This window comes from Meles meles, chromosome 3 (genome assembly GCF_922984935.1).
Source record: "Meles meles chromosome 3, mMelMel3.1 paternal haplotype, whole genome shotgun sequence".
NCBI classification, from domain to species: Eukaryota; Metazoa; Chordata; class Mammalia; order Carnivora; family Mustelidae; genus Meles; species Meles meles.
Window position 1 is genome coordinate 37,668,571 of NC_060068.1, and position 144,179 is coordinate 37,812,749.

The 144,179-nt window shown below is 44.6% G+C and overlaps 3 protein-coding genes across 4 annotated transcripts; all 3 read right to left on the minus strand.

Annotated features, from left to right (window-relative positions):
- Positions 1-15,595: 15,595 nt before the first annotated feature.
- On the minus strand, positions 15,596-85,627 carry FEM1C (fem-1 homolog C). Its single transcript, XM_045999959.1, has 5 exons — positions 85,513-85,627; positions 46,473-46,599; positions 41,485-42,176; positions 39,939-40,669; positions 15,596-20,304 (listed from the first exon to the last, which is right to left on the minus strand). Exons 4-5 carry the CDS (start codon positions 40,480-40,482, stop codon positions 18,995-18,997), a joined length of 1,854 nt encoding a protein of 617 aa, XP_045855915.1. The 5' UTR covers positions 40,483-40,669; positions 41,485-42,176; positions 46,473-46,599; positions 85,513-85,627; the 3' UTR covers positions 15,596-18,994.
- TICAM2 (toll like receptor adaptor molecule 2) lies at positions 73,400-95,160 on the minus strand. Of its 2 annotated transcripts, none has more exons than XM_045999960.1 (2): positions 95,014-95,160; positions 73,400-77,240 (listed from the first exon to the last, which is right to left on the minus strand). In XM_045999960.1, the coding sequence occupies exon 2, from the start codon at positions 77,182-77,184 to the stop codon at positions 76,441-76,443; it is 744 nt and encodes a 247-aa protein (XP_045855916.1). In that variant the 5' UTR covers positions 77,185-77,240; positions 95,014-95,160; the 3' UTR covers positions 73,400-76,440. The 2 variants fall into 2 exon arrangements, with proteins under 2 accessions (XP_045855916.1, XP_045855917.1); XM_045999961.1 differs by lacking the exon at positions 95,014-95,160 and adding an exon at positions 85,513-85,630.
- Positions 95,161-103,203: 8,043 nt separating this feature from the next.
- Positions 103,204-116,718, minus strand: TMED7 (transmembrane p24 trafficking protein 7). The gene is made up of 3 exons (XM_045999962.1): positions 116,223-116,718; positions 110,658-110,903; positions 103,204-106,237 (listed from the first exon to the last, which is right to left on the minus strand). The coding sequence occupies exons 1-3, from the start codon at positions 116,412-116,414 to the stop codon at positions 106,001-106,003; spliced, it is 675 nt and encodes a 224-aa protein (XP_045855918.1). The 5' UTR covers positions 116,415-116,718; the 3' UTR covers positions 103,204-106,000.
- Between the last annotated feature and the right edge of the window lie 27,461 nt (positions 116,719-144,179).

Here is a 144,179-nt window from a genome sequence, read left to right on the forward strand (position 1 = left end):
TGCGGGGCTTGAACACACAACTCTGAGGTCAGGACCTGAGCTGAGATCAAGAGTAGGAATACTCAACTGACTGAAACACCCAGGCGCCCCGGGTCAACAATTCTTTAAATTGGCTTTTTCCTTGTGGGTTTTATTTTTATTCTCCGTGTTAACCAAGGGCATTTGTAGGGCTTATTTATTTGTGCCTTTGGCTTCTTTCTTTCTTTCTCTCTTTCTTTCTTTCTAAAAAGATTCTGACAGCTGAGGGAATAGTTTCTCTTCCCTTTTTGAGGCAAGACTACAGTGGTAATTTTAAGAGAAAACAGTGTCAAGCTTGGATGTTTAAAATCCCATCGTCACGCACAGCCGCCCTGTGCGCCCCTGTGCGCCCCGCCAGTCGCTGGGGCTGTGCTACAGCGGTGCGCAAGGAGCAGAATTGGGGAGGAATCATCCGCGAGGGTGGGTTTGGTTTCGTAACTGCTAAGGAAGTGACAAGTCGCCAAGCACTATGTTTAGAGTCCCTGCGCGAGTCCTCTTCCCCGCCTACTCATCATCCAACCCATCAGCAACCCTTTAGGGGCTCCGTGTGAACGCCCGCCTGCACCCTCCTACTTCCCTCCCCGGGACCAGCACCCTGCGCGCGGCCACCGCCCTGCCCTGCACCCTGGGCGCATCTGCCACAGTGACCGGTCTCCTGGACCCATCTGACCCGCACCCTGCAGGCACCCACCACCGCGACTGGCACCCTGGGCCCATCGGCCACCGTGATCCGCACCCTGCGCACAGCCACCATCGTGATTCGCACCCGGTGACCCGCATCCTGCCGCGCAGCTGCCTCCTGTCTCCCACCTGGACTGTGGCAAGAGCCTCCTAAGTTCTCCAGCACCGCTCTCAACCACCACTGCTCCCGGCAGCAGCGGAGTTCTCTTTCAATCACACACAGCCTGTCAACTGGACGGCAGCCCCCTCTAAGGGTGTCCCCTCGCACCAGAATAAAATCCAAACTTACTCCTTCCTCCCCCCACCCCACCAAAACGTCCACCAAGTCTGGATACAGAGCACCTGACCACCTCTCCCACTCATGGGCTGGATCTTTGCCATTCCTTAAATAAACAAGCCAGAGCCCCCCTCAGGGCCTTGCTATGCCGGCTCCTGAGAGCTGGACAGCTTTCCCCTTTGTCTCGCTCGGTCTCTCGGTCTCTCCCTCTCTCTCTTTGGTCCCCCCCTCACGGGGACTCTAAACCCATCCTGAGCTGCCACCACGGTCCCATTCCTACTCACTCTCCATCCCTCTACGTCTCTCTTCATTTTTCCTGCAGAGCATGTAATCTAGCTGAAATTACTGTATGGATGTCAGTCTCCCCCTGGAAGACAAGCGCCCCGAGATCAGGAGCTTTTGGGGACATCGCTGCGGCTGCCCGTCACACGGTATGCTCTCGGTCAAGACTTGTGGGAGGAACAGATTCTCTAACTTCGGAGGACAAGGGTTTCTCCCGTGAGCTACTTAGAAGTCCAGGTGTCCTCCCCGAGGAGACTCTCTCTCGAAGGCTGGAAGGTAGGAGGGGTGTCTAACGGGAAGGGACCCTGGAGGTCCCAATTGTGTCACCTAGGCTCCTCTGTGGCACCAGACTTGCACGGTCACTGACACGGTGACCATTCCAGCAATTCCCAACTGCCTGTACCCTAACAGTCTTTGGCAAGAACGCATACTCACTCGAGAACACAACACACTGGGAGCACCTGCTCTTCGGAGAGGGAAACCAGAACTCCAGGCCCGAGTTCGGACGTCACAGACTCGACCGCCCTCCCTGGCTGCTGGCGCCTCACCCTGACCCTACAAACTCTACAGACTCCCCCATCGTAGGGGAAGGATCATGGCAGAAATCTAGGTTTGAAATCATGAGCCCCGACACTCCCCAGCCTGGTGACTTTGGCCAAATGTCCAATGAGCTTATTCCCTTCGCTGTGCAGGGGAGATGATGCCACCCATGTTGCAGGTTCTGCGGGGGCGCCGGCAGGATCTGGCCGCGGGGGAGCCCAGCCCACGGCCGGAGCCCAAGAGCTCAGCGCATGGCAGTGCCTTGTCATCCTTCAGACCCCGTAGCTCTTTTCCCTCTGTCCTTCAGACACTTGAGAAAGAAGGATCTAGCGGCATGCCCTCTATGCTTTCTCATCTCATCTAGGCGTTTCAGGTTTGTTTTCCTAGCCTCACATAATCAGATGAGTTATGCCTAATCAGCCAGAGATGTGGTCTTCTCTGGATAGTAACAGCTTTCGATTGTGCAAACACATTGCCTCTGCTGCATTTTATTCTCAGTGCAAGCTGCTTGCCTCAGAATGTATCAGGAATTCTGTTTCTTAGCAACACCCCTCCCACAGGCCAGGGAAGACAGAACATAATTCCCTCTGGGCATTGGGAGTCTGCTCGGAATAGGGAGAATGTAGCCAGTCTCCCCTTCGAGGCAGAATCAGAAATCAGTTGGCCACCTTTGAAAGACAATACAGCGGAGATCCTTCAAAGGAAAGCTTTAGAAAAGCTTAGCACATTTCTCATCCTGGTCCCTGTTGTCAGGGGGCTGATTTTTAGAAGGATTACAGAATTTTAGTGTATGAGTTTGAACCTTGTTCTGCCTGATTCAAAATTAAGAATGAAGCTTTTCTGATGCTGAGCTCTTTCCCGGTACTACCTCCAAGTCCATCTTCCAGGAAAGTATAACAGCTTTCTTAGCGGCCAATACCAGCAGCCTTCTTCAGTTTTATAGTCTGGATTTCAGAAAATAAAAATTTTACACTTGCAATCGAGTGTAGGATAAGCTCGTCGAGCATGTCCAGTTCGCCTGAAGGTTAAAATTCAAGCAAATCTAGTATTTATATTCTCACCTACTTCTCCACCAACTGGTGATATTAGCTTCTACATTTATGAGCAAATTATTATGTCCCAAGCGTTCTCTATTTAGCTCCTTAAGGGCTTTATTTCCTCCTTCCTCCATCCGTGTGAGATCGGTATTATCAATTCTCGTCAACTGTAGAACTGAGGCTTCCAAAAGTTAAGTAACTGGCTCAAGGTCACCCAGCTAGTAGGAGACTCATTCCCTTAAGTGATAACGTTAATCTTTACTCTCCTGTATTTTACTCATTAGTTCCCTTTGTGATTTTGTGTTCTGCTCATTGCTGCCTTTGACCTAGTCTGAGGCATCGAATCGAGGGAATAAATAAACCCACGTGTGATTTTTACATTTCTAGAAAAGGCAGCGTTCAGTTGTGCCGCTAAGGGCACGTGAATACATCTGTAATTACCACTCAACCCTTTGACGCTGCACTTGGACGCAACCAAGAGGATATACTGAATGAATCCCACCCAGGAAACAACCAACCAACCGAACAAGAAACTCCAATGAGCTCTATCTTATTTTCTGAACCAACCAGCTTCCCCGCCACCAGTACCAAGGTGTTTTTTCAGCTGTTTGATGGTCAGGGTAATTTACTATGTCTTCTCTGTGTCTGCGATTCTGTCATGTCCCCTGGGTAGCTAGGAGACTGACAAAACAAATGTGGTCACGATTATTTAAAGTGTGTTCCCATCTGATGGGTCTCATTTTCTCTTAGACACCTGACGTTTGAATGGCTATCATATTCTATGACTAAAAACAGCCTTGTGATGATCATTTAGTAAGCCATCCTTAACTTCAGCACCAATACGCCAGCAAATACACTCTCTGGTTGCTGTCGACCCAGGGCAACAAGCACATTACCATTTCACTCTGCGTTCAACAGTGTCTTGAGAGGGCTCTCTCTCTATATACGCGTGTGTGTGTGTATAGATATATCTGTAGATCTCTAATATATAAAACATGTGTGTATATAGTATATATCATATATAAATACATATTTATATACTTGTTATATTAATATATTTGTGTATATATTTAACAATATATAATTTATACATTTATTTATATATGTATTTATATATCATATACAATATACATTCTATATTTATTTTATATATTTATATAAATATTATATATTTATATATTATATGTGATTATAATTACATATATACATTATATTATATATATATTTTATAGAATGGAATCCCAGAATTCCAGTATTCCAACACAGTGGAATCCATTAAATACACATTTCTTCTTCTTTTAGCTACCCTGAGATATCAGCCCACTGTTAGAAGTGTATGACACTCTCTTAAAGGGTCATGAAATGCTCAGTGTTTCACAGACATGTAAATCAGGATAAAAACAGAACTTGTACTTTGAACACTGAAACAGCCCACGAGTGAATTTTTCTAGTAAAGGAGAGAAAATGAGCCATGGGAAAATTTCACCCCCTCTTTTGCTCTGGAAGTTGCAGGCAGCCTCACGGGAATGAAGTCTATAGGCTGTAACGACAAAATGAAGACCTAGTAACTCTCTGCGGGTCAACAGACTCTCAGCCCCAGATCTTGGCCTCATTACAGGTTGCCCTAAGCAGCTTTGTTTTCTACGGTGGAGGAGGAAAAATGATGTACTCCTTCAGAAGTGAGTCCCGTGGGCACGCCCAAGGTCATCTAGGATTCTCAGCACAATTATAATTTCGTGCTTTTCTGATCCATTGACCAAGTGTAACTGACTTCCAGGGAGAATATCAATATAAGAATGACCTTGGGGGCGCCTGGGTGGCTCAGTGGGTTAAGCCGCTGCCTTTGGCTCAGGTCATGATCTTGGGGTCCTGGGATCGAGTCCCGCATCGGGCTCTCTGCTCAGCAGGGAGCCTGCTTCCCTCTCTCTCTCTCTCTGCCTGCCTCTCTGTCTACTTGTGATCTCTCTCTGTCAAATAAATAAATAAAATCTTAAAAAAAAAAAGAATGACCTTGACTCCCCTGTAACTTACAAAACGGGACCCCCGCTGATCACCCTCAGACTTGCCACCCATTAGGCTGAAATGCGGCTGGCGGTCTTGCTTACTGCAGGTTCTCTAATTACAAGCACCTGGAGAAAGACGGCAGCTAAATCTACCACCCCTCCCCACCTCAAAAAAAATTTTTGTTTTTTAATATATAGCCAAGCTGGAAAGAAAGAAAAACTCTCGGGGTGTCTGGGTGGCTCAGTCAGTTAAGTGTCTGCCTATGGCTCAGGTCATGATCCCAGGGTCCTGGGATCGAGTCCCACATGCATCAGGCTCCCTGCTCTGCCGGGAGCCTGCTTCTCCTTCTGCCTGCCACTCCCCCTGTTTGTGCACTCTCTCTCTCAAATAAATAAATAAAATCCAAAAAAAAAAAAAAAAAGAAGGAGGAGGAGGAGGAGGAGGAGGAGGAAGAGAAGAAGGAAAACTCTTTAAGTTTCAGAAATGAAGAGGGGATGCAAAGCCAGAGATTAAGTGCACGAGCTAACACCAACACGGATGGTGGTAGGGGGTTCTCATGGCTGGTGATTGAGGGTTTCACACCCACAGAAGGCAGCTCCTTGAGTCCCATTCAGACTGGGAGCTGGATCTGAATTCTTCACATCATGTCCGGAGCCCTGGAAGACTAGTCCTTAAGTATAAGGCACCAAGAAAACCACAGCCTCAAGGAGCCTTTGTGGTATGTTCATTATTCCGCATCAGGTTAAATAACAAAAGGTTCTCCAGTGAAACTAACTTGAAGCCCACCCGCTGTGCACAGGATCCAAATTAATTTCACCCTCTTGTTAGAGGGCACTCCAGCTGAAACTTTAATGTGAAAACGAGTTCTGGAATGCCTGGGGCCCTGGTAGCTCTGTAGGTATTTCTTAGATGCAGAGGTCTCACAGCTGAAGAACTATCACCTGCTGAGGACAGCTGTAAAAATAACATTACCCTCTTCGGAAGGAAAGGAGGCATTACCAAGAAAAGGCACCATAGACCAGAGAATTCACCCACGAACTTGAGAGAGTCTAACGAACAGGAATCATGAAGTAGGAATGTTAACACAGGGGTCGGGAGAAACTGAAAAAGGAACAAGAATACTTGAACAAAAGGGAACTTCTAGAAATAAAAAGAGACACAGTGAAATTTAGGAACTTAATAGGCTGGACAGCAGATGTTACCTAGGAGACCTCAGAATTAGTGAGGGAGGAACGGTTCAGGAAAATGAGAGTCTAGTACAGAGACGGTGAAGAGGTAAGAAAAGAGATAAAGAAGAGATCACAAAAGTCGAACAGGTCTCGTAGGAGTGCCAGAAGGGAAGATGGCAGAGAATGAGAAAGAATCAACACACAAAGATACAACAGAGGATAATTTTCCAGAACCGAAGAAAGATACAAGTCCACAGGTTGAAGAATCACACTGAGTCCCAAGCAGGATAAATACATAAATCCCAACCTGGTCACATTGTCAAGAAACTGCAAAATGCTGAAGACAGAAAATAACAGGGAAACGTGAGAGAAAATGACACCAAATCCATCACTCACGGTGGAACAAAGAATGACCTAACTTTTCACAACTTTAGAGGCCAGAAGTGTCTTAGAAATGCAGAGGAGGGGGAACACTGCCCATGGAAAAGCTGTTAATATACATCTTTAAAGTGTTTCTGCATGGGGCGCCTGGGTGGCTCAGTCGGTTAGGTGTCTGCCTTTGGCTGAGGTCATGATCCCAGGGTCCTGGGATCCAGCCCCATACTGGCCTCCCTGCTCAGTGGGGAGTCTGCTTCTTCCCCTCCCCCTGCCCCTGCTCCTGCTCTCTCTCACACGCGCATACTCTCTTATAAATAAATAAAATCTTCCCAAAAAAAAAAGTGGTTTTTTTTCCCCAAAAGGAAAAAAAATGGGCTGCAGGTAATGAATAGTACTGTTTGCAAGACTAGTAAATAAGCACGTTGGAACATAAAGGAAAACAAGAAAGTGATTCATGTGTATGGGAGGAATGTTAAACCCCAGCTGACCCGTCCTTGGAGGTGGGCAATGACCAGAAATTTGAGAGGGAGGGGACAGGTGTGCAAACATCCCAGGGCATACAGAGTTCTGTTAAGCCGGCGTGCATGTCAAATGGGTTTTCTCGGGCTGCTAGTGATTAACCACAAGCTTGGCTTCCAACCACAGCGATAGACCACCCCCCCCCCCCCCACCACCACCACAGTTGTGGCAGGCAGAGTCCAAAAGCAAAATGTCAAGAGGATTAGTTCCTTCTGGAAGATCCGAGGAAGAATCCGTTTCCGTGCCCCTGTGTCAGCTCTGGAGGGCTGCCCCCAGCCCTTGGCAAGCCTTAACCTGTAGCTACCACCCTCTGATCTCCGCCCCCATCTTCGTATGACCTTTGCGTGTGGCTCTGACTTCACGTGGCTTCCCCTGGCTTCCTGTCTCTCATAAGGACGCTCTTCTTTAGACTTAGAGCCCATTCTAATCCAGGATGATCTCATCTTGAAATCCTTGCCCTATAAATATATCTGCAAAGACCCTTATTCCAAACAAGGTCACATTCTGAGGTTCTGCGTGGATATATGTTCACGGACTACAATTCAACCTGGTATACATGTTTAAAAAAATGGAAAAGTAGTCACTTACCAAGTTTTGTCCTGTTTTGTTTTAGGTGGAACGTAAAAATTCTAAACAAATAGAGGGAGTAAGACATAAAGAGAACAATCTCCCTGGAGGTAGGAAAGGAGACATAAAGACCAAGTGAAAGTCTGGCAAAAGATGATGGTCAAAATCCAGATGAATGAGAAATTACTTTAAAGGTGAGTAAGTTGAGATGCAAATGTTAAAAGACAGATTCAGATTTGGTTAAAAATGAAACAAACCCAAAACAACGTATACCATTGCCAATGAAAATATTTACAGACCTGGGTAATATTCTCTTTACTATCTTCCTCGGCACCATAGCTTCACAGAAGTACTACATTCTTGTTGGATTAAGGTCCTGGAAGCATTTTTACCGGGGTCAACATGAAGAACAGACTATAGGGGCGCCTGGGAAGCATAGTTGGATAAGCGTCTGACTCTTGTTTTCCACTCAGATGGTGGTATCAGGGTCGTGAGATCGAGCCCTGCGTCAGGCTCTCTGCTCAGCACAGTCAGCTTGAGATTTTCCCTCTCCTTTTGTCCCTTCCCCCTGCACACTGTACCTCTCTCAAATAATAAATCATTTAAAAAAAAAAAAAGAACAGACTAGAAACAGAGGCTACAGAACAGAAAAAAAAAGGAAAAACACTGCTTTCAACACTGCTTTCCCCCATTCTAATGGTAGCTAAGAAGTCACTTTTTCTGGATCAGTTTCAGGATTGTTTAAAAGTAATTTTAGATGGCTTAAAAGATTAACAAAAGCTGTGAGATTTATTTTTTGATCCCTCACTCATCTTTATTCTTCTTCCAATTCTACATCTTAGTTAAGAGAGAAAAAAAAAATTCTCTGAAATTCCAGACTACAGAGAACAGATCTTGTTACTGAGCCGGGTAGACCCTGACTGATTTTCAATCGTGGTGAGCACACATTCTGAATGCACAGTATGGGCCAGATTTAACGAGTCCGGAATACAAAAAAGGTCACTTGCATGCACGCACACACACATTCAAAGGACAGCTCCTACGATTTTATGTAAGAAAAAGTACACATTTCAAATAAGACATAAAGTACAAATTTAACACAATAATGATGTCAAAAAGATGAAGAAATTCAGCTGCACTGTGTACTTTTCCTCTAAACCTCATTTCAATCAAAAGATGAAAGAGCCAGTCCTAACCCTGTGAACTATGGTTTGATGGGGGGCGGGGGTTAGGAGGAGGGAAGGGGCACAAGTAATATAGAAGCAATTTTCATTCATTCAAGATCTCTCTCAGTTTTGGGGCGCCTGGGTGGCTCAGTCGTTAAGCATCTGCCTTCAGCCCAGGTCATGATCTCGGGGTCCTGGGATCGAGCCCTGCATTGGGCTTTCTGCTCTGCAGGAAGCCTGCTTCTCCCTCTCCCACTCCCCCTGCTCATGTTCCCTCTCTCGCTGTTGTCTCTCTCTGTCAAATAAATCTGTAAAATCTTAAAAAGAAAAATCTCTATTTTTATTAAACCTGAAAGCCAGAAACCCCCCCTGCTCTCCAGATCTGTTGAAAATTGGCTTTGTTTGCCTCTCCCCCAAAGACTGTTTATATCCCTGGCTCACTGGATCAGGCTTGCTGGTCAACTTATTTACGGAACATGTGACTTTATGTGTAAAGTGCCCCCAAATTTTTTTCCTTCCGCCATAAAGGCTCTTTTAACTTTCTGGTACATTGGCAGGCTGGAGGAGTTTAAGTTCTGCGAGTCGGACCCAACAGTGTCCCTCGTATCGTGGTGTGTGCACCATACATATAGCTGGGGCCTAAAGAAAAGCCATGTGTTGTGAGGATTATTACCAATTCCCTTATTCGGGCTTTCAGCACAAATTGCCCGAGGGGTTGGAGTAGAGGCAGTCATGGAGCACAATATCATTTGAATAAACACCCTTGGAACGCTAATTCAAAGAAAGACTCCTCCCTAAACTTGCCCCCCATCCCCGGCCAGCCAGGCTCCAACATCACTTCGTTTTTAAGGCCTATTCAAGTGGCCTGAAGACCAATTTCAGCCAGTGGAACGTGTGATTCTATTTCAGGAATCATGGCGTCTAAATTTAATGCGAAAAAGCGGGGCAATGGGCAAAAGCAGGGAGAAGATACCAGAGTCAGATCAGCTGACAGGGAGAACAGCGTGGGCTGGCAACAGGTTAAATGCTCATATTTCCACTTTTGTACATTATGTCTCTTCTCCGTTTCCTTGTTTTGGATGGTGAGCCACAGCTTTGCAGGCAGAATCTTCCATCACACAGGAGTTCTGTTGCGCACAAAGGGTGCTGCCTTAAGTAACCTTGGAGAATGGTCGTTTGATTGGATACGGCAAGGCCGAAGATAGAAATTTTTGAAAAGAGAGAGAAATGCATTTGAGCCCTGTATTCTGGGAGGTCGACTTCTTGCAGGGGTACTGGATTAGCATTTCTGAAACTGCCTTAGATGTACACCAGGGTTGAAAAAAATAATACGTTATAGATAATAGGAGTCGGGTTTGTCACCGACAGAGAAAGAAGCTGCGAAGAAGCAAAGGGAGAAAGCTGGGATGAATTCTGGGGTGCTGGATGAGGAGCTGCAGACAGAAGCATGAACTCAGATTTATTTTCAGCACTACAGACGGAGAGGTAACTGTAGATTGGGGTGTGTGCCTGGGACGATGCATAATCAAGCACTTCTCGGGTTCTGAATATCATTCCCCAATAAAAGGAATGAGGCTCCTTGGAGAAACGGGTGGTTCTTTAGGGCTGGGGTGAACAAATTCAAGATGAGCCCGGTGTATTCTGTGGTGACAGAAAGTAAGGAAGCCTTGGGGTGCCTGGGTGGTTCAGTTGCATTAAGTGTCTCCCTTCGGCTCATCGTGATCCCCAGGTCCTGGGATTGAGCCCCTACATCGGGCTCCCTGCTCAGAGGGGAGCCTGCTTCTCCCTCTCCCTCAGCCGCTCGCCCTGCTTGTGCACTCTCTCTCTCTCTAATAAATAAAATTTTAAAAACAGAAAAAAAGGAAGGAAGGAAGGCTCAAAAGAAAAAGAAATTCAAAAAGATGTAGCTCCCAATGACCAAAGCTGGAATGATCTGAGCGATGAAACATAAATTATAGTATTCGATTGTAACACACAGAAATACATATCCATGAGACTATGCTGAAAAATGACTAAATAAGGGAGAAGGGACAAATTTCCCTTCTATTAAGAATTCCAAATAACAGGGGCGCCCTGGGTGGCTCAGTCAGTTAAGTGTCCAACTCTTGATCTTGGCTCAGATCTTGATCTAAGGTCATGAGTTCAAGCCCTGCTTTGGGCTCCATGTTGGGCATTGAGCCTACTTTAAAAAAAAAGAGAGAGAGAGAGAGAGAATTCCAAATAATATATGTAGATAGCCCCCTCTAGGAAGTAGAGCTTAGTTCCTTTCCTCTTTGAGCAAGACTTGAGCTTAGCGACTCCCTTCCAAAAAATAGCCTATGGAATGAAAAAATGGAAGGTATCCAACAGAGAAAGAAATCTGGCAGACCCCGTCATAACCAAATGTTCAAGGTTAATATCACCATGTTGGCATCACATAACCCCGGATGAGATGTAATGAGAATGGTACATCGCCTCTGTGGTAGTCTTCCCTAGAAAATCACAGCCCCAGGAAAACATGAGAAAATACCAAATAGATCCACACTGAAGCACTTTCTACAAGATATCTGATCCATACTCTTGAATCATGTCAAGGTCAAGGGAAACAATCGGAGGTTGAGAAACTGTTACGGACAAAGGAGACACGATGACCAAAGGAAAGGTGGTATCTTAGACTGAGTCCAGGGACCGAAAGAGGACTTCAGCAGAAAAACTGAAATACAAATTAAGTCCATAGATTTGGCTAACTGTATTGTACCAACACTAATTTCTTAATGTTGACAATCTAGGTTTCCATAAACAGGTACCATGTACATCGGATGTTAGTGTTAGGGGAACCTACGTCATCATCATGGGGACACACAGGAATACTGCCTACCACCTTTTCAACTTTTCTGTAAATACAAAATTACTCCAAAACATTTTGTTGGAGTATGCAAAGAAAAATATCCTATAATCCTTACTAATTGGTACACATCGCCTGTGAAATAAACAAGTCACAATTCAACTATGTACTAAGACCCTGAGAGGACTATCCCTAATTCTCCCTTAACACTCCAGTATAAATAGGTCACACTCACTTAAATTCATTCTTGACCTAATTCTCTTCTCAGCATCTCCTGAATTTTAGCTACCACCCACTATTTTAAGAATTTGCTTGTCCTGAAAGATTTTGAGATTTAAAACAGAATGGGAGATTGAAAACACAACTTAGCATTAACTGTGTATAACGGGAGGCAAGAGGGGTGGTTTTCTTTTTGCTTAGTCCCCAAGTCTTCGATAGTGAGTGGATATAATCATCATCATTTGGCATAGTGCCTAGTACAGCAGAAATTCGATATTATCAACTCAACAGTGCACTGGTATGGCAGGAACTATTAAAGACTCGAGGCAGAGATGTCTCCCAGAACTGTGCCCCAGCCTCCAGCCATAAAGGATGGGGCCCAGTGGGGGTGCCATCAAGGCTCTGTGAACCAGAGGCTCCAGTGGGAGCTGATGATCCTCAAGAAGTCTGCCAACAAGGGAATTTCAGCCTCATCTCTGCAAATGGGTGGAAGGCATCCACAGAAGTCTGGGGAGCCCTGAGGTAGCAGCTTTCCCTGGGGTTCCGTAGTGGCCGCTGTCACAGCATGCCTGTGGGGGGAGCCTCCAAGCCCTGCAACTCCCCGCCACAGGGACACCACGGTCACAGCTGCCTGGACATCCTGGAAGACGGGGGAACTGCCCTGTGTAATGTGAAGAACCATCCCACTCTCCAAGCAGAGCCTGCTGGGAGGACCCAACACTGGCAGCCCTTTGCGAACATAGGGTGGTAAATTCTGGAAACACCCACCACTTTGAGGTACCTGCAAGAAACATCCTCAGAGCAGGTGTCCCTGTAAGAGCCTTGACCCTGGCTGTCCAGCCTCACTCCTTATGTTGTCTTTGTATTTTTCCCTAGATGTTCTGTTATTTCAAGGTATGGTGCAATTTTTTCTCTTCGGTTTTTTTAATAGTCTCCAGTTCAGCCCTTGTAATGAATATATTAAATAAATATATAATTTTTAAAAGATTTTATTTATTTGAGAGAGAGAATGAGAGAGTATGAGAGGGGAGAGGGTCAGAGGGAGAAGCAGACTCTCTGCTGAGCAGGGAGCCCGATGCGGGACTCCATCCTGGGACTCCAGGATCATGACTTGAGCCAAAGGCAGCCACCTAACCAACTGAGCCACCCAGGCACCCCTATGTTAAATAAACATATTTAAAAAAACAGGTATCTGCTAAGTTTTTTAGTTTTTTAAAAAGATTTATTTGCGGGGCGCTTGGGTGGCTCAGTGTGTTAAAGCCTCTTGCCTTCAGCTCAGGTCATGATTCTAGGGTCCTGGGATGGAGCCTCACATCAGGCTCTCTGCTCAGCAGGGAGCCTGCTTCCTTCTCTCTCTGCCTGCTTCTCTGCCTACTTGTGATCTCTGTCAAATAAATAAATAAAATCTTAAAAAAAAATAGATTTATTTGATAGAGAGCTCATGTGTCGGGGAGGGGCCTGGGGAGAGAGAGAGAGAGAGAGAGAATCTCCAGCAGGCCCCACGCTCAGCACAGAGCCGGACACAGGGCTTCATTGCACAATCCTGAGATCATGACCTGAGCCCAAATCAAGACAATCTTTAACCAGCTGAGCCACCGAGTGCCCGGCAGTGCCTGCTAAGTTTTAGAACTAATTATCATCACAAGTGGTATCATCTACAGAGACATTAAATTATAAGGAAGAAAAGATTTTAAAAATATCACTCCTAGGGTCAATTAGTCCTGGTTATCTGTTACGTAAACAAAGGAAACCAGCCATTAACAAAGTCGTATTTGGTCTTTTGGAGAAGAATAAAGTAATAGATAAGGCTCACATAGATCTAAAATAACCAAGGAGAGACTTCACATTACAAGAGACTGATTACTGAGAAGTTGTGCATAAAACTTTTCTGTAACAGACGCAATCATTTTTTTTCCCCATATTAGTTTCTGGCAATCATGACAAATACTTGAAACAACTCCACTCCCTGATTCACACTGTGTATACTTTGGTGGTGTAACAACCACCCAAAATGTTTTAGGGGAACTAAACACCAAATCATTCCTCAATATGAATGTGTGTCTTAAATGTATCCTTTTGTAAGTTTACATTTTCACTTTTTAAAAAAGATTTTATTTATTTGACAGGGAGAGAGACAGCGAGAGAGGGAACACAAGCAGGGGGAGTGGGAGAGGGAAAAGCAGGCTTGCAGGACTCGATCTCAGGACCCTGGGATCATGACCTGAGCCGAAGGCAGATGCTTAACAGCTGAGTCACCCAGGTGCCCAAAGTTTACATTTTCAATTTTTTTTAAAGATTTTATTTATTTGACAGGGGAGACACAGTGAGAGAGGGAACACAAGCAGGAAGAGTGGGAGAGGGAAAAGCAGGCTTCCCGCAGAGTGGGGAGTCTGATGTGGGACTCGATCTCAGGACCCTGGGATCATGACCTGAGCTGAAGGCAGATGCTTAACAGCTGAGACACCCAGGTGCCCAAAGTTTACATTTTCAATTTTTTAAGGCAGGGTTCTGTGTTCATTTTGCAAATCAGACATGATTATTAGATTAGGAAAATAAAACTGAGATAATTCTGTTAAGCTGAGTTCAATGTAGGAGAGCAAATCTTACTTAAAAGTACGTTTACAATAACATGGTGGCATCCAGGAACCAATGATTTTACAACTCCCACAACCCCAAATTACTTAAGCATGAACATTCTGGAGGGTGTTGTGCTAAGTGGAGTTAGTCAGAGGAAGACAAATACCATATGACTTCATTTTCACATGAAATCCAAACAAAACACACAGATTCTTAAACGCAAAGAACATACTGGTGGTTGTTGGGGGGGAGGGGGATGGGCAAAATGGATAAAGATTAAGGAGAAAGAAAAAAAAAGGGACATTCTGATAGTACAGAGATGGAAAAAAGGACAAAAAGTATCTTGAAGAAACAATATCCTTAGGATGTTAGACTTTTTCTTGTCCAAATTCTCAAAAATGTAATTTTCTTATCCTTATACATTTGGAAGATTTCCTCTTGAACACTGATGGTGGACACCCATAGAACCAAGGGGATGGAAGACTAAGGTTTAAAGGATTCTGTCGGGAAGATGACAAAGTGTACTTGTTACTGGTAAAGCAGTTTAATGATTCAAGCTGGGAAATCCTATACAGCTGGATATTTCAGTTTATGGTTAGAGGTTAGATATTCTAGTCGGAGCATTTTCTGGACCTACTAAAACTTTTTGTATTAGGAAATTTATGTACAAGAAGACAAGCATGACCCAGATTTGACCATCGAAAAGTGGACATAAACTGATGAAATTTACCTTCACGGTAATGTATTTCTGACATACCTCTGATACCTAATACCAAACCAGTCAAAATACAAGAGTGAGAGTTAAAAGCAGCTCTCTCCTATGCACTGAGCAACAGAAGTCTTCCTGTAACTTAGTCTCTGTGGTCTTCACTGGAAAAGAAATTAGAACAAACTGTACCAAAACGATCTTTTTTTACATGTAAGTATGAACAATAAATGTTATCTCTAACACTTCTCACTGACTGTAAATTACCAAGTAGGTATTTTTTGAAACAGAAGCACACCATCAAAGCATTAAGACGTCATCTATCAAAGATGAAGGGTTCATACGAGGGGTGCCCAGGTGGCTCAGTCGTAAACCCGACTCTTGATTTTAGCTCAGATCATGACCTCAGGGTCATACGATCAAGCCCCACGTCGGGTTCCATGTTCAGCACGCAGTCTCCTTGAGGTTCTCTCCCTCAAAGAGGGAGAGCTCTGTCCCTAGCCCCTCCACCCCTCCCCCTCCCCCACGCACTGCTCTCAAATAAAAACTTAAAAGAAAAAGTTAATACAAATACGCTTGTATTTGGTGCAAATTTAATTTTATTAGACCTTACAATGAATGTTGTGGCGTATCATTTTCCATTATGTGACAATTTATTGGCTGGCATCTGAATACAGTACTTCTTCTGAAAAATACACAATGGGAAGTGACAAAAGGGAGAAACTAGTTGTTTAGTGATATATGAAGGCGGAAAAAAGAAAAAGAAAAAAGAAAAATGAGAAAAGGATGAGGACCAATTAGTTTCTTTAGGATCTAACTCTAAAATGGTTAAAGTTCCAAGCAATAATGCTGCTGTCGCAGTGTCCAAGAAGATGGTTATTACCTCATCTGGCCCCCACAATTCTGATAACTACAAGGCTTGTTTTTTCTCTAAAAGTCAACCTAAGGTTTCAGCTGGGTGACAGGATTTTGAAGAGCAACCTTTTCATATATAATTTAAAGAATTTTCCCAAGTCACAGTAGATGGGGGTCTCTAAAATATTATACAGTAAGGTAGCCACTTTACAAGTGAGCATGTAACTTCAGAGTCAGAATGGGCACCAGGTTTATTTTTTGCTGATTTGGGTTTTATGCCCCTGTCAGGTTTACAGATAAGAAAATGACTCTTTTTTAAAAAATCTAGAATCCACTTGTCTTTATAAAGTAGACTGGTATCTCATCTGAGCAAAACGACCATTTCTTTTCCAGGAATGATCACGGTTGGAGCATCTAAAATTCAGTAGGCCTCAAGAGGCATTTTTACAGAAAGGGAATCAGAACTTAGAAACTTAGTCAACATCACTCGCTACAGTGTGTAGTTTAGTTCCACTCACACGAGTACAAGTAGCTCATTAAGTATTAATCACTTGTGGTTAAAAAAAAGTAACAAACGGACGTATCTTTTTCAATTCAGTCAACAACAGTTGTGAGAATACTTTCTGACAAAGGCCTTAACAATGTCTGAGGTCACCTTTTATTAACCAACCTCCTCCAGAATGAAACTGTGGACAACTCTGAGCTATCAAACCACTCGATTTGTCAAGAGCTCCTAACAGCATCTGGGGAGATGGCAAACAGGGGAGAGTTGTATCCTAACTGAAATAAGGCATTTCAGTTCTCGAGACTGAAGAACACTTTGAAGCGATCCATCTTTAGCGGTGGAAAAATGCTACGTGAAGAAATCCTGAGTTCCACTAGAGTCGCATGATTTCGGTTCACCCGTTGGGTAGTGTGAAGTGTGCAGTACCAAACGAGGTGAGCCCTCTTCTCCCCGCCCAAGGAAGGAAGGGGAAATGTCAAATCACTGGAAAATTCCATTGCTCATCTTTTACCCCCAAATTACTGGGATCCACTAGTGTTGATTTACTGCACGTATAGAGTCTCCCTTTAAAAAAAAGAAAAGAAAAAAGGTTGCCCATGCATATGTACCAGAGGGTTAGAAGCAAATGATTTCAAAATGTTGATGTCTGCTATTTCTAGAATGTGTGTCTAAATCACAAACGGTTAATATATGTGGCAGTCCAAACATTCCACCAAATTTGCCCATGGTAAATATGGGTTTCAAGGCTCTTCATCAAAAGGCTGGAGAGCAACCATGATCAGTTACATCCCATTCACCCTTTTCGACAGTGAAATGCAATTCACCACCTAGTAAAAACAGGATACCTTAAAAAAAAAATTAAACCTCAATTATTTAACCAGAAAGTAAGTCTAATGCTTTTTTATTTACTACTTTTCATCATGAGTTTTTTTTTCTTGTTTTTTTGTTTTACTGAATAAAGATGAAATAAACCTAAGACGATTCTTTGCAGTGACGACTCTGTAAAGACCATGACATCAACCCTCAGGATAAAATGCGAGCAAAAACCCGAGTGGATCCAGCTCATTCAACTCACAGGTACACTTGAGTCTGTTTTTCCCTCAAACAAATAAGGAGCTTTTTATTCAGAACAATTTCATTAAGACATCTGCAGGGCAAATGTGCCGTCATACATTTTATCCTGAATAACAATAAAGTGCTGAAGGATAACTACCTGAATCTTTTATAGTACTTTTCCCTTAACCTTTTCTTGAAAGAGCCCTTTCTGTGGCATTAGCGAAACTGTGTGGAAGGAACCAACAAAACCAAACCAAAAACAAGACAAAACAGAAAACGGAAAGAAGAGCAGAGTCAAGCTAGCTTTCAGGAAGGGGACAGGAAGCACTGCAACCTTTTGTGTTTAACTAGGGTGACGAATAACCAAGACCAAAGTAATCCATGCAAGTTATTTGGAAAGGTATACCGAAGCTGGAAGGACGGACGGACACTGGTACTGACCTTGGATACTAGGGCAGTAAACTGCATACGAAAATACCTTAATTATCCTAGATGCCTAGTTCGGGCTTGGCAAGCACCATGCCACTGACATGCTGTAGCTCTTTTTTGTAACTAAAAGTGATCTGCGGGCCGATCGCGGAAGAGTTCAATGTGACTCGTTAAAGCTGCGTGATACACTCTGAGGTTAAATTGATGTGAATTCTCTACACCTAATCACATCGTCAGCCCGAGCAGGACAACGCTGGCGGCATGGAAGGTGGGTCACTTTGTCAAGAGTCTTCCTTTTACTGCAGGATATATTAAGACAACAGACCTAAATTCCAACTGGGTTAATGAGTTAGGAGAGATTTGTTTCCCAAATTTAGCACACAATAATTTCAGTGGATTAGAGAGAGAAACCTCAGAAGAAGAAGAAGGGAAAAAAAAAAAAAACAAAAACCAAATAAACAGAAAAGCCTGAGCTCAGGTAGCTGACCTGTAGCTCTAAAAACTGTCATGCTACAAAGAGTACAGCTTTCAAAAAAAGGAACTTTGTAACAAATGTAACAGGTTTTGAGTTGAAGTTGACCAACTGCTGCATAGAAAAATGTGCTAACATACAACAGTCAAGTTTAAGCCGGTGCATAGAGAAGATAAAGCACTTATGGTAATTGCAAATGGTAACAGGTCCATAAAGGGTGTACAACCTAGCATGGGTCCTTAAGGGGGGAAAAAGATGGTAAGTAGAAATGGGGAGGAAAAAAAATCAAGTGGAAAGAGTGAAGAAGCTTGGACAAGAGAAGGAAGAAGCAGGAGAAAAAAAAGAAAAAAAGACCTTCAATTGTATAAAATTCACAAACCAGTAAAGTATAAAGACACCACTGAAAAACAGTGAATTCTGTCCCAAACACCCAACAGCAAACAGAACCAGAACAGGTAAGCCTTTGGCAGACAATTTAAGAAATTCGAGTAGGACATTCCATTTCTCAATAATTCACAAACAATATATTATATGGTGTATTTATATTAAATACTGGGAAACCAATCCTGGAAAGCTGATGCTTCTAATGCTTTAGCCAATGAGAGCACAAGGTGTCAAGCCAAGTGAATGCTGGTGTTCTCACAACAGTGCTCACTTACGAAGCAACTGTCAGCGATCCGTGCTTTCGACAGTGTGACGAGCCAGGCAAATTATCATCTGTGAAGTGAAACAAAGGTCTCTAGCTTTTCTGGGATATGCCCTTTGTAATATATTCTATGATTCACTATGACGCGAGCAGCAAGACACTGCAGGGTGGTGTGATTGATGGGCTGGATCAAATTTTTCGCAATCTCTTTCTCGTCCAGCAAGTCACTAGCCGTCTGCTTGTGCAAGTTTGTGGCATCGAAGTGTGCACCTGATTTAATAAGGAGATTCATGATGTCGGGATGGTTGTTCAGAGCGGCGATGTGCAGGGGGCTGTTGTCGTCAGAGTCTCTGACGTTCACGTCGGCGCCACACTCGATCAGTATGGCCGTGACCTGCAGAGACGGGAATTTACACACGGGGTAGCGCCCTACGCAGGTCGTGTTCTTGTCCACAGCCAGATGAAGGGGGCTGAAGTTATTCTTCCCCCTCGGATGCAGCTTCAGAAACCTGTAGATAGTCTGCTTTTTGAAGTGGTCCTGTTCTAGAGTACAAGGAACTTTCTCTAGCAAGCAAATCAAGTGCAAAATAATGGACAGAGCCTTATTTAACTGCAACGGGTCAGCTGGACACTGAGTTTGCTTGATAGCTCGCTCAATTTCAAGGACACTTTTGCACAGGATGCCCATAAGATCATCAAACGTAACGGTGGTGCCCAGCAGGCCTTTAGCCCTATCCTGGAGCATAAAGGAGAACAGTTCCGCAAAAGACAGCAAGCTGCTGGCGGTCATGGGGCTTAAAGGGTCCAAGTTGTTCTGCTGCATATCCAAAGCATACTTCCAGAGGTTGATGCATCGTTTGAAATTTCCAGAGTCCGCATAGACAGCACCTCTGTATCTAATGTAATAAGAGGTATCGGGATGAGAGGGACCAAGAATACGTTCTCTGATCAACAGTGCCTGCATTCTCATCTCGTCGGGGTCGGCAATAAGACCTTCTAGCTCTTCCGCACTGTTTACCTCCTTGGCATAATCGTAAGCCATTATCAGAGTCTGCGGTACCGGTTTGCTGATGATATTAGTCCTATCGCTGTACCTCATGTTCATGGCCTTTTTCCAGTATTTCAAGGCCCCAAGCAGATCTCTCTTTTTGTCCACAAATGTAGCTCCCAGGAGCTCTAGAGCATTGATTCGCTCTGTCTTGCTGGTCTGTGCGTGGTGAGTCAGAAAATCCACAATATTTGTGTGACCGGTGACACTGGCCGAGAGAAGGGGAGTCATTCCATAACCATCCTTTTCCATCTTGGCACAATACATAAGAAGCATCTTCATGATGTCCAAACTCCCAGACTCTGCGCAATCATGCAATGCAGTATTACCTTAAGGAGAGGAAAGAGAGAGAGAACAGATTTTGAGGGAGCAGGCGACAATGGAGTACATGTATGTAGCTTAGGAACCTCACGAAAAGCAAGGAGCTCCAGGCTGACCTTAACGGGATATTTTTTTTTTTAAGATTTTATTTATTTATTTGACAGAGAGAAATATCACAAGTAGGTAGAGCAGCAGGCAGAGAGAAAGGGGGAAGCTCGCTACCCGCTGAGCAGAGAGCCTGATGCGGGGCTCGATCTCAGGACGTTGAGATCATCATTTGAGCCTAAGGCAGAGGCTTAACCCTCTGAGCCACCCAGGGGCCCCTAATGGGACTTTAATTGCAAAACAAATGAGGGAAAAAAAATGATCCTCAGCCCCCAGAACCAGTGTGACACATTGCAGGGGTTAAATAAATACTTAAGTTTGTTGAATAAATGACCAAATTAGGCATGAAAAGATGATCAAAGTCTCTAATGAAATTCAACATGAATCCATGTCCTCTTGGGTTTTTTCAGTAGCGTTTGCAAGTGCATATTCTATGACTAAAAAGTGATGAAATGCAATTAACCAGCTAGTCAGCTTTGCAGACTGTCACATAACTTTCTGGGTGAGGGTCCACGTTTATAAGTGAGAAATCTAATCTGTAACATCTGAGATTCTCCAGTTTGATTCTAACAGGAGTCAGAAATTGTTTTTTCATATTTCTGATTGCCAAGTGAACTTCAGCTGCCTTAGTCAAAATTCTCGGTGACAGAGTACTTTTCCTCAGAAAGCTCCCAGGAGAAAAACAAGTCCAGTAAAATGTGAAAAAATACGTGGGTGGTTCAACTGGAAATTTAAAAGGAGCCATCTGAAGTGTCCTTTTGTAACGGATAATTTCCCACTGTAATTTAATTTTTTAAACATTCTCTGAAGCCGCACTAAATGTTCCAATGCCGTCTTGCTCTTCCCACACGTGGATCCAAATGGACACCAGACCCCGGCACATCCAGAAACGCCCGTACGCAACATACGAAGACATTCTGAGCACAGGAGTATTTTAGCTGCCAAAGTTTCATGCCAAACATCTTACTATTTATCATAACAAAAATGATCACATAGACCTTCGCTATCACCCTACGGTGTTTACAGAAGCTTTCAGCAGTGAGTCAGCAGCGGCTGAGTGCAGCAGAGTCTCGCAGGCTGGCACCGGTGTCTTTAGAAAGAGCTGCCTGCCCGGGGCCAGCCCTCGGTGGACATCGGAGAGCTTGTCTGTTCCAAAAACTTGCCCTCCAGGATAATGGGGGCTCACTGTTTGTACAAACAATACAGTCTGTGCTTAATACCTGCTTTCCTCCCAGGGGTATCTCCAGGAAGGGGGCCCACTCTGAGCTTGGAGTCTCCTGATGGGTCACCCCCGGGGCAGAAAAAGCCTACAGATTCCTCTAAGCCCCACGGTGCCTTTCCCCTTAGGATTCAGCTCCATGTCCCTATCATACCATGATTCCCAAGACCAGCTGACTCACCTCCAAAGACAGGGAAGGCCTTGGGGAACTAGAAAGTAGCTGAAACCTGACCACTTCCCATAACAAATCTGTGACTGAAATCTGAAAGATCCAGTTACTGCACTTTGGGACTTGACTCTCCCCAGGAACATCCTGTGGAGACTTCCACAGCACCTACAGAAGTACAGGACTACCTGCACACATTTACTCTGACTCAGGATTTCAAAGGTCTATAATGGAATGGTGTTGGATGGAATGTTTTAGCCATGCATCTGTAACCAAGCACTGCGAGAGCCCAGAACCTCTCCCTACTAACACCAATGTTCATTTGTTCAAAGTAATTTCAAATAAACACGGCTATTATGAAATGTGTTTTTAAAGCTCTTTTAAATTAAGAATCCCTTTTCCTCTAAGAGACAATATAAGAGAAACAGAAGGTTAGATGGCATTCTTTTCTGTACAGTCACATAAAATCAAGAGAAGAATGCAAGAGAAGCCAGTTTTTTTAAACTACTGTATTAGAATACACCAAACACTGAAAAAAAAAAAAAATGGTTTTTCTTAAGATAAAAAAAAACCCACAGAATAGTTTCATATCTAGTAATGGCAGAATCGGTATGATCACCCTCCCCGTAATAACTTAAAAAGCTGAAAATTTTATTTTGAAAAATCTGTTTGATAGCATGTAAAGAGCTAAAAGGAGGACAACATCCAGAAGAAGAAAGAAAATCAGAGAAGTCCAGAACTTAGAGAAGCTTCCTCAATGGCCTCTTCCGATTCTGGAACCAGCAGCTAAAACACTGAGTGGAGCTTTTGACAGTCAGCCAGAGCCAGAGGAGAAAACTAGAGTCCAGAACCCACTAAGAAGGGAACTTTGAAACCCCCCATATGCTTTGAGTTGAGCTCTGAAGAACTGCACCCTAGTCCTTAAAGACAAATTACAAACCAGCTATTGGAGGAACCAAAACCCAATTTAAGATCATGTCAATACTGAACTAAAGAAATTCAGGGGGCACCTGGATTGCTCAGTCATTAAGTATCTGCCTTTGGCTTGGGTCATGATCCTGGGGTCCTGGGATTGAGCCCCACATTGGGCTCCCTGCTCGGCGGGAGGCCTGCTTCTCCCTCTCTCCACTCCCCCTGCTTGTGTTCTCTCATTGTATCTCTCTCTGCCAAATAAATAAATAAATAATCTTTAAAAAAAAAAAAGGAAGAAATTCAGGATTGCTAGTTGAAAACAGACAAAAGCCAAAAGCAAATACAAATACTACTTACAGAAAATATTATCTAGACAGTACCTATTTACAAGGGTTCAAATTATTTTTCATATTCTATCTAATGTTTGATATCCAATCAAGGAACCCCAACACAAAACCAAAGGAAATAAGAGCTGATGGAAAAGCCCAACAGAAGATCCTGATCATACAGTCATTGGACACAGACTTTAAAACAGTAATTATGCTGAGCTAAGTAAGAGAGATTAAAAAACAATTCTGAGAATTAGACAGAACACTGGAAACTACAAAAAGGAACAAAATGGATGTTCTAGAACTGAAAACCTCAGTGGGTGGCTTTACAAGCAGATTACGCACAGCTGAACAGAGAATAAGTGACTGGAAAAATCCATCAGATGAAAATATACAGAGAGAAGCAAAAGGAGATGACAGGCTGGCAAAGCAGAGACAGTGAGAGACAGAGGGAACGATGTCAGAGGGTTAATATTCGTAAACCAGAATTCTAGAGGAAGAAAATGGGCTCAGAGCAATACATAAAAGATAAAGTCCGAGAATTTTCTGAAGCTGGTCAAGTATTAAAGTATAAATTTAATAAGTGTTACGAACACCAAGAAAGAGAAATACAATGAAAATCCCCTTGAGGCACACTCCCACAGAACAGCTCAGCGCTCAGGCAAAGGGAAAAACTTTACAACCAGAGAACAGGTGGAAGTGACCTACACAAGAGCAACAACTTGGCCAGTGGCAAAGCTCTCACAGGAATGGGAAGCTGGAGGCCAACAGACTTGAAAGCACTAAAGGAAAATAACTGCCAACTGAGAATTTTATACCCAGAGCAAGAATCAATGTGAATGAAGTACTGTTTCAGGTGAGAATGAAAGAGAAAACCCACGGTATTTATTACCAGCTGACCCAGTACTGGCAAAAGGAAGAGAAGCCACGTGGAAGCACAGAGATACTGGCATAAGCATCAACAAGAGGGGTAAATCTGGGAGAAGAAATGACTTCAAAAATTAACAAGCATCTCGTAGGGCTTGAAATACACAGACAAGTCAAATGCTTGACAGCAAGAGCATCAGGGTAAGGAGGGCAATTGGAATTAAAGTATTCTAAAGATTTTTGCATTGCTTGGACAGAGGGAAACTCAGAAATTTATGTTATTCCTTTGGTAATTCAAAGGAGTACAGTAACCACTCAAATAACAGGATATGCATCTCATCACTACATACCCTCTAATACAGAGAAAAAAATGAAATAAGAAAAAACAGATCAAATGCAGACAAAAAAAAAAAATCAGAGACAAAGAACACAAACCAGGTAGGACAATAAAAATCAGAAAGTCAGAGATTAAAACCCAAATAGATCAGTAATTACATTAAATGCAAGCAAACTAAATGCTCCCTTAAAAGACACAAACTGTCAGAATGAAAACAGAAATATGTACAACTGCTTAGAGGAGACAAAACCTTCAATACAGGGATAGAAAAAGGATGAAGTGAACAAAATAGAAAAAAATTATACCTTATTAGACCCTATGCAGAAACGAACCATAAATAAGAAAGCTATCTGATACAAGGAGACATTAAGGCAAAAGGCATGGTTAGAGATATAGGAAAACATTTTATAAGGATATAAATAAAATCCGAACAATATAAAGATACATTATTTCCAAATTCGTTTTTACCTAAAACACAGGTTTGAATTATGCAGAGCAAGAATCAACAGAACTACGAGGAGAATCAGGCAAACCCACCATCACCAGACACTTGAGCACACCGTTCTCAGTAGCAAAGAACAAAACCAATACCGGTAGAGAAGATCTGAAACCATGAACAAACTTGATTTAACCGAGGTATATAAACGAACACTGGACTCAATACCTGTGGAATGCCGTTTTCTTTCTAGGATATATGAAAGAACAGACACAGGGACCACATTCTGGCCACAAAGTGAGACGCACAGAAACAGCAAAGGGCTGATACCACTGATTCTCTTCTAGGTCCACAACGCAAGGTAGAAAACACACGCACCCCAACAGCAGCAACAACAAAACACTGGAAAAATCTCCACAGATTTGAAAATTAAATACACACTGCTAAATAACCTATGGGTCAAAGAAGAAACACCAATGGAAAAAGAGAAAATATTTGTAACCAGATGAAAACGAAAACCTTAAGAAACAAATCCTGTGTGACGTGGCTCAACCTGTGCTTCAATGGGCACCCTAGAGAAGAAGGGCTTTAAAAAGATGGCTCGGTTTCCATCTCAAGATACTAAAGGAGAAAAACATTAAATTAAACCCAGAGAAAGTTGAAGCAAATCATAAAAGCAAACATAATGGAGAGGAAAAAGGTATCCATACGTTAGCACAGCATTTTTTCTCTTTTCCTGAGTCTTACGTATCAGCGGTTGCCCCCTCGTTATCTTGTATTCATAACTAGGCAAAGCAGAGAAAATACTTCTACAAATAGAAAGCAGGGAAGTTGGCAGTAAAACAGAAACCCCTGTTCCCAATCGCCAATGTAGTGTACTGTGCATTCCTGGGGTTATATTTTAAATGCTAGTCATACTAGAATCTGATGAGTAAGTTCTATCTAATAGAAGCCAAACCTCATAACGGAACTCCCCCATCACGTGCCTTTCCAGCTCAACTCCTTCCATGCTTCCTCTAAGATACAACTGAAAACCTTCAAGATGGCTTTCAAAATTCTACAACACTGCTTCTCAAAGCATTATCCCTGTAAGGCAGGAGGGCGATGAGGAAGAAAGCCAGAGCTTCAGAAAATGTTATGTGAGTAAAGCTTAATCTCAGTTAGTGGGAACACACACAAGTACACTATCAGAAATGGATTTGAGAAGACTGAGATCTTATTTGCCTACCCTACCTGCCCAGCCTCATGTCTCTTCGTGCCCAAAGGGAATGCTACACTGTGAATCTCTCCAGGAGCTGGCCAACTTTTTCTATGAAGGGCTCGATGGTATTTTAGGAGGTTGTAATGTCCCCGCTGTAACCATTCAGCCCAGCTATGGCCAGGAGTATCCATTGGCAATACATCCAATTAATGGAGATGGCCTTGTTCGAACAAAATCTGACTTATGGACACTGAAATAGGGCCTCCAGGGCATCTTCATGTGCCATAAAGTATTCATCTTCATTAATTTTTTCCCCAACCATTAAAATACAAAAACATCTTAGCAGTCAGGCAGAACAAGAACAGGAGGTAGGCAGGCTTGACCCCTGGGCCCTAGTGGGGCAACACCTTCTCGGAGACATGATCAATACCTGCCAATCACACAGCAGAGACCCTACTTACACTTCCTGTCACTCCATCCTAAGTGTCCCTCCCAGCACTGGGGACAGGCCTGCTCACTTCCACGCCTCTGCTCTTCATTTTTCTGTACTCTTCTTGCTTTTCTGTAATTTTCTTCTTTACCATTTTCACTTCTTGTCCTTCAAGTTTCAACAGCAACTTCCATGGCCTCAAGAGACTTCATTGTTTACAGCACACCAACTTGCATTTTGAGGATGCCTAGTGAATAAATGTGTCACTCATTCTGGTGGTTATTCCTATTAACATGAACTGTGATGATATTATGTAATACCTTATAACAGTACAATGTTACTGCCACACACATCAATTTTCTTACCTAAATTGGTCTTCTAGTCCTAAAGTCCACGGATCCTATATAGTGTGTCCTTTATATCCCAACTAGCAGTTACCACTAAGGCTAAGGCAAGAGTCTTAAATTTTTAATACTTCATTATCACAAAAAGTGACTCAAACTTAGCTTCTGAGGATAAAATAAGTTTAAAAAGTAAAGTCTTAGGAGAGAGATCATAACTACTCTAACAAGCATATGACCATCACACTTTTACACCCTTAAAGCCTTAAAAAAGTTTCTGAATACGAATGTAGTGATCTGAAAGGGCACGTGCACCCGAATGTTTATAGCAGCAAGGTCCACAATAGCCAAACTGATGCCCATCAACAGATGAATGGATAAAGAAGATGTGGTGTGTATCCAGACACACCCACACACACAGTGGAATACTATGCAGCCATCAAAAAAACCCACGAGGGGCGCCTGGGTGGCTCAGTGGGTTAAAGCCTCTGCCTTCGGCTCAGGTCATGATCCCAGGGTCCTGGGATCGAGCCCCGCATCAGGCTCTCTGCTCAGCAGGGAGCCTGCTTCCTCCTCTCTCTCTCTGCCTGCCTCTCTGCCTACTTGTAATTTCTGTCTGTCAAATAAATAAATAAAATCTTTAAAAAAAAAAACCCCACGAAATCTTGCTATTTGCAATGATGTGGATGAAACTAGAGGGTATTATGCTTAGCAAAATAAGTCAATCAGAGAAAGACAATTCTCATATGATCTCTGATATGAGGAATTTGAGAGGCAAAGGCAGGGGGTCGTGAGGGTAGGGAGGGAAAAATGCAACAAGATGGGATGAGGGAGGGAGACAAACCATAAGACTCTTAATCGCAGGAAACAAACTGAGGGTTGCTGGAGGGAGTGGGAGGAGGGATAAGGTGGCTGGGTTATGGACACTGAGGAAGGTATGTGCTATGGTGAGTACTATGAATTGTGTAAGCCTAATGATTCACAGACCTGTACCCCTGGGACTAATAATACATTATGTTAATAAAAATAAATAAATAAATAAATAAATAATAAAAAATTTAAAAGTGCTTCTGAATTATAGCTTAGACCTTGATTCCAAAGTTTAGAAAAGTTTCAGAAACAAGCGAAAAAAAACTTTATGAAAACGAAACGAAAAGTTTAATTTTAAAGCAACTATAATTTTTGTCTCAGGTCCAAGTCTCTCTATAGAGATGTTTTGATAAAGTTATAATCAATCCACAGACGACTGTCACTGCTTTTCTCCCCCATCTTGGTCATTTTCTCCTGTTAAGTGACAAGTACGTAGTCTCCATGAACTTCACAGCTACTATGTCATCATTCTTAATGGCTTTATGGTAGAAGTTCAAGTAAGGAGGCATGGCCAAGTCCCCTGGCCGATGGGCATCTGCACTGCTTCAGAATTTTCACTACTAAAATGAATGCTTAAAAACCTTTAAGGACAGATAACAGGTGATTGCCAGGGGGTGGATTCTGGAAAAGGGGCTGTCTGCAAAGAGGCATGAAGGAACTTTCTGTTTCATCTTTGTTGCACTGGTGGATAAACTACAGTATATGTTTATCAAAACTTACACAATTATATGCTAAAAAGGATGGATTTTATTGTGTATAAATTATACTTCAGGGGCGCCTGGGTGGCTCAGCAGGTTAAAGCCTTTGCCTTCAGCTCAGGTCATGATCCCAGGGTCCTGGGATCAAGGTATCTGGCTCTCTGCTCAGCAGGGAGCCTGCTTCTCCCTCTCTCTCTGCCTGCCTCTCTGCTTACTTGTGATCTCTCTGTCAAATAAATAAATAAAATCTTTAAAAAGAAAATTATACTTCAATAACTAAATGACAAAAAAATTAATGCCTAATTTGGAACAGAATCACGAGTGTATGACAGCATAAGATACATCTCCAAATCATTCCAGAGGAATCAGGAAATCTTTAAAAAATCCACTTTTACAGTGCTCTTTCTGGCACTAGAGTTAATTTTGAACTTTAATTTATATTACTTCTGTACCTAGGTATATAGGACATTTTCCACGTCTGCTCACGAACTTTTTCTTTTTTTTAATGACAAGTCTATTTACATTCCAGTTTCTGGAGTTGTTAGTCTGACTTTCAGCAGTTATCTGCTATATTTGCTCTATTAACTATTTCACTCAAGAGGGATATGCTTTCAGGAGGAAATGCGAGTTCTCATGAAAAAATGTAAAAAGATGAATTTAAAAATCAAGTTACTATGTTCTTGTGACCAGTCTGTGCTAAGTTACGTGCCAAAGACCAATAAAATTGTATTTATTTTTTGCTAGGTAACATCAGTGATTCAGACTTCTGGTGCATACTACCATCTGCCAAATACTACTGAATATTCAACTCGAGCATTTTTCCTCAGTTATGTGCCTCTATGTTTCCACAATATGATGGAAGATTCAGTAGCTCTACCTCATAATGTCTTAATTTTGTATCCTCAGAGTGAGAAAGACAATTAAAAACAGAACTCATAAAGTTCAAAAATAAACACTACCAGGCATCTTAGATGAAATTAAGGATATTTAACACTGAAATTTAATTAATCCTTTAAAGAAAAAAAAAAGAAAATAAACACTATCTTATACAATTCTCCGCATCTGACTCAGAACATGTTCATTTGGAGAAAAAATAAAATTTCTGACACTGAATTCATTATGGAAAATTCTCATGATTTCTCAAAAGACATGTTTGTTAAATGGACATATCTTAAAAAACCAAGTTAATGGTCCATGAAGTGTTAATTCCGTTAAAGTACTTACACAGAAAGTTAAAATAGTAAGATCTAAATATATGAATTTTCAACTATATAACTTAACCTTGAAATAGTGCTAAGAAAATCTGTAAGAATAAAAGGTAGCCATATTCACGGAGATGCTTCTGGGATGGATACTAAGGGAAGAAAATGACACAAGTGCTCACAGTTACCAGAGGGAGGTGGGTGGGGGATGGGGAAACAGGTGATAGGGCTTGAGGCACGCACTTGTGATGAGCACCAGGTGATGGATGAAAGTGTTGAATCACTGTATTGTACATCCAAAACTAATATTATACTGTATGTTTATACTGGAATCAAAATACTTAGTAAAACAACAAACCAACAAAAAACATGGTAGTATTTCTCAGGGAGACCCATCTGAAAGCGCCAATCTCAGTTGCTGTTAATTCTAAAGAGACTTGTAATTTTTTGACAGCAGCCACATAAAAGACAGGGATTCATGTAGGTGCCTAACAAAGGGATCAAGATTTTCCTAAAATAAGTAATCCAAAAACACGGCAGTATTTTGAGTAATAACTAGTTGGAGCCCTAAGAATTCCCTCGCTCCAAACCAAATGTTTGGGTTTGACTAAACAGTAAGTACATGATTGTTTGCATAACACTGTTACCAATCGACTAACTACTTAAATCATATGAGAATGTCAACACATAACTTATAAATATCTCAATTTGGGTAAGATTACTTAGATACTCCAGGATCAGAATGAAGTCAGTTTCTAAGCCTCTCCCAATTTCTATTTTTAATGAAACAAAAATGTCCTCACAAAGGCTGTAAAATGTTCTGCAAATACAAAATGTCTATTATAATTTAAACTGCTTTTTCTAGAAATATCAATTCAACAGATTCAGCTACTTCATAAAGTCCTCACACAGTTCGAGTTTTGTGTGTGTATGTTTTAGTTAAATCCAGTTGTGCTTCTCAAACTTAAATGTACACAATCACCTGAGGATCACAGTAAAATGCGGATTCTGACTCAACTGATCTACGGTGGATCCAAGGGACGCCTGTGCGCTGGTCTTTGCTACTTGGAGCACTAAGGAAATAGAGGAGGAATATCTAACAGCTATATCATGTAATATGATAATAAGGTTAAAAGAAAGGTTAGGTCACAGCCCTGTTTTACACCACACAGAAAATGAAACTTCACCATTCCTCTTTAAGCTAAATGAGAACGTCAGATGCCAGAGCATGAAAAGGGTGTGCTGCACAACTAGATTCCCCAGTGTGACCCCAGAAACGTTCCTGTAGTAAAGGGTAGCAGTAAACCCTGCAGTGTTTTCTTAACAATTTTATTGTTTAAGTCAAATCAAAGTGAACTAGAGTTGCGTATTTCAAAAAAAATCAGCCTGTAAAATAAAATCCAAGTTGTTGTAACCAATAACTTCAAAAGAGCAGGGAAAAAAAAACAACATAAACTGGTGCAACCACTGGATAAAACAGTACAGAGGTTCCTCAGAAAGTTAAAAACAGAAATACCACACAACCCAGTAAATCCACTTCTGAGTATTTACCCAAAGAAAACAAAACACTACTTTGAAAAGATGCATGCACCCCTAGGTTTATGGCAGCATTATTTACAACAGACAACATAGGGAAACAACCTACTTGCCTGCTGACAGATGAAGAGATAAAGAAAATGTGGTGTATATACACAATGGATGAATACTCAAATATAAAAAGAATGAAATCTTGCCATTTGAGACAAATGGATGTGCCAAAAGGTATCTGGTAAGTGAAATAAGTGAGTCAAGCAAAAAACAAATATACGGTTTCGCCTGTATGTGCAATCTAAAAAAAAAAAAGAACAAACAAATCAAAACAGAAACTCATAAATACAGAGAATTGGTGGTTTCCAGAGGGGCGGTGTGAGGGAGGATGGGTGAAACAGGCAAGGGGGATTAATAAGTAAAAACTTCCAGCTATAAAATAAGTCATGAGGATGAAAAGTACAGCAGTACAGCATAGGGAATATAGCCAATAATCCTGTAATAACATGGTATGGTGACAGATGGTAACTACACTCATTATGGTGAACACTGCATATGTTTAACTCAAATTACTATGTTGTATACCTGAAACTAATACAATATTGTATGTCAACTATACTTCAATAAAAAAGAAGGAAGGAAAAGAAATGGGAGAAACATTTCATAATTACATCAGGTTTTACCAAAAAAATTAAGTTGGTGACCAGTACTCATTTCACTCATTCCTCTTCTTTTTACTGGTATATCTGACACTCTTTCTGTTACTCTTAACTTCCCTCGTTTTCTTAAAAAAATTAAATTTACTTAAAAAAAGAAAGTGAAAAAACAATCTACAGAATGGGAGAAAATATCTATCAATCATGTATATGACAAAGGACTTGTAGTCAATATATAAATTACTCCTACAACTCAGTAATAAAACAGTAACCCAATTTTAAAGATTTTATTTTTATTTATTTGACAGACAGAGATCACAAGTAGGCAGAGAGGCAGGCAGAGAGAGAGGGGGCAGGCAGGCTCCCTGCTGAGCAGCGAGCCTGATGTGGGGCTTGATCCAAGGACCCTGAGGTCATGACCTGAGCTGAAGGCAGAAGCTTTAACCCACTGAGCCACCCAGGCGCCCCAATAACCCAATTTTAAAGCATGCAAACAACAAGAAGACACTTCTCCAGAGAAGATAAACAAATGGCCAATAAACACACGAAGAGATGCTGAACATCAGAACCCTGACGAAATACAAACCAAAACCACAATGATACCACTTCACAGCCACTAAGACGGCTATTCCCAGAGAAGAGTAATAACCCATGTTTGTGAGGGTGTGGAAAAACTGGGACTCTGTCACACTGTTGACAGGAATGTGAAACAGCACTGCCGAGCTGTTCCTTAGAAAGTTACACAGAGAGTTGCCATGTGACCCAGCAATTCCACTCCTCCATGTACACCCAAGAGAAATGAAAACTTACAACCGGCCAAGAACTTGCACATGAATATTCGTATCAGCCTTATTCCCAAGAGCCAAAAAGTAGAACCAATCCAAATGCCTGTTAACTGATAAATGTGGTCTATCTACACAAGGGCTTATACAAGAAAAAGACTAAAGCAATAAAAAGAAATCAAGTACTGACGCTGCTACAAAATGGTGAGCTCCGAGAACATCACACTACGGGAAAGAGCACACCACGAACCACATACTATGCTTCCATTTACACGAAATGTCCACCACAGGCAAATGCAGAAGGACAGAAAGATTAGTGGTTGCCTGAGGTTACTTCAGTCCCGGTGGGGGAGGCGGGGGAAATGAGAGTATGTATTACTGGATATGGGTTTTGGGGGGAGGGGGTGATAAAAAGGTGGCTGAGGCGACAACCACACAACCCTGTGAATACACACTGATTTGAACACTTTAATGGGTGAAGGGTATGTGAATTGTGTCTCAAAGCTGTTTTAAAATCAAGATACCTGTGTTTCTGGTAAAAGTGCAAGTTTTGACCTTTAGAAGCAACCACTAAAGGGTCTCTTACTGTAACAGACTTGCTGGAAATGCATAAAAAGAATTCTCACCTCTCCTCTTTAGCCTACTGTGCTTGCCATCCATTCTTCTCCAACTCTGTAGCTGGGACTTGTAAGAGGCCCACTTCTAAAGATGGGGAGGGGCCTGCGATTCAACTGTGGAACAATGCTGATCCCAAGCATTTTATTCCTGGAATAACTAAATGGTACGTGTTAAGGGAAGAAGTGAGAAAGGTAGAGAGAACCACTTCAGGACATCTAAGGAGCACTAGAAGGCTCCTCCATTTAGGATGTTCCCCTCAGCCGCGCGGATCTTAATACCAGAGATACGCAAGGACAGGAGTTCAAAAAAAAAGCAATCAGAACAGAATCAAATACAAACTGTGCCACGGTTACCACGTGCCTTCCCTTCATTAATTCTCTGTGTGAGGCAGTGAGCTGGGAGCATATGGCAATTTAACAACAGGGGCCCTTGACACTCGTAACAAAGTTAAATGCTAAAAACATCTGCATCCAGAGGTAAGCTGAATTCTTAGGACTCAGGGGGAAATCAGAAAGCTCCTGGGAGATGGGTCTTGACATCTAGTGGAATTTTAAGGCCAAGAGGAACTGAACTAAGGGATCAGGACTACAGCAACCAATATTTAGTGTAATTGGGTGAAAATTACAAAATGTCAAAGCATCAACATTGTAATTCAGACTTCATTAAAACTCCCTTTCTGGCCATTCTTCCCCAAGCATGGGGGACAAAGGCAAGACAGATGTTTCTGGCAGATTTGCCCTCATATGACTTCTTTACCTGGGCCTTTCCTCACATCCACCTTCCATCACGTACGTTCCTAATGTCTCGATAGCATTAGCCTCCGGCATGCCAAGGGCTTCCTGAACTGCCTTTTACTGAACTGTGTTTTAAGAAACAACTAGGAAATCTAGAAACAATCTAGGAAAATCTGATAAAGATGAACTCGGTGAGGGAATCACTCATCCCCAAAGGTAAGTGAAACACACTTCGTGCAGCTGAAAGGGCAGGAGGGTTCGAGAACTACTTATTTTCTCCAACTCCAGCTCAATTGTGAGGATTCACAGCTCCAGATCCAATCTCCAGGCCTAGTGTGACATGGAGGGTAATTCCCCACTGCACCCAGTCTACACACCTTCTACCCTGGGGACACGGAGAAGTGTGGCAGGGGATACAGGAAAGACCAACGTGCACAACTTGCAGGGGCAACCTGATGAGGCGGGATAAAAATGTCAATGAATTCAACCAGTAAGTCATTTGAACATTATTATCAAAACAAAGCACCCACAGATAGGCCACAGAAGAGAAGGAAGTTTTAAGGCCCCCTCTCTAATTGTTCTCTGAAAGTAGCTGTGTGGAGGCCAACCAGCAGCCAAGAAGAACACTGGAAAGTCAAGAAAGAATGGACAACTTCTGCCTCCAACACGCAGAAGAGTCCTCAAGTATAGTGAAGCCTACCAACGGGACAAACATCATTTTCTTTGTCCCTGATCTTACACCAACCGTTCTTAATTTAGAGGGGAGATTTTCCTTACCTGAGATTCCTCTGCACTTACAGTGCATTAAAAAAGTAATAATAGGATTTCTTTTTCACATTTTCTTGACTGAAATACATCCATACCCTAAAATGCCTATACTATGGGAGACAACTAATATAACATGCCTGCGGTTTGCTTTAAACAACTGCAGAAAACAAAAGGAGAGGAGAGAGAAATATATATATATGTATTTTTTTTTTAAGATTATTTATTTATTTATTTGACAGATAGAGATCACAAGTAGGGAGAGAGGCAGGCAGAGAGAGAGAGAGGAGGAAGCAGGCTCCCTGCCAAGCAGAGAGCCTGATGCGGGGCTCGATCCCAGGACCCTGGGATCATGACCTGAGCGAAAGGCAGAGGCTTTAACACACTGAGCCACCCAGACGCCCCAAGAGAAATATATTTTTTAAATACATTTAAAATTTTTAGAAACAAAGTTTTAAAAAACGTTGGCAAATGCGGGTAACTACTGAAGCAAGGTGGTTGAGTTCACAGTGGTTCCAGTCATATTATTCTCTCCACTTATGCAGCAATTAGAACATTTCTGTAATAAAAAGGCAAATAAACTGCCTGACCTAGCTCTCTCTCAGACCCTTTTAAAACCAGCTCTACTTATGGGCCTACATGAATTCTCCCATTTCTGAAGACCAGTAATGCTCATTTTTCACAATTATAGCCTTAACTTCTCTCTTCCTGTCTTCATGTACGGATTTTATTTCTGTAGTGAAAGACCAAAACAGTCCTTGCCCTCAAGGAGCTTATAATCCTTTCTCTCTTAAATCCAACCTACTTCATTCAACAAACTCATTTACCAAAAACCCACTATGGCCGGACACTCTAACACATGGATACAAACACCAGGTCTCTAGCCTTAAAGAGCTCACAATGTAATAGAATTAGAATGCAGTTAGGTGGGTTTCCCTATAAAAAAGGAAAGAAAGAAAGAAAAGGAGGAAGGAGGAAAGAAAAGAAAGATCCCAGTTATTTCTCAACTGAAAACTTCACTAGCTTACCCCTGCATAAAGAATCAAACTTCTTTACCTAGAAGTCAATGTTCTTCATAATCTAGCCCTGAGTGCCCTTGGGTCCAAATATGCCTACTTTTACACTTCCTGGCCCTCCATGCATATTTCTCAATGTGCCTTTCCTTAGGCCATTTCCTAAGCCTTTAAAACTGTATCCCGTGCACTCTACAGGTCTGAATCCTGACAATCCTTTCAAGGCCCAGTTCAACGTCTCCATAAAGACCACACCCCTAAAATCCATCCCGCACAGGTTCACACTATTCCTTCAGCAGTTAACAAACGCGACGTCCTGTACCTTCTCACAGCCTCCACAATGTTCACCAAGGTGTCCTGCCTACAGAAAATGCACAGTGATTGTCTTATTACCAATACCCTAATTACCTCTGGATATTTAAAAAGATGAACCCATGCTGGAGGGTAGCCTGTTCTCTGAGGGCCAGTCTCCCCAACCCAAGCCAGAGTAGCTCTTCTGCTGGTCTCTAGTACTCAAATCACTTTCAGCTGCTCAATTCCTAACAGAATCTGGGTGCAAAAACAGAACTGAAGGGCTACCACGGATCCTATTCTGAATCCACCACCAACATTAAAAGAAAACAAAACAACAAGCCAAGTGGAAGAGGATGGTAACCGTGATGTGGTGAAATCAATGTGGAAGCTCAGAGGTGAGCTTGTTGAATCACTTCTCATTTGGGGTCTATGTTTTGGGGGTTTTTAAAAAAGATTTTATTTATTTATTTGACAGAGATCACAAGTAGGTAGAGAGGCAGGCAGAGAGAGGAGGCGGGCAGCAGGCTCCCTGCTGAGCAGAGAGCCCGATGTGGGGCTCGATCCCAGGACCCTGAGATCATGACCTGAGCTGAAGGCAGAGGCTTAACCCACTGAGCCACCCAGGCGCCCCTGGGGTCTACGGTTTTAAACAGCAACCACCACACTCTCCTATTTCACAAATCAAGCACTGTGCTCAACTGGAGAACTACTGGTAAACATCTCCACGTTTTTCTCCTCTTTATGAATGCCAGGGGAAAAGAGTGAGCCCAGGGTCCCCTGAAGTACTGAGATGGTTGGAGATAAGGTAATTCCAAAAATCAAACACAAGGAAGCACTGGGGCCACGCTCTGCATACTGTGGCGCAAGGGCCTGCGGAGGAGGAACCCATCTCTGCGACGAAACTGTGAGCTGGAGAGCGAGGAAACAGGACTGGTTACCTGGTCTTACTCAGCTCTGTCCATCCTCAATCTAACAGCCTGGTACGCTGAGGGACTCAGGAAGTGCTCCCTCAATTAGGGAATGAATTCCACCTTTGGTTAAAATGCCAATTTGTTTGAAATGCCAACAGCCTGTTAAAAAGTCATGGGGGGAAAAAGGTTAAATAGTATATTCAAATGCCAACTGCCTGTTAAAAAGTAATGGAATGTAGAAGTCACGTGCATTTGGTATTTAAGCAGACCAAGCATAATCTACTGGGGTTTCCCTTCTTCACAACCATTTCCAAAAGATGACATATACCATTTCCTAAGAAACGGTTCCATTTCATCCCTCATCTCATCACTCCTTTCTACTTCTTGGATAGAGCGAAAATGTGTGGGGGGGGGGGGGGCAGATTCCTTTCCTGCTGCTCTATCAGATCCATCCTTCGCCAGTGTTCCTGCCTCAGTTTTAACTGGTTCCTGCTTTTTTACTACACATGAACCCATTAAAAAAAATCTAGTCAGTGAGAGAGTGATTATCAAAGAATGGAAATTTCGGGATCAGAGTGGGGGAGGGTGCATATACATTCTAATCTGCCTCCAATTTAATTAAGAGTCGCTGTTCAAATTAAAAGGGACCATAACAGGTAAAATCACTGCATACAAAATTATATATATATATGTGTGTGTGTGTGTATGTGTATATATGTATGTACACACACATATTTATCATATATTTGTATGTCCATAAAATTGAGACTATCTGAAAATAATTTTTGAAAACTGTTTTCTCATGTTATGTGTAATTTTTTCGAAAGGCACAAGTACTAGACACTGATGGGGGAATGGAGAGGTGGAACGACTCTAGAATTAGATCATGTGACCACATCCTCACATACAAGGCTGTATGAGGATGGTGATGAAAGGAACGTTCTTCCAAAAAAACAAAGGTAATCAATCAAGTTAGATATCATTCAGTTCATTAGGCGGAAAGAGGAGGAAAGGGAAGTAGTACTACTGTTCAGGGAAACAGTACCAGTACTTATCTCTCCAATGATCTAAGAGTTTTTAAAACAACTTCACCTAAATATGTAAGTTCGACAATCTATATGTTATTAGGCTAATGAATGAAAAGCCCAAAACAAAGAAACAAAAAATCCAACAAGCCTCAACAAATGACCATACCTTTTAATGCCTTCTCTACTAGTTACAATTTCAAAGCATTCCCCATAGTTAACATGGTCATGTAAACAGTAACTGTTCTCTTAAGACTAGCATTCTTTAAAGCAATGAATGTTTAAAACAAACAAAAATGTCACGCTGTACTCTAAGCCAACAGCCCACCTCAAAGAGATGATCAGGAACAAATGAAAAAATGTCTAAGAAAGAATGTCTACGGAAACATGTTGTCTCCTACTGAAAAGCCAGAAGCAACAGAGAACTCCATTGGGAGAGTATGCGGCTATTGAAATTGAGGGCTAAAAAAAAAAGATTATAAAAGAGCATATAAAATAAAACTACATATATGTATCAGTTATCTCCAAGTGGCATTTGGTGAGATTTTTTGTTTTCTCCAAAAAAAAAAAAAAATTTACAGAAAATCACCATGAGCCCGCATCATTTTATATCTAAACTTTAAAAAGAAAAAAAAGATTCTACTAATTTGAGTAAATTCTGTCCAATAACTATGTCCTGTCCCATAATGGTGTACTTTAGCTTCTCTGAAAGGCAATCAGACAACAACAAACGCACTCTTTGAGTCAGCAATCCCATTTATCGTTATCTACCCTACAGCTCTTCTCACCCAAGTGTGCAAAGACACACTTGTGTTCAAGAATATTTACAGAAGCACGGCTTACATTGGATATGCCTAACTGTCCATCAACAGGGCCTAGATAAATTATGTAGATTCATACAATGAAATACTGTGCAGCCGCTGAACAGAATGAGGCAGCTCTGTGTGCTGGAGTTCAATGCCATCCAAAATAATCTAAGGTTTAAAAAAAAAAAAAAAAAAACAACAAAAAAAACCCACAACCAAAACTGTATGTATCAACTAACAGAAGGGAAAGGGGGAAGAAAAAGACAAGTCTCTGCACAGACCATCTCCAGGACACACAAAACCCCATAAACAGGGCTTATAAATAGTGGCTGCCAGTGGGTTGGAGGTCTAGAAGTCAGAGGTGGTTAAGATTTGTCATTGGGAACGCCGTCAATCAATTTATATTGTCTGAGTTTTGGTTTTTGTTTTTTTTGTTTTTTTTTTGTTTTTACCATATAGGTAGGCTACTTTTTAAGTTTTAGTGATTTTTTTTTTTAATGGGGCAGTGAATTACTTTGCTGTTGTATAAATAAATACACTGAAGGGAAAAAAGATTTCCAAGTATCAAAACAGGTGATCAAAATACCTGTTTTTAAAAGTTTCAAAAAAAAAACCCTCTCAACTATCATTTTGCTGCTTTAGGCTTATTACAATCCCTGAAAATTACACACAACTGTAAACCTGAGCTCTTCTTTTGGACAGAGGTGTTTACACTGTTGCTAGCCAACAAATCCACTTCTGTCTAACCTAGCCCTTGTCTGGCTCTCAGGATTGTAGCAGTTTTTAAAATCTCTTTTCTCTCCTGCTATATTTAATACATGTTCTAATGTGAAAGGATTTTCTATTGGCCACACAATAAATAGAGAATAAGGGAACGGATTTTCTCCTTTTCCACTGGTATTAATCCTTTCAGGTCAGTGTGGCCTGGCCTTCCCCGACAGAATAAAAAAACGAAATGCCTAGCTAAGACACATAAGACAATGACTCACTAAATATAGTAGATTCTACTCCACCGGTGTTCTTAGGAAAAAAAAAAATCAAAGCTAAGAAAATACATTACACTGAAGTATATTCTCAAGTGGATTCAGTGCAAGCCCAAGGGCTCTGATCAACTGCCACGAACATGCCCCGTAACTGTGGGGAGCCCAGGAATTGGAAGGGCCTCCAAATCAGAGACAGAAAATGCTCCTTAACATCGTGACCGAGGTCCTCGTACCGCACTTGCGCAAAGAATTCTCAAACAGGGGAGAAACGACCAACAAGGTTTGCTGGAAGGGACACCTCATCAAAACAGGTCAATGCTGGCTGACTCAGCAGCCGCTGTTTATAGTTAGGGACCAGACTTCCTGAAAATAATGGTAAACACTTAGAGAGCCGAAACGAAGAAGTTGGACTCACCTTTCACACTTTTTCTATTAACATCTGCCCCCTTTTCAAGCAAATACTGAGCAATCTCTTTGTGTCCTTTGTAGCACGAAATCATCAAGCACGTATGCCCGTGTCGGTTGGACACCTCCAAGTCAGCTTTGTGTTCCACGAGGTACTTCACGATTTCCAGATGGCCATCGAAACAGGCAGCTCGAAGAGGAGTGGAATTGGTTAAAGTTGTGTTGTTGACAGACGCTCCATGGTTTAACAGGGACTGCACCACCTTCAGATGTCCTGCTGCAGAAGCGGCCCACAGCGGGGGAGCCCCCTCGATGGTTTCGCCATCAAAATTGACCGAGCCCCCAACTTCTATGGAGGCACTGCACTGTTCAAGGAGGAACTCCACCATGTCAAGGTGCCCATACCTGGCGGCCATCAGGAGTGGCGTGGCTCCGTTTGTTTTTTCCGAGATCAAGGAGGAAACCTCCTCTTTGGATTTGCTGGCCAACAACTTGGTGAGAAGCCGCAGTTTGCCATCCCGAGCTGCGTTAAACACTGCTGTCTTTAGATCCATTTATGTCCAGTGGAAAGGCTGCGCTTTCTTTATCCCTCAAAGCAAAGCTCCGGCTTAACTCTATCGACACAGGCAAGAGTGACAGGAACCAAAGTTCAACGTCAACCGCTGCACCCCAAACGGATATAAAACCACAGAGAGTCTGTCGCCTTACTGCCTTCCGACATCTGACCACCAGAGCACCAAACTAGGAAAAGGAAAAGGAAGAGGAAAAGTAGCAGTTTCAAATTTTCCAGAGGTGAAGGCAAAAACACTGGGTTTTCTTAATTCTTACTCCCAGGTGGCAGGGGTTGGGGTGGGGGGCGTACTTTAGGGACGACTCAAGCCACCCAAACACGGTGGGAAAGAACACAAAAAGGTGCACACCGACCCCAGTGTTCTGGTGGCAGGCGGTTTCTCTTCTATATGCGGTAAACTGAAAACACTCCAGGCAACCGGTTTTCTCGCCTCATAAGCAGCCAAGCTTTGTTCTAGTTTTTGCTTTGCACACGCCCAGGGAGAGTACAACCGAAAGAGGCAGGAGCCGCGGGTCCAGCAGTGTTTCTCTCTCTCACATCTGCAGAGGAGAGCGAGCCAAGGGCGCCAGGCTCGAGGCCTCGCGGTGGCCAGAATGGGCTTCGCGAAGGAACAAAAAGGTCGGACACAACACACCGCGGCCAGCCAGCGCCAGAGTCCTCGCCCTGAAGGTTCTCTTTCCTTACAAACTACTCGAGGCTCTCAGGAAATCCGGCCGCCTTCTAGAGAACTTCGCCCGCCCCATTTCGATCCGCCCCCCCACCCCCGCCAGGGATCGCAGGTTCCCCAGACCCCCTGCCCCCCCCCCCCATAACCTTCACCGCCACCTTCTCCAGACCCGGGCGGCCCCTCCCCGTCCTCCCCGAGCGACCACGACCCCCGCCCGCCCGGCCGCCGAGCCCGGGGCCTCCGCGGCCCGGGGGTGCCCTCCTTCCCCCTTCCCGCCCGGGCCTCCCTCCCGCGGGAGCCTCAGGCCGCAGCCACTACCTGCCCGGGGGCTGGTCCTCTCCGCCGCCGCCGGCCGCTCGGGCTCGGGCCGCCCCCCTTAAATGGAAACCGTTGTCCGCGCCGCCGCCCGGGTCGGCCTGCTCCGCCTGCAGCCGCACAGCTCCTCCATGCCCCGCGCCCCACAGGAATGAATCCAGCCGCGCCGTTCGCCCCGCCCCGCCACGCCGAGTCGCCTCCCGCCCTCCCCGTCCGCGCGGGCTACAGCAGCTGCAGCGGATGCCGCGAAGGATGGTGTAATGGGCTGCGGGCCGGGGGCCGGGCAAGCCTGAGCGAGGTTTCACATCACTGACGCGGCAGCCGCGCCATTGGGCCGGGGGAGGGCGGCGGCCGCCGCGAGCATCCGCGTAGGGGCGGGGCGGGGCGGGGCGGCCAGCCCTGCGGAAGACGCTCCGGCGTGAGGCACGCCGGGGGGCGTGGCCCCCACGAGGGGGCGGGGCCGTGGGGCCCCATCGCCCGGTGTCTGCCGGAGTCCGTGGAGGTGGTGCGGGAGGGTCGCGGGCTTCTCCGCTCGGATTCCTCGCGCCTGTTTCTCGGGAGGCTGGTTGGCGGGACCTTCGGCTCCCACGGCCAGAACTTCCAGAAGGATGGCAGTTCCTATTACTCTCTCACACCCATGAATGCTCTCGGACTACTCTCTTTCCTTTACGTAGAAACACACCGAGCTCTCGGATCTCGGAAAAACAAAAGACAAGAAAAACACTAGAAACAGAAATAGGAGAAAAAGATCCGTTGGGGAGGCTGCCAGACATGGCTTGCTCTTTTTTTTTTTTTTTAAAGTAAGGACTCTAAAAAGTACAAAATTTACGAAAAGTGGTAAAATCTCAGAGCAGTGTTAAGTCAACAAGGTCGAGCTCCTGACAACAGTAAAACCAGCACATGGGTGAAGAGTCTATCATACAGCAGGAAGAAATCTTACCACATTTATGACGTTAAGACAAGGGATGTATGAAACTAGCTTGAAGAAGAGTGTAAGCGTGTTAGGAATGACACCGTGGTGAATCGTGATGAGTAAATAGCGTTTGAAAAACTGATCCAAAAAAAAAAAACTGATCATCAATCTCTTGAACACTTTATTTTGGGGAACTTAAACTCAAACCCAGTTCCTTGAGTACCACTAGGGGAAAGAGAATATTAGGTTAGACAGATTATCTGACCCCAGCCTCACAAAAGTAATCATAATTTTTGAAGTCAGACATTTCTCTCTCTCCCTCTCTCTCTCTCTCTCTCACACACACACACACACAGAAAAAAAATCACAGCTTCATTTTTGCTTACTGACTCACAGTGTTGTTGATAAATCTATGTACTTTTGTAGTTGATGTAGTTGGGTTGTAGTTGTAGTTGTAGTTGATGTCGTTCAGTGCATAACTGAAGTCTAATTTTCATACAACTACATATTTTGCTTTTTCCCCTTACCATACGCTAAAGATTTCTCATGTTTTTACAGTCTTAATAATCATTTTTTATTTAGGTAGTCAGTACACAGGCTCCACATTGGTACCCCAAAATGCAGGTTAATAGCATTGAGAAGAAAATATAGAAGAACAGAATATAAAGGATCAGGGCAGCCTTCTTTAACAATCAACCAGCCCAGAGGACTGGCTGTTTTATCCTTAGTGTGCATGTCACAGTTCTATACTCCCAAGGTACGGATAAAAGCCAGTCACAAACCCCAACCAAGACCTAGCCTGAACTGATTTGTCTCTCTTAAAAATTCAGTAAGATGATGTAAGTGACCCACAAACTGAGATGTGCACCCCCTGGGGGATTTTCAAGGGGTAAATGCACCTTAAGATCATTTTAAGATCCCTTGTTTTTCAGTCTTCAACTTACATCCATATTACTTCCAGAAACTGATTTGCTGCTTTAAAGAATGCAGTCAAGTTGTCTGCCTGTTTCCTTTCCCAACTGTATCACCATAGGCATACATTTTCCAAATTGCAAAAAAAGGAAGTGGGGGAGAGGGAGGCATAACTCTCATTCACTGAGAATCTTAAAAGGGTGCCTTATTCTGGGGTGTAAAATCTTCAGGGAACCTGTGTCAGTTTTCTATCAATTTAAAAGACTGGACTGTGTGGAGAAAGTATATACTTCTAATGGCTGTGTAACAAATTCTTCTACAAGTCATATGATTTCCAAATAGCTGCTTTCAATAAAGGATGGCCTTGAGATCACTAAATGACTTGTATAAGTCAGAAGGAGTTCAAAGAATTGAAAAGTTCAAAATGCCTTACAATCCCATCTACTTATTAATGGTAAAAACACTCTTAGAATTTACAAAAGTGAAAAATAGAAAACCCTGATGCTAAACTACACCTCTTTCTTCTAAGAAGTAGTATTCAACAACAAACACATGCAGTAATTATAAAAAAAATAATAATACTTATGTCTAATTTTAAAACTTTGTAATATATTTTATATTATTTTGAATACTTGATTATTACTAATAAATATGATATCTCAATCTAGAAGAAAATGTTTCAGCACTTACAGTCTTTTAGCCACAGGAAAGTTAAAAACTGAAGTTTAAACATATATATCTTTTCACTGCAGAGAAATATTAGTAGGGTGATAGAAAAAATACATTCAAACACAGAAATGCATGAAATTAGGATATAATCCTGAAGGGCGAGAATGTGAAATGGAGTTATCGTGTAAAGAGAAAAATAAACAAGGTAAAATATACTGTAGGTAAAGAAGAGGCTTTTCTTATATTTTTAAAACGGTGAGTAGCAGGCATAATGTCTATGGTGTTTAGATTGTATTGGATTTATTCAAGAGAGTGACTATTCCATGTCAATATTTACAGTATGCAGGAAACTGCTTTCTTTGCAACTACTTAAACTTACGATGAAACATTTTAAATGTTAACCTAAAAATATGCAAGAGGGTAAATAGTATGTCCTATAGTAAGCAGAAATGTTTAAGGACCGCTAATTTTACTCATCAATCCCCTATTGGAGTTCGTCTCTGTTTCTAAAGATTTCGGCAATATTTGTTCCTCTAATTTTTTTTTTTTTTTTAGTTTTTACTTTTCTTAAAGAACATCAGCTAAAATTATTTTGTCGTGGTTAAATGATCTTACATTCTTTTTTGAAAAACCTGCCTCCTCTCAGCCCTTTCTGAATGGAGAGGAAAAGGTTTTGACTTGGCTGGGTTGGTTGGATAGGGATTGGTTTGGTTACTAAAGCTTTGGATTCTGGTTTAATCAGCAATGATTGTCTTCCTAAAAGCCTCAGAATACCAATCTGAGGTATATACCAAGAAGAATGCTGGACTCAAGTTCTAAGGAGCCTCCAGATGGTGCAGGTGGGAATCAGCGGACTGGAAAAATGGGGAGGGACCCAGAAGGTTGGGGCATAAAATGAGGAGCCAATGCCAGGAGCCAAGGCGAATCCTTGGTCTGCTCTGAGGGGAGCCTGGTGTCACCTGTACCCACAGCTCTGATTCATCGGCCTTGTTGAGAGACCCAACACTTTACAAATGCCTGGGAGGGTACCTCCCTAGGAGGCCCCCAGGACACTGGGAGCCCAGAGGCAGCACCACCCCATGCCTGAAAGGGTGATGGCGACCAACTGGACTAGCAGAGGGAGGGCGCCCTTATTATGAGAACAACACACGCTTTCAAGCGTATAGGTTTTCTTCTTTTCATGTATTGCTTTGGGATAAATTTCCAGGGGCTGCATTATGGAGCTTCCTTCTGGCTTCTCATATATATTGTCATTCCGCTTTCCCAAACAGTTGGGCCAGCGGCAAAGGAGTATGCTGAATTCGCCAAACCGGGCACCCACTGCAGATTACATTTTCTTCAATTTTTGCTAGAATGTGGAAAATGATGCATCAAATTTCCCCAAATTTGCCTGGCCACCCTTGTGATTTGGGGGGGGGCGTGTCCATATAATCTGTTGTAATTAGTAGGGTATTCCTTTTACAGTTTTCCTTCTGGAGATTTTTTTTTTCTTAAGTTTATTTTTTAATAATCTCTACACCCAACGTGGGGCTCGAACTCATGACCCCGAGATCAAGAGTCACACACTTCATTGAGTGTGAGGCAGGCAGGCGCCCCTCTCCTGGGGATTTTCGAGTGTTTACCTCTTGCTGGCTTCTACTTAAACCAGAAACCTCCGTGAAACAGTCCGCTTGCACGGTTTTGGTGATCTTCATTAATTTGGTCTGATTTGGGTGAACAAAAGAAGATACCTTTTGTTTTTAGTGACTAACTGGGCAGCAGTTTAATTCAGAAAAGCATGAAAGGAACCTGTTTTAATGAATAGAAAAGTAACACGAAAATAGCACGGAGGCGCCCCACGCCATTGAGAAACGCCCTTCTCGTATGAGAAACCTATTTAATCAACACTGATCATGTGTCTGACCAGGTGCGAAGGATTTTAATTGTTATAAATCCACTCATCATGTGCATAGTTATTGAATCGTATTGTGTATTCTGTTAGAGGCTGAGTGAATATATGATCCCTGCTTTCAAAGAATTCATGGTCTGTGGGAGAAATGTAGCTATAAACAGATCGGAGTGAATGAGATATGTATATAAACAGCCACAAGGGCCCAAGGCATGGAGCTGCCAAGGCTCCCAGACTCCTTGGGCGAGTCTGGGAAGGAGGTGTGGTTAAACCAGATCCTGAAGCATGAGTGGGAGTAGGCCCAGCCAAAAGGCAGTGGGAGAAGGGAGGGAGCCCAATGGAGAAAGCAGGGAGCTGATGGCCCCTCCCTTCTTCCCCACTCCTCTCCCCCCCCCAGACCCAGGGTGGGACCCTAGGCAACCTTCTGAATATGCAGAGCCCTCACTCCCCACCCCCACAAAGTGCATCATAGCTCACCATTTCCAATTTGTGCAACTCCACCAGAATTCACATTCTCTAGGTCAGCGGCCCTCTTGGGTGGTTTTTGGAGGAGCTCGGCTGGGTGGATGCAATCTACTTAAAGCAAGAATACATCCAGGGGGTACTCACCTTTTCCAAAGGAAACTCGTGAGCTCCGATGAAGCTTATGGTGGTAGAAGTAAGACAGAGCAGAATTCTTTCAGCCAGAGATTTCCGGATTCCCCCTGTGTATTTTGGCCTAGCCTCTCTTTCCTTCCTGAAACAATGCAAGAGAAGGAGGCAGCAACTTGATCACCAAATTCTGATCATCTTCTCTTGGCACAGTCTCCCTTGCTGGTATGGTGCCATCATCTTACTCATCCCATTATCACAAGCTAGAAATCTTGTGTCATCGTAAAATTATCTGTTTCTTTCCTCTGTTAAGCCCATTTCCTGAAGTTGTCAGGGCCCTGACTCCAGCTCTCTACGAGCAATAGATGAGAAAGAGTCTGCAGATTCTCCAGAATCTGGCTTCCAACCACTGATAGTCTCCCCCTGATACATCCCAACTCAGCCCACCCAACACTGTCCAGAAGTTCTGACCCAGCAGCCCAGATTTCTCAAGGAGGTAAGGATGTAATTGGTCACTCAGAGCAGGAAATCTGTTCTGAGGATCTTGAAGAGCTTCAAAGAGTCTCCCAGGTGTGGGCAGATGAAAGAGACCAGAGTCACCCCAGATATGAAGCCACGGTCAGAAACAGTCCTGTCCATCAAGGGCAGCTGGCAATGATCCTTGTGTGTTCATGACCTTTAGTTTCAGACCTTCTTCCTGCCCTGACCTCTGTCCCTGCCCCTGCCTGGCTGCCCATGCCTGTGTGGGTGGCCATTAATCAACCAGGAATAGCTGCTGCCTCACCAGGAATTCGCTGGCCTCAGCCCCAGTCCCACGGACGAGTCTAGCAATTATCCACCCTGAATATTTATCCATCTCATCTCTTTTTTCTTTTTCAGATTTCGGCCTTTTAATTCCTTTTGAATATCTGAATACGTCCTTTTTTGCAAGCTAGGAAGCAGAATTAAACTAAGGCATTCTGGTCCTGTAGGGATCCAGACAGTGTCTTGCGATCTTCCGCAAAATGACATCATAATACAAGGTGCTAACAACGGGCTTCTAAACTCTAAATAATAACCACCTACCTACACTTGTTTTCCTTAGGAAGTAGCCCAAAGTCCAGTCCTTAAAGGCAGGATATGCAGAACATCTTGATTTACAAAGTACGGGATGACCTAAATGATAGGCTGGCTAATTTACGGGTAGACCAGATACACGCTGACCAAGGACTGGTGAACAGAGAAAGTGTTTACATTTCGAAAACTCACTCTGAGGATGAGTCTTGGCTCCTGTGAATAAGGGAGCAGGTAGAAAAATACTACAGATGCACTCACACGGACCTTTGATTTTGCTGAGGTCTTCCACTAGAACGCAGAGTTAGGGATGAGGGTAGAGGGACGATGCTTAGATTGTTCTCAAAATAAATAACTAGTAATAGGAAATTTGACCCACTGGATTCTTCCATTTGCCACAAGACACACTGCCCAGGCGGACAATGTAAAGAAAAAAAAAGGTGAACTCTGAGGGTTGCCTTGGGGGGGAACAATTGGTTGAGCCCCCCCGACTCTTGATTTTGGCTCAGGTCTGAAGACCACCTTTCTCTCAGACACCTTACAACAGCATCCAGGCCAACATGACTGAGTCAAATGAGGCGGGGAGGGGGATTTCATCCTGTCCTCGTAAGATGAAAATCCATCTCTACTTCCTGCAGCAAAATGGGCCTCCACATCATTGTTTCCAAAGAATGGGACACAGATCTTAAGAATATGGACCACCTAGGAAAGTTATTTAAGGGGCAGTGTCCTGGAATCCATTCTTGGAAATTCAGATTCACTAGCTTCAATGTGAAACACAAGAGGCTGCATTTTTAACAAATCCAGGAGATGATTCTTCCATCCTCTAAGGTGGAGAACATGGTCTTATGGCTTCTTGTCCTCCAACTTTGTGAAGAGAATATGACATCACCGGTGTGCATCCCGGCCCTGTTTCTTTCCAACTACCTTAGCATCTACTCAGTAGGACTCACTGGAGAGAAAACCCAAGATAGCCATTAGCCAAGAGGAAATTCAGTCCAGGCCCAAGGATGTTGGCTACATGACTGACAGATGATCCCATTGATGCCAATAAGAATTGCTTATTGGACAATTTACCAACTTGGTTTACACCCTGATGAGCCACAACTTAAGTGAGAAATCCTGGCACTGAATTCTGTCGCTGCCCGGACTGATGTCACATAGGCTGGGTTCTTGTCAGTTGCGAACACACGAGACTCCACCCAATGTCTTAGGACCCACACCTTTACAGAGAGGGAGGAGTCAGACCACTTCTAATCCAGTAGCATGCCCCACCCCACCCTGGGTCCCGGGCATTCCTCCCTGCTCCCCCAGCTCTGGAAACAAAGCTACCACACCTGTCCCTCAGCCCCCGAATGATCTTCTGGTGCCTTAGTTCGTACAGAACACTGGAAATGAATTTGGCTCTCACAACCCTCACCCCTTTGGTGTTTTCACATCCTGTCTCAGTTCCAGAATCTACTTCAAAGCTGCCTTCTCTCACACCCCTGATTCACCCCGATACAGGAGCGCCCTGTTGCCTCCTTGGATACTCAGCTGGAAGACCCTCTTCCCCCCATGCACTGGGTTGAATCATTAGTGATGCTTCTCTCTCTGCCGAGGGGACAACCCAATTTCTAGAATGGCTGCAACACCTCCCAGATGCTCACAGCTCTAGAAACCACAAGCCACCCTCTGTCCTGCTGGTGGAATCCGCTATGTCCTAGTGTAGAATTCTGTAAGACAGTTCTCCCTGACACTCTGCCCCACCTCATTTCTCATCGCTGTGACTTCCTGAGCATCTAGGGACCCTGTCCATGGATTCTGGGTCAGCCGCCCCATCTTTTGGTCCTTCCTGTGAGCGCCTGCATTGGTTCAATGCTCACCTCTCTCTGAAGAGTGCTACAGCAGAGTCACTTTCTCTGACACCTCCCACTTACTTCCTGCTTTTTTCTCCTGCCACCAACTGGTAGATCCACCATGACCTTGTGCCAACCCCAAACCTGAACTCAACCCTGACACTGAGGATTCTGTTCCTTTGACACTTGCCGAAGCCACTCATGGACACGCCTTCGAACTCCCCATACTTCTGATTAGAAACCCTCTGGCCACAGGCTGCCTGAGTCATTAACCAAAGCTGCTGGGTTGCCTTGCAAGAGTGGGTCCCATCTGGCTCTTCGAACCACCGTCATTCTCTGCAGTGAAGTTGTTAGTTCTTCAAAGCCTGGCCCATGCTGGTCAGTAGGCACCATGCGAAGTCTCAGCCTCTCTTCCTGCCCCCGCATGGCCAAAATAGCTCATTGTACTTATAGTCCAATTTTGGGTTATGCTCCTGGTCAGAAGGGGAGAAGGCCCTAAGTGTCAGTTGTGTGAGCTCAGCACTCTAGCAGAGCGTCCTTGGAGAACCGTCTGAAGACGACATTGGTGGTAGATGTGTGTTCCATCCAGATCTGTGTTCTAGATAGAAGGTTCTCCCCGAGAAGTACGGACCGAATCCTCAGGAGCGGGCCAGCAGATGCGTCCTTGAAGCTGAGGGCCACTCACGACAATCAGTCACTTTTCTAGGATTTATTGTATTTTGGCTAAATCAGTCTGCTATTTTATTTTACTTTATTATTTGACCTAAGGGTTCTCCCAGGCCCCTTGGACAATTTTCAGTTCCTTAGTCTAGAGCACCCAGCCCAACAACACCCACACACCCCTGACCTTCTAGGTCCCACCCCACTGAAAGCAACCCACAGATTAGTCATTCATGCAGCATAGGTATATTTTGCCCATCCATTCATTCACGGGTTCCCTCAGTCTCTTTGTCTCCCTACATGCATCTCTTTGCTGATATGTGCTATGCCCAGCAATGAGACCTGGGACACAGTGTGCATGAGTGAGTTCACCTCCCATGTGTCCTCCTGGAGCACTGGAAGCAGCTCATGTGGGGCTGGGGGAGAGCTTTCCGGAGGCACAATTGGTTGAAGTTGTCACAGAGGAAGAGGTGAAGAATGTTCCAGGAAGAGTAAATGACTGAGAGGCAAGAGAGGGCTGGGTGCTAAAGAACAGACAGAAGTTCCGTGTGGCTGGGAAACAACCCAGACAGAGTTGTGAAGCATGAAGGTGGAGTTCAGAAGGAGTGAGGGTGTGAAGCAGCTTAGGAAACCACGCAAGAGAAGCTGAACTTGAATGGTACAGCCATGCAGCTTTCCTGAGCAAGCTGGGCAGGGCCACGGTTAGCCTCTGCTGGCTGAGGGCTGCCCAGTAACCATGTACTTCTGTTTCTACTGAGAGCCAGCAGCAGGGGATGCTAAGAATGCCCGGCTAAGTCCCTGGCCCCACAGCCAGGGGGCTATCCCAAATACAAGTCTTTCACCCAGATCTCAAGGTCTGCCTTGTGGATCAGCGAGTCAAAAGCTTGATTTATCCATATTCCACTTTCCTCTCTAATGACAACTTGCCAATAAATAAACCCACACCCTATCTCTAATCCAAGGCATCGATCTCTTCAGTAGGGGCTAGGATCCCATATTATTCCTTCCCACAAGAGCTCTTCCCCATCAAAATTCTGCCTCTTCTGCCCTTAGAATAAATAACAATATCCAGGGTGTGGGTTTTTTGGGGGGTAAGACCACCAGACTTGATCCCCAGTTAGGATCATGTAACTCACCGTTGAGTCTGAGTCTGTTTCTACATCAGGCCCCATGCGGAACCGTGGCCAGGAAGACTCAGCTTCTGCCCTAGTTCCCAGACTAAACCCGAAGTGGGGGCAGGCAGATCCCCACCCCTTCACCTACTCCTCAGAAGGGGAGCCCCGACCTCGAGGAAGGGGGTGTGCGAGCCAAGACCAGAAAGGAGGCAGGGAGGTTGTAGCCTCGTGAAGAGATAGGAGAAGACGTTCCAGAAATATGGAACCAGGTGTTCGTTCCTCAGTTTCCTTCCTCATTAATGAGTACTAGGACACGCTGTCACTGACGATAACAGTGAGCATTTTTTTAAAGAATTTTTTTAAAAGATTTTATTTATTTATTTGACAGAGAGAGATCACAAGTAGACAGAGAGGCAAGCAGAGAGAGAGTGAGGGAAGCAGGCTCGCCGCTGAGCAGAGAGCCCGATGCGGGACTCGATCCCAGGACCCTGAGATCATGACCTGAGCCGAAGGCAGCAGCTTAACCCACTGAGCCACCCAGGCGCCCCTTAAAGAATTTTTTAAAATATTTTATTTATTTATTTGACAGGCAGAGATCACAAGTAGGCAGAAAGGCAGGCAGAGAGAGAGAGAGAGAGAGAGAGGAGGAAGCAGGCTCCCCACTGAGCAGAGAGCCTGACGCGGGGCTCGATCCCAGGACCCTGGGTTCATGACCTGAGCAGAAGGCAGAGATTTAACCCACTGAGCCACCCAGGCACCCCAAGAGTGAGCATTTATCTCTTGTTTCTCTGTGTAAGGGGCTGTGCAGAAAAGCTTGAGGCTGGTTGCTTTATTGATTTTCCTAACACTGGACGTCCTGGGACACGGAGGGGGAAACTGAGGGACGGAGAGGTGGAGTAACTTGGACGAGACCGCACGGGCAGTCGGCCAGTGGCAGGTGGAGTCGGTATCCAGACAGTCTCACTGCAGAACCCAAGCTCTGGACCATGGACCATGATGCTCCCCGTCATGCCGTCCCTGTCCCAGCCTCCCTGTGCTGTGAACCAGTGCCTCCCTCCTGCTATTTCTTTTATGTTGGGCTTCAGCCCATTCGAGTAAGATTTCATTCATTCACTATTCAAAGATTTTTGAATGGCAGGAGCAATTAAACATAATGTATACGAACAGCGATATGCACCTAGGAAGGAGAAACACGGGATGTCTGTGAGCGAGCACGGCAGGGACCTGACATGTTCTTGGGGGTCAGGGTGGGTTGCCCCGAGGAAAAGACATCTGAGGAGAAAGCTGGAGGAACAAGGGTTAACTGGTGGGAAGGAGCAGAGCAGAGAGAAAGAGTGGGGGTGGGGAATCAAACACCATTGATCAGGACTTGTTGCAAAATTAAAAACAAAAAGAAAAGCTGAGAAGAGCCCTGGGTGTTGTATGCAACTGATGAATTATTGAACATGAATTATTGAACACTACGTCTGAGACTAAGTATGTGCTGTAGGTTGGCTAATTGAGTTTAAATTAAAAAAAAAGAAGAAAGAAAAAGAGCTCAAGGCACTCAGGAAAGTCAAAGAATGCCAACATGAGTGGAACATAGTGGAGAAGAGAGTCTGGACGGGACAAGCCGCAGGAGTCGGCAAAGCCAGCCCAGCACCCACCTCACTCTAACCTCAGGAAATGTCCAGACAGACTCATGATGGATGCAAAGTAGGTCTTGCCAGGCAGAAAATCAACCTGGTGATGAATGCAGTCCTAGGGCTTCCCAGGGCGGTCCTATTAATCTTCACAGAGGGAGGCTTTCCTCTCCTACCTCCCTACATGCTCTCTCGCGTCCTTCAGCTCATGCTTCCCTCCGCTGTCCGGAGAGGAAGGCACGTAGATCAGGCTGTTCCTCAGGGGGCCTCTCGCTGCTCTTAGGGAGAAAGCTACAAGGAGTAATGTGGTTGACAAGGCCCTGCAGGATCCGGCCTCCATCTGCCCCCGGCCTTGGTTCTTACCATGCTCCTCCTCCAAGCCTTCCGACCCGCCATCTTGATATTCTGACGCTGCTTCCCTGACACCCTCTTGCTCTGAACTTGGCTTCACGCCTCACACACCGCCCTTTCCGAGGGAATGCCTACTTGCGCTGCCTGGAGGCCTCTGAATTGTCGTCTGTTACTTCATCTACCTTGAAAGACAAAGTTGGAGCGCTCCTGGCTGCTCTCAGGCCCTCATGACTGTCTGCTCATCTGCGTGTTCCCTGGACCTGCATCCCATCCCCTTCTGCTACCTGGTGATGAGCAGGGATGCCAGAACACAGGACACAGGAAACAACTATTTGCCCAATTTCTCTTGTGATTCTGCGTGCTCTGGGAGGTGGAGGGGAGAGCATGTTAGAAGAACAAAGAATTTCTGTAACAGTGTCTCTATAACAATAGTGTTGTTCATGGAGTCCAGCTTCTCCTCATTATCAAGAATTCGCATGAACGGGAACGCCTGGGTGGCTCAGTCAGTTAAGAGTCTGCCTTTGGCGCAGGTCGTGATTCCAGGGTCCTGGGATCGAGTCCTGCACTGAGCTCCTTGCTCAGCAGGGAGCCTGCTTCTCCCTCTGCTTGCCACCCCCCTTGCTAGTGCTCTCTCTCTGACAGATAAATAACATCTTTAAAAAAATAAAAAGACTTTGCATGAATGAAGGATTTCGAGAATGACTTCCTCTGAAGAGAACATAGGTCATTTCTAGCAGGCGTTCTAAAACTCTGCACTCTCCTTGCCTCCAGGCCTGAAAATTATGTCCCTGCCACATTTTTACAACATTCCTAAGGCTACTAAGCTTGGGGAGTTAGCACACCTGCCTGATGACAAGAACACAGGCCTCAAAGGCAGAGAGTTCAGGTCAACACCCATGTACGGCGGGTACTAGGTGCAAAATAAGACAGAGTCCCTCTCCTCGGGCCGACAGTCTGGTGTGAGTGACAGACATGTAACAGATCATTTGGATTTAATGGACAAGCTATGAAGAAAAGTATACAGAGAGCTACAGAGCCAACCACGCCCGACTAATCCTGTGTCCTTGGGCCAAACAACGATAGCTCTTGGAGCCTCAGTTTCCTGAACTGCTGAATGGGCTGAAAGTTCCTACTGCCAAGGGATTGCTTTGAGAACTGAACGAGCCAACATTTGCAAAACACTCAATGTAGTGTTTTGTACCTAGGAGGGACTCAATAAAGAGTATGGAAGGGTCCCATTCGATTATCTAAGAAGGCCAAACCCAGAGCTCTTGTCCTGTCCGTGCTGGCTAAATATGTGTGTGTCTCCAACCACAGGCTGAGTCTTCACAGAACCTTACACACAGTCGTAGCTGCAACCATGACCCACTGTCATGCTTACCGCCCTTCACAGGAGAGACTGGACCAGAAAATATGGTTATATTAGCACCAGTCCATGACTGCTACTGGAGAAGTGACCCAGAGAACATTCTGTGCTGACAGGGGGCCCAGACCATTGTTTTATGAAGAACGAAATGTCCACATTATCGCTGTCACATCTCCCCTCTGTCCTCTCCTCCTTCTGTCCACTAGTCTGTTTTCTGCTCTGTTGCGAATGTGATCTCTGGCCTGCTGTTCCAACACCATTGTCCCCTCTACTCTATTCAGAAATCTCCAAGATTCTCTCTGAATCGGAATCGCGATTAGGTGGTCCTTCCCTTCACTCTGTCTTCTTCAGATCCTTAAAAGAGCTCTCTTTTGGCCTGTATCAGTCTTCTTGGACTTTGTCCAAGGGTCCCACCCAAAATGCTCTGAATGGAAGTGCTCTCCAACGTTCTAGGATTTAAACTAATACCACTGCCGAAATTCCCCTCTAAAGAGCCTTCCACGTGGGGACGCTGTGCCTAGAGTAGGTCTTGGTGATTTCTTGTTTTATATTAGGAAGTTAACGACCCAGACGCAAACGAGATTCAGTTGGCTTTTTCTTATTGATGAGATTTGACCATTCTAGAGAACCCCTGGCTAAAGGAAATGGGAGTGGACTTTGTTTAAAGCATTGATTGTAAACTTCTCTTTAAGTGCTTTGATTTCCTCATGTTTCATTCTTGAGATAATGATTCTTGAGACATGTTTCACCTGTCAGATGACTGGTCCTGGTGGAAGTTCCTTACTTCAAGAATTCATCGCCTTATGAGTATGAGCTCACTGCTGGGGGAGTGACTCATAATCTGACATGTGGTGGTTAATATCACTGTGCTTGAAAACTGGGGGGACCATTTTATCAGCTTTATAAACATTTGGGTTGTAGTATGCTTATCACTGTATCATGTGTTCCTATGTATCTGCCATAAATTCCTCAAGGTACCTGAAGTGTGGGCTACACAAAAAAAATCCTATCATTGCTATGGGAGGCTGCATTCTAAGAATGACCTCCAGTGACCTGCCCCTGGAGGGCAGAACCAAGGGCTAAGAGGAAAAAGCCAAGAACCTGGAGAGTGAAACCAAGAATCGGGGATGATTACTTCCAACCCTTGAAGCCCAATGAAACTGGCCCATTTGGATATCAAAACTGCCTTAGACTGGGGCACTTGGGTGGCTCAGTCAGTTAAGTGTCTGCCTTCGGCTCAGGTCACAATGTCAGGTCCTGGGATTGAGTACTGCTGTCGGACTCCCTGCTCAGTGGGGAGCCTGCTTCTCCCTCTGCTTTGCCTGTCTCTCTGCCTACTTGTGCTCTGTACCTGTCAAATACATAAATAAAATCTTGAAAAAAAAAAACCCTCAAAAAACTGCTTAGACAGATAGTTCCCACATGCCTTCATTTACCCCCTTGTTGAACAGAAATGCCCATAACTGTCATCTCTGGGCCATGCTGCCACCGGGGCATGTGGGGGGCAGAAAACTTGTCTCTTTAATTTCACAGATCCACAGATGAAAGGAATTACACTCAGAATTGCTTATATGCAGGAGGTTCATCAGCATCTGACTCAGATGATGATATTTTGGACTTCTGAGCTGACCATTTTTGGACGAGATTTAGAACTCTAAACTAACGCTGTAAAGGAATAAAACCTCCGGAAATCTTTGGAGGAGGTGCGTGTATTTTGCACATGGGCCAGATGTGAATGATTGGGGCTCGGAGGGTAGACAGAATCCCTCCATCTCAATCCCTGGCCAGTGTCCCTCCACCTTGCACAATCATCTCACCTCTGAGTGTGTATGGGATATGTAAGTGCTATAAGATGTTGCTCCCATGATTAAGGGACATTAAATATCCACCCGGAGACGATGCGACCAGGCTTCATCTCATTACGTGAGCCCTTTCCAAGCAGAGAGTTTCCTCTGGCTAGTGGAAATCGGAGAAGGTTGAAGTCAGAGAGAGTCAGACCAAGAGAGGGTGTGACTCGAGGGAGTGTCTCACTGGCCTCGAAGGATCCCTTTGCTGCCGTGTTCCCAGACTGCCTGTGAGAGGGAAGGCCTGTGGTCTCAGGGAGTGGACAGTGGCACCCAGCTGCTAGCAAGAAAATGAGGACCATAGTCCTCTGGCCAAAGGGAACTGACTTCTGCAGACACCCTGAGTGAGCTTGGAAGCAGATTCCTTCTCCAGGGGAAGGAGCCACAGCCAGCTAACACTCTGACAGTGTTAACTAACACAGCCCTCTGGGGTTGAGCAGGGGACCCTGCGCTGCTCTCTGGACCTCAGACCCACAGACCTGGACGCTGACAGGTGAGTGTTACTTTACAACAGTCATTATGACAATTCAGTATGCAGCAAGAAAAAACTAACACCATTTTATTTAAAGATTTTATTTATTTGAGAGAGAGAGAGCGAGAAAATGAGCAGTGGGGGAGGGGTAGAGGGAGAGGGAGAAGCAGACTTCCCGCTGAGCAGGGAGCCGGACGCAGGACTCAATCCCAGGACTCCAGGATCATGACCTGAGCCAGAGGCAGATGCTTGAGCCACCCAGACGCCACAAAACGAACACAATTCTTAAATCCACATTGATTCTGCTCTATCTAAGCTTGCCTTTGTAAAACTCAAGCCATTTATTATTCAAATCATCCATTGCTCATTGTCCTGAGGTTATGATGATTCAACAACTAATCATCACTTATCCCCACTTCCAAACTCAACCAAAGCGCACAGTCCCACGTGCCTGAAATCCCCCGGGGAAATTCTAATTTGTTATAATCATCCCAGCCGTGGAACTGAACGAAGTCAGCATTCTATAGGTGAGAAGTTTTCTGAAGGACTCGGGTGACAGCAGGACATGGCAGGCCACCAATGGTTGATGCCAACAGAAGCGGGGGTGGGCAGGCACCACAAATCATGCGGGTGCAGGAGGCAGGTTGGAGGTGAGGCCAAGAGAAGACGTTTCAAGGATCCAGAGCCCTGGGTGAGATATTGGAGAAACAAAGGCCCAGGGACATGAGCAAAGAGCCTGCAAAACCGGTCAGGAACCAGCCTAGGAAGACTGGGCCTCAAGACTCAGGTTCTAGCCGGGAGGTCCAAGAAGCCGACCCGGGGACTAGCCACAGGAGGAGACCTCACACTGGGTGCCCCCCGAAGTCATCTCATCATGGTGAAAGGCTAGACCTGAAAGGAGGAACATACAGCCCACGGAGGTGGGGGTTTCAAGGGATAGAAAGTGATCAAGAGAGTGAAGGTTTTTGAAGCGTGGGCCCTGGATCCGCACAGTGCCAGCAGGCCTTGCGAGCTTGCTGTGACCTAAGGAATCAGAAACTCTTGGGTGCCGGGCTCAGCAACTGGCATTTTAACACACCCACTGGGGCACTACAGGGTGCAGTAAAGAGTGAGAACCACACAACAGTGTGTTCACCCTTACTGTCCACTGACAAGCAACTTGAGGTCCACAGAGCCAAGCCATGAGCCTCGCTTCCTCTGTTTTCCCACAAAAGCCTTTCTATCGGGACACATGGAAGGGCAAGGCAGCAGTCAGATGCTATTCATTTTTCTTTTCATCTTGAGCATATCCTAAAGCAGACTGTCACGGAGTGAATGCATGCATATGAATTCCAGACAAGTTTATAGGGGAACATAAATGATTACTGCAGGAACATGTCTAAACGGAATTATGATCCAGAAGACAAGGGGAGGGCAAAGGAACAATTAGCAACTTGTTATGGCCAGGCACAAAACAAAAAAGCAAAGCCATGAGAAAGCTCGAAGGTAATCCTCACCCTTGAGATCTCCCGCATGAAAAACAAAAAGATTTTATAATGTGCTGTTTAGTTTCTCTGAATGAAGAAAATGCTCTTTGCAACAAAAATGGAATAAGAAATAAAATCCTGCCGGGGCACCTGGGTGGCTCAGTCGTTAGGCGTTTGCCTTTGGTTCGGATGATCCTGGGGTCCTGGGATCAAGCCCCACATTGGGCTCCCTGCTCGGCGGGAAGCCTGCTTCTCCCTCTCCCACTCCTCCTGCTTGCGTTCCCTCTCTCACTGTGTCTCTGTCAAATAAATAAATAATAAAATCTTAAAAAAAAAAAAGAAAATCCCGCCTAAGTTAAAATCACATAGATTAGTGTAGCTGTATGTGTGTGAGAGAGAGTTTGATGCCCGTTTTGTACACATTTATTCAGCAATCCTCTATTCCCTTTATTATCCAAGTACTAGCTTAAAAAAATGTTTTTTTTTTCAGAAATGACATTTACCAACATGCTTTTATTAAGGGTCTCCTTGAATAGTTCCTACGCGATGTATTTCCTAACTCGCCAACCAGGATCGAACTGCTGCTTTTATTGTAAAGATTACTGCTATGACTTCATAGTTTACCGTTCGTTTGCAAGCAGACATGTGGCTGTAGAATAGTTCTAGAACCGGGCACCTGGGTGGCTCCGTCGGTTAAGCACCTGCCTTCAGCTCAGGTCATGATCCTGGGATCATGGGATCGCATCAGGCTCCCTGCTCAGCGGAGAACCTGCTTCCCCCTCTCCCTCTGCTGCTCCCCCTGCTTGCGCGCGCGCTCTCTCTCTCTGACAAATAAATAAATAAAATCTTCAAAAAATAAAATATTTCTAGGACTGAGAACTGAATTCACAGCGACTGAGGCTCATCCTTGATATAGAATACCATTCCCCATATGTTAATTAACAAGTTAGTACCATGGTTTTTTGTCATCTCTGGTTAAATATATAAACAAGAATAAATACCAAGAGAAACCAAAGACAGTCAAAGCATTTTCCAAAAGGTAACCCTGGATTTTTTTTTTTTTTTTAACCAGGAATGACAAAGGAGATTTGACTGCCAAAAACTAAGCATGGATGAATAGCGTACATAGTGGAAACTCCTTTTTTATCTTTGGTACCAGGAAGAAGGAGATGGCCAGTCTATACCCTTCTGAGGAGAGGGTTTCATGCTCTTGGTGGGGGATCCCCAGGCTAACCTCCTTAAACCAGCCAAAGAGAATTCCAGAATTTCCCCAGCATGAACCATTAATAGAAACCACAGCATTTCCCTCTCTTTATATATTTTTTAAAGATTTTATTTATTTATTTGACAGACAGAGATCACAAGTAGGCAGAGAGGCAGGCAGAGAGAGGGGGAAGCAGGCTCCCTGCTGAGCAGAGAACCCGATGCGGGGCTCGATCCCAGGACCCTGAGACCATGACCTGAGCTGAAGGCGGAGGTTTAACCCACTGAGCCACCCAGGCGCCCCTCCCTCTCTTATGTTAAAGCACCATCCCCTTACTGCCTTTCATTCTGAATTTCGAAACACAGCATTACACAGAGAATGGCATGTCTTCTATTGTTGCACTTGGCACTGAGAAGGAACACAGAAATGATAGTCCCTGACAGTCAGAATCTTGCCTTACACTCACAGTGGGTCTGGGCTACTCCCCTACGAGACATAAATCACCTCACAGAACATCTACCTCAGCCAATGTCACTCTAGGACCGTGACAGAGTGGAAACGAAGTAAGGCCCCTCCGTAATTTTTTTCCCCTCCGTAATTTTGTCTAAGTAGAAATAAAAATAAAGTCACTGTGTCATCTAGAAAATACCAAACATTGGCTAACATGGACTGACTGCCACTTCTTAGCCAAGGGCAACTTTATCCTTGTTTTAACCTCCCCTCTCTACAGACAAGATTTATTGATTCCCAATTTTGAAACTGGCCCTGCTTTCTTAGAGCATCTGACCCAGAGCAAAGCCCTGCCTTCTTTTAGAGTCCCCCTGCAAATTGCCCACTCCAAATCCCAATCCCATAACAGATTCTTTTCTTTTCTTTTTTTTTTTTTTAAAGATTTTTATTTATTTGAGAAAGAGCATGAGTGGCAGGCAGTGGGTGGGGATGGGGGGTGGGGGGCGCAGAGGGAGAAGCAGGCTCTACTGAGCAGGGATCCCCATGTGGGGCTTGATCCCAGGTCCCTGAGATCATGAACGACCTCAGCCAAAAGCAGACGTTTGACTGACTGAGCCACCCAGGTGCCCCTAACAGGTTCTTTCAAATACGCTTTCACAGAATGAAATCTTCCATCATTCCCTGAAACGTATGTTCTCCGTGTCTGCAGCAGGCAGTAAGTCCAACCTGTCTAACTACAGGAGCGTTTGCTTCCCTCATCAACAACGGATACGTATTTCTTACAGTTCTGGGGGCTAGAAGTGTGAGCTGGGGTATCAGCACAGTGGAGCTTGGGGGACAGCCCTCTTCTGAGTTGTAGAGTGCTGACCTCTCACTATATCCTAACATGGCAGAGAGCGGAGCTATAGGTCCATTCCTGATGATCAGTTAGGATGTCCGTAATCCTTTAATGCCAACCATAGAATGAGCCTGGAAAGCAAGGAATGATAGATTCAGGGCCTCATCTAATTCACCTAGTTGTTACTTTGCACTGTTTAATCCCTTAAGAAGTCAAATGGACTGACTGTTTGCTTTATACCTTATACACATGCTTAGATTTGGTCAATTTAGTTATGAAAAAATAAAGAAGAGGGGCGCCTGGGGGGCTCAGTCGATTATCTGCCTTCGGCTCAGGTCATGATCTCAGAGTCCTGGGATGGGATCGAGTCCCACATCGGGCTCCCTGCTCAGCGGGGAGACTTCTTCTCCTCCTGCCTTCCATTCCCCCTGCTTGAGCTCTCTCCCTCCCTGACAAACAAATAAATCTTAAAAAAAAAAAAAAAGAAAAGAAAGAGAATTCCATATTATACTAATAATCAAATGCTACAAAATAAAAGTCATGAGAAGATAATTTTGACCAAAAAGGTTACTGCTGAGCACTTGCTACATGCAAATATTATACTAAGTGCTTTGTACAATTTAGCTCATCTAAAACTCAATAAATAGGCTGTATCTAGGAGTAACAGAATGCCCAAGTAAAAGTGGTAATGTATTATTCACGGTGTCCTCAGTGCTCTGTGACATTATTGGCTCAAGGATGTCAACAAGGACGGCTTTGCTTCCTGTGCTTTCTGAAGCTTTCCTCGGTGTGTCGATGGCATCCCTCTTTTTGCCCACAAGCTGGCTAGAATAGTACTGGGCTTCAAGCCACATGAAAGGGGAGGGGCAGAAGGAGAGGGAGAGAGAGAATCCCAGGCAGGCTCCATGACCAACATGAATCCCATTGTGGGGCTCGATCCCACGACTCTGAGATCATGACCTGAACTGAAATCAAGAGACAGACGCTTGACCGACTGAGCCACCCAGGTGGCCCTCTAGCTTTAATTTGTATCAGAGAAGAACTGTTGCTCTTACTGAGTGGCACTGCTCAGGACTTGGTCATGTGTCCAGACATCAGTGGCAAGGGGGCAACCAAGAACAGGGGTATGTAGAGTTTTCAGCCTTAGTAATCAGAGGTGGGCTCCATCAGCAAGGGAGGGAGAGGCAGCAGTCAGGAAGGGGCAGCATTGCTCCCAGGTGTTACAATTATCTCCATTTTAGAGGGGAGTCACGTGCAAGTGCAACGAGGTGAAGTAATGGACCCAGAGCTACCTGGGTAGATGGTGCATTGCTGAAATTCGAATCGAGCTCTGTAGCATCCCAAAGCCCTCCCTCTTTACAGGCTGGGACACCATGTCGGATGGACCCAGGTTTGTAGCTCAACTTTGCTTCTTTTCATCGGTGGCTTCAATTATTATTTGATTAATAAATTAATTAAAACAAGTTATTAATTATTCAATTAATAAATTACGATTATTGTCCTAACCTACTCCATTGGCTGTGGTGAAAAATAAGTAGATGATGTACAAAGTACTGAGACAGTGCCTGGCCCTGTTATCATCATTGTCTTCGTCCTCAGTCATCAGCATTATTACCATAGCACACTAAGGATGCCACTCGCTCGGTGAGACTTCCAGGTGGTTGTTCAGTCCAAGAGCTCTTCTTCTCTCCTCCCCAGTACCTGGTACATGGCATTTCCTCTGTTACTGTGGCCATACTTCTCCTTGACTTGTGTCTTCCACTCATAGGAATGTTCCTTGAGAAGAGAGACCACATCTTCCTTATCTTTCTATTTTCAGCCTCTTGCACAATGTTTGGCATGTGGTATGTGCTCAGTAAAAGATTTTGAATGGCGGTGAGGGTAGGAATAGCCCTCTATGACACTTAGGAAGGAGGAGTCCTATTTCTCAACCTGAGAAAAATCAGCACTTCCCAGAAAAATATGTGATCACAAATATACGGGGAGATCTAAATGAGAGGCTCAGCACTGAATGGAACTGCATATGTTCAGACAAAAAATTTTTTTTGAAGATTTTATTCATTTATTTGAAAGAGAGATAGCAAGATAAAGCAGGAGCAGGAAGAAGAAGGAGAAGCAGGCTTACCTGGAGCAGGGAGCCCGACGTGGGGCTCGATCCCAGGACCCTGGGATCATGACCTGAGCCGAAGGCAGACACTTAACCGACTGAGTCATCCAGGCGCCCCTTTTTTTGTTCAGAGAAAATTTGTATCCTCCCAAATCCACAAACGGAAAGGCTGCTAGTATATAAGTCTTCTTTCAATTCAAACCTTGATGTATGTTCATTGATTAAAATTTATAGTGGTGTGGCTACAAAATTTCAGCTCAAAGAAGTCATTCAAGTGTCCAGAAAAAAAACATATATATCATAAATTTGAAATTCTTACAAAAATTAGGAAGAACATTTAGAAACTCGGCAGTAAAATACTTTGAGACTAAGAGGAAAATGCATTCTAGAACTATTTCAAATAAAACCAAACTTAAGAGAAATGTTCATTTCTGAACATTGCATTCCAGTTCTCCTGTTTCCCTGTTATCTGAGGATAGTAACTGTAATTCCTCATCACAGGACGTGGAGCCCACAGTTTACAGCACTCACCCCGAGAGCAGGGAGACGCACTGTGGGATGCGGATGCTGCTCTGCGTGTGAGAGATTTCAGAGGTAGTGAAAATCAGGCAGCCATCCTGCCATCCTCCCCTGCTCACAACCCCCCTCAAGAGCACAGCTTTAGCTTCTTTTTCCTCTTGTTGACTTGTGGATGGTTAAAATTTTTTCTTTGGACAATAAAACTCTAACTATAATTGATTTCTCGGGGTGCCTGGGTGGCTCAGTGGGTTAAGCGTCTGCCTTCGGCTCAGATCATGATCCCAGGGTCCTGGGATCGAGTCCTGCATTGGGCTCCCTGCTCAGCGGGGAGTCTCCTTGTCCCTCTCCCTCTGCTCTTCCCCCTACTTGTGCTCTCTCTGTCAAATAGATAAATAAAATCCTTTTAAAAAATAACTGATTTCTCTTTCTTTGTTTTTTGGTTTGTAACAAACACATGGTCAAGCTACTGGCAAATAAAATTGTTGAAGGGTTATTCTTCACTTTAATTATGCATGTTTACTTCTACTACAGTGTTTCCTGGGAAAAAACTTTTTCCTGCCAGCCACCCTATTTAAAGCTATGATTTATACAGATCAGCCATTAATTAATGGCACCGTGATTTCAAGAAGATTTCCTTCAGGCAGGGCAGGTCTATCATAAATAATATGGAGGGACATTAGCATTTGTAGGCTGCTCCGACTTCAGAAAACATCTTTCAATCGCCAATACACCTCCTATAACCGTTATCCACTGGAACCTTGGGACGCAAGCAGATTGTAAGATCTCCATGGACCATTACATCATGTATAAAAGTCTATTGCTTCCTAGAAAAAAGTTGGAAAATACAACAAAACACCAAGAAAAAATTAAAATTGCCCACCATCCAACCTTGTAGGTGGCTCATGCTAACATTTTGGTTTACTAAACTCTTGTCTTTTTTCAAAGTATATATAATACATACTCAGTCAACTTTTTCCCCCCCAGAGTCAACTTTTTAAAGTAAATTAGGGCCATACTAAATATACTTTGGTTTCTTGCTTTTTTTACTTAAGCTTATAACTGGGATTTTTATGTTAATAAATATTTATGAGAAGAAAAAATTTTGAATTGTGGAATGGTACTTCAAGACAAAAATTACCATAATTTAATCAAATCTCTACTGCTGTACATTTACATAATTTGCAATTTTTGTTATTACAAAGATACTATAATAAATCTTTTTACACTCAGTATACACAACGTTTTCTATAGATCTCTAATGATTTGCTTGCTTTGGAACATAATTATTAGAATGGGCATTTTTGAGTTTTTTAATACATATATTTATTGTTTTTTATTAATTTTCTTTTTTAGAGAGAGAATGAGTGAACTAGGGGAGAGGGGGAAGGGAGAAAATCTTAAGCAGTCTCTGAGCTCAATACAGGCTTTGATCTCAACACAGAGTTTGATCTCATGACCCTGAGATTATAACCTGAACCAAAAATCAAGTTGGACACTTAACCGACTGAGCCACCCAGTGTATTTTTAAATTTAAAGCGATTATTATTAATTTTAGAGACATAATCACAAAACGCGGATTTTCCCAAGTCCTAAAGTAAAAATTTTTGGTGCACTAGTCCAAGACCTGTTTTAAACTCTGACATATACAATGTACACAAAACCTTGGTTGGCGTTTTTGTTAAAAGTTCCCAAGATGGCACATCCATGTTGCTCTTTTTTGTTGTTGTTTTTAGGGGCTTTTAAAATTATTATTCATCTATTTGACAGAGAGAGAAACAGTGAGGGAAGGAACACAAGCAGGAGCAGAGGGGAAGGGAGAAGCAGGCTCCCCGCTGAGCAGTGAGCCAGATGTGGGACTCGATCCCAGGACCCTGAGATCATGACCTGAGCCAAAGGCAGCCGCTCCAAGACTGAGCCACCCAGGCGCCCTCCATGTTGCTCTTTGGCATAAAATGTTCTTTAAGGGGAAGACACCCATCTTCAAGATACCAAATATCCTTAAACTAAGCCATAAATGTAATGTGGTCCTAATAAAAGTAACAAAAGGACTTTTGCAGGATTATAAGCATATTTTAACATTAATCTATTAAAACTAACGTTTTTAGAGTAAACATGCAAGTAGAGCAGAAGAAAATTCTGAAAATGAAGAGCATTTCTCAGATGCTGAAGCATATTATAAACTGACAATGATTGAAAACAGTGAGACGAGTAGACATGAATAAATGGACAGATAAATGGAAAACACTATGGAGTCTAGGAAGAGGCCCCAAATACATCCGTGAACACTTACGAAGTGAAGGGATGGCATTTAAAACTATCTGAGAGGGTGGGGGCACCTGGCTGGCTCAGTTGGTGGAGTGCGTGATTCTTGACCTCAGGGCTGTAGGTTCAAGCCCCATGTTGGGTGTAGAGATGACTTAAAAATAAAAATCTTTAAAAAAAATGAAAAATCAAAATAAATAAACAAACCTATTGGGGAGGGACAGAGGATCACAAAAGGATGTTTAGAGCAACTGGAATAAAATTTAGTACACCAACATTTCACGCTTGACACCAAAATAAATTCCACAAGGGTCAAAGACTTCAATGTGGATGATAAACCCATAAAGGGGCTAGACGAAACCAGATGATAATGTTATTTTATTTATTTATTTTTTAAAGATTTCATTTTTAGGTCATCTCTGCACCCAACATGGGGCTCGAACTTACAACCCCGAAATCAAGAATCACATGCTTTTCTGGATGAGCCAGCCAGATGCCGAAGGAAGATAATTTTAATTTTAATATCTTCACATGGGGGAGTTCTTCCTAAAAATGAAAACAAACAAACCAACCAACCCTAGGGAAAGAAAACTCAGGAAAAAAATAAAGGAATAAATAAAGGAAAAAATTGATGAGGGCAAAGAGTGCACACAGTTCACAAAAAATGGAACACCCAGACTCTTACCCATGAAAAGATGTTCAACCACACCTTTCTTAAAAAACACAATTAAGGGGCACCTGGGTGGCTCAGTGGGTTAAGGCCTCTGACTTTGGCTCAGGTCATGATCCCAGGGTCCTGGGATCGAGTCCCACATTGGGCTCTCTGCTCAACACTGAGCCTTCTTCCCTTCCTCTCTCTCTGCGTGCTCTCTGCCTACTTGTGATCTCTGTCTGTCAAATGAATAGATAAAAATCTTAAAAAACAAACACACACAATTAACACTTCGGGATAAGATAGTACTTTTTGAGATGCTATTTTTTTTTTAAACCGATTAGATGGGCAAAGATCACAAAGTTTCCTGACCCTCTCAGAAGGACCTGGGGAAACCAACCCTCTCATATAATGTTGGTGGGAATGTAAGTTGATGCAGCTTTCGTGAAGAGCACTTTGGCAGCATCTATTAAAATTTCACACGCACATGCTCATTAACTCAGCAAGCCTACTACTAGGCTTTTATCTTACTGATATACCCATTCATACATGTGCAAAATTTCAGAGGTATAAGGTTGTCATAGGAGCATGAGAAGAGACTGGAAACAATCTAAAAGCTCATAAATAGGAACCAGCTAAAATAAACTGTGACCCATCGAAACAATGAAATATTAGTCGACAAAAAGAATGAAATGCGGAAGCGCTTCCTGTATCGATAAAGGGATAGCTTCTGAGATGGACTGATTGACAGCTACGGATAGGCACGTGTGTAATATACGCAGCAATGTACACGTGTTAATGGTGTATGCATAGCGTATCTTTGGGAGAACTCCCACGGGGCTGGAGTTGGTTAATATTAGTTGGCTTCAAGAATGGAAACGAGGGGTGCCTGGGTGGCTCAGTGTGTTAGGCCTCTGCCTTCGGCTCAGGTCATCATCTCAGGGTCCTGGGATCGAGCCCCGCATTGGGCTCTCTGCTCCGCAGGGAGCCTGCTTCCTCCTCTCTCTCTGCCTGCCTCTCTGTCTACTTGTGATCTCTCTGTCAAATAAATAAATAAAATCTTTAAAAAAAAAAAAGGAATGGAAATGAGATTGCTTCACTCTACTCTTTGAATTTTGAAACAGTTGAACGTATAATCTGTTTCGAAAACTAAATGGAACGAAACTAAACTTTTTAAGTGAAGTAGGACTCCGTGACCAAGAAAATAGCTTGGGTCCTAACAAGGCAGCCCGAAGAACGATCTCGGCAAAAGGAAAATGACGTTCCCCTAAGTCCCCAACTGTTGGGCAGTCTGACTTATCCATTGACCATCTAATGAACAATGCTTGAATGTCCCTGGCAGCTGGGGCAGGTGAAGGGTTACTCTCACATTCCTCTCCTGGTCACTAGCACTGCAGATCCTACTATAACACAGTTCACCTGACCCATGGATGAAGGGCTGGGAGCCTTCCAGGCCTTCAGCAAATATAAAATCCAGTGAAACAAAGTAGGTATTAGAGTCCCTGGGGCCAGCGAGTACCGATCCTTCTTGTCACCTCCCACTTTAGGGCACAGCCCCTAGGTTCTCTCCCTTGGCTTCGATCCAGCGAATGGATATTGGGACAGCATCAGCCACCAGACATGGCAGCCTGCATGAGGCCCCCAGTGAGGGGAATGCATCTTTTTTTTGCACTTGACATCTTTTTTTTTTTTTTTTAAGTTAAAAGCAATAAATCTGTTCTTGTTTAAGTGGCAGATGGATTGTTCCTTGGTTTTTTGGCAAAGTTTCCAGAGAAAAGTGAACCCATATGGTCTGGAAGGGGGGGGGGGGAATAGGGCAACAACCAAGGTCTGGAGCTAACTGCTTAGCTAATCACTTAGCAGTCGGCCAGAAGTCAGGGGCCGGATCAGCACAAAAGTGACTTCCTGGAATGCCTCACCCTGTGTCCAATGTCTTACCTGGGTTGACTCATTTACTTTCCACAGCAGCTCTAAAACATGAACTTAGATGATGTGGCCTCACGGGCGGGCCTGTCATCAAAATACATGGCGTTCTAGGTCGTAGGAATTTTATCTGTAGTACCATTTACTCATGAAAAATAATTGGCATTACAATGAGACCCTCTTGAAACTCACAGATGAGGGTGTACGTGAACGTCTGTATTTGCTCCCTGAGTTGATGTTTTGTGACACCACAGAACCACCTTGTCTTCCTAAAGGGACACAGAAACAACCCACAGTTCGACGTATCCTGCAACACGGACTCTCCTGAAATAAGCATGATGCCCACTTATCCTGTTCCTCTCATCATTCTTCTTTCCTCTAAGTCAGTGTTCCATTTACCATCGGTGACCTCTAGTGCGCTCAAAGAAAACAAATGAGGCAAAGCGAAACGAAACAGGGGTCCTAAGCAGAACTGAGGACAAAAGTTCAGCCTCACGAAGACAGAAGACTGAAAAACGTCAGGAGAGACGGCTCCGTGGAGTCAGGACACGTATTTCCTGACTCCCAGGCGTGAGTTATTCACAGGAGGCAAAGACGACTAAAAATAGGGCCACCTCACTGCACACAGACACCAGGGTTTAACTTAGAAATTGCTATGTTTTTTTTTTCCCTTTTTTCTTTGCAGCACTGACCTCTCTCCTAATATTCTCCCACGGTGAAAAAGCAGGCAGAGGGGCTGAGAAACAGCATTCCGGAGCCTAACCACCACCAGGCTCTGGAGCCAGACCATGGGACAGTCTAAGGACTTCATCGTCTTCCAGCCTGTGAGCCTGGGACTCAGGACTTACTCCAGCCTCAGTTTCCTGGGATTCACATTGCACACAATCAGACTAAGCATCTAGAAACTACAGAACATTGCAGCCAATGTCAGTTCAGTGCCTGAGACCGCGGGTGATCAAAAATGAAACCTGTTATTAGCAGACCTTTTTCTAAACTATCTGTCAAGTCTTTCTCTGTTTTTCATTCCTCAAATCATTGTTGCTTAAGGAAGTTCCTATAGCATTGAACACGACTGCAGGTGTTTGCTAACTGAAAAACAAAACGATTATTAGCCATTTCCAACACACAGAAAAACAGAAAATAACATACCGGCACCTGTGCGTGTATCCGTTAAGAAAGAGTGCCACCTTGTGTGTTTTAAGACTTTATATACACGGTTATCAGATGGTCTATATTATTTTATAGTTTGCTGCACCCTTCCCAGCACTGTGTTTTTGGGACTTCACCCACGTTGGTATATACAGCTTTGCCATTTTAAACACTCTGAAGTCATCAGTTGTAGGTACCCACCACAATGGATCTCTGAATGCTTCCACCGTTGGGAGACTTTGATTGCTTCCAGGCTTTGATTAGTAAAAGAACATTGCAACAGACATTCTCCTTCTATGTGTTTCTTTCAATACTTGTTGGAGACGTTCTCTAGGGTACAACTCTACAGCTCCAGGAGAAAAATCGCCCCGTTCACGAGATCACCCCATTTTCAACCTCACTCACTACTGCCCAAGCTGTGTTCCAAAGGGCAACAGCATTTTATTGTTGCAGTTTGTGGGGAGGGGGTGGGTGCGTGGGTGGGTTTGTTTGCTCTTCATTCTTTACTGAGCTGTATCTTATATACCATAAAATCTACCCTTGTAAAGTGTACAACTCAGCGGCCTTCGTATATTTGCACAATTGTGCAACCAGCACAAGAGAATTTCAGATTCATGTTTTTATTTATAACAGAGTGAAGAAATCTGTAAAGCTGCTTACCCATCCTAGCCAACGTGGCCACAAAATCCCCTGGGAGGAGCTAGTTGGTGGAGATTTCCTTGTTTTAAACCTGCTGTTTGAGGAGGTAGCTGGCAGGAACATTCCTAATTAGATTATGCAAAAAGAAAAAAAAAAAAAAAAAACAGAAGAAACCACCTCCTTAAATGCAGGTTCCTGTTACTTGCTAAAAAAAGCATTCCTATTTATTCACCTCGAGTAAAGTGACTCAGAGCTAACTCTATTTGAAGACAAGGAGAGGAGTGAGACTCCAAATGAAGGCGTTATTCACCACCCCCCACTCGCCCCCCCCCCCAAATTCTTGCTCATGCCAGAAAGGGAAGGAGGTGTGAACGGAGTATGGATGTTGGAGTAAACAGTTGTGAAAGCCAGTTCACTGGCAAAGGGAGCATCTCTCTTATTTCTCCCCACAGCTTCACTTGTTGGGCTTTGGATCAAGTAATTTTCAGGGCTCTGCGTTAGGCATTAATGGCACGTTCAAGTACCCTTTACTCCAACTCTAACTTCAGGTATTAACGCGGATCGCTGAGTAGGACTTAGACTACACATTTAAGAATATTGTTCTTGGGGCACCTGGGTGGCTCAGTGGGTTAAAGCCTCTGCCTTCCGTTCAGGTCATGGTCCCAGGGTCCCGGGATAGAGTCCCACATGGGGCTCTCTGCTCAGTGGGGAACCTGCTTCTCCCTCTTTCTCTGCCTGCCTCTCTGCCTACTTGTGATCTCTGTCTGTCAAATAAATAAATTTTTTTTTTTAAAAGAATATTGTTCTTAGGCTGCTGTGGAAAGTTCAAATATCGAAAGCATCTCTCCACTCCAAGGCAACTCTCAAGAAACCTCAGGTTCTTGAGAAGGACAACGTCCATTCTCTCCTGCTAGTTCATTCCTGTCTGTCCCTGGCTTAAGGAAGTCCATTTTCAGAGGCTCTGGTTTCACTCTGTCAAGGGCGTGGCAGCTTTCTGAAATTTCCTGCTTGCCCTTCGGACCTTCCCACAAGTACAGCAGGACAGTCACGTAACTGGGACATTCCGGGACAGCCCGGCAGCAGGTGGCGGGCCAGGCTACATGCAGGAGGAGAGGCAGGGATACAGGGACCCGCCGCTGGGGCCGCTGTGGCTGAGGCTTCTCCCACGCCCTGCCTAGGCCAGCCCCACCCCTGTAGTGGGCCCACAGACTCTACCTGAAGTCAGAAGGAGCCGGACTCCACTGTGAAGTGTGACTTGGGGTTTCTGGACCTGCACTGAGCCAGTGCCCCACATTGGCCGTTTATGCTGAGCCACCGTACGTCCTTGGCGGCTCCCAAGGGTCCCAACTCAGACATGTCCGTGATGAGTCTGTGAAAATCACTGCAGGGTCCTGTGGGGAGGGAGGTGGTGTGACGAAATCACCAATCGCATGTGAATTTAGTCTTTACTATTGGGGGATTAAGTGACTCGGCGTTTTCAGGCTTTGTAACGGTGCCCACCGTCAGCAGCCAGCTTCAGTCCTCTCAGAAGTGGTCCTACGTCCTGTTCACTAGTTGGATGGATCCCTTGCCAATACACAGAGGCCGGGGGCCCTTGGGGGAGGTCGGGAAGGTGCCCCCCCAACACCACAGGGCTCTGTACAAACGAAGGACTCAAGTGGGGAACAGCTCTGACCCGAACCGCAAGGCACTGAGGCCAGCCAGCAGCCTTGAGCTTGGGATAGAAATCCCTGGGCAGGGCAGGAAGGAGCAAAGCAGAGGACTGTGTCATTTGCTCACCACCCTGCCCACCCACCTCGAGGGAGAAAAGTCTAAGCCTCACTTAGCCAAGTACTCCCAAAGGAGGCAAAACTGGAGTTCCTGAGTCCCAGAAGGGAGCGGAGGTGAGGGGGTGACCCACCTCAAACTCAGATGTACAGGAAATGGTGGGTATTCACCCTTTCTGACGGCTGAGCCAAATCCCATTGTTCGCATCAACATGGATGGAACTGGAGGGGATTACGCTCAGTGAAGTCAAGCAGAGAAACACAATTATCATGTGGTTTCACTTATCTGTGGAACATGAGGAATAGCATGGAGGACAAAAGAAGGAAGGAAAAAATGATGGCGGGGGGAATCAGAAGGGGAGATGAACTGTGAGAGACTGTGGACTCCGGGAAACAGACTGAGGGTTTTAGAGGGGAGGGTTGTGGGGGAAAGGGTGAGCCCAGTGATGGGCATGAGGGAGGACACGGATTGCATGGAGCACTGGGCGTTACATGCAAACAATGACTCATGGAACAATACATTAAACACTGATGACAGACTGTATGGTGACTAACATAATAAAAAAAAAAAGTGTATAGGAAACGTATCCACCTCTTCTGAGTGTTAGGAACAACGGGTCCTTGCCCTGAACTGGCTTCTGGGCTGGCATTCCCAGACCCCGCTTTGCTGCTCTTGAAGCGGATGGCCCTACTCCTCCCACCTGCTACGGTCATGGGACCCCCCACTCTGGCCTCCTGCCAGGCACCAGCCTGTCACAGGCACGACCACCATCAATAGCTCACACACTCCTGCCTTCTGGGGCTCCTCGGGGTTTGGGATGGGATCTGTAGTGCACGTTGTGGAGACGAGGCTGGCTTTCTTTCTCTTTACAATCTGCTCCCTAAGAGTTCCCAGGGTTCCAGAAGTAGGGTTGCGGGCAATCCAATTTGCCCTCTCCCCACCGCCCCCAATCTTGCTGTAGCATGGCTGAGAGGGAGGTCTTTCCCCTGCACCCCATGTGCTTTATTTCATTCAATCCTCAAAGTAATCCCACCAGCCAGGGATTCTTAGCTCTGTTTTTGGATGAGGACGCTGAGACCCAGGAAGGTGAGGGGTCTCACTTAAGATCACAATCTATCGAGGGCAAGGGTGGGGGTCTTAGTCCACAGCAGTGGTGTTTCAGGGGGTGGGGGAGGGGTCCACTGGGTGCAGGTGGAGAAACAAATGTTAAAAAATAAAAAAACTTTTAAAAAATGAATGAATTGATTAAAAAACCAGGGTGCCAGGATGGCGTAGTCCATTAAGCATCTGACTCTTGGTTTCCGTTCAGGTTGTGATCTGTGGGTTGCTCCATGCTGGGCATGGAGCCCACCTGGGATTCTCTCTCTCCCTCTGCCTCTGTCGCTCCCCTTTACTCTCTCGCTCTCTCCTTCTGTAAAACCAATAAATAAATTTTTTTAAAAACAGCAAAACCAGCTAGAAGTCAGAAGGCTGTTTATCATCTCCCCATGTAAGTAATTTTCAGTAATGCAGTGAGGACACATGGGTCCTTGCTTGGGTGAACCGATCCCTTCCTCTCATGAGGCTGAGCCTCCTCCAGCTTTATCGATGGAGCCTGGTGCCCCCGAGGAGGCTCAGCCGGGTCACTGAGGATGGCAGGACCAAAGGATGAGAAGAACCTGGGTTATTTTTATTACTGTGGTAAAATACACATAAAATTCACCATTTTAAGCATAAAGTTCAGTGGCAGTAAGTACATTTCAAATGTCGTACAACCCATTTCCAGAACCTTTTCATCACCCCAAATAAAAGCTCTGTACCCTTTAGGCATGACTCCCTATTCTTCCCTCCCTCCAATCCCCAGTCACCTGTGTTCTTCCTTTCTCTATGAATTTGCCTGCTCTAAGCACCTCATAGGATAGAACCATATAAATAGTATTTGTGTTTGGTGTTTGTGCCTGTTTTTTTTTTTTTTTCCCCACCTCACATGTTTTCAAGTTCATCTAACGTTGGAGCATGTATCAGAATTTTATTTCTTTTTAAGGTAGAATACTATTCGGGTGTTTATAAACTTGGGGTTCTTAATTTTTCTGAAGATTTTATTTATTTATCTGACAGAGAGAGAGAGACGGTGTGCACAAGCAGGGAGCAGCAGGCAGAGGGAGAAGCAGGCTCCTGGGCTGAGCAGGGAGCTTGGTGCAGGCCTCAATCCCAGGACCTCGAGATGGTGACCTGAGTTGAAATCAAGAGTTGGACGCTTAACCAACCGAGCCACCCAGGCACCCAAGAACTTGGGTTTTTAAGGACACCTCAGAGATACCATACCTTAGGGGACCTCTTGTTAAGTTAGAGACCCTTACCTTAATGGTGTAGGTCATGTGGCATTGGGTTTTCTGTTTCCTATAGCTGGAAGAATCCCAACTGACCCATTAGGCACAACTCAGGTTCTTCTGTGAGGCTCCAGGGTGGGCAGTGAGGCCCAGAGGGTCCTCCCCATGGACACCCTTCAATGTGTGGCAGAATGTTAGAGAATTTCCCTGTGTGTGTGTGAATAAATCTCATCTACACGGATGTGTACACACACACAAACACACAACTAAGGCCACACCTTGCCTTCTTGTCATCCTCGGTTTAGTTATTTGGTAATTCTTTCTAAGGCAGTTAATTTCAACATGCATTATTCAGGACTTCACATTTTTCTTCATCACAAAAAATGTATTTCACTGCAGATGGAAGGAGGCGCTGTGCCTGGTACTCTGGGGAGGAGTACAGATGAATGCTTTTTTTTCAAAATACTTTCCCATGATCTTCTCTGGAGTTGGAAATAACTTATTTTAAAAACACCATCGAGGGCCCGTTTCAGCAGCACATATATTAAAAAAACCACCCAGCACCCGTAGCTCCCGCTTTGGTAGTAAGCAGAAAGGGTGAGTTAATGCTGTTTTACTGTATGAAATTGGAGACAGACCACAGTGGGGAAGAAAAGAACACCATTAAAACTGGGAAAGAAAAGTAAGTAGTAAGCGACTATGACCGAAAGGGACTTTAAGAAAATGTCACTGCACGAAGAAAACGATGTCTTCTTCAAGGAGTACGAGTGAAGGAAGAGGTTTAACTTACTTGCAGGATTACAGGAAAAGTTCCTCATGGAACATTTGGTGATGGCTATGGAGAGGTGGATGGAGAAAGATGTGAGCAGACCTCAGTGCCAGGAGGGGACACGCAGAAGTGAGGATAAGGAGAAAGAAAAATCAGGCAGATCGTCTTTGCTCAACAGTCCCTACAAAAAAAATGTATTTTAAAAGAATCTGAGGAGGCAAGTATTCTAATTCTCTTGGGACTATTAAAGTTTAACAGATAGCATCAGAAATCAATTATGCTGTAAACACTATTAGCGTTTCCTTTCATTGGGAGCTGATCTCAAGCCTCCTGCAACTTATTACACATCACACTACAAAATTATTATTATTATTATTTGCTTGTTCCCTTTTCTGGTTCCTACTTGTTCACATTCTGAGAGAGGACAAAGGCCCTTTAGAGCTCCATCAATTCAAGCCTTTCATTTCACAGACAAAGGAGGGGAAGGTCACATTCAGCCTCCCAGGCAGAAACTAGACAGGAACCAGGTCTCCTGGTCCCCCAGCGGGCGCTTTCCTCACTACCTGCTGTGACTCGAGCCCCATCCCATCCCCCATCCGTACCTGCCGGCTCTCCTTCAGCCACAGGTGGCGCAGGAGGGCAGGAGGGGAAGGGACAGGGCTTTGTGAGCCTGTGTGGTGTGCTGGGAGTGCGGGACACAGAAGAGGAGGCCACAGTATGCGTCTCCTGCTTCCACCCCGAGTCTAGGAATAACCTACAGCGTACACGCACGCGGTCGGGCTATCTGATCACTGAGCTGAGGAACACTTCCTGGTAGAGCACTGGCAGTGAGAGGAATTTCTCAAGGCTGTCCTAAGAGAGACAAGGAGAACTCACAGACAGGGACACAGACCCGTTCAGAAGCCCCACACATAAAGCCCTAGTTACGGATGACATCACAAGAGCTTGAGGCTCCAGGGGACCTCACGACATGGCTCCCCGGCGTCCCTAACACCACCACCAGCAAATGGGTGGCTAGTCAGGGCTAGGCACTGTCTCCAAATCCCCCAAGTCCAGCAGAAAGAACACAGTTGTTTGGATTCTTGTAAAATGCCCCACCGTTCTTGCATCGGCTTTTTGTTTCGCAAGTATCACTACTCAACGTTCTGAATGTTCTCATCGGGCTCTCTGGATTTCTGGGCGATGATACCAGTCACCCTGGCCGCGACATTTCTGTCTGGGGCCTCCTGAGGAAGGGCGGTCAGATCTCCCAGGGACCTTCTCTCCTGTACGTCCTTTGCGAACAAAATGAAAGCATCATTATATCTGTACAACGTCTCCCACAGAAGTCTGTGTTCAAGGACAGATACCAGGGCTATGAACTAAGGCTATCCTTTGTGATACGCGTGGATCAGGAAAACCGTGAGAGGACTGCAGGACAGTCTCAAGTGTATCCAAAGCATCAAAGAGCACCTCCAAAGTCTATACAATGTCCTGCAGAAACGTCTCGTGCTTGAGCTCCTGGGTTTCTGTAAAATTCTGCCAACCTCTTGCCAGAAATGTGCTTTCTAATGCGGAGATGAGGGGTCAGCTTGCCCAGACGAGAGCCAGCCCCGTGCTGGGGGCTCCGTCTCAGGCAAGGACCTGCCTGCGGACGCTACTTCGGGTGTCCTTCCACAGAGAGTGCTGGATCTGATACACGGACTCCTGAAAGATTCTCTCGACTTGGGTGGGGAAGCCACGGCTGTCCTCCTCCAGGGCGTTGATGGTCCGCAGAGCGAAGGGGGTCCTCTCGCGGGGCAGGGGGTTGTGGAGGGGCCGCATGGGGATGACCGAGTTGTACTTGTGCTGCCTGTTCACTGAGTTCATGAGTGACGTGTAGAACTGGAACTTGCACCAGGTGTCTCTCAGGAAGTTCTCGGTCAGCAGCAAGATGGTCCACGCAGACCCATTCACGGCGTCGTCCAGGTTCTGTAGATGCTGCCGGCCAGAGGGCATCTCAGCAAAGATGATTCCAGGCTTGATGCCGAAGTCGTTCTGCAGCAGGTTCTGGACCCTGAGGGCTTCGTCTGTGTCGTCCTCCGCGTGCAGGATCACGAACTTCAGGAACACCTCCTCCTCCTCCTCCTCCTCCTCCTCCTCCCCCTCCTCTTCCTCCTCCAACGTGTCTCCCTGGCTCTCAGCCCCCTCGTGCTCCCCAGCAGGCACCGGGGCCGGGGTTGTGGGGCTTGGCTCAGCCAGATCGTGCATGGGGAGGTCGTCCGGTTTCTTGGAAGCTGACTCTTGGAGTCCCTGACTCTTTTCCATCCCGGGGCTTTTCCCCAAGGAGAGAGAAAGAGGGCAGGGGTCTATTTTAGACTTCCCGACACCCATCATCAATATCCAAGGGAGAGGAGGACAGCTTCACTTCTTTCTCAACATTTCTTTTCATTCTACAAGGAGAAGAAATAACACAGCAGACGAATGTTGTAAATGTCATCCAAACGTTACAAACAGGAAAAAAAAAATTCTTTTTCATTCAACCTGAAAGCCTCCAAGAGACTGTCACATAGAGGTCCTAAGAAAAAAATGCCAATCAGATCTTGGGGAAAGATCACCCTCCGTGAGCTTCACGAGGAAGACCACGGATGGTCAAGGGGGAGTAGAAGAGGGAGTCAGTGTAATGCTAACAGGAGACATTTGGAAGTCTGACACGGAATTAGAAACCTCCAGAACAAAGTCAACTGCTTTGGTATTTGAGGGAAACGAGTCGGTCCCATGCCAGTCTGTCCATATGGAGTTTAAATCCAACTTCTTCATTATCGAGTTATTGTGTAAACTAGAAACAGAAAAGTTGAGAGCAACAGAACACTCAAATAGTAAACACACAACTCATTTTCATATCAAACACAATTACAAAACAGGACACAAATAAGAAGATGACGAGCTGGCAGTGTGACTAAGTCGGCACAAAGAGAAGATCTGAAACGTCAAACACAATGACATGTGGGGTTCATGGCTTTGGAGCTCTTCTCCCTGGCTGGGGTCAGGCACTGGTGTCGGGGCTGGTGAAGCAATTATACTGGTGCTGAAAAGTGAGGAATACCTTTTTCTAGCTAATCCTGCGAATGGTCAGAAGACTGAGTATTCACCTCAGGAAAAATTCACTTCTGGGTTTGGGAGTGACTCTGGAAACAAAGGCTAGGGGTCTCCTCCAGTGAAATCAACAAAGAATCATTATAGTCTATCCTCATTCCATTATTTTATTTCGTTTATTTATTTTTTGTGACAGAGAAAGAGAGAGAGAGAGCGTGCACGTGAGGGAGAGGCAGAGACTACCACGCAGGCTCCACACTGACCAGGGCTCGATCTCACAAACCCCTGATTATGACCTGAACTGGAATCAAGAGTTGGATGCTTAACTGACTGAGCCACCCAGACGCCCCTCCTTCTATTACTTTTAAAAACTCGGAAGTCAGAGTGGAAGAATTAGATCAGCTGCGAGAGAAAAGTGCTTCACATGAACCTAGTTTAAACAAATCTTCAGATAATGTTGGCAACGTTAACAGAACCCCCAACCAGGCACTTTCAAGAGGGATTCTTTTATCCAAAGATAGAAAATTCAGAACAGATAAACACGGGTTTCCTGTTTCCAAATAAAAGGGGGCGGGGGCTTTATTCCAGAGCTTTTAAATTTACTGTTCCTGAACAAAGCCCAGAGTTCAAGTCAAGAATTTAATTAGACTTGGGATCATAACGGCATCGATAACACAAGCTTACAAGTAGCAAAATAATTCAAGGTTAAAGAAAACCCCTCGGCAAAAATGGTGAAGCACTGTTATGGGGAGGAAAGATGAGGAAAAACACAGAACACTTCTTTCTAACACACCTAAGGAGAGAAAGGGTTTGCTGCTGCCCTGAACGGTGAGGCGACTGCTGGCTACCCCGATGAATGTATTACGTCTGTACTTGAGGTTCTACTCCACAGCCAAAGCTGTTGAGAGATACCTGAAGGCATAATTCTAAAATGCTAATACATACATCCTAAATAACAAAACTGAGTGAATTTGGACTCTCTTCACTGGTTAGGATTCACTGCTGACTCTGTTGTGTTATGAAAAAAAGGTGTCACTCTGCAAAGCTGCAGAGAGAAGCTTCTCCTGTATTAAAAAAGGAAAAAAGTGTTGAGTGACGTAGAGAATCCTTGAGTCGCTATATTGTACTAACTAACACAACACTGTATGTTAACTACACCACAATTTCAAAAGAATTGGTTTTTTTTGTTGTTGTTTTTATATTTTATTTATTTATTTGACAGAGAGAAATCACAAGTAGGCAGAGAGACAGGCAGAGAGAGAGGCAGGGAAGCAGGCTCCCTGCTGAGCAGAGAACCCGATGTGGGGCTCGATCCCAGGACCCTGAGATCATGACCCGAGCCAAAGGCAGAGGCTTAACCCACTGAGCCACCCAGGCGCCCCTCAAAAGAATTGTTAAAGCGTTCAGAAGCATTTGCGGTGTGAATTTAAATGATCTTCACTTATTCACTGAGATTAGTTTGTTAAACCAACTTAACACCATGACCTTCCACGCTAGCCACTGCAGGTAAGTACGCTTGGAGTTAAGACAACAGCTCTTCATAAAAAGTGTCCCAAACTACTGGGGTAAAATGATGTGTCAAGCCAGACTCAACGAAATCTCTTGACATGAACAAAAATAAGTAACAAAAGGAAAGAACTGCAACTTTAGGTCTCATTTTTCTTTTTTTTTTCTTAAAGATTTTATTTATTTATTTGACAGACAGAGATCATAAGTAGGCAGAGAGACAGGCAGAGAGAGAGAGGGGGAAGTAGGCTCCTCAAGGAGCAGAGAGCCTGATTCGGGGCTCGATCCAGGACCCTGGGATCATGACCTGAGCCGAAGGCAGAGGCTTTAATCCACTGAGTCACCCAGGCGCCCCTAGGTCTCATTTTTCTTAAACACTGGTCAGAAACAAAGCAAAAGCCTCCAGAAATCTTTGACAGTGCTCTTCCAATCCCCTCCTGAGCCCTCCTACCCAGCCCAGAGAGAAGAGAGTGCATGACAACATCTGGAAAATTTCCCTACAACCTTCCATGACGGGGGGGGGGGGGGGGGCTGTTGGGGGGTAAGGAACCAGCCAAGGGGAAGACATGTGGAAAGCTGTGATGTGGAGGGCAGCCTCTGCTGACACCATGGTGGTTCCTAGATGGGCAAATGGTCCCCATCCTTGACTGTGGTGCTCAACGCTGGAAGGACGGGAGAGAACAGGATTGTGCTCCCACCAAGCCACTGACTCTGTCTACCAGAGGGATTTCCCACAGTGCAAGGCAGGCATGGAAGGCTGATAGAAGGAGCCTGGGAAGCCTCTGGAAGGTCCCCTCCCCATGAGAGACAGGCAAATGCGGGTGAAAACATTTCTGTGAAATGGAAGGAGTGTGAAGGTGGCCACCGAGGAGCGGCATACAAAACCACTAATCACGGGAATGAAGACATCTGTGTATATACATATTTTCATTTACTTTTTAGGAACAGGTAGTGGCTAAAATACCTAATGACTTTGAAAATGTTCACAGGGAAAAATCTCCTTTCCCCATCCCACCTGTTACCCCCAGGACCTCCTACCGGCGACCACTTCGATTAGTTTCTTCAACATCGTTCCACTGTTTCTTTATGAATATAAATATTTTTCTTTTCTTTTCATAAAAAATATCACTGATATATATGTATGTATAAAAAACACACACACTGCAAAACAGGAGACAGAGATACACTGCTTTTCCCTTTAAGACTAGAACCTCAGGAGGACCTGGGTGGCTCAGTGCGTTAAGCCTCTGCCTTCAGCTCAGTTCATGATCTCAGGGTCCTGGGACCGAGCCACGCATGGGGCTCTCTGCTTGGCGGGGAGCCTGCCCCACCCCCGCCTGCCTCTCTGCCTACTTGTGATCTCTCTCTGTCAAATAAATAAAATCTTAAAAAAAAAAAAAAAGACTAGAACCTCAGAACTTTCCATGGCGGCAATGACTTCTTTACAACACTATCTTGCAGCATGTGGCTGTACCATAATTGTCCCCTGTTCTCGGATATGTGAGCTGTTCCCAGTCTGCTACTAGGACGAACAACACTGCAGAGAACAGCTTTGTATAAAAGTCATCCGGCTGATGTGCAGCTTCATCTGCAGAATAATTTCCCCAGATGGGATTTCCACATCAAAGGACAAATGCATTTGCAATAATGAGAGATTTGGCCAAATTACTCTCTGAAAGACTGAAACTTGTGTGTGTGTGTGCTTTTAACTTGATAGAATGACATCCTTACCTCTACCCCTCGTACCAGAAAAGATCTAAGACCGAAGCTACTGATCACTGCTACAGACAACAGCCCCACTGAGCCAATGACATCCTCCCAGGGCAATGATCCCGTGGAAAAACTCAACCCAAGAGAGTGGAACTCTTGAGCTGAAGTTCTCAAGGGAAGATCAGCAGGTCTTAGATAAGGAAGGAAGCAGAGTCCAGAATGTACCCACCTCGTATCTAGCCCAAGAGGGTCCCAATAGGATCCCCTACATTAAATAGGAGTAAGGTGAAAAGACTGACAAATGTGCATTCTTGGCGAGTAGCCACACAAACTACAGGAAATGAAAACGAATATTAAGAATAGCTTGTGGGGCGCCTGGGTGGCTCAGTGGGTTAAACCTCTGCCTTCAGCTCAGGTTATGATCTCAGAGTCCTTGGATCGAGCCCCACATTGGGCTCTCTGCTTAGCAGGGAGCCTGCTTCCCCCCTCTCTGTGCCTGCCTCTCTGCCTACTTGTGATCTCTCTCTGTCAAATAAATAAATAAAATCTTAAAAAAAAATAGCTTGCAAACGCCAAAAATACTCTATTTTCACGAAGACTATGGAGGGCGCCAGAGGGGCTCAATCAGTTAAGCAGCCAGCCCTTGGTTTCAGCTCAAGTCATGATCTCAAGGTTGTAGGATGGAGCCCCACCTTGGGCTCTGTGCTCAGTGGAGATTCTCTCTCTCTGGGTACCTGGGTGGCTCAGTTGCTTAAGCATCTGCCTTCAGCTCAGGTCATGGTCCCAGGTTCCTGGGATCAAGTCCTGCATCTGGCTCCCTGCTCAGTGGGGAACCTGATCTTCTCTCTCCCACTCCCCCGCTTGTGTTCGCTCTCTCGCCTTTTCTCTCTGTCAAATAAATAAATTAAAAAAAAAAAGATTCTCTCTCTCTCTCCCTGGGCTCATGTATGCACCTGCTCTCTCTTTCAATAACCTTCAAAAAAAAAAAAAAAGGACTATGTGCTCTGGAATCTGACTGCCTGAATGTAAATCCCAGCGCCCTGCTCTAAAGCTACTGCGTGACTTAGTCCAAGTTACATGGTATTTTTTGCCTTAGTTTCACCACGTATAAAGCGGTGACAATTCCAGTGCCTTGAAGGTTTTTATGAAGATCAAAATGGCTGAGAACCATTCTCATATATGTTGGTAGCCGTTACGGTTATTAGAGACATAACAAGGGAGATAAGGAAAAATTTACACCAACAGTGTGTAGGCTCTAGGATGGGACCGCTCCAAGTGCTGTCTGGGGACAACGGCCAGTCTCTGCATGGTCTGGCGCCAGCCCGAGACAAAAAGCAGGAGACTGTGCCAGGATATAAATCAACCAAGTAAGTGCTTTTCAGTTCAGCTGATGTTTTTCTCAGAGCAAGACATTCTTTTCTTCCCCTCCCTCCTTCCCTTCTTTCCTTACTTTTTTGTAAGATTTTATTTTTAAGTAATCTCCACACCCAACATGGGGTTTGAACTCATGACTCCGAGATCAAGGATTGCACGCTCCTCCGACCAAGTCGGCCAGGCATCCCTGCACGACATTTTCTATGAAGGAAGTCGCACAGTTTCCCTTTGGTGCGCCCTTCTTATATTATCACAGACAATCACTCTAAGGGATGCTGTCCTCGGACACCCTAAGAGACTGTAACCAAAGAAACAAAAATATCAAAGCGGGGAGAACAGAATCACATGAAGAGAGAGACTGTAGATGAATTGAGGGTCCAACATCCTTAGGAAAAACAGAGAAGGCAATGAACGGAATAAACAGGATAAAGCCGTAACAGCAGAATATGGTGGAAAGGCTTGAAAAAAATCAGAGAATGTAAAATGACAGTAAAGACATTTAAAAAAAAAGTACATAGCTATGGAGATTGGGAGGAAAAAAAAAAGGCAGAGTAAAAACCAATGCATCGGGGCACCTGGGTGGCTCAATGCGTTAAGCCTCCGCCTTCAGCTCAGGTCATGATCTCAGGATCCTGGGATCAAGCCCGCATTGGGCTCTCTGCTCAGCAGGGAGCCTGCTTCTCCCTCTCTCTCTGCCTGCCCCTCTGCCTACTTGTGATCTCTGTCAAATTAAAAAAAAAAAACCAATGCATCTGAAATAGAAAATCCAATGAACGTAACACAAAATTCCAAGATAGAACAGATCCGCCGCCCTCCATCAAATGCTCAGCCTCACTGATCACAACCAGACATTGTGTGCCTTTTCTGATGCCATTCGCCACACAGCCAGCAAAACGTATGATGCAGTCTTGCCAAAAATGTTTAGTCCAACTTTGACCAAGTCTTTAGACACAATTACCAGTTTACAGAAATGTCCACCAAGAGGGGAAGGGAGAAACAAACTGTGTGATGTCCAGATCGTGGAAGGACTTGCTTGGCAACATGAAGGAGAGATAAACGATAAACGGCCTGACGTGGGTGAGTCCCAAACTCATTATGGTGTATGAAGGAGGCCAGACTGGGAAAAAAAAAAAATACAGATTTTGATTCCATTTACATCCAGATCCAGAAAATGCAAATCGATCTACAGGGACTGAGAGCATTCCTTCAGACCTGTCAGGAGGGAGCTTGATCACCCCTCTTCTGCGTAGTGTTTCCTCCTTGTCCACATGGCATCCTTTTTTTTTTTTAAAAGATTTTGTTTATTTGACAGAGAGAGAGGGACCACAAGCAGGGGGAGCTGGAGAGGAAGAAGCAGGCTTCCCGCTAAGCAGGGAGCCTGATACAGGACTCAATCCCAGGACCCCCCCGATCATGACCTGAGCCGAAGGCAGACGCTTAATGACTGAGTCACCTAGGGGCCCCTAAATATATAAAATCTTTTTTTTTTTTTTTTAAAGATGGCTGTTTGCTGTAGAGAAAGAGTAGTGGAGAGGGGCAGTTCAGCGATGCTGGAAAGACAAGGACTGCTGGAGGGATGGCTTGTATAGGTAAGCGCGGGGATCTGGTGGGCCAACAGAGGGGTCTGCCTTTGTGGGGGAGAAAAGTGACCATTTTCCCCAGTGAAAATGAGAGAGGGCGGAAGAAACAGGACAGATACAGGTACAGGTACGAGTGGGTATGGCAGGGGACACCCGCGTTCGTTCCCTTCTGACTGCTTCAACGGTCTCAGTAAAATAGGAAGGCAAACCACTTCCTAAGGACTGCCCCAAACTTCTACCTCATTTTGTCTTTTTTGTTTTTTTAATTGGCATTATGAAGCTATATAGCCGTTTAAGCGCACAATATCTTTCTTTTTTTTTTTTTTAGGATTTTATTTATTTATTCGGTAGACAGAGATCACAAGTAGGCAGAGAGGCAGGCAGAGTGAGAGGAAGGGAAGCAGGCTCCCTGCTGAGCAGACAGCCCGATGTGGGGCTCCATCCCAGGACCCTGGGATCAGGACCTGAGCGGAAGGCAGAGGCTTTAACCCACTGAGCCACCCAGGTGCCCCATCATTTTGAAACACGAACAGTACAGGATGGAACCAGTTAAGGGGAAATGGCTGTGTCCCCAAGGCTATCATCCTTTCTGGGCCCCAGTGCCAGAAGGAATCCCAGCAGAGGACTTCCAGGCACGAGGAGAGCTCTGGGCAGCAGCCAAGGGTGCCCCTCCCAGGACAATCTCTCTTCCTCAGAAACCACCCATGGGTTCCTTGAGGGTGCTTACTGCATCAGATCTCTCGTCCTCATCCCTGGCTAAACACAAATAGCACTGGGAACCTTCCTTTCATGTTCAGCTGACTTTTCTCACCTGGCCTTTGGTGAGGGTTAATTTTCTGCTCTGGGGCCCGGCTGTTGTTCAAACGGCAGTCCGGAGCTGCCCTGAAGGTATTTTTTAGACGGGCTTACCAGGTAAAGGGGTGTCCTGGGAGTCAAGCCAATTACCCACCCCCACCCCCGACTGTGGGTGGTGACAACCTTCAGAACAATACAGCTGGTCTCCAATTTATGATGGTTTCCTGACAACGTTTCGAATTCACGACGGCACAGAAGTGACACACATTCAGTAGAAAGCATACTCGGAACTGAGAACCCTCCTCAAGAGTGCGCTGCCCCAGAGTGAGGAGTTCACATGTGCATTTTTGAAACACCGTGACCACATGGGAAGAGAGGCTCCCAACAGCCGTGAGTGAAAGAAGGAACCGTAATCACCTGACGATAAAATGCATGCACTCATACAATTCTGTCGGTCCGCGTATCTACCCCAGAAAAAGCTTACTGCGGAACTCGCTGCCTCTGAAGCATTTCAGACGAAGGCAGCCAGAGCTTGAACCCTCCAGCCGCGAGAGCCGCTTTCTTTCCCATTTGAACAGCACCACCTCGTGGCGATAACACGTAACATCAGCGGTTCCTTGTTCAATTAGAAAGTCGTTAGCAGTAAGTGTGGTGGGAAACTTACTCTGCACCAAGACCTCTGGGTTTCAGGGATGTGAAGCCAGGCTAAGGCGACAGTCGCCGCGCTGGTGCTCCATCCAGGACAGGGGGCAATGCAAAAGCGCTCAGGAGGAATCCCTGCAGCAGAGGAAATTTGCATAAGGCCTAGGGAGGTGGACACTTTCCCCGCAGCAACTGCAAAACCACTGGGGCACCATAGGAAGTGCGTTGGGATTGGTCCCTTTTGGGTGCTTCTAAGGCTCAGGTATGTGGGTGTGGGAAGGGGGAAGGTACCAGTGAGATGGAAGGATGGAGATAAACAGGATTACTGAGTGAGGGGCCTGACATATTCTGTTGAGGACTCTTGTGGTTGCTTTTTTTTTTTTTTTTAAGATTTTAATTATTTGAGAGAGAGAGAGAGAGAGTATGAATAGAGCAGAGGGGCAGGGGGAGATGGAGCAGCAGGCTCCTGCTAGTGCAGAGCCTGATGTGGGGCTCCATCCTAGGACTCTGGGATCATGATCTGAGCGGAAGGCAGCCACTTAACCGACTGAGCCACCCAGGTGCCCAAGGACTTCGAATGTGATCACGGCAGCAGATAGAGAGCCCCTGGCAAGTTGTGAGCAAGAGAGACATGGTCTGACTTGTCCAGGACGGCCTCACATGGCGCAGGGCAGACCAGGCTGCCGTGTATGGGCTCTGCTCCGGGAGAGCCTCCTGCTGAGAGGCTGTGGCAGGAACCCAGGGGAGGAGAGGTGCGAGCCCTGCACTGAGGAAGGGACAGGGGACACACAAAGGTCTGCAGGGAGGCATTGGGGGCTCATAGTGCAAGAAGCCGATATGCCTCCCAAGCCAGTGCCCTGTGTAGCCTGGTGAGAGGTGCTGCCATCTACTGATGGGACCAGGGTGGGGGTGTGTGACCCATTCCTCTAGTCTGGGACGCAGGGAGCTTGCCCCGTGACCTAGAGGGGGAGCTGTCCAGGAGGTGTTCACACTTGTAGGTCCGGGACTCCGGAGGTGAAATCCTGAGCACCTGGGAATATGCAGAAGGAGAAGAGCAGAGAGCCGAAGACAGAGCTGATGCCAAAGGGGCGTCTGGACCAGGAGGAGCCAGGTGGGAGGGGGAGGAGTGGCAACAGCATGGCAGGGAAATCAGACCTAGGGTGGGACTGGGGGCCAAAGGAAGAGAGGGCTTCCAACAGGGGTCAGCACCCACAGCACTTAGCACCTCGAGCCCCCCGGGAGCAATAACAGGGGAACGGCAAACTCATGGAAGGAGCTGTGGTGTGCTCGGAAGTCTACAGTGGGTGGGGGCGTGGGGAGGGGAAAAAGCCTTGCTAAGATGGCGAAAAGAGCCAGCAGCTACAAGGCAATGCAGGGTCAGGAGATGTCGTTAGAAGAGTAACCAGGAATGCTCAGAAATGGAGGGGATTTGCTCGTAGAGAGAGGATGACAAATATGGGTGTGCCCTGGCCACTGGGCAGCTCAGTCTCTCCTACTCTCTCTCGGGCCACCCGACTCCTGAGTGTGTTGGGTCCTGGGATAACACCTGTGATGATGTTATGACCTATGGGACTTCCAGGGAGAAAGACGGGCACCCCGTTTCTAGGAGGGGTAGCTGCGTTACACTGGGAGACAGCGTCCTGTCTGGAAGCGTCCTGTCTCTGGAAGCACGAGTAGGCGAAGATGGGGGAGAGTCTGGAGGTGAAGCCGCCAATGGGGTGTTCTGCAGCAGAGCCTGCAAATGGCTCATCCGAAACTGACTCTGACTTCCTGGCTGCAGATCTCCCGTACCTCCTGTACCACGAGCGCTAAAAGGGAAGACCCCAGGTTTTTAACATCAGTTCTGCCAATCAGAGGCACTCACATGTCTGAGTTAACCACGGGGAGAGAGAGGCAGAGCCCAAGGCAGCGGCACTGCTGGTTAAGGCTCCCAAGCCGGCAGCTTGCTGATCTGGCAGGAGCGTCCGTGGCAGAAGCCCAGCTCAGCTAGACCGAGTCTGCTAAGTGCTGCTTTGAGGTCTTCCTAGAAACCTAACCTGGAGTCTAATTCTTCAATTCCCCCCATGATATTCTAAGTCCCATAATATCCTCAAATGCATACCTTTCTGCTTCAGCTACCTGCAGTAGATTCTGTTCTATGCAACCCAGCCGTGATGGACAGAGCATCCAAATTCACAAGGCATGACAGCAGAGGTCAGCAGCCAAACGCAGCCCACCACCAGTTTTTGCAAATAAAGTTTTATTGGGAGAAAGCCATGCACATTCACTGATGTGTTGTCTATGGCTTTTTAAAAAGATTTTATTTATTTATTTGTCAGAGAGCAAGCAAGCGAGCACACAAGCAGGGGGAGCAGTAGGAAGAGGGAGAACCAGATTCTGCTGAGCAGAGAGCCTGATGTGGGACTGGATCCCAGGTTCCTGGCATCATGACCTGAAGTAAAGGCAGATGCTTAACCGACTGAGCCACCCATGTGTCCTTCTATGGCGATTTTTGTAAATAAAGTTTTATTGGAAGAAAACAATGAAACATTCACTCATGTGCTGTCTATGGCTAATTTCACGCTAGAAAAGCAGAGCCAAGTAGTTCCAGTTGAAACCATATGGCCCATAAGAGCCCATGATATTTACTGTTTGGGTCCTTCCAGAAAGTTTGCTGAACTACAGCAATCCCCTGAACCACATACAGCATGGAACGGCTGAGCTCCATGAGGCTGCCAGGATGCCAAAGAACAGACCTATGCCAGCCAGAGGAGGAACACGTGGACTTTTCTTTGACTTCTTTACACTTGAAATCTTTTTAAGTCCCACTCGGGTATTCAATAACTTCAGGAATACAATAAGTAGAATCAGAAGCCACTCGATCTTATACTGAAATAACATTATTGATGATTGGCCGTCATGTATTCATTTTCTTCTTTCGGGGGTTGCGCAGAATCCGTAAGGATGGCAAAAGCTGACATCAATAAAAGGGTTAACTGTCACGTAGTCCCCACTGATATTTACTCACGGCCAAAAGGAACCAGTGCCCGCATTTTTTTATTTTAGGTACCGGGCTTGTATGAGAAAGGTGTTATGGGAGCCTAGCCCCCTAGTACTGTGGTGTCATGCGCTGACGTGTATGTGTATCTGCTTAGTTTCTCATTTTTTCCCCCTAGAATGTAAACCCTACCACCACGACGCCCAGATCTGTCCTGTTCTCGGCTGTAACTCCAGGGTCTAGGGCATAGCCAGCATTCAAGAACACCCTCCGAAAGGAGACAGTATTCCAGATATAAGACTAACGCAGCCTTCTAGCTTTCGAGGGAGAGCTAAACGCAGACCGCTTTACCATCATTATCACTATCACATAAATTACTGACTCAAGCAGAAGAGGAACTAGCTAGCCCCTCCAAACGTACCTTGTTTTAGATGAGCCATGATGTTGCATTTTTAAAAAAATGATGTGAATATAAATAAGGTACATTCAAGATACTTCCCCTTCCACTCCTATGGAATTTGGATGCTCTCCCATGCATTCACCCCTGAGCCGTTCCCGAAGTCCCATCCATCTATTCCACCTCCAAAATACATCTCAAGTCTTCCCACGGTCCTTCTGCACCCCACTGTGGCTCTGGATCAACACATTTCCACGATCCTGCTTCCCTCTTGGTCTGCTACACGCTCTCCCAGCCAGCCTGCTCCTTTCCCTGCCTGGCTGCCACAGTGATCTTTACCAAAAACACCCGATGATGACATTACTCCCCTTTACAATTCTGCAAGGGCTTCCTACTGCTCTTAGACTTAGAAACAATTTTTTTTAATTATGCAAGTGTCAGATGTACAGGATTATAAATCACTATCTATATGCACTACAAAGTGACCAGCACCTGAAAGCCTAGTTATCTCCCACAGAATTTCTCAAGATGGCAAACGAGACACTGCCTGATCAGGCTCCTTCCTCCAGCCTCCTCTCATGTCTCTCTCCCCATGTTCCCCCAGTTCCCTGCACATGGTCTCTTTGTTCAATTCCTCAGGTTAGCTCAGCTTTGTCCTCTCACAGGATCTCTGGGAACGTGTCATTGCAATTCTGATGTGTGAGGCAGAGGCCTGTATTTTCTTATTATTAGAGAATTACTAGAGAATGTGGACGCAGTATCAGAGGCTAGTTGAAGTTCTACTGGAGGTAGACAATCAAAATGTCCAAACACTGGTGAAAGACACGCATAATTAGAAAAAAGTCAGGGATCCCTCTCCCACAGCCCCTCCCCCTCCTTGTGCACGCGCTCTCTCTCTAAATAAATAAAATCTTAAAAAAAAAAAAGTTTGCTGGAAATAATTTTAAGGACCTGAGAAAATGTTTCTGTAAGCGAACAAAAGTAGCCTATACAGTCTGATCTCATCTATGGTATGATATCAGCTTTGTGAAACATGCTGTAAAGAAAACAGATCAGAAAAAAGTACACTAGAAAGGTATCATTGGTTATCTGTGTGCGGTAAATGTGTGAATATACATATATCTATAGGCATCTCTCTATATATCTTCTTTTTCTACAATGATAATGCAACTGGGGGGGGAGTTTTTTAGTAAATTAAAAAAAAAATGGGGATGCCTGGGTGGCTCAGTGGGTTAAGCCTCTGCCTTCAGCTCAAGTCATGAACTCAGGGTCCTGGGATGGAGCCCTGCATAGGGCTCTCTGCTCAGCAGGGAGCCTGCATCCCCCCACCCCTCTCTGCCTGCCTCTCTGCCTACCTGTGATCTCTGTCTGTCAAATAAATAAATAAAATCTTTATAAAAAATGGTTTTCGAGGTTTTTGTACTTTTAAATAGGAGTCATATGAACTTGATGTCCAGATATATTGCTTATGGGCCATATCTGCACATTCCAGGTGGCTTTAGCCCATCTCCATCATTAACTGTCTGCTCTCCTGTTTTGTTTTTAAAAGATTTTATTTATTTATTTGACACATAGAGAAATCACAAGTAGGCAGAGAGGCAGGCAGAGAGAGAGGGGGGAAGCAGGTTCCCCACTGAGCAGAAAGCCCAATGTGGATACAATCCCAGGACCCTGAGATCATGACCTGAGCCGAAGGCAGAGGCTTAACCCACTGAGCCACCCAGGCATCCCTGCTCTCCGTTTTTTGAATGTGTATACAAACTTCCCCAGAGTCCAGGATTGCTAATTCTAAATCAAAACAGGGTCCCTCCAATTTCTACTTTATGGTAAAGCACCAGAAGGCAGAATATGTACCTCCCTCATTCTGAAAACAGGTCCTTAGAGCAAGTCAATGTGTCATCACTTACAAGTTTTATAAAACAACAGACGTTAGTTTCTGCAAGGTATAAAAACAAAAATACATGCACGGATCTTCGAGGGCACCTGCTTTTCAGCTGTGTGGACTCTTTTCTCCGTTGCTGGGAAGCTCCAGGTTAAGGAGTGCTCAACACAGCAGCTTGTGACAGATGTTCTGATTTTAATGTCACTCCTGGCTTCGCCTTAGCTGACCTGTTCTTATCTTCAGTTTGTTCCGTACTCAGAATGCCTCATTGGAAATGTTTATTTAATCCTCCATTTTACATATTTACTCAAGCACCTGAAATCCCAATTCTGAAATGAGAGCTTTTAAAAGGGACAGGGGACGACGGCTGGGTGGCTCAGTCGGTCAAAAGTCTGCCTTCGGCTGAGGTCATGATCCCAGGATCCTGGGATCAGATCGAGCCCCACCCACGTCAGGCTCCCTGCTCAGTGGGGAATCTGTTTCCCACTCTCCCTCTGCTGCTCCCCACTGCTTGTGTTCCCTCTCTCACTGTGTCTCTGTCAAATAAATAAATAAATAAAATTTAAAATAAATAAATAAAGGAAGGGAAAGTAGGTACACATGCTACTGATGTCACCACAGAACTAGCTCCTCAGGAGGAAAGTGATAAAGAAGCATAAACATTAGAAAGTCATTTATCCCCCCAAAGCCTTTCCTAATGATAAAAATATTGTTTTTCACTTCTATCCCCACATACCTTAAAAAACGACCTGAATTTCACTGCACATTCTTGATATTCTGATACTGACTTAGTCACCACACAACTCAGAAGCGCGTATAATATTCTCCGAACGAGTGCCTTCGTTTTTCTTCTTCCCATTGAAACTACCTATTCCTGGGACACCTGGGTGGTTCAGTCTGCTAATCGTCTGCCTTTGGCTCAGGTCATGATCCCAGGGTCCTGGGATCAAGTCCCCCATCAGGCTCTCTGCTCAGCAGGGAGCCTGCTTCCCCCTCCCCCTCTGCCTGCCTCTCTGCCTAATTGTGATCTCTCTCTCTGTCAAAGAAATAAATAAAATCTTAAACAAACAAACAAAAAAACTACTTATTCCTGGTGCCATTCAAAAAAACCTCCAAATGAGCAATTATCATTTCCTAATGAAATGAAGGAATTGAAAAAAAAAATTACTGCACATTTTTTCAGCAAAGTGAACATTTTCCTTTCATTTTCTATATATAAAGGGAAATCTTCTCCAAGTCAGGAAGCACATTTTACTAAAACACTGACTATAACAACAAACTGTACATCTTATCAAAATGAGGCTCAAGACAAACATGGTTGTGCATATTAGAGAACCCTAACCGCCAACAAGGGCTTAAAGGGGCCCAGGCTTTGTGAAACACTAGAGAATAACAATCAGTATCTAACAACAACTGGCACCAAAGGTCAGGAGCAAAGGGCTGTTAAAATAGCCCAAAAGGCAGTAATCCGAGATAGCATTTCAACAGGGAAGGGAGGTGTGTGAAGGTGGGCAGCCCTTGAGTGCAGCCCAGGCCCACTGCAGGCAAAAAGAACAGCAGTGAGGTCAAGGTCAGTAGCAGAGTAAGCAAGGACCAAGAGGAGAGCCAAGATCAGAAAAGTTTTTGGAATTTCGATCACACAGGGTTTTGAAGCCATGGTTAGGATCCAGCTTTCATGATTTTGATCAGAAGCTACCAGAAAGTTTTGAAGGGAAGCGAAAGTTCTGATGACATTTTTTTTAAAAATCACAGCTGTTTGGGGTGCCTGGGTGGCTTAGTGGGTTAAAGTTTCTGCCTTCCGCTCAGGTCAGGATCTCAGGGTCCTGGGATGGAGCCCTGCATCAGGCTCTCTGCTCAGCAGGGAGCCTGCTTCTGCCTCTCTCTCACTCTCTCTGCCTGCCTCTCTGCCTACTTGTGATCTCTCTCTCTGTGTGTCAAATAAATAAATAAAATCTTTAAAAAAAAAATAGTCACAGCTGTTTGGACAGAGACCGTAGAGGAAAGAGAGCAGAAGCAGGAAGACCAAATCAGAGACTTAACAGTCATCTAGGTAAGAGGGAACTGTGGTTTTGTTGTTTTTGTTGTTGTTGTTTAAGATTTTATTTATTTATTTGACAGACAGAGATCATAAGCAGGCAGAGAGACAGAGAGGAGAAAGTAGGCTCCCTGTTAAGCAGAGAGCCCGATGCGGGCGGGACTCGATCCCAAGACCCTGAGCTCGTGACCTGAGCTGAAGGCAGAGGCTTAATCCACTGAGCCACCCAGGTGTCCCACACGCGAGTACTCCTAAACCAACAACGGATGAACTGTTTTTCTTCTAGCATTTCAAGGGCAGGAGGTCTACTCTGAAGCCAACGATGACACCTCGGGAGGACGGAAAGGGGGTGACTGACACACACCCCCAGAAAGGTGCTAACTGAACCTGTCTCTGCCCCTACCACGATGATGTTTAAGGACAACAAACAGCTGTGGGGAACATCGGTGCAAAGGCAGGGTCGTGGCATCCGTGACCAAAAACGGAATAAACCCCGGGGCGGGGGTGGGGAATGGGGGGGCGGGGTGGGGAATGGGGGGGGCGGGGAGCGGTGGAGGGAGTGTGGGACGGCGGCGGGGAGGAGGCGCGGAATGGGGAGGAAGAGAGTTAAAATAGCCATTCACTGAAGAAATCCAGTTCCGGAACTGTGGTTTTTGGGGCGCCTGGGTGGCTCAGTGGATTAAGCCGCTGCCTTCGGCTCAGGTCATGATCTCAGGGTCCTGGGATCAGCCCCGCATTGCATCGGGCTCTTTGCTCCACAGGGAGCCTGCTTCCTCCTCTCTCTCTCTGCCTGCCTCTCTGCCTACTTGTGATCTCTCTGTGTCAAATAAATAAATAAAATCTTAAAAAAAAATAATAATGTCGGAACTGTGGTTTTTGTTGGAGAGGGGCTGAGATGTGGTCAGATTGAAAACATTTCTTCATGGCAGAGCTAGCAGAACTGGCTGGCTGATTGGATGTGGGGTCTGAGCTAAGAAGACCACAGGAACCTCGAGGGTGGTAAGGAAGGTCAATGAAGGGGAAACAGAAGGGCGGCCTGGGTGGGTGTGGTACCCCCCAGATTCTGTCTGGACATCCTAAACTCGAATGCCCATCAGACTTCTAAGCAGAGCTGTTGAGGAAACAGCTATTAATATGCATCTGGAACTCGGGACAGAAGTAAAGCGAAACACTGGGAGGCACCAGCTTATGGATGTTATTTACAGCCAGGAGAGAGGACTTGGGATGGAAACTGCTTTGGGACAAAGTCTGGCTAGAAAGAGACTATGTCCAAGCACTGGGCGCTGCGGCTCGCCCGCGAACATTCAGCTGCTGGGAAAAGAAACAGAAACCTAGAGACGCAGAAGGAGGGGCCGGGGAGAAGGAAGGAAATGCGGGAGAATGTGGCGACCTGGAAGCCAACTAAGAAAAAACATGGAAGACGAGGGAGCAGCCAACCGCGTGGTGTAGGAAGGTGAACACCTGCACAGACCCCAGACTTCATGAGGGCGCGGGGGGGTGGTGGAGGCAGCCTGCGAGGGGAGGGCGCAGGAGGAAACGGGAGTGGAACCAGAAGCTGGGGAGCAAGGCTTCCATTCAAACAAAGTGCTGCTTTTTGTTTTGCTCTTAAATAACGGGGTGGCTGGGACCTCGCAGGGGGCGAGGGGTGTTAAAGGACGAGAGGTTTAGGAGCAGGTCCCTGTTAAATAAATAAAAACACCACGAGGAGCAAATGACCACAGACCAGGTGCCCGTGACTCCGCCGCCTAAGCGTGACTTCAGGTTCTGCACAGCGGACGCGCGAGCGAGGCGGTCCGATATCGGTGAGACAGAAAAAGCAGTTACGCGGCTCCGTGTCCGGCCACCACGCTCTTCCGAGCGTTAAAGGGCCTCCTGTCCTGCCTTGAGAGTCCTTTCCCCTCTTCCGTTTACGGCCTGACAGCCGGCTCACAGCTGCCGGTCCGAAGTGCTTTTATCCAGACCGTCTTCTGGCCAAGACGCCGGCCAAACCCAAAAGCCCAAACCGAAAGTTTCAGCCTGGGTTCCGCGGGTCCGGCTGAGGCTCGCGCAGGACCTCTCGGCCGCCCGCTTCTGTTCTGAGATTTTCTCCCCAGAAATAGGTGTTCTGGTCAGAAGGAAACTGGAAGCAAAGCAGAAGGCTGCGCGGACTCTCACCGCGGAGGGAGGAAAGCGCCCGCCGGCCCCAAGCCCCGCTGCCCCGCCGCCGCTCCCGCCCCAGCGCCCGCTACTCGCCTGCACAGCGTCGGCCACCGCCGCGCCCCGCGACTCCCTAGTCTTCGTCTCCCCACGGGAGAAGCCACCAGCAGCTACTTCCCGCGCGCCGCCGGGACTGAAGGCGCGCGGCCCCGCGCACAGGCCCCGCCCCTCGCGAGCCCGCGCCCACCGCCCGCGCGCGCCGCGGGGAGGAAGCTGTACCCTGGTCCCGCGGGCAGGCCCCGCCCCTCGCGTGCCCACGCCCGCCCCTTTCGCGCGCCGTCTGGAGGGAGTGGTGCCCAGGTCGGGCGCGCAGGCCCCGCCCCCGCGCGCCTCGGGGAGAGACCTGTGCCCAGGTCGGGCGCACAGGCTCCGCCCCTCGCGTGCCCACGCCCGCCCCTTCCGCCCACCGCCTGGAGGGAGGGGTGCCCCGGTCCTGCGCTCAGGCCCGCCCCTCGCGTGTCCACGCCCACCGTCCCCGCGCGCCGCCGGGTGGGCGGGGTGCCCGTGTCCGCCTGGTGCGTCCTGCGAGTCGGCGCCAGAACGCGAGCCCGCAGAGCGTGGCCCAGCGGCAACCCGGCCCAAGAGCCCTCCTGGGTCTCTGCGTGGAAGGACGAGAGGGCCGGAAGTGGTGGAGCAACGGCAGTCGCGTGGGGGGCACTGTCCCCGAGGCCAACAGGCACGCTCCATGGGCTGTTGCTGTTGCTTTTTAATGTCCCCGGGCGTCCTGGCTCGGAGGCCGTGTGTGCGGCCGATGCCAGCGTGTCTGCTCCGTACGGATTTGGGTGTTGGGATGAGGGCTGCAGCTGCTGCCTTCGCGCATCCCGGACAGGACTCCCTAAACTCTGAAGGAAAGAATCCCCAGGCTTACCCAAACTCTATACCCTTCCCGAGGTCCTGCCGCTCTCCCGGTCCTCAAGGCTGCCCCCTGGCTTCTCCTTTCCCTTTGGGGCCCCTTCACTGACGGGTGCTGGCGTTGGCCACATCCCTTGGCAGGGATGCGCTGCGCATCAACCCCTGCGAAAAAGCCAGTTTCCTCTCTAGGGTTTCTTCGCCCAAAAGAAACAGAATGGAACTCCGCTGAATATGAATGGAGAACAAAAATGCAATCAAAAATCATAAAAAGCTTTATAAAGCCAAATATCTAATTCTACCCTATCTATCTCAAGACCCCAATCCTACTCGTACCCTATCAACCCAGTTCACCAATCCTCTCTACCTCCATTTTTTTAATACTGAGGAAATCCCTACTCCCCGCCAAAATTTCCTCTGCCTGTACTTCACCTGACAACCATTCAAATCAGTGCTTTTCAGTTTTTTCACTGAAGTACCACTAATGACAAGTTTGAGAAACATTTATTTCCCATTCACCACCACGTGGCATGCATAAATCAACCCTGAGTCACCAGTGTCAAGGGCAAATTTACTTGAAGTGTTCCATTTTATATTTTAAATTGGTCCAAATTTGCATTGTTCTTCGTAAATATTCATGTGATATACTAAGAAAATGTGTTAAATTGGCTATGAGTTTAATTGGTTTTCTCCTCAAATTATCAAGTATACATTTCAAGAAAATGCACCAGTCATTTATGCCACAAATATCTGGTATCATCTCTGTAACCGGCAGGAGGGATATAGCATCGAGAAGACACATGTGGTTCCAGTTCTCATTGCAGTCTAGTCCAAAAGAAAGACAAAAGACGTAAGAACAAGCAAGGCAACTCAAGATCCATTCATTGGCAATGATGAATGAATGACTGATAGGAGCAAAGTGGAGAAGAGTGCTAATTAAATCAGAAAAGAGATGCCTCCTCTCCACATGTAAAATGTTTTTCTTGTGGCTTCACACCCCTGAAATGTTAGGCATTAAATGCTGTGTTTTCAAGATCTTGAACCTCTGACTTCTTTAGCTTACTCTACCATTTTCCTGGATATCTAACGTATGCATACTCATACATAACTAGGTAAGGATGGAAATGACTTGAACATGATTAATGAACTTGACCTGACTGACATAGATTATGGCACCCAATACAATTTTAGGATACATATTCAAGGACACAGGGGACATTAACAAAATTAGGCAGTAACAAAACTAGACCATATTTTTGGCCACAGAGCGCATCTCAACAAAGAAAAATCAAAACAAATTAAAAAACTGAAACACAGATTTTGGTCTAGGTATTACTAAAAATACCATATATCAAACCTTGTGGGATATAACTAAAAATAAAACTAGAGGGGAACTTTTTTTTTAAGATTGTTTATTTATTTTGACAGAGAGAGAGAGCACGCACAAGTAGAGAGGCAGGCGGGGTGGGGGGAAGCAGGCTCCCTGCTGAGCAGAGAGCCCCACACGGGGGGCTCGATCCCAGGACCCTGGAATCATGACCGGAGCGGAAGGCAAAGGCCCCAACCCACTGAGCCACCCAGGTGCCCCTAGAGGGGAATTTCTTTTTTTTTTTTTTTTAAGATTTTATTTATTTATTTATTTGACAGAGAGAGATCACAAGTAGGCAGAGAGGCAAGCAGAGAGAGTGAGAGGGAAGCAGGCTCCCTGCCGAGCAGAGAGCCCGATGCGGAACTCGATCTCAGGACCCTGAGATCATGACCTGAGCCGAAGGCAGTGGCCTAAACCACTGAGCCACCCAGGCGCCCCTAGAGGGGAATTTCTAATCTTAAAATTATGTATTAGAAAACAAAGCCAATAAAAAAGAAAGAAAAACAAAGCCAGAGAATCAACTTTCTAAACATCCATAACAAGAAATTGGGGGTTGGGGGGGCAGGGAATTAAATTCAAAGAGAGAAAAAAAATGTAAATAATGAAAATAAGACCAGAAGGCAAAGAAGTAGAAAAAAGTAACTGAGGATCAACAAGAGTAAAAGATGGTTCTTGGAAAAGACTAATAGAATTAGTAAGTACTGGTAAAACTACTCAGGAAAAAAAAAGGGACAGAAAGACACAAATCATACTAGAAGTAAAAAGGAAGCACTGCTACACTACAAATTGTAAGAAATTTAAAAGATGGAAGATATTATTAACAACTTCATTCCAATAAACTAGGTAAAATGAGCGGGGAGAGACAGTGATCATGTGCCTCTGCCTCTCATGTTCCTGCATGTCTTGCTGGGTTCATCAAGAACGCAAGACCCTGACTACTCCTTAACTGAGCCATTTCCCAGGCTGGTGTTTATAGGGAGCAACCTTGAGACATGAGGGGATGTCCCCCTCCAGGACAAAGAACAGACTTGTTTACTGCTTGCTTTAAAAGTGGTGGGTTCCTCAAGTTCCGTGTTCCTCAGACATGACCCAAACCCACTGCGTGTGTAGCAGCCACCTAAGCCTCTTCGTGTCACCCTCATGGGACTTGTGACCAAGAAGAACCACTGCAAATATGCTGATGGTTACACTTGTTGCTGTGCCACAGGTAACCAAGTCCTTTGTTTCTGTGCCGGGAGTCTTGTGTTTTCTGACAGCACCCATTAAACAGCACCTAGTTACTAATTTATTAGATAATTTACTAGATGGTAGGTGGGCTAAAATCAAATCCCAGGCCTGACAAAATGGACAGCTGGGATTCTAGCAATGATAGAGTGAAGATGTCAAATCTCACTGCCCCCACTGCCCGCCGTGCCAAAAAAAAAAAAGTAAACTGGAAAAAATTGTCCAAGCAATCATTTGAGGACTCTGGAAATTGACCAAAGGCAAACAACAAACTGAGAATCATTTATTCATTTTTCAAAACTCTGCAAATTGTGGGCAGGAGTAGTGGGAGTCTGTTGCATTCTTTCTGGAAGATTTTCTGATCTCCCAAACCCCACAGACTCCCCACCTGCGTTGGGGCCACACTGGGCCAGGAATTCCACTGCTGGAGAGAGCTAACTTGATTTGCAATGAATGGCAAAGTCCATTCCTAATGACGCTGGCAATAAAAATTCCAAACTTGGGAGGAAATGAATGGGGAAAGCCCACAGCTCCGCCCGCCTGAAGTTGTGGTCTCACCTGAGGTGAGCAGTAGACCAGCAGACTAACCATAAATTTAACAGGGAGACCCTGGAAACGAGAGCCACTGAGGGTCAGTATAAGCTCTTCCCATATCTCTGCATGGCTGGGAAGCTACCTACATACACACAGGGGAGACACCAGCCTGCCCCTGTAGCTTGTAGCCCTTGAACCCTGGTTCTAGCGCTAACCGTGTGACTGTGGGCAAGTCAACTCAACTGTTCTGTGTTTCGGTTTCTTAGCTGGTACCATGGGGGAAAAAGCACTGTTCCCAGGAGAAAATAAATTAGACTGCCTGATTGTAGAATACAGAGGAGCAGTCACGTAGTATTACAAAAGAGTTTACCATGCTTCTCAGAATGTGATATAACAACACTTCATCAGAATCCTTGCGGGGGTGGGGGGAGAGAATTCCAAGACTCATTCCAGAACTAATGAATCAAAGTTTCAGGGTCAGGGGAAGGAACCTGAGAAAGGTCAGTATTTTACAAGTAGACTAGTTGATTCTTATATCATCTCCATGTTTGAGAACTACTACTTTCAGGTAAGATATTCTAATTTTCTGTTTAGGGTCTGTGTCCAGAGAAACTATCGTATTTATGCCAGGAACCCCATTGCCTATCCCACAGTAGATATTTCATCAAGCATCTAATGAATGGTAGGGAGTTTTATTCTTAAGCTAAGCAATACCCAACCCTCCAATTCTTGCAATGCAGAATGAGTAATAAATTGGGCTTAGACTCTAAACCTATTTATTTATTAAGGATTTATTTATTTATTGACAGACAGAGATCACAAGTAGGCAGAGAGGCAGGTGGAGAGAGAGGAAGCAGGCTTCCCGCTGAGCAGACAGCCCGATGCAGAACTCGATCCCAGGACCCTGGGACCATGACCCGAGCCGAAGGCAGAGGCTTTAACCCACTGAGCCACCCAGGCACCCCTAAACCTTTTTATTAATATAAAAAAAGCTAAAATTACTCTAATATCGCACAGAGCAGTGATTCTTTAAAACTACTTCAGTCATAGACTCCCTCAAGAGTGTGATGAAAACCACAAACTCTCCAGAAGACTAAAGATATACGCAAAATCTTGTAAATCATTTTAAGGGGTTTACCCCATGTTAAACTAACCTTTCAGGTGAAAACTGACCTGTCCGTCTCCTGGAACAAAACAGTAATTTGTCTATCCCCAAATTCCTATTTCTAGGGGTAAAGCACAGAACATACTTGGCGCTGAAGAGATAGTTGCTGAATGAATGAAATGAGTCACTCACTAATAAATGGGTATATAGCATCTGGGGTGGGGGTCACCTGGAACTCCTTCCTTGAGTCACCCAAGGGTGAGGTGGAGAATCAACGAACAGAGGTTACATGTCTTATTTAAGAGCAGGTGTAATCTTGGATTTCTGGAGGTGGTAATGAGAAAAGAGGTCATTTGGACCAGTGTTCTCACTGAAGATGAAACATGAGGAAACAGTAAGCATCTGCTTGAAGACATAAAAGATAGGATTTACCAGGTCAAAAATTAACGGAGAGGATTAGCGTTCAGGAAATAGTGCCAGAGCTCTTTTGCCTTGTCTAAAGGAATTAGTGGAGAGGCAGAGGTGTATTTTCATCAACAACAACAACAAAAAAAATTTAGATAGAGTAGAAAGGGAATGGTTGGGTTTGGTCTCCACCCAAAGACTGGAGCCCACTGGTTGTAGCCTGGAGTGGGGGTACAGAGTGCAGTGTAGTGGATCATCTGGAGGGGGACGGAGACTCTAAAGCCTGAGGTTCCAGACTGCTAATGACCTTAGGCACTTGGCAGAGAGAAACAAAAACCTTTCAAGGAAGATGAAATCACCCCAGGTCTCAAATTATTAAATGCGACTTTAGCTGTATGTTCATTTTCTGTGCTCTGTGACCAGTGACCACAAACTTGCCCGTCCCCAGTAGCATACTTCTGTTATCTCCTAGTGTCTCTGGGTCAAGAGCCTGCGCACAGCTTAGCTGGGCCCTGTGTTCAGGGGTTCACAAGAATGCCACAGGGAGTCACCTGGCCTGCATTCTCAGGTGGAGGTTGGGGTCCTCTTTCACACGCTTGAGAAGAACTACTACACAAAACTGGTAAGGATAAAAAGGAAAATAAGAAAACAATTTTCATTACCATCAGAACATTAGTTATGCTTAGTGGGGAAGGTCAAGGACGTGGTCAGTTCAGGACACACAGAAGCCAACTACAGTGCTCACAATGCCGCATTTAACCTGAGTACTGGTTATATGAATGTATGCTTTACATTATTCCTCTTTAAATTATATATATTTAACGACTTCTGCAGAATGTCAGATTTTACAATTTTAAGTTGAAAATCTTATTCAGGCAATATAATACCAACTCTTTAAAATATATATATACACGTATCCATAAAAGTAACCGAAATACACCCAAGTGGATGGTGGATTGAGTGGATTTTACCCTTTGAACCACTGATTCTCAAAAATTCTCGTGTTGCCTTTTCTTTATTAAAGTAGTAATCACTAGTAGTTACCAGTGCTAAGAGATTGTACCAGACCAGTGTTAATCCTCATCTATCCTGATTCCAGCAAGTAATATGATCGCTTCTAATATATTATGGATAAAATGGAGAGATATGGACTGAAAAACAGCGCATTTGGTGGTTTAGAGATAACATCCTTCTATTTCCTCCCCAAATTTGGAAGCAACCATGACAGAGAAGTTAGATCAAACATCACGTTTATTATTAACAAAGTTAACATGTTTCTTCAATACATAACAACAGGGACTGGCTAACAGTCCATATCCCTGAATTAGAGATTAATCCATGTAATCACTGGCCTAATTAGACAACCATGGGCTTCTCCTGTGGGGAGACAGAGTTAAACTCCTTGGGCAGTAAGTCTTTAGATCCACATGACCTCTTTCACTCTGAGCATCCTAGAATGTCTTAAGACTCCAAGTTGGTTCACTACTTATGTAACATTAGTTGCCCGTAGAGCTATCCTGTCTCCCTCAAATAAGTTAAGCTCCTGGTGGTCTGACTGTCTTACTCATTTTTGAAACTTCTAGCAGACTACGAAGTACATGGTAAATAAACTTTCACACTTGTGTTACATATCATTTAAGAGCCACAGAACAGAGGCTATAGTGAGAACTTTAGAAACTAAAGAGCAAGAAACTAGAACTGGACCAATGAGAAAAATAGAGCTGTTTATTAAGTACTTCTATGTGATAGGCACTGAGGCTAAGTGTTTCACAAACACCTCCCATTATAGTAGAAATTACCTTAGCAATAGATGAAGAAACAGAAATACATGGAGTTCATAAAATCCTTTGTGTGAGGTCACACAACCATGATTTGAACTTGGCTGTGACTCCAAAGCCAAAAAGCCCTGACCCGCTGTTGAGCTATACTGAAAGCAAGCCAGCGAAACCTTTTGAGATCTAACCCGAGTTGGGGTGTGGAAGGCAGTGCCAGAGTGGCTGGAGAGGGCTCTGGAGCCGGATCACACCACTGATGCTCATGACTGAGATACAGGAAGGCTCCTTAACCTATTGCTGCCTCTATCTCATCTGTGAAATGGGAAGAATATCCTTAGTTCACAGGATTATCACCAAGATGAAATGTGTCGCTCCAAGTAAAATACTTAGCATAGCACCTGACACAGGATATGTGTTCAATAAATATTAACCTAGGTTTACTGTTCCTTCTCTGCTACTTTTGTTGAATTTTGCCCAGGAACCAGAACGTCTCCTATGACTGCATTATGAAGGGGAAGAAAAAAAACTTGAGGAAACTTGGTATTGAACATATAAAACAAATGAAGAGCTTTTTAGGGAACTGAGGGCTTAACTCCTTTTCACCCAAACTTTTAGTAAGAAATATACAAAGGCTAATAAGGAGGTAGTTTAGAGGTGGTATTCTTCTTTATCTTTTTTTCTTGGCCAGCCCCTGAGATGTTTAAATGAAATACCGAATAAAAATCACTCTCTTGGGTGCCTAGGTGGCTCAGTCAGTTGAGCATCTGTCTCTTGATTTCAGCTCAGGTTATGAACTCAAGGTTGTGAGATCGAGCCCTGTGGCCTCCACACTGGGTGTGGAGCCTTAAAAAAAAAAAAAAAGAAAAGAAAAAAAAAAAATCACTCTCGCTACAAACTATAGCCCAAGCTGCAAGTTTATAATGAGCTTTAAAAGGACAAATCCTGACAGAAACAAGTGAAGTCAGTTTGTTGAAAGTTTTTTTTTTTATTCTACAAGAGTTGATTGGTGCAATCCCGGAGAACCAACATCTGTTTAGAGAAAATTTTCTTTTCAAAAGTAAATGAAAACCCCCTTTGAATTATTAAATATTAACTTGTTTAATTTTTTAAAACAATAGTCATAGGGTCTGTTTTGTCCTATTTAACTACAAATGTTACACATTTACAAACTGAAGCAAAAATGGATGTACAGAGATTTAAATGAAATCTTTCAAAGATAAAACTGCTTTTCAGTTCACTGTATTTTCAAAGTCGATATCATATCAGTCAGGATGAAAGCTGCGAACCACAAACCATTTGTTTAATAGAAAAAAGAATGTTTAGATTATTAGCAAAGTAATATCTTAACACAGTTGGAATTTTAGCAATAAACTTGTGTATCAAGTCCCTTTCCATTATTTATTTTACTTTAAAAATATATACAGCTAGTGATGTTAAATATATATTCTGAGCCATCTGTCTAAACATAAATATTTGGGAAACTCAAACTGTTCCAACAAGTTATGAAAAGATTAAAGAAAAAAGATGAGCTACAAATTATATAGTAGGAGGAAGAAAGAAAAAAGGTCTTGACATTTAGGTCTGTAGAGATGTATTTTCTAATTTATCTCTACACACCCAGTTCAGTACAGACAGCCATCAAACTTGAACCAGTTACATACAGATGAGACTAAGCCTGTACTATCTTCTACAGCAGGTGACAGGGGCGATTTCAGAAATTTTAACAGGTCTTAAAAGGGTGTCATCAGAAGTTATTTATGGTAGTAGTCCAGTATGATGAGGTCTTGATAGGCCCAGATCAAATGACTGCATTACTTTTGCTAACTCCGGGCACTGAGGGTACCCGGCTCTGCTTCGTTATGGTATTAAGTGTCTGAAGGCGACAGAGCAGACAGGCAATTAGAGAGAAGGACACCGGACATACGCCCATACTTATCAGTCACATTAAAGCTAGTGCTGAAAATGTGCAAATCTGTCTAGAGGGACACTTACAAAGCTGTAGGACAAATCTACTGCAAGAAACCAAACAGATAAATCTGCAAAATCTTAGACTTCAGTTGCTGATACACAGTTTAAGGAGTTGCCACTTGGTCTTAGAAATTTTTAGAATTCAAGGGTTGAAAACGGGTTCGTCCCTTGCTACACAGTGGGCACCTGAAGTTAGCAAGCATGACAACGGTGAATTCGTTTTGCTCTTACCTGCAGAAGCATACATGCTTTTCGAAGACGGTTAAAGACAGCTTAGCATTAGGAATTAATTTCTAGTCCGTAGTGGTAAGTGACTAGAACTATTCAATCAGTATGCTAGCTTTGTGTCACTTATCAGAGTCTCTACAATAGGATAGCCTTGTTCAGCACTCCACAGTCTTGGGTGGAGGAGGGAGGCAGGGCAAAAAGCAGTTGCTTTTTTTTTTTTCTTTTTTAAACAGCAGAAAAGCTTTAAACACCTATAGTTTCACATTTGTCTCATATTCTCTTCTGGAATACCTGAACAAATCTTATTTCGATCAGCTCAGTCTACACAAGTTATAAAATACAAACACAGTCTAAACCCTATAGTGTACAGAATATGCACTGTTTAATATTCATTAAATGCAGTACAATTGATGAAGATTATCAAATAAGAAACACACAGCATTCTAAAGTTTTAAATCATGTTGGGGTGGCTAACCAGAGATTGTACAAATTACATGTGCAAGACAAAAACCAAAAACCAAAAACCAAACCAAACCAAACCAAGAAAGAAAGAAAGAAAAAACCCAAAGAAACTGACTTCTCAGTGCATCACACCCATCAGGATAAAATATATGGCACTTTTACAATACAAATATTACAACTGTTAATTTAAGCCAGGAATGACTCAGACATTGAAACCACATTAGGGCCCGAACCAGCCAATCAAAATGTTAAAATGAAACAGACCACCTTTTGTCTCTGTAAAAGCACTGAAAATGTAGTATGTGCCGATAACTAGCTAAAACTTTTCTCATTTAATTTGCCTCCCATTATAGAATCTTATGTTTTTCTGTAATTACTCTACCTGTTTAACGGTCTAATTTTTAAGGCCTGTATAAACTGTTACACTATTGAAACATACTATTTTCCCTGTGGTAAGAATGTCTTCATGAAAAAAAGAATGTATCTGTTTGTAAGTCATAGAATAAACACAAAACCCAAAAATCTGACATTTCCCAAACTAGCAAGAAATAAATTATACCATGATGCATCAATTTAAAATTATATCAATATTAACTAACATTTCCACGGTGGCTCCCCCCACCCCCAAATTAAACAGTGCAGAATAGGGCCTGGGCTACAGTTAATCACGTTTGGTTTTCTGAAAAACAAAACTTTACTATAAACAATTAAAAGGTCATTTTCTTCCTCCACAACACACAAGACGTTAAACTGAAGGTTTTTAAAATATCCACTACCTATAAGAAAAGTACTTTTAAATGGCTAAAAGGAATCAAAATACCAAAGTTTAGTGTGCGAAGAGTAGATAGAAGCAACCAAGAAAAGATCACTGGTGCTGACTATTTAACGTGGGGAGCCCAAAATAAGTTCCAAAGTTTTTCTACCTTTACAAATAAAAAAAGGTGTCCTTTCCACAGTTTGGGGATATGCACGGTACACCCCCCCCCCCAAAAGTGTATGAGGAAGGTTTAAAAATGTTGCCAATATTAAGTTCTTCGGTACCTACAATTAATTAGAGGACAGCAATATTATGGTGGCAATGGTGTGTCAACTCTCAAACCGTAGTTAGGATCCGACTCGAGTTGTGGTGGTTCTTTTATCGGAGAAAAAGCTTTTCAGGAGAAACACCTGCCCTATGCTGACCACCAAGAGAATGAGGGCTTCTCCTACGGACCAGTAGGCCACTCTGGTATTTAGGTCTTCTGCTCGGCTTCGGCCTTGAGCTTCTCGCAAACGGAAGTGAGTCTGATAGTCGATGACAGACTTTAGAGCTTCGTGAATGGAGACACAGGCAGATTCCATCTAAAGAGAAAGATTTCCAGTTAGTATGTGTAACTCATCTTTCAATCTCATCTCCATTCCTCATTTGATTAGTCCGCTACGGAAGTGGCTCTGGCTCGCTCATTCGTGCAGGCCAGTGGTGCTGGCTATGCCCCCTGAGGGCAACTCCTGAGGATGGAGATTCAGGGAGGCAGCGGCTTGCACCACCTGGGAAAGTCACAGCTGTAGCAGCGCTCAGGTGCTAGATGGAATGCTGAGCTAACAGTGGCAGGAACACTTAACTGTTAACGGTTGGTGGTGACAGAATTTCAAGTTCAGGTTCCTCCATGAGGAAGACTTAGGAGGACGAGAATGGCAGGTTAGTAAATTTGATGAGTAAGAAGACAAATCAAAAGCCAAATGTCTACAAAAATAAACCAAGTATGACACAAAAACAGATTGAATCGAAGTTAACGATTTTAAAAGCAGCTGAGTCTCGAGAGTGATCGGTCAGAGCATCAAAGTCTTTCGTTTTTTAATTTACCCATTTGCTAAGTATGTCTCCTTCCTCCTGCCAGTCAGCGGAACCTATAGGACCGTTCTCGATGGGAAGAAGTTCCAGCTTCACCATGGCATCAGTCTGTAAGCCATCACCTGACGGACGGCACCTCACCTCTCTACACGTTCATCACATGATCTGCTTCGAGAAGGGTTGAATGTCTAAACTTTCTTTTATACGGCAGAGTTCAGTATTCTTCTACTGCTGAAAACTTAATTCTAGTGATGAAATACACACTTTATTATGTTTACATGTTTTATCATATAATTATATATTATTTTATATAACATATTATCTATCTATATATTATATAATATATACTAGTATATAATCATACAATTATTAAATTATACTTATTCTATATCACAAACCATATACAAAGAATTTTTAAAATAATCTGAGGGTTTTTTCCCCTCATCACTACGGAAGGAACGTATATTATGCACAGCCATACAAAGGAAAAACATTTTTATGACAGAGGTCAGTGACGAGGAACACTGAGTGTGGGAAGCATGGGGAGGAAGGTGGTGAAGATTACTACTTTCCTGTATTCTGGAAAATTCTCCCACTAAATGAAGTTCATCTTAGCAAACTTCCAACGTTCCTTTCTGCTCCTCTCTCACCTTTGGATCCCAAAATCGTTAAACTAACTCAGTCACTATAATACCTCTATGTTACAAAGTTATTTGGACTCACGTCTCCTAATGTGTTTATAACTTTTACAGCTTCTTCCCTCCATTTACTAATAAATCCACAGAATCTCTCCAAAGATTCTGGGAATATTTTTTTCCTGCCTTAATTTTAATGAAGGAATATAGACACTGGAAAAGAATCCAAACATTTAATAAAGTTCTACCAAAGTAAGTATGAAAGAAATCATTTATAAAAATATTCCATCAGAACGGTTCTAACAAGTGCAAGAAATTATGTGGTCCACAAACCACAGGTGTCTATTAGAATACCCGACATCTTTGCTCTTCTTGTTTAGGCCCCAAGGAATCAAAGATTAGCAAAAATGTGCTAAAACGAATGCCTTCTAATTTGTGGTAGGGGGCTACAGATGTGCTTCCACCGATCTCTACTTTCCAAGCATTGTCAGAGTGGTATGCGGGCTAACCCTGGAAGTATGCATAGAAGTTAAGGATCTGACACAAATTCAGAATGTTTAAGGATTCCCTGAAGCCCGACATGGAGTGAGGGTTAAGAAGTGCTGGATGAAAGAAAAGCACACAAATTAAGGGACCAACTATATGGATTCATGTAATTTTTGAGACAGAAAATGTAGGGACAAAAGGGAAACCCTAAGCAGAAACGTTCATATTCAAGTTCGCATTCAGAAGAGCACAGTCCAGTGAACCCTCATGTCGGTAAAGAACCCACGGCTCATCTTGTTTCACCAACAAGTATTCCTCACCTATTTTCCTCCCCGCTCTCATTTACTTAAGGCAAATCCCTTGTGTGTTATCATTTCAGTGATACTCGAACACTTTATACTCATTTCTGAAAGGCAACCCTGAAAACTGTAACCCCAGGGGCATTATCACCCACAAAATAATCAAAATAGTTTTTAAATGTTTCGATTGAAAGTGAATGTTCAAATTTCCCCAAGTATCTCAAAAGAGTTGTTTCCAAATCTGAATCCAAACAACTTGGACACAGTCACTTGGTTGATGTGTCTTTTAAGTCTACTTGAATCTTTAGGTTCTCTTCCCGCTTCTTTCCCTTCCTGTCTGTTGGAAGAAATGGGCCCACTGTCCTGCAGCATTTCCAACTTCCTGGATTTTGCTGACCATGTATCCTCATGGTGTTCCTCCGTCCTGTTTTTCCTGTAAACTGGTATTGGAGCAAGACACTTGAAGGGATTCAGACACAATGTTCTGGATGGGAACACCTCCCAGACAACGCTACCTACGTCCTCAATGCAAAGACACATAGACGACATACAACGCCTAGTTATCTCTCCATCCGGGATTGGTCATTAGGTTGAGGTAGTTATCAGTGTGATCCAGTTACCGTAAACCTCCCCTCAGCCTTTCACCTAGTGGTTTAGCAGGGACCGGTAACCACAGTCTACTCCAGACCCATCGCCTTCTTAACAGGTGAAAAACAGGAATTTACAACAACTCTATAATTTTTTTGCATTTACCAGCTGGTAATTTTTTTTCACTTTAAGGTGTGAACAGCTGCTTTGTAAGTATCACTACTGTATGAGGGACTTACTAGCTCTTTGAAAGGAGAAAAGTTAAGACTAAGAAAAGATAAAAAATGTGAGATGAATAAATGGATAAAAAATACCAACTGTTGGGGTGCCTGGGTGGCTCAGTGGGTTAAGCCTCTGGCTTCGGCTCAGGTCATGGTCTCAGGGTCCTGGGATTAAGCCCCACATCGGGCTCTCCGCTTGAAGCCTGCTTCCCCCTCTCCCTCTGCCTGCCTCTCTGCCTGCTTGTGATCTCTCTCTGTGTCAAATAAATAAATAAAATCTTAAAAAAAAATAGTAATTCCTCATTGTACTATTAAAAAAAATACCAACTGCTTTATTACCATGTATTTCTTATATTTATCTATTCAGGCTTTTAGGGCAAGCTACCTTCCTATACAAATTAAAATTCATGAAGGTTAAGTTATAAACAAGGGCTTCAAAGATAAATCTTTTTACAAAGCAAAGTGCTGGGATGCCTGGGTGGTTCAGTCGTTAAGCACCTGCCTTTGGCTTGGGTCATGATCCCAGGGTCCTGGGATGGAGGCCCGAGTCAGGCTCCCTACTTAGCGGGAGCCTGCTTATCCCCCCAGCTTGTGCTCTCTCTCTCTCTGCCAAATAAATAAATAAATAATCTTTAAAAAACAAAACAAAGTGCCATTCTTACAGGATGCTAAAATTCTAAAAGCACAAGCATGTAAATATATCCTGTTAATGCTCACAGTAGGTTTAGGAATTAAGGCTCTTACACATTATTCAAAACTGCCTCTATCACCGTATGACTTTGGCCAACAGACTAACTAGAACCTGGGAAGAATGAAATACCAGTTTAAGGTCCTAACAAGTAGATAGCAAATAATTCCTCCGGATACCCAACTGAGTATCTTAGATACAATCTAAGCTCAGACTACATTTAAACTGGAAATTAAAGAGTCCTTCTCATCACCTGAGCAGCATCTGTTCATTGACTTCCAATTTCTTTCCTTATCTTTCTCTCCTTAAGGTCTTCATCAAAATAAAATCCAATCTACCTTTATCTTCCTTAACTATTTTTTTTTAAGATCGACTGATTTATTTTAGAGATGGTAGGGGCAGAGGGAGACAGAAAATCCTCAGGCAGACCCCCAAGCCAAGTGCAGAGCCCTACTCAGGACTCAATCCCAGGACCTTGAGACCCTGAGCCAAAATCAAGACTGCTTAACCAACTGAGCCACCAAGGTGCCCTTTAACTATTTTTTGTTAGATGACTTACCACTAATCCTTAATATTTTACTTTAAGTTACAGCAAACACTATTCTAATAGCAGTGCGAATTGACACTAAACACTGGTAAACACTGCCTGTGGCATATTTATGCATCAATTAAGGCATCATTTTATTTCCAGTTAATGAAATCACATCCCTCCACGCCTTCACAATGTGGGAGCACTGTCCAGTCTTCCTAAACTTCTTTTCCCACAGAAGTGATCCTCCTATTTCAAGGTTTATTTTCTTTACACCTTAAAGTTCATAACATCCTTTAACAGTGGTTTTCACCAAAAATGCCCAAAGTTCTCTGTGAAAGGCTTAATCTACTGTAAGAACTAAGACAGATCTTAAAGACTGTGTAAAAGCCTCAAACTTCTGTGTTTGTCAGTAAGTTAAGGCATATTAATTTATGCTTCTCCCTCTTTAAGCACACCGCTATATTGCTGACGCTTTATTTACCTGGGTAAGAGCACTGACTCGGTTCTCGCTAGGAAACAAAGGTGGGTCTTCTCCAACTTGAAAATCAAAATAGACGGTTTTGTGTGTGAAAGTAGAAAATTCATTGCTGAAACAAAATTTGTATGTCCCATTTTTGGAGGCTGTGAAGGTAAAGCTATCATACTGTTTCTTCATCTCTTTGTATAACACGTTACCATCAGGATCTTCTAGTCGACAGTCTACATCATAGTGACCGCCAGTAATCACCTGTAGAGAAAAGGGTGGGGAGGGGAGACATCATTGCAACTAATGAGTTTGAGAAAATAACCAGATTTCCTGTTAAAATGACAATAAGGCTATCGACAAAGGATTTTCCCTATCACAGGCAATTTTACTTTTATTTCAATCCAGCAGGGGATGGAATTTGGGAGGCAGATGTCAGTTCAACTGAAGCTTTATAGAAACCAAACAAATTTCCTTATGACAAGAGAGGGAACTAGCTAACCAGCCATGCAACTGTTCTAGTTAAGGGAGGGAATCACTTGATTCTCCCAATGACCCTACAAGAGAGAGTTCTAGCTCTCCCATCTGACAAGCTAAGAAATGGGATTAAGATAAGCAACCTACCCAAGATTGCTCATCTAGCAAAACGCCGAGGCAGAACCTGAATTCCAAAGTCAGACTCTTGTCCCTTAAGCTCACCGTCATGTAATATTCTCCCTCCCCAAATCTTCTCCCGTGGTTTCCTCTCAGCACCATCCAAGCACACACACGGATAATTCAGTGAAGTAGGAAAGCAGACCGGCCCCTGGCATGACACCCCAAGCATGTTTCTATTACAGAACTTCAACTCATCTTACTGACGAATTACAGACAGGTTTGTTTCATAAGTGCTTCTATAAGTCAGTTATATGGAATGTGATACATATTTTGTTTTGAACTACATTATGAACTGAACAGACTTCTGGGGTATCTAAGAGTTTACTATTATTTTACAAATCTGTTCTCCAAAGAAATATTAAGGACTAAACTATATTGTCTGTACACTTGTGATTAAAGCAAAAACAAAACAGAACAAAAGCAAACAAATCTTCTGCTTATCTGGAAAGCTTGGATTTTAGAGCAAGCATGTTTGAAAAGAAAGCTGGGATCAGACACATGAAAAAATGTTCATTATCACTAGCCATCAGGGAGATTCAAATTAAAACAACATTGAGATACCACCTAACACCAGTTAGAATGGCCAAAATTAGCAAGACAGGAAACAACGTGTGTTGGAGAGGATGTGGAGAAAGGGGAACCCTCTTACACTGTTGGTGGGAATGCAAGTTAGTGCAGCCACTTTGGAGAACAGTGTGGAGATTCCTGAAGAAATTAAAAATAGAGCTTCGGAGAGGGAGTTGAGGGAAACTGGAAGGGGAGATGAACCATGAGAGACTATGGACTCTGAAAAACAACCAGAGGGTTATGAAGGGGCGGCAGGGGGGTGGGGGGGGTGGGAGGTTGAGGAACCAGGTGGTGGGTAATAGGGAGTGCACGTACTGCATGGAGCACTGGGTGTGATCCCAAAACAATGAACACTGTTATGCTGTAAATAAACAAATAAAAATAAATATAAAAAAAAAAAAAGAAAAGAAAGCTGGGGTGGGGGAGGTAAATGAAAAGTTCTGAGGAGGATTCTGGAGCTGTTTTCAAGGGCTTATGCTTAATCAGTTACAGTTTATAGGCCACAGGGGTTGCACAGAAGGAGAGGGAGATTTTTCCTGAGGTAATGGGACGGGTATAGTCAGAAAAGGATTAGGGAGGATAAAGTCCTCCTTATAGGAGGGAGAAATAAGCAGGAATAGAGAGGGAGGGACATAGGACAGAGGAAAGGAAGGGTGCAAGTTGCAAAGTTGGGAAAGATGTGAGAGACATGCGTGTGAGGGCTCCCAAGCACCCTGAGATGGGGACAGGGGTGGGTACAAGCCTGTACTTTCAGGCTTGAACCCTCTTGGTTAGCTTAATATTGACTTTATAGATTTGTAGGACAGAGATCCAACCCTGCACTTCAAAGAAGGACTGGCTGCTAATGTGACCTTTTGTCACGTAGGAGACAAGACGGATAACTGAACTAACTACAAGATCATATATTAACATAGGGATATAATGTTTTGATATAAAAAGCATCTTAACAATTGGATTACCACTCCTCCAAATGTCAACCTTTCATCCAAGTGAAAATCATGACTTTTTTTTTAAAGATTTTATTTATTTATTTATTTGACAGACAGAGACCACAAGTAGGCAGAAAGGCAGGCAGAGAGAGAGGAAGGGAAGCAGGCTCCCTACTGAGCAGAGAGCCAGATGTAGAGCTTCGATCCCAGGACCCTGAGATCATGACCTGAGCTGAAAGCAGAAGCATTTTTTTTAAAAATCCAAGTGTTCATGTGTGGCTGCTGTATTTGATTATCAAATGTGTACACAAATGGAATAGGACCAGAATTAATCATCATGCCACTTCTACTCCACCAAACTTTAAAACAAGTAATCTTATTTCAGATTTAAAAAGTACCCCTTCACGATCTGTCTGGTCACAGAAATTAGAAACTGGGAATCATCCCGAACTAAGTGTCCCTACTTGTCCAGTTCTCACAGAAATCTCCTGACGTTACTGCCTCTCTCAAATTCATCCCATCTCTTCCATTCCTTATCCAAGGCCTACTCTAGACAGGACTAAAGTAAAGGCACTACTTCCTAAAAGGTTTTCCCACAACCCCATCTCTCCTTCCTCCAACCCAGGGGTTCATTCTCAGCCTCAGCTTCCTTAGGGCTGGATAATTCTTCGTGGGAGGGGGCTGGGTGGCCCTGGGCACCGCAGCCCATTGAGCAGCCTCTCTGGTTTCCAACCACCAAATGCCAGTAGCCTCCCCACTCCCCACATGTAGGGGGGCAACCTTCCCACCTCCCCATGCCCCATTCGCTTAAAACCTTTTCTCAATTCCTGTGATCTCCAGAAAAGTAAAAACAATGCCAAACCACTCCTCTGCACCTCCTTCAAGGTAGCCTTGGCACCTCTTTTATACCCTTCTTCACTCTGTGTTCCAGAAATAGCAGAGGGCCCGAAGGTCTCCGAACCAGTCTGTTCTACACCTGCATAATCAGCCACAGGTTAAACAGGTCCTGTCTGTTAAAGAATCAGGACCCACAATGGCAATGCTTACCAATCTATAGCTTATTACAGGAGAAAAATAGAAACTATCAGAGTCAAAAGCTGTCTCACAGAAAGAGGTTGGGAAGTTAGGTGTGGGTTCCTTTGTCCTCCCTCTGAGGACAGACAGACTCTCAGATGAGGAAGCACCCGAGTGTGCAGAGAACCAGTGAGCCCTGGAACCACTGAGCCCCAAATGGAGGCCTGGCTGGTTTTTTTGTTTGTTTTCCTATCTTGCTGGTCACATCGAGATATTCCTACCTAGTAACCAGTCTCGACAGCACAGGCTTTTAGGGGGGCAGTTTCAGCAAGAGTGTTTCATCATCGATCTGTTACCCATAAACAGTGCTGACAAACTGGTAGGATCGACCGCTAGCGCTACCAGATCCACAGTTACAAAGCAACACTATTACTCTCCGAATTTCATGGGGGCTCAAGCTGATTTCAGGAATTGAGTCTCACAATCTACCTGGCTAGGATGGCCTTCCCCCTCTGCTGTCTTGTAGAGTAAGTTCTGTATCTCCTAGACACAGCTCAAACATCAGCCCCTCAGCTACCTTTCCCTGAGGATCCCCTTGCCTTTGGCCAGCACTGTACCGAGCGTGCATTTTCGCTCTTGCCTTTAACACTGCATGACTGTAATGTGTCCGTGGAAGCTCCCGGAGGTCAAGGTCAGCCTACTGATCTTTGGGAGGTGGTGTATATACTAAAATGAGAATTTAACCTGGGATGCATACTGATTCTGCTCCTGGCTAAGTTTTGTGACCCTGTTTAAAGCTTCCAAAGCCTCAGCTTTGTAAGTAAAAAAGAACTGTTTCTATATCCTGCTACATAAAAGATCTAATTTTTTTTACCCTGTAATAGTAGTGGTAGTCTTCTCAGCACCAAGCACAGTGTCTTGATGCTGACACCTGAAACACACTCACACTTCCGTACTGCCAGCCCTGCTACTTTCTTTTCTGTCCCCTGGCTCTGATCCATGAAGTTAAACAAACCAGAGGGTGATCCTTAGCCTCCCTCCCTTCACTCACAAAAGCCAAATCATCACCAAGTTCTTGATTTCACCTACTAACTTCTCTCCAATCCCTTCACTTTCCTCCTTCCCCACAGCTCCCATCCTAGAAGCCTGGCCCACTCTAGTACTCTCCGCGTCAGTCTTCCACAGGCACTCTGAAACACTCTAATATCTCTACCTGCACAAGTGAATATCCATATGACTACCCAAAACACCTGGATCACAGCACTGCACTGCTTACAACCCTGAGAGCTTTCCCATACTCTTAGGAAAAACTAAAATCTTTAACCAGGCCAGCAAGGCACATGGTCTGGCACCTGACCTCCCTTCCTCTGGCTCCCTATTCCCAACTATACTGGATCTCTCAATGGTCCTCAAATACCCAGTCACTCTTGCAAAGGCTACTCCCTCATCCCCCTTACCAAAGTATGTACAACTAATCCTTCAGAGTTGAGCTTAAAATTACTTCCTAAAGGAAGCCCTCATCGCTCCCCCAAACAGATCATTTTATCTCCTATTTTCTGCTCTTAAAGCAAAGTCCTTTTTTTTTTTAAGCAGAGTCTTGATGAATGAGCAATTACTAAGAAAAGCGTAGGATGGGAGGGGAAAAAGGGAAAGGGCAGGATGGGTAGGGAATCAAGAATGATGGCAGTGACCCAAGCTTTTTGAACCACTTCTGTAATCACCAGCACCTACCACTCAAGAGCTACTCAAATGTTAAGTCAGCCTACCAAGGAAAACAGAAATAAAGACTGTTGTAACAAACTTAATAAACTACATTCTGTGGATTAAAGTCCGTTTTCTATAAAATCCCAAAGACAAAAAGGGGCCTCTCACTGATCACACCTCTTCGTTCTACACCTTTGGCAGGTGTTCACCCGGCCTCCCATGGAGCTCTTCCCGTGACAGGGGGCAGAATTCACCTAAAAGTCCTACTAACATCAGTGGAAAAACTGAAAAGCAGTGGAACGAGATACTGGCCGTCCTTCAAATCTGACTAAAGTGGAGGTGCGGGTCAGGGAGAGCAGGGGACGGGACACTGAGCGCCACAGAACAGGAAGAACTTTTTCTTAAGAAAGGAGAGTCTTTCAAGGAGGGAAGTTCGATGGGCGTTGAAATGCAGGCCACCGGAGCATGGAAGGACAAGTCACAGGCACAGGAAGCGTTTCTGGAATCCACGCATCTTCCTATCTGGTCTAAAATGGCTCTCGCCCCAGGTTTGGAACAGGAAAGGCCAATGCCCCGCATCGGCTACCCAGGGGTGATTCCTGACTCGGCCAAAGAACGGAAAAACCACGGCAGGACGGAGGGGGCAAGGAGGCTGCAGCCCCGACCCCGGCACCGCGAGCTGAGGCCCCTGGATTTCGAGAGCACGGAGTACCTGGAACTCGAGAGTGCACTTGGTGCCCTGCGTGATGTCCTCGTAGAAGCACTGCTTGGCATTGTCCGGCAGCTCGAAGGTGATCTCGGAGGCGCCGCCGGGCCCCGGCACCAGCAGCAGCAGCGCGAGCAGCCTGCAGCCCCAACGGCCCGCGGCGGCCGCCCAGCGCTGCGCCGACCCCGGCCCCGGCATCCCGAGGCGACGGCGGCGGCCTCAACGGAGCTGCGGGGAGACGCGGGGTCAGGTCGGCGCCGACTTGCCGCGCGCGGCAGGCCTCAGCCCGGGCGGCCCGCGAAGACGCACGGCAGAGTCGCTCCGAGCCTCGGAGAGATTCGGGAGGAGGAGCGAGCCGCTGGGCGCCGGCGAGTGGTGCGCTGGGACCGGGGCCTGGCGCCAGAAACGACCTACAAAGCGGAGATAAGGCCGCCGCGGCACCGGCGGAAAAGGCCTGAGATGGCCGGAAGTGGGGCGAGCGCCTGGAAGAAGGAGGCGGGGCCTGAGGCACCTGCTCCAGCAACCCGGATGTGCTCTCCCCGCGCAGAGGCGGAGAGGCGTTGGAGTGTGTACGTGGAAGCTCGCGAGACGTCGGCTTCTCTGCCTTCGGCTCCGGAGGCGAGGGGCGGGGCCATCGTCCAGAACGTGGCGGGGCGGGGCTAAAGAGAAGGGCGTGTCCCGCTGGTGTCTAGGTGGGGCTTGCCTCCTGCAGGTACCACGTTAACCGCTCTGCTTCAGCGTTCGCATCTGTACAATGAAGACAGTATTGCCTTACCCACAGCATTATTACAGGGTTTCAGTACTTGCAGAGAGTACCTTATTTTTTGGTATTGTAAGCACTCAATAAGCTTTTGTTAAATAAAAATAAACGTCATTTGAGCGCTCCTTATCAGGCACCGTGGGCCAAGCGTATTACACAAGTCCTGCGCAGTCAGGTATGATGACACCTATTTTCGTGATGAGTAAATTGAGGATCCAAAAAGTTGAGTAACTTGCCTATGATCACAGCCTGGTTTGTGCTGGAGTGCTTTAAAAAAAACTGTAGGTAATATGGGGCGCCTGGGTGGCTCAGTGGGTTAAAGCCTCTGCCTTTGGCTCGGGTCATGATTCCAGGGCCCTGGGATCGAGCCCCACATCGGGCTCCCTGCTCAGCAGTGAGCCTGCTTCCCCCCTCACTCTCTGCCTGCCTCTCTGCCTACTTGTGATCTGTCTGTCAAAAAAAAAAAAAAAAAAAAAAACTTAAAAAAAACCCCTGTAGGTAATAGTAACAAATGTATTGATTTCTTAAATTATACATTTTCTTGTGCATATGAGCACATCTTAGAGATCATGCCATTTTTAAAGAAATGACCATGGTGAGGCTCACGCACTCAAAGATGATCAGCAGAAGGTGGTAGAGGGCTTTATGAGAAGTAAATAGGGTGAGGTGGATAGGAGCCAGGCAGGGAAGGGAGGGAGGTGGAGGAAGAGGCTGAGTGGGGGTAAGGGGTGTTGGTAAGGAGGGAGATGCAGGACCTCCAGTGGCCTGTGGTGCCCGAAGCCTCTGCAGTGGGGAGAGGACCCCTAAGGAGATAAGATCTGGAGGAGATTGCACCTTGGTGAGAACTGGGCCAGAAACAGAAGCATTGTCTGGAGAGGAAGAAAGAATGAATTTCAAAGTAGGAAACATGGGTTCTATTTTCTTTTGACATTTTGTTTATTCATTGGACACAGAGAGAGAGAGAGAGAGAACAAGCTGGGGGAGCAGCAGAGGGAGAGAGCAGCAGGCTTTCCAGGGAGCAGGAAGCCCGATGGGATCAGGGGCTGAGCTTAAGGCAGATGCCCAACTGGACTAAGCCACCCAGGTGCCCCTCCCACTCACCTGCTTCTAAAGTGTAACAATATCAGAGGTTGGTGAGCAGCAATGTTGAGCACTGCTAGTCATGTGTAAAATGATACAAACCATGAAGAGCGTGGCATTACCTAGGAAAGCAGGAGATATATACATACACCTAGAAATTCCACTTTGCATATATTTTAAAGTGTATACCTGAGAGAGTACTTCTCGACGTGTGCCCCAAAGACCCCTGGGAGCCTTTGAAACCCTCCCAGTAGGGTCTGAGATTCTCTGAGTGGAGGCTTTTTATTCATCATGTATCTCAACCGAAACAACAAATAATGGATTGAAAGTGAAAAAGCAGATGAGCACCTAGCTCATGAATCCTGATATTAAAAAGATTTACAAAAATATGCAGCAATTTCACTCATCACTAAATTTTTACTCGGGACAGATGGCTATTTTTCATTTAAAATGTGTTATTTATGTTGACATGGATAGCAGGTTGAATTGTGTCCCCTAAAAACATATATTTGAGTCCTAACTCCACATCCCAGTGAATGAGACCTTACTTGGAAATAGGGTGTTTTTGCAGAAGTAATTAAGGATCTTGAGCTGAGATCACCCTGGATCTTGCAAGGTCCCTAAATCCAGTGACTGGTGTCCTTATAAAAGAAAGGAGAGGGACATTAGAGATACACACACACACACACACACACACACACACACACACACAGGGAGGAGACCATGTGAAGTCAAAACCAGAGATTAGAGTGATAGTTCTACAGGCCAAGGGATGCCAAGAATTGCCCACAGCTACCAGCAGCTAGGAGAAAGGCCTGGAACTAGGAGAAAGGCCTGGAACTTTCTCCCTCAGAGTCTCCAGAAGGAACCAAATGAGAGATTTGCTTGGAATGCAGTAGAAACTCTGTACAATTGTCCTTTAAAAGACTACCATTTTTTAAAAGTTATCTTTAAAAAAAAAGATTTTATTTATTTGTCAGAGAGAGAGAGAGAGCACAAGCAGGGGGAGCAGCAGGCAGAGGGAGAAGCAGGCTCCCCGCAGAGCAAGGAGACCAACATGGGACTCCATCACAGGATCCTGGAATCATAACCCAAGCTGAAGGCAGGCACTTAACAGACTGAGCCACCCATGCGTCCCTGTGCTAGTATTTTAAATGGGAAAAATACTCATTCATGCCTTGTCCATATGAAAAACGCGGGCAAGTTTCCTACATATCAGTAACATCGCTTTTCAACTCCTGTAACAATTTATGAAGTGCATGACTGAAGCAGTTAAAAAACTTATTGTTGGGGCGCCTCGGTGGCTGCCTTCAGTCTCTGCCTTCGGCTCAGGTCATGATCTCAGGGTCCTGGGATCGAGCCCCTGCGTTGGGTTCTCTGCTCAGCAGGGAGCCTGCTTCCTCCCTCTCTCCTGCCTACTTGTGATCTCTCTCTCTGTCAAATAAATAAATAAAATATTGAAAAAAATAATAAAATACTCATTGTTCAGTTATTTGACAGTTCCTGAGCTCATGAACAGTATGTTTGTATGCAGCACTCAAGGAGACTATACGGTATCGGATATGGATTGTGCTTTCCTTTTACAAGGCAATGAACCCGGCACTGCAAGGTCAAGAAAGGACATACTCTGTTGGAGATACATAATAACACGTAGGAAAGGAAAACTGGATAAGGCAAGGAAATAAAAAATAGCTACTTTCTAACCGCCCCAGGGAGGTTTGTGGGTGGGAAAGAAGAGGGACTACGGTCTTGGTGGAGGTCTGGCAGCTGGTGAGGTTTGAGCGAGAATGGGCTAGTGAACAGCGAAATGGGCAGTAGGTGCCTGCTGGAAGTTTATCCAGGTCGAAACTCAAGGAATAGTTAGTCTTCTCAACTTGGCAATTAAGGCTCAGTCAGTGACTGAGAAGCGCTGCCTGAAACACTAGGACAGAACCCCAAACAGCCAATAAAACAGCTCCTCAAAATGGCTAGCGTTCCCTTATCTTCCTGCTATGCAGTTCCCAGGAACAAAATCGCGCATGGAAATGCAGTTTTGATGTGATGCTTCTGCTCGTGTTACAATCACGGTCACTGACACCAACGATCATTTCCTGTGCGTGACCTAAAGTATCTTTTAAACATCTGGCACCGAGTATTTACTCTCCTTCCCCTTCCTCTTTTTGCTGACCAACAGTGAGCATTAAGGTGAACCAGAACTTTACGTTCTTTCATATTTTCCCTGTGTAATTATAGCATATATAGGGACGCCTGGGTGGCTCAGTTGGTTAAGCGGCTGCCTTCGGCTCAGGTCATGATCCTGGCGTCCTGGAATCGAGTCCCACATCAGGCTCCCTGCTCCACAGGGAGCCTGCTTCTCCCTCTCCCTCTGCCTGCCACTCTGTCTGCCTGTGTTCACTCTCTCTGATAAATAAATAAATAAAATCTCAAAAAAATAATTATAGCATATATATATATTTATATTTACATGTGTATTTACAGGACTCTCACCTTAGCGATACCTGTGACTTTTGACTTTGAGATGATCTCTTCCCCTGAAATGTTGTTAGCCATCAACTAACCAGCAGGATCAATTTCTCAGAAAACATTTTTATTTAATGTCCTAGTCTTTTGGGTTGCTGTAATAAAATGCAATGAATGGGCAGCTTATAAACAACTGAAATTTATTTCTCCTAGTTCTGGAGGGTAGGAAGTTCAAAGTCAAGGTTACAGCCTGTTGCCTTCTGGCATAGCCCCTTTTCTTGTATATAGCCTGTGTTTCTTTCTCGCTGTGTCCTCCTCACAAGGAGGAATGGGCAAGGGAGCTCTGTGAGGTCTGTTGGATAGGAGCACTGATCTCATTCATGTGGCCTTTACCCTCAAGACCTAATCACTTCCCAAAGGCTCGACTTCCTAATATCATCACTTTTGGAGATTAGGATTTCAACATAAGCATTTTTTTTGATGGGGCGGAGGGTGGGGGAGGGGCGGGGAGGGCACAGAAACATTCATTCCATAGCCCTTAATAATCCGGAGCTGATACCCATAATGGACAAACCACATAAACAAGGATTTATTTATTTGATGTAGAGAGAGAGGGAACACAAGAAGGGGGAGCGGGAGAGAGAGAAGGAGGCTCCCCACTGAGCAGGGACCCTGATGCAGGGCTCCATCCCAGGACCCTGGGATCATGACGTGAGCTGAAGGCAGATGCGTAACTGACTGAGCCACCCAGGCGCCCCTAAAATACATATTTTGGTTCGCAGGTACCTGCAGAGTCATTAGAGTGGGCTTTGATTTAGAGTGAATTTGGAATAAAATTGTCTGCAGTCCTCCGATGGTGAGAATTCAGAAACTGAGGGATCCCTGCGTTTTTGCCCAGCTTCCCACAGACAGCTCCCTAGTAAAGACTTGGAGAGGCACATTAATCTGTTATTCTTTACTGTTTCTTAATCTATCTGAAGAGATAGTCACAGATTTGTCCCCAAGGATGCACAGCCAGACTCTTGCGAGTTCCCAAATCTGCCAGGATTGTACACAGCGTATAATTTTTCCAAGGCGTCACTAAATCTATAGTATAAATTGGTGTGACCTCTTCAGAATGTTGCTGCCAGTGACTGCCTACTTGATAGGTAAGAACACACCCTCAAGGAAACCCTGATGTTGGCCAATCACGCAAGTCGCCCGTGTGTCTCAAGAAAAGGGCAGACGCTCAGAAGCCCCTAGTCTTCACAAGTGTCTCCCCAGGGGAGATGCAAGAACAGACCGCCTGGAGGCCAGAAATCCGCTCCACGGTACTGTCAGCCATCAGAAAGCACAGAAGCCAGGCCCAGGTTTTCCCCTCTTCGGAGACGTTTCTCCACATTGTAGAGTTAAGATTTTAGGTTTGGAGTCCACTCTTAGGGCGCGATATTTTAAATACACAGGGAAAATGTTTTTGTGGTTCGAAAAATTGAAGTTGAAGACGGTCATTCACACACCACCTTCCTGGAGAACATCAGTTTTGCCTTCTCCCCGCAAATGCGGGAAGGAACGGAGGAAGAAGCCCCCTACCTGGAAGCGCACAGAAGTCGCTGTGCACACGCAGGGCTCTAGAGTCCCTACTGCGCTTCATCTTTTAGTTCTTAACCGCACCAACACGACGCTGGCCACCAGGGGGTGCTGCAGCCTTTGTAATATTTCTGCCCAGGCACAACCCTGCCTCGTTCCTTTCTCTTGGGGGATTTGCAGTCCTAGCACATTAGGATAAAAGTGGTTAGTGTGAATGGATCACAAAGCTTCTGGAAAGCCATGTGGTTATATTTTGGATGTTTTCCCAGGGCAGCAAAGAACCCCTGAAAAGTTTGAAACATGCAAAGAACCCCTGAAAAGTTTGAAGCATGAGAGAATTAGGATTAGGGTTAGGGCCCTAATTAGGATAAGGGTCATATTGTAAGAAGAGCATCTGACTGCCCAAGACTGATGAGAGAGGTAAAGTATCACCCGCTGAAAGACCGGTACAGTGTCCCTGAGAAAAGATGGTGGGGACCAGAAATCAAAGCGAGTTGGCTGATGGCTGAGGGGTAACTGCTGGGAGGGTTATAGGATGGAAGGATGGAAGAGGATATGAGTGACTACAGGAGGAGGAGAAAAGCTACTGGCTACGGTGACTGAGTAGCATATAGAAGACGCTGGGGGACAAAAATGGAGAGGGGGTCGGGGAAGAGAGAGAGACAGAGAGATTTGATTCATTGCGTTTTTCTGAGGTTAAGGAACTGTTTCCCTAAATGAAGCCAAGTTACTCAGGTTTTCAGAGTAATACTCAGGAATTCAATGACGTCCTGGTGAGACTCAAGAAGCTGGAACAGCCTGGCAGTAGAGCGGAGAGCACTTATCACCGAGAAAACTGTAAGGGGGCATTCTGTGAATGAGAACCGTGGGTTTCTAGGCACTGTGCTGGGTGCTTGGTTATAAGGTTGGTAACTGACTTTTCCAGCGTGGCTTCTGACCCCGGAGTAAGGAAATACTGGTTTGAAATACCAAAAAGTCAAGCATCTTTATTTTTATTATAATCTCCTTCTTTTAAAATGAGCACATTAAAAGACAGACAACTGCCTTTTCTCTGCTGTATTATTTGGCATATAATAGGTGTTAAATAAATCTTGGTTAAAGGGGTGGGTGGATGGATGGAGAATAAGAATGATAAGTGTTTGGATACAGAGCACCCAGCATTCAAGTCTTTCCTCTTGTATTGTTACACATGGCAATCTTATTTATTTATTTTTAAAGATTTTATTTATCTATTTGACAGAGAGAGAGAGAGAGCACAAGCCCAGGGAGCAGCAGAAGGAGAAGAAGCAGGCTCCCCACTGAGCAGGGAGCCCGATGCGGGACTCAATCCCAGGACTTTGGGATCATGAACTCAGCCGTGGGTAGGCGCTTAACCTACTGAGCTACCCAAGTGCCCCGGGCAATCTTATTTTAACTACTGGAAAATGCTAGGATTATAGAGCATGACATTTTCAAACAACTGTGTTTACTGGCTCACCCTTAAGTGGATATGATCGTCTTTTTCATATGTAGGAATTTTGTGGTTGGAAATAAAATTACATTGACAAATGGAAAGGAACAGTTGCAAATGGGTGGTTAGGGCAGGAAGCAATTGAAGAGAATCTTAGTTCATTTGCATCGTGCTTAACTAGCGAGGCTAACAACATTCAATGTTCTTTATATCACATTGTATAATTGGGTAGCAAGAACTAATAATAAAACAATGTCTTTAAGCTTAACATTGGCACTTGGAAAATAACATTGGCCGTGGTCTTGCCAAACGAGGCAGACACTGCCGTATTAACTGAGAAGAGCCTGGTTAGAATATCCTTCAATGAGGTCACCCTCTATGAGCCTCTAACCTACAAATCATTCTGGATCATACTACTATATAAAATACATTAAACAGAAAAGAGAAGGCTAGTCTGTCTCTGAGCAATGGCCTCATTCTATTGTTGTGACATCTATTTATCTAGAAATCTAGGAATCATCCAGGATTTCCCTATTTTCCTCGGTATTATTTTGATTTAGTATTTAAAAAAAAATTTTTTTTAAAGATTTTATTCATATGACAGACAGAGATCACAAGTAGGCAGAGAGGCAGACAGACAGGGGAGGAAGCAGGCTCTCCGCTGAGCAGAGAGTCCGATGCGGGGCTCGATCCCAGGACCCTGGGATCATGACCTGAGCCGAAGACAGAGGCTTTAACCCACTGAGCCACCCAGGCGCCCCCTGATTTAGTATTTTGATATTGAGAAGGAGCTCTGATAACTTCGATCTGTTGCTTCTTGCCATGTTGCCAATATTCCTTCCCTGGGTCAGGAGGTAACCTGGAAATGTTATTAATTGTTGTTGCTACACCAGCCCTATAATCAGGAGCTGAGAAAATGACTGCAGAATGTATCTTATTTAGATACATTTTAGAGTTTAGAGTTTCATGCCATGCTTTGAGGGAAACATTTTACGATCTGAATGGGACTCTCTTTCACTTTATTATCTGCTTCCTTCAAATGACTGCAGAATGTATCTTGAGGAGCGCTTTGATGGCTCAGTTGGTTGAGCATCTGACTCTTGAATTTGGCTCAGGCCATGGTCTCAGGGTCATGAGATCAAGCATCCTCCCACCATTCCCCTCCCATTCTCCCCATCAAGCTCATGCTTCGCAGGGAGTCTGCTTGAGATTCTCTCCCTCTCCTTCTGCCCCTCTCCCACTCACACTTCCTCTCTCTCTAAAAATAAATGAATAAATCTTAAAAAAAATGTATATATCTTGGGCTCAACTGGGCTTCAGGTGAGGCCGACTTGAATTAAAATCCTGTATTCCTTGACCCTGTACAGCCCTGCTCTGACTGATGAATCACAGTGATGTTTGGAGATCCTGGAATTAGTGTTAGCTAGATAGCATTTAATAATCCTCAAAACTGAAATTATTATTCCAAGTGTATGTTTCCAAGGTAAAAGGGCCAAGGTCCTAGGAAAGAGGCTAGTAGTATGATCAAGGAAAGAAACTTTCCTAAGGATATCCAACAACCTACTCAAAACCTTCTAGGGTTGGGAACAGATTTGGGTCTGGAAGTGGATGAAGGTCACTCTTAACATTGATCCTACTTGGTGGCTGTGACTACATAAATCAATTAGAACCTCATATATTGCTTATTGGTTTTATTCCTGTGGACGCCATGAATTAACCACAGTGAAATCTCGGCATAGGACACCCGGTTTTAGGTGCAGTTAACAAGCTCGGTCTGTTGCCTATTATACGGAGCAGAACGATATTCTGTAGGGCACTGTCTTCAGGGACCCTCCTGACCCCATGAGCTTAGGGAGCCCATTTTCCTTCAGCTTTTCCCACTAGCCTTCCCAGCTGACTAGGACAGCCAGTAAAGCATCCTTTAGTAGTGCAGATTACTTTCTCTCCAATCTATCCCTCCTGGTAGGGGTGCAGTCTTCAAGGCTGCTTTGGGGAGAGGGGAGTTTGGAGGGATGCTTTCATATACCAAATCCAGCATGGATGTTCTCTGAAGTCTTTGAATTCATTCCACAGCCTCATGCAAAGGAACTTGTTGCCTTTCGATACATTGGTTCATGGCCAGCCTGTAGTTGCCTGTGCAGCCATCAAACTTTGAGAATCAGAGGCGGTTTCCTGAGCCAGCCCAAAGGACGGCAACACCCACATCGAAATATAAGCTATGGGAAAACTGAGCTCCTTCCAAAGCCATTTCCACGAATGCTCTCCAAAGTTTACATGATGTGAGTTAGTAAATTCTTGTAATTCTTTGTAATGTAAAACTCTCATTTTCCCTACTCTGATTCTATACCTCACTCTGTCTCAGTTTGAATTCTGGTCACCAGCCAAACCACAGTGGGGACTTCTGGTAGAACTGTTCGCTTTCTTCTGTAAGGGAGGTGAGCCTCTGGAAAGGTAAGCAGGAGCAAGTATTTCAGGTCTGAGAGGATCCTGGATTCTCCAATCCTGATCATTGCTTTTCTAGTCATCAAGATCCTCATTTTCCCACACTGTTGTCCTGATTTCCTTGAAAGATACGGAGGGATGCTGAATTCAACTATAATAATAAGGCAAGCCCAAGAATTAATCTCTGGGTTTGGTTTTCAGGGATTTCGGGTTTAATCAAGCAATGGAAAAGTTTAGAGTTTCATGCCGTGCTTTGAGGGAAACATTTTACGATCTGAATGGGATTCTCTTCCACTTTATTATCTGCTTCCTTCAAGAACAGCTCTCCCCCTAGTACCCTAGACATTTGCCCCAGACATTTGCTATTTCACTACTGCATTCCGTGGGCGATCAGCCTCGCAGCCCAGAATCTGAATTTTTGTCACTTCACCTGTTTGACTTTTTAGGAAATATGAATGAATATACTTTAGTAATCATTTGGATGAGCTGGGTCTTGTGGTTAAAAACAAATGAATAGGGACGCCTGGGTGGCTCAGTGGCTTAAGGCTCTGCCTTCGGCTCATGTCATGATCCCAGGGTCCTGGGACTGAGCTCCGCATCGGGCTCTCTGCTCAGCGGGGAGCCTGCTTCCTCCTCTCTCTCTGCCTGCCTCTCTGCCTACTTGTGATTTCTGTCTGTCAAATAATAAATAAAATCTTTAAAACACAAATGAATAGCATGTTAAGTTATTGGGCATTTTAATGTTTATGCTGATTATATATGAGCTCTTGGACTTGTCTCCAAAGGTCCTGACAAAATGATGACAGGCTATCCCTCTGAAACTGTTGCTCATTAGTGTGATAACATGTGCTCAGAAAGTTCATCTCATAATTGCCCTTATTTATTTCACCTTAGAATATGATATCCATAAGTTAAAAAGAACTCTGATCATTTAATGACTCATGCTTCTGTTTCTTTTAGCTTTATGCTGATGAAAGCTTATTAAATTTCTTCAACTGGTGTGGCTTAGAATCTGATCCCCATCAAGAAAAAGCACAGAAGGATCATGTAATGTAGCTCAGATAATCACCTTCGGAAAATAAATATCATTAGACAAATTGCACACAAACCTTTCTGCAGGAAAAAAAAAAAAATCTGCTTTTTGGCCATGCCCAGATGGCAGTCAGTGACTATCTGTCCAAAATACAGCTCTGTCAGTCGACTAAGCAAGAAGAAGAAAAACATTCACCAGGAATTTCACCAATGTTATATGCAATATTGAGTTCATGTTTCATATTTTATATATTTACTTAATTCCAATGGAGACTAGGGTAAGCTTTTATTTATTTTTTTAAAAGATTTTATTTATTTATTTGACAGAGAGAGAGAGATCACAAGTAGGCAGAGAGGCAGGCAGAGAGAGAGGAGGAAGCAGGCTTCCCGCTGAGCAGAGAGCCTGCTGCGGGACTGGATCCCAGGACCCTGAGATCATGACCTGAGCTGAAGGCAGAGGCTTAACCCACTGAGCCACCCAGGTGCCCTAAGCTTTTATTTTGAAGTTACGTCATCTGTGATGAAAATTAACTCAGTCCTCATTCCTTGCTCCCTGGTTCCAGGACATGATGTTCATCTGGAGATGAGGTAAATTTGCTGAGCTTTCCTAATGCTCAAACCATAATAGGTTTTTAAGTGGCTTTTATTTTTTATTTTTTAAAAGATTTTATTTTTTAAAAATTTTAAATATTTAAATAATTATAAATAATTTAAAAATATTTTTTAAAATCACGAGCCCGAGGTCAAGAGTCATCCACTCCAACCGACTGAGCCAGCCAGACGCTCCTTAAATAGGTCTTTAAAAATAGAGTAGGATGCAGTTTCTGAATTAGCCTCTACCATGCATATGTACATATTTGGTTTGAAAAATTCACTGCAGAAGTAGGACAAGGAAGAATAAAACAACAGCAAGATAGTGTATCAAAGGTGAGGATGATAGAGAAAAGGCTAGGGTCCAGAGAGTAATCGCACCTGGGCTTTCTTACTGCATAGGAATATAAGATAATATGTTATTTTTATACAGTGCAGGTCTAGATAACATTGTCCTATCTATTCTACTGTATAATCCTATGCTTTCCCCGAGCCCACCCATAATGATACTTTATACTTGTTTATAAAAAGAAACCATGCAGGGTGCCTGGGTGGCTCAGTCAGTTAAGCCTCTCCCTTCAGCTCAGGTCGTGATCCGAGGGTCCTGGGATCGAGGCCCACATCGGGCTCTCTGCTCAGCAGGAAGCCTGCTTCCTTTTCTCTCTCTCTCTGCCTGCCTCTCTGCCTACTTGTGATCTCTGTGTCAAATAAATAAATTAAATCTTTAAAAAAAAAAAGATTAAAAAAAAAGAAACCATGCTTCCAAGGACTAAATGGAAAAATAAATACTATAGTAGGTAGACTAGCCCCCGGGAACAGAAACCAAACCTGCAATCGCTTTCTGAGGAATTTCAGTCACCCTGTGAGGTCCTGCCACAAAATGACACAGGACTGCAGGAGCTTAGAGGATTGTAAACCTCTGGGCAAGTTCGAACGGAGAATTAAGATTGGGTACAGAAGGCAAACCAAGGAACACGTATGAGGAAAAGCCTGGATTTAACTCACATGCCAAACATCAGTGTGGTCCCCCCCAACCTCAAAACGTAGCCTTAAGGAGTCAGCACTCTGGAAAGCAAAAGATTCTCTTGGGCGTCCCCTTTGTTACTGCCCATGGAAGATTCTTTTGACTATACTGGCATGGGAAAGCTTTAGATTTAAGGAGAGAGATGATTTATTTTTTAGTTTTTTTTTGGGAGGGGGAGGGTAAGAAAACATGTGTATGGGTGGGAGGGGCAGAGGGAGTGTGAAAGAGAGAGAAAGAGAGAGAGAGAGAGAGAATCCAAGAAAGCTCCATACCCAGGGCAGAGCCCCACTGGGGGCCAATCTTACCACCCTGAGATCATGATCTGAGCCAAAATCAAGAGGCAGAAGCTTAATGGACTGAGTTACTTAGGTGCCCCATGTTGGGTGATTATTTTAAGAAAGAACTGAATATGTTTGGAATGTGAATAGTTAGGTATTGCCTTTTTTTTTTTTTTAAGATTTTATTTATTTGACAGACAGAGATCACAGGTAGGCAGAGAGGCAGGCAGAGAGAGAGGAAGGGAAGCAGGCTCCCCGCTGAGCAGAGAGCCTGATGTGGGGCTCGATTTCAGGACCCTGGGACCATGACCTGAGCGGAAGGCAGAGGCTTCAACCCACTGAGCCACCCAGGTGCCCCCACCCTTTTTTAAAGAAAGACAGGGAAAGAGAAGGGAGATTATAAAATCATTAAACTTATTTTCTTGCACATGTTGGCAAATTTATTTTAAAATAATCACATTTAAAGCATAGAGAATACAGTCAATGGCATTGTGACAGTGTTGCATGCTGACAGGTGGTAACTGCCCTTGTAAAATCATTACGGTGCACCTGCGTGGTTCAGTTCTTAAACTTTGGCTCAGGTCATGGTCCCAGGGTCCTGGGATCGAGCCCCACATCAGGCTTCCTGCTCAGTGGGAAGCCTGCTTCTCCCTCTCCCACTCCCCCTGCTTGTGTCCCCTCTCCCCCTGTGTTTCTCTCTGTCAAATAAATAAATAAAATCTTTCTGAAAAAGTCATTACATTATATAACTCATATATGTATGTTCCTCCTCTATGTAACAGACATCGACTCAAACATTTATATATATATTTTTAAAGATTTTATTTATTTGAGAGAAAGAGAGAGAGAACACAAATGGAGGGAAGGGGCAGAGGGAGAGGGAGAAGTAGGCTCCCTGCTGAGCAGGGAGCTCCATGCAGGACTTAATCCCAGGACACTCTATCCTGACCTGAGCCAAAGGCAGACGCTTCAGGTACTGAACCACCCAGGCGCCTCTCAAATATTTATATTAAGATTGCAAAACCAGGGGTGCCTGGGTGGCTCAGTGGGTTAAAGCCTCTGCCTTTGGCTCAGGTCATGATCCCAGGGTCCTGCGATCGAGTCCCACATCAGGCTCTCTGCTCGGCAGGGAGCCTGCTTCCTCCTCTCTCTCTGCCTGCCTCTCTGCTTACTTGCGATCTCTCTCTGTCAAATAAATAAATAAAATCTTTTTTAAAAAATCGCAAAACCAGGTTGTTCTTAAAGTAGGATATGTAACTAATTTCAATCTGGACTACAGGTCTTATGTGCTTGATTCATATAGAATACATTCATGGCGTTCGTGTCTACTCTGGAAATGGAGAAAAGTCATTGGGAAACAGAATACAGGGATGAAGTTACAAATCTTGGTGTAAACACCGTCATTAACGGGAGCTCTGATTGCTTGGAGGTTATTAAAGGTATAAACAGGAACGGGCACAAGCAGGTCTCCACACTCACTTCCTGATCAATCAGCGGGTGGAGCCCATTTACAGCACTTCACATGCGCTAGACCTAGCTGCTTTCCCCTACATTATCTTGTTTCTTTCTTAGGGCAGCTCTAGTACCTGGGAACGAAGGTGACTTACTCTGAATAAAGGGAGGTTTAGAGAGGTTAACTACATCAACTAAGTTTACTGAGGTCACCCAGTTAATTAGGGGTAAAGCCCATTCTTTGAAACCAGGTCTAACACCAGATTTTACACTCCTCATCCTATAAGGCTTTTTAAAATGTTTTCTTAAAAAGCAAACAGGAAGGTGAAACGGATACGCTCTGTTTCCCTTGAAACCATTACCCTAGAAGTCTGTTCCTTGTGGAAGTATGCATGCACACACACACACACACACACACACACACACGCACATGCACGGACACACATAGACAGGCACCTGGCTCTTACCGACTTCCGCCCAACCACTTCTAGCTGTGAGTGAATCCCTTCTCTCTTCCTGTTTGTGTTCTGTCTTCCTTTATTTCCCTTCCATCAGATTCTGCTCCTGCCCAGCAATTCCCAGCCCTTTCACTTGAATCCCTCCATTACTTCTCAAAGCCCCTGGTGGTGGGGGTGGGGCGTGAGAGATGAGAACCTCCCAGCTACCTCTCCCAGCCAGGCCTAGCCTCCATGTATCCTAGCTGAGGATCCTTGCTTCCCCAACAGCTTTCTTGCTCCCTTCCCAAAGCCCCTCTCCCGCCGCTAAGCAGAGATGCCCAGAGTCAATGTCAGCATTGTTTTCTTCTGAACTGTGGCTCACCCTCTTCCTTTGGGTCTTTCCAGGCATACCTTCACCACCTGTTTTCCTTTCTTTTTTTTTTTTTTTTTTAAATATATATATATATTTTTTTATTTATTTGACAGACAGATCACAAGTAGGCAGAGAGGCAGGCAGAGAGAGAAGAGGAGGCAGGCTCCCTGCCGAGCAGAGAGCCTGATGCGGGGCTCGATCCCAGGACCCTGGGACCATGACCCAAGCCGAAGGCAGAGGCTTTAACCACTGAGCCACCCAGGCGCCCCACCTGTTTTCCTTTCTTAATGAGGTCGGGAGGGAACACAAGAGAAAGGGTGCAGGAGGAAACCTTTGTGGCATTTCAGCGGTTTCTAGAGTGTGTTACACTCCCAGACGGAAAGAAGTCTTACTAAAAGAATATTCAGCAAGTGGGGCCATTCGGGGGGGTATTTCCCCCTCTGGGCACCTGAGCTTTGACCATATTAGGCAGGTAAGGCCCATGACTATGTCCTGACTCCATAGTGCTCTGGGTGAAGGGGTGAGAAGGGTGGAAAGGCTCTTTTTTTTTTTTTTTTAAGATTTTATTTATTTATTTGATACAGATCACCAGTAGGCAGAGAGGCAGGCAGAGAGAGAGGAGGAAGCAGACTCCCCACCAAGCAGAGAGCCCGATGTGGGGCTCGATCCCAGGACCCTGAGATCACCACCCGAGCTGAAGGCAGAGGCTTAACCCACTGAGCCACCCAGGCGCCCCCGGAAAGGCTCTTTAATTCCAGACTTCATTAAAATCGCAACAGGGTTTCTGATGAACTACTCAATCCACACTGTAGAGTAAGAACGAATTTAACCATAATCACGTACAATGAAACAAACACTTTAAGTGTTCCTGATATTAATTTCCAATACCTTTATCAAGCAAGAATTGCTTTAAAATTGCCTTGGCTAGGAATGACTAAGAGAATTGCCTCTGTTTTGCTCTAGTCTAAACGTCTCTTCTGTAATATGTTGTCCAAAGTCTGCTTATCTTTTTTTTTTTTTTTTTAATGATACTCAGGCTGTTCCCGTTTCTTACGGGAAAGTCATGTTTGTCTGTGTCAGGGCTCTAGCTCCTAATCAGTAAACTCCCTCTATCTGCAGTTGCTTAAAGTTCATATTTGAAACAACAACAGAGTTATTGCCATAGAATGGCCAACGTTTGTTTTGAATAGGCTCCTGAAGATGTCTGGGCTAAGCACTTTCCGTTGGTCCCTGTTTCTCATAGTCTCTGTTGGTCAGCCAACTGAGATTATTCTGTCCCCATTTACAGGATCACTCGTTTCTGCTTCTCTCTAGGCACGTCCTTCCTTCTCTCTCTTCCGGGATGGCTTTTTCTGCTTCTTCCAGCGCAAGGGAGTACCCTGGCACCCCTCCCGCCCCAGTTGTGCACCCCTTGGAATTCACTCATTCAGCGAAGAGGTGAAGTCTCTATACGCCACATCCCTGTTTGCAGGAGAGCAAAGAGACAGGTCGGTGGAAATCAGGTTTTCACCCCGAGTTCAAGGAACGTAGGGAGTGGGCCAACATGGTGGCCAGATTACTGAGACAGAAGTAAGGGAAGTTTCTTGGGGGAGGAGCCTTGGGACAAATGGCTTCTCTTGGATGGTAGGCGGGTGGTGAGAGGTTTCCTGAAACCTCTTCCTTCTTCCTGTTCTGTCCTTTGAGCTTCTGTACCTTTTGGCAGGACAAAGAATTTTCTGACTAAAGCCCACGCTACAAATTGATCAGCCATTGGGCTTAACGATGGACTCCAGGACATGTCCTGGATATTCTCACAAAACATGCCCCTAGGAAGCGCTGCTCAAGGGTATGTGTATTAGCCATGGTGTCCTCTTGCTTTAGAGGCAGAAGAGGAGAACCAAGGAGGGGAGACTCAAGCCTCTTTCTTAGAGAGTCAAGAATGAAAGAAAAAGCAGTTAGGAGATATTGTGGGTCTCATCCCTCACTCTAGCTAGTAATTTTCTATCAGGGTTTAAATTATATCCAAGGGAAGCTCTCTCCCCCACAGAGTGCAGGCCAGAAATCAGTCAGTTAATAGAGGAAAAACATTATTTTTAAGGGAAATTATGAAAAACACATATACTATACATTTTAACTTAAATCCCAATACCACATCTTTATAAATGTTTTGATGTAGATTTAAGCCTTTTAAAAGATAGATAGATAGATAGATAGATAGATAGATAGATAGATAGTGTGATGCCTGGGTGGCTCAGTCAGTTAAGTGTATGCCTTGGGCTCAGGTCATGATCCCAGGGTCCTGGGATTGAGTCCTGCATCAGGCTCCCTGCTCAGTGGGGAGTCTGCTTCTCCCTCTGCCTGCTGCTCCCTCTGCTTGTCCTCTCTCTCTCTCTGACAAATAAATAAATAAATAAATAAATAAATAAAATAAAATCTTTTTAAAAATAAATAAATACAAATTTAAAAAATAAAAAGGTATGGAATCATTGCTTGGTTTTTCCGCTCCATACTTCTTACCTAAACCCCATCCATTTTTTATGATCTCCAGATCTGAAGTGGGATAAACACCCAAAGATGTGGATGACACAGACTGAGTTCAAATCGGTGGGTTCTTGCTGCTTTTCTCCCTCTTTCAAAAACAATTCTTTAGTGACGGGTCTTCATTCAATCTTTCTCAAAGGTTCAGTTTCGTTTTCATAGAAATAGCAATTCTCTTTTTGCCCTCATATTTCATTGGTAAACGTAATAGTAAAATTTTTTTTTAAGATTTGACTTATGTATTTGAGAGAGACCATGAGAGAGAGCACGGGCAGGGGGCGAGGGGCAGAGGGAGAGAGAGAAGCAGGCTCTCCACTGAGCAGGGAGCCCAATGTGATGCGGGTCTTGATTCCCTGGACCCTGGGATCATGACCTCAGCAGAAGGCAGACACTTAATGACTGAGCCACTCAGGTGCCCCAATCGTTAATGAAAATATGTAAATGGAATGACAAGTACACCAGCACAAACAGGTGTGGGAACAAACCCAGGAGTCCCTTAGTGACCCTAAAACCCAGCTGGAGAAGGTGGGGCAGCACTGTACACAGAGCAGTGTGTTGCAAACTTTTGCATGCATCAGAATCACCCACTGGCCTGTTAAAACACAGGTTGCAAAGGTTCAGCTGGTCTGGGTTAAAGCCTGAGAACTTGAATTTCTAACAATTTATCAGAGAATGCTGATGCTTCTGGTCCCGGAGACCATACTTGGAGAACTGCTGTCCTAGAGAGTAATCTGGTAGCTGGGGTGGGCAACAGTGTGGATATTTTCAGAGCAAATGAAGTAAACGAATTAAATGAAGTTTGACGATGAGAGCTGCTCCCATCCTTCTTGCTCAAAATGTTTATCCAGATGTTCTGTGTTTTGTAATAGACTCTCAGTCACCCTGGGCTCTGGTCCTGTCTCCACCAGTAAATGACCATGTCATCTGGGATGGTCCCTTTGCTTTGACGATCCCTTTACTTATCTGTAGAAAATGGGCCTGATAATTTTTTCCCCCAGAGATAAAGGGCTTATTCCTCACTGCACAGCAAGCTGCACGAACATCAACATGGCCATGTGGTTCCCCTGTGCCTCCAGGTCCCATGGCCGTGACGGAGTGGATTCGAGTGGCCTCAGAGGAGCACTGAGCTTGGAGCCTCTGCTGGTTTTATAGCAGGCACTAAACAAGTCTGCTCTCGGTCGAAAGGAAGACGTTACTGTATCCCTTCAGCTGACCAGCTGTGCGATATCATCCTGAGAAGTGGCCCCAGGGACAGAGCAGGGGGGGTCTCGCAGTCTTGGCACCTCCCCTCACCCCTCTCCCCACCCCCACCCCCCCCACCCCCAGCAAAAATGTACGAGAGGCCTGAGAAGAACTCTCTCTCCCAACACTGCACACCTGTAAAGAAAAGTGTGGACGGGCAACATCCAAGCACATTTATTTACTTATTTATTTTTCCTAAGCACATTTATATTTTACATTCACATTTATATTTTACAATTTAATACTCATTGCAAAATGCTCTTCAGAAAACCTATACCAAGTTCCATTCCCACCAAGACTGCACGAGAGGGCTCATTTCTCTATGTCCTAACTTAAATTTAAAAATTAAAAAAAATATATATATATATGTGTATAGAATCACTGCTTGCTGTTCTGCTTCATATTTCTTCCCTAAACACTGCGTGTTGTCAACTTTTCACTCTTTGCTAGTTTCGGAGGCATAAGGCAAATTCCTGTTTCATTTGGGTCTCTCTGACCAGCAGAGACGTTGAATGCCTTTTCCTACTTACTGGTGGGCTACTTCTCTCTCTTCTCTGTGAACTACATATTCTTGTTTTCTCAAGATATGTTGGTTCTTCTTGGACCCGGGAAGATGGCCTCCTGGACCATAAGTTTTAAGCTTTGAGCACCTACCATGAGCAAAACTCTGGCTTGGCCTTTGACATTCGCCAGAGTAGTTGGGGGGACACGAACCACACTCCAGAATAAAGGAATTTATGACACCAGCCTCTGAATCATCATGTATTCCTTCAGCCATCACCGATACAGGAATACCCTGACATAGTCACTATCCTGAAAGCACTGAGTGTGGTGAAGAACAGGCAAATAACATGAGGAGAGTTACAATAATAAAGGTAGATACAGGGCGCTGGGACAGCAAACTAGGAAATGATAATTTTGTCCTTTCTCACTTAACGTAGTTTTTGTGCATAATGACAATACGTAAGAAAATACAAAAATCTATAATTCTAAAACGGTAAGATATTATTATTAGAGAGCATAATACCATGAGAAAGTTACAGTTTGGGGAAAAAAACCTATAAGGGCTCTTATTCCATTTCAGCCACTTATTAGCTGAGTGATCTTGAGAAAGTTCCTTAATAATATCTTCCCCATAGGGTCAGTGTGAGTTATGAAAATAATATAAAGTCATGTCCAACTTTATGTTTGTGGGGGCTGAAGACCTACATATCATATGTAGAAATGTTAAAAAGTTTAATTCAACTTAGCGAGGAGATGCAAAATCTATCAGAATTCCAGTTGCTTTCTTTGCAGAAATGGACAAGGTTTTGTTTTGTTCTGCTTTTGTTTTTTTAAGGAGGCTTCATGCCCAGCGTGGAGCCCGACATTAAGCTTAAACTCCCCACCCTGAGATCAAGAGCTGGACATTTAATCGACTTAGCCACCCAGGGACCCCAGAAATTGTCAAGGTGATCCTGAATTCATGGGGGAAGAGCAGAGGACTTACAATGGCCAAAACAATCTTGAAAAAAACACAAAAACTGGGGGAGTGATACTTCTCAATTTCAAAATTGACTGTAGAGCTACGGTAATCAAGACAGCATGTAATACTGGCATAAGGATAGACATGCAAATCAATAAATAAAGTTGAGAAATAAAGCCTCATGTTTATGGCCAGTTGATTCTTTTGACAGGAGTGCCAAGACAATTCAATTGATTTTTTTGACAGGACTGCCAAGACTGGACTTCCCCATACAAAAAAAGGAGTCGGACCCCTTGCTCACACGTAAAAAGAAATCAACTCAAAATGGATCAAAGACCTAAATGTATGAGCTGGAAGTATAAACCTCTCATGAGAAAACACAGGCATAATCTTTACAACTTTTTTTTTCTTTACAACTTTCGATTAGACGATGGTTTTTTATATATGACACCAAAAGCACAAACCGCCAAAGAACATATAAGTAAACTTGATTTCAAAATTAGAAACTTTCATCCTTAAAAGGACACTATCAAGGGGCGCCTGGGTGGCTCAGTGGGTTAAGCCACTGCCTTCGGCTCAGGTCATGATCTCGGGGTCCTGGGATCGAGTCCGGCATCGGGCTCTCTGCTCAGCAGCGAGCCTGCTTCCTCTCTCTCTCTCTGTCTGCCTCTCTGTCTACTTGTGATCTCTCTCAGTCAAATAAATAAATAAAAATCTTTAAAAAAAAATTTTAAAGGACACTATCAAGAAAGTGAAAAGACAACCCACCAAATGTGAGAGAACATTTGCAAACCATACGTGTGATATTTGCAAAGCCTACTGTTGGGTCCCCAATTATGGGTCTGTGATTAAAGGAGAGAGAATGATACAAAGCGAAGGTCAAGCAAAGCTTTATTTCACGCCAAGCATCAAGAATCAAACCGAATGTTTGGGGCTGCGCCTCTTACAGAGAGGGCGACCTCTCTCTGCTTCACAGACTAGCTTTTAAGGGCAAAGGCCACGTGGTTGGGCCTGGCCACACACAGGTGGCCAATGAAGTTGTAACACACAGAAAAAGCTGCACAGTCATGTTAGGTCACACATAAGTGACCAATTGAATTACAATTTACCCTAGTAGACATTTGAACCAGCCTATCACCTTGGTCAGAATTGGTGCCCAAAAGGTGCCCAAAGGGCGGGGCCCATACTCCTTGGTAACTAGGGAGACAGTATGTGCCCCCACTGTTCAGATGTCTCCACCTGGCCTGACCCACCCTTGTATTTCGGCTTTGTTACCTGAGACTGGCTTCCGGGACTTGTTTTTGAGTAAGTTCCCCTGGGGGTTGGGGGGAGAACAGGGTCAATTTAAGTTTTACTGCATAAACAAAATGGCAGTTCAACCGGGGTGGGGCCGCTGTGGCTGAATAGGCCCTTACATTCCCCCCTTTTCTTTGGTGATTAGTCAAATCTTTGACTTTTCAGCTAGTTCTGTATCCCTTTTTAACGGCTGCCAGACTGTTTTAATGACTCCAGTGTGATTTACCCAGAAACAGCATTTCTCTCCTAGGGCTCACAGAGCCCCCTCTTTTTAGAAATAATATGTCAAGCTCTGATTGTCTATATTTCCCACCTATACTTTAATAGTAGGAGCAACAATGAACTCAATGAACTCATTGTTTTCTGAGTCTTAGCTTCAGTCCACGATTGGTGGAGTCCACTGGCAGTGGCATCCATCTCTGGGGGGCGTCCTCGTCCTCGGCTCGTTTTACGTGACCCGCGCGAATCCAGTCCCTGATGCCGTCTACTTTTACTGCTGTGGGGGTGGTCAGGATGACAGTACACAGTCCCTTCCAGCGAGGCTCCAAGTTTTCCACTTGGTGGCGGCATATCCAAACCAAGTCCCCTGGTTGGTAAGGATGTGGCTCCACCTCCGTCTCTGTCTCAGTGTGGGCAGTTCGGATCCCTGTGTGGGCTCTTTTTAAGACAGACTGTAATGCCTGCAGTGACTGGAGTACAGATTGATCAGTCATTTCTGCTAGGACAACCTCTGTAGCCAAGGGCAGAGCGGGGTGGGGGGGTCTCCTGAACATTATTTCAAATGGGGTCACCTTGTTTAAGCAGGGTGTACATCGCGCTCTGAGGAGGGCGAAAGGAAGGAGATCCACCCATCCACCGCCAGCCTCCAGAATTAGCTTTGTCAAGGTCTCTTTGAGAGTCTGGTTCATTCTCCCTCCTTGCCCAGAGCTCTGAGGCCAGTAGGCAGAATGTAGTTTCCAATTAGCGCCCATGGCCTTGGCCAATGCCTGTGAGACTGAACTCACAAATGCAGGGCCGTTGTCTGACCCAATCGCGAGAGGTAACCCAAACCTCTAGTAGCTTTTTAGCTACCACTCCTGCCATCTCATGCTTGGCAGAAAAAAAGGCTCTACCAAGCCTACCGTCCATACAGACGTTGGCGGTCTTAACTTTAGCCATCTCCAATGCCTTGGCGAGTGCACTCAGCTCCACTTTTCCCGCCAAGGTTCTGTGTGGCAGGGCTGCTGTCCAGAGTTCCTGCTCAAGGGAGTCATCCAGAGTTCCTGCTCAGGGTGAACCACCGCAGCCCCTGCATACCTCTTTCCATCAACCATGTAGCTACTCCCATCTGTGAACAGAGTCGTCTCCACATCTGGGAGGGGTGTGTTTCTAAGATCCGGCCTTATTCCTGTGACCTGGGTTAGGACCTCCCCTTAGTCGTGTGGGTGGTCAGCCAGCTCCTCTGGCAGCAGCGTGGCTGGATTTAGCACCGCCAGGGGCCAGAAGGTCACTTTTGGTTTGTTGAGGAGGAGGGCCTGATACCCCGTCACTCAGGCATTCATCATCCATCGGTCTGCTGGAGTCCGGAGAAGGCCCTCGATAGCATGAGTGGTGGTCAAGATGAGATTTTTACCCAAAGTCAATTTACGTGCATACTGGACAAGGAGGACCATGGCAGCAAGTATGCGGAGGCAAGGTGGGGGGCCCAGCCACTACTGGATCTAGTTTCTTGCTAAGATAGGCTACTGGCCTTTGCCAAGGCCCCAGAGTCTGAGTCAAAACTCCCTTGGCCACCCCTGCCTTTTCATCCGCATACAAGTGGAAGGGCTTGGTAACATCTGGGATGGCCAATGCTGGGGCACTCAGTAAGGCTGTTTGTAATTCCCGAAATGCTCTTTCTGCCTCAGTGGTTCTCACTACCATAGTGAGTCCTCCCTTAGCCAGTTCGTAGAGAGGTTGGGCCGTCTCCACGAACCGCGGTATCCACAGCCTACAGTAGCCCACCTCAAGAAACCCCCTTATGGAGATCAAAGCCTAAATAAGTGGTGTGGCCCCAACAAAGCTGTGCTTTCGTTGCTGACACCTGATACCCTTTTCCTACAGAGTCTGTAAGAGAGCTCTCGTCCCCCGCAAGCATGACCCATAGGAATCAGCGGCTATTTCCGTTATTCCCACTAACTCAAGTCAGACTCTTCCATTCAAATCCTTCAATTTTCTGAAGTTTCCTCCTTATATCTGGTGCTGACTGATTGGCAAAGGTAAGATCGTCTAAACGAGCTATCGTGCAACTTCTCTGAAGTTTACCTCAAGTTATCTAGCTTAGGTAAACAAACATTTAAAGACAACCAAATCTAGAATTTAACATCCATAATGGTGTGTTATTAAAACTAATTTTTCTCTCTAAAATAACCCTCATTTCCAGAGATAGTCAAATCAGGACTAATTCATTTGAAAAACAAGTCCAGTTTTAACAAACTTGGCCTAATTATTTACATAAGCTCCGCAAGAACAGTGAGTGTGATCATATAGATCTTTTAGAATCTGCTTTGCTGGAACTTCTTATAAGGAATCTCTAGGTTGAACTTTTAGTAGCCTCTCTGGGCCAGAAGCCGAGCCACGTAGTTGCCATCAGACATGCCTGCAATACCTGTCAGATTTGGGCGAAGTCCTCTTCCTGAGGCCCTGCACCTACCAAGGAGTGACATTCTTTACTCACCTGGTGAGGCTGCTGGGAACTCTGTAAGCAAGGTATCCGGCCAACAGTTCCAAAGCACTTTATGGCTCCAGGTTTTACAAAGTCAACCTTAGTTCCTTTAAGCTGTCTAGTCATATCTGAATCTTTTCAAATACAACATTCCAGTCAAAGCCTTGGTAAAATAACCAGTGTTTCCAATGGTGTCTTGTTACAAGAACAGATTCTTATTGAACTTATGCAAATTACTGATTGCCATGGAAAAAACAATAATCGCTGAGACCTTTTGGTTTCAGAGGGTTCAGATAGAAAGAAAAGTTGAATGCCTTGATTCGTTTACAAATGAGTACTTTTACATCTCTATAAGTTACAGATAAGAAGAAGTTTCCCTAGTCTGGAAGAGCAAACATTACAGAACCAGTCACGTTTAAAATAAGACAAAACATTAAGAGACACAACATTACAATTTCCTTCAGTTCATCTAGTCCCATGTTGCTAATTCTGTTTTAGTCCGAATGCAGCTTTTACTTCTGGAAATTCTTACCCATTTCAGTTCCAGGATTTTAACATATCAAAGACATGTATTTGTCCTTAAAGTCTTCCCATATGAATTTCCTTTAAGGCGGAATTCATCTTACAAGAGAATTAAAACAATTACAAATGACAAAAACTCAGAATAGATATGGTTAAATATCAAGTGATGACCCTTATCAAAACATTAAAATTTTAGGAAATGTATAGAACCTCTAAAGTAGTTACAGCATTTACCCAAATGTAACCCAAGGTTTATCATTGGTTTGGCAGTACTCCCTGAGTAACTTAGCATATCAAGGAAAAGCCTTATGAGTCAAAGAGATCTCATTTACAACTCTGGGCAGGCAAAGAGAAAACCATTTACATTTTCTTAGAAACTCCTCAATCTCTAGTGAAGACTAAATACTAACCAATTGTGAGCTGTTACAACAGAATTCAGTTAAGCACAAAAGATGTTTACCAGCAGATTTCAAAAGCACAAACCTAGTTCCAGCAACCAACCTCTAGCATTTTATCCCATTTGGTTTAAAGTTTCAGGTTACTTTGAAAGCTACTTTAACAATTACCCATTAAAATTTTGAGACAGACAATTAACCATCAGTTCAGTCATCTCTTTGCTAACAGATTTTAACAAATAACACAAGCTTATTTGACCTTAAGTAAAAACTCAAAAGTTTCACATTTACTACTGTTAACTCAAAAGACATGTTTATCCTAATTAACCCAACAAACTTAACTTAGTTCAAATACTGATTTACGTTCCACCTGGGCCCACTCCGCTTCGAATGTTTACCTGAGACCCGGGAGGGAAGATCCGGAGTGGGAGGTGTTAGGTCCAGGGGGTGCTCTTTTTGTTTCCTGACAGTGAAGAACAGAACAAAGTGCCACCAGAAGGCAGAGAAAGGGTTCCCAGTTCTAGGGCTCATCAGCTGCAAGAGAGGAGCAGACGCCATGCTTTCCTGCCAGCTGAGGGGGAGGGGGCTAGGCAGTCCCCATTGGGCCAGAGAGGGCAAGGAATTCCCCAAAACAAAGGTAGTTTTGGCAGCTGCTTGGGAATATTCCTCTAAGTCTCTGTCTCAAGTTAGACTACTCCCAGTTGGCTCCAGTTATAGCCCTTAACACACGAAATGAGTGAGGGAGAAGCCCCACATCTATTAGGAAGAAAGGAGAGACGAAAGTCAGAGTCCCCTTACTCTCTGCTTGCCCCATTCCTTCAAACACAACAAACACAACAGACAACAAAAAGACAAGACAAAGACAACCACAAACCCAACGGCCTCACCCAGAGCCTGCTGCGGGTGGGGGTTTTCTCGGCCCCCTAGAGATGCTCGCCAGTGGGGATTTTTCGGTCCCCTATGGACACTCACCAGCAGGGATTTTCTCCGTCCCCAAGGGAAGCTCACCAGTGGGGATTTTCTCAGTCCCCTAGCGACCGAGCCACACAACAGAACCAGACCCAGCGGCCTGCGGAGATTTTCTCCGTCTCCTGCAACCACCCGCTGGTGGGGGTTTTCTCGGTCCCCTGACCGCCTAGGGGGACTCGGACCCCTAGACGATTTACCAGAAGAGGGATGGGGCATCCCTGCATCCACTCCAGCCCTGGGGAGCATGGCTGCATCCAGCTTCTCTCTGGTGGGCCATATCTGGAGCTCTGCAACCAGACAGGCAGACCAGATCCCACAGAATAAAATCTGGAGATCTTACCTCCAGAGGCTTTCCCCAGAAATTCTGATGCTGGCTCAGTTCTCGTTGTTTAATCCCGGATGAGTCCCCAGTGTTGGGTCCCCAATTATGGGTCCGTGATTAAAGGAGCAAGACTGATACAAAGTGAAGGTCAAGCAAAGCTTTATTTCACGCCAAGCATCAAGAATCTAACTGAACGTTCGGGGCTGCACCTCTTACAGAGAGGGTGACCCTTCTCTGTTTCACAGACTAACTTTTAAGGGCAAAGGCCATGTGGTTGGGCCTGGCCACACACAGGTGGCCAATGAAATTGTAACACACAGAAAAAGCTGCACAGTCATGCTAGGTCACACATAAGTGACCAATTGAATTACAATTCATCCTAGTAGACATTTGAACCAGCCTATCACCTTGGTCAGAATTGGCACCCAAAAGGTGCCCAAAGGGCGGGGCCCATACTCCTTGGTAACTAGGGAGACAGTATGTGCCCCCACTGCTCAGATGTCTCCACCTGGCCTGACCCACCCTTGTATTTGGGCTTTGTTACCTGGGACTGGTTTCCAGGACTTGTTCTTGAGTAAGTTCCCCTGGGTGGGGGGCAGGGTCAATTTAAGTTTTACTGCATAAACAACAAAATGGCAGTTCAACCGGGGTGGGGCCGCTCTGACTGAACAGGACCTTACAATACATGTTGTGTCTAGAACATGCAAAGAACGGTAGAAATCAATAAGTCAAACTAGAAAGTGTAAAGTAAAATATGTTCCGTTTTCTTATTTCAGACGTAACTTCAGAAAGACAAAAACAAAAATTTTCAAGAAGTGTGATCTTATGTAATTGCAAGTTGGTAAAACACTAAAGACAATAAAGTTTTAAAACTACTCATTGATGTATGACATAAATAATTTAGAAAATATATTTATTTCGTAAAATGTATTTTTTCTGTCATTTCAGCAGTCGTTTAATTCTACTATTAAATTAATAAATTCATATAATTTATGTCCTATTGAAAGCAATGATTCTGAAGTTAAACATGAATATGTATTTGAAGTGTACAAAATTTGAATATATTTTGATAAAAGTGAATTAAAATAAATGTAAAAATCCCATGATTTAAATTTTAAATCACTCTTATTTTAAAAGTTATTTTCTCCTAAAATATTCAAAATGATCTATTAAAATGTGAAGGAGAATAGAATGCATGGCTAATATGAAAAACTTAAATCAAAATCAATTAATAGAACCGAATTTTTCATTTAGTATTTTGAAAGCTTAATTAAATTTTATTAAATATTGTTATAAAAATAGGGTGACTTGGAGTTTTAATATTCAATACCCATTGACAATTTACATCATTCATCAAAGGTGTTACAGATCAAACCTAAAAATATACAATGTAAGAGAATATAAATTTTTAATATGATAAAGCAATCTCAGTTGCTCTATGAAACTGTTGTGAATGTTCTGATTCATGGGATTTCTGAATACACTGAATACACTGAAAGATATTAAGAAGGAGAAAACAGATGTTGCATGACATTACTGGGGATGGATACTTCCTTATGAAAGAATCTATTGTATTTACGCTACCAAGAGGAAAGTGTGAAAAGTTA

What these genes read in the sequence shown, in the direction of transcription:
- FEM1C (XM_045999959.1), bottom strand. Translation starts at nt 40,482, where the DNA reads ATGGATCTAAAGACAGCAGTGTTTAACGCAGCTCGGGATGGCAAACTG. An exon ending in TAATAGAAAAAGTGTGAAAG is followed by an intron (nt 20,305 to 39,938) that starts GTGAGTCCAACT and finishes CCTCTCCTTAAG; the next exon opens with GTAATACTGCATTGCATGAT.
- TICAM2 (XM_045999960.1), bottom strand. Translation starts at nt 77,184, where the DNA reads ATGATGGGTGTCGGGAAGTCTAAAATAGACCCCTGCCCTCTTTCTCTC.
- TMED7 (XM_045999962.1), bottom strand. Translation starts at nt 116,414, where the DNA reads ATGCCGGGGCCGGGGTCGGCGCAGCGCTGGGCGGCCGCCGCGGGCCGT. An exon ending in AGTGCACTCTCGAGTTCCAG is followed by an intron (nt 110,904 to 116,222) that starts GTACTCCGTGCT and finishes TTTTCTCTACAG; the next exon opens with GTGATTACTGGCGGTCACTA. An exon ending in GAGTCAGTGCTCTTACCCAG is followed by an intron (nt 106,238 to 110,657) that starts GTAAATAAAGCG and finishes CTTTCTCTTTAG; the next exon opens with ATGGAATCTGCCTGTGTCTC.